The 137,391-nt window shown below is 31.6% G+C and overlaps 9 protein-coding genes, 2 long non-coding RNA genes and 1 pseudogene across 14 annotated transcripts; 3 read left to right on the top strand and 9 right to left on the bottom strand.

Annotated features, from left to right (window-relative positions):
- Window positions 1–10,551: 10,551 nt before the first annotated feature.
- On the bottom strand, window positions 10,552–12,646 carry LOC126837133 (uncharacterized). The gene is made up of 3 exons (XM_050570951.1): window positions 12,437–12,646; window positions 12,158–12,295; window positions 10,552–11,328 (listed from the first exon to the last, which is right to left on the bottom strand). The coding sequence occupies exons 1-3, from the start codon at window positions 12,503–12,505 to the stop codon at window positions 11,083–11,085; spliced, it is 453 nt and encodes a 150-aa protein (XP_050426908.1). The 5' UTR covers window positions 12,506–12,646; the 3' UTR covers window positions 10,552–11,082.
- Window positions 12,647–14,813: 2,167 nt separating this feature from the next.
- Window positions 14,814–19,803, bottom strand: LOC126837015 (legumain-like; annotated as a pseudogene).
- A 112-nt stretch (window positions 19,804–19,915) lies between these two features.
- On the bottom strand, window positions 19,916–28,449 carry LOC126837130 (legumain-like). Of its 2 annotated transcripts, XM_050570947.1 has the most exons (12): window positions 28,216–28,449; window positions 26,946–27,091; window positions 26,696–26,793; window positions 26,536–26,617; window positions 23,143–23,228; window positions 22,750–22,891; window positions 22,605–22,674; window positions 22,411–22,529; window positions 21,779–21,988; window positions 21,551–21,664; window positions 21,162–21,347; window positions 19,916–20,370 (listed from the first exon to the last, which is right to left on the bottom strand). In XM_050570947.1, exons 1-12 carry the CDS (start codon window positions 28,217–28,219, stop codon window positions 20,263–20,265), a joined length of 1,365 nt encoding a protein of 454 aa, XP_050426904.1. In that variant the 5' UTR covers window positions 28,220–28,449; the 3' UTR covers window positions 19,916–20,262. The 2 variants fall into 2 exon arrangements, with proteins under 2 accessions (XP_050426904.1, XP_050426905.1); XM_050570948.1 differs by lacking the exon at window positions 28,216–28,449 and having other exon boundaries at window positions 26,696–26,861; window positions 26,946–27,056.
- A 1,228-nt stretch (window positions 28,450–29,677) lies between these two features.
- Window positions 29,678–34,508, bottom strand: LOC126837131 (legumain-like). Its single transcript, XM_050570949.1, has 12 exons — window positions 34,394–34,508; window positions 33,785–33,930; window positions 33,549–33,646; window positions 33,389–33,470; window positions 32,863–32,948; window positions 31,793–31,934; window positions 31,651–31,720; window positions 31,467–31,585; window positions 30,960–31,166; window positions 30,746–30,859; window positions 30,311–30,496; window positions 29,678–29,928 (listed from the first exon to the last, which is right to left on the bottom strand). The coding sequence occupies exons 1-12, from the start codon at window positions 34,395–34,397 to the stop codon at window positions 29,821–29,823; spliced, it is 1,362 nt and encodes a 453-aa protein (XP_050426906.1). The 5' UTR covers window positions 34,398–34,508; the 3' UTR covers window positions 29,678–29,820.
- A 5,424-nt stretch (window positions 34,509–39,932) lies between these two features.
- Window positions 39,933–40,472, bottom strand: LOC126837134 (uncharacterized). The gene is made up of 3 exons (XR_007685455.1): window positions 40,375–40,472; window positions 40,172–40,317; window positions 39,933–40,030 (listed from the first exon to the last, which is right to left on the bottom strand). It is a non-coding gene; the product is annotated as an uncharacterized LOC126837134 (long non-coding RNA).
- A 1,884-nt stretch (window positions 40,473–42,356) lies between these two features.
- LOC126837132 (legumain-like) lies at window positions 42,357–47,382 on the bottom strand. The gene is made up of 12 exons (XM_050570950.1): window positions 47,243–47,382; window positions 46,460–46,605; window positions 46,224–46,321; window positions 46,064–46,145; window positions 45,549–45,634; window positions 44,719–44,860; window positions 44,577–44,646; window positions 44,388–44,506; window positions 43,893–44,099; window positions 43,700–43,795; window positions 43,268–43,453; window positions 42,357–42,622 (listed from the first exon to the last, which is right to left on the bottom strand). The coding sequence occupies exons 1-12, from the start codon at window positions 47,244–47,246 to the stop codon at window positions 42,500–42,502; spliced, it is 1,359 nt and encodes a 452-aa protein (XP_050426907.1). The 5' UTR covers window positions 47,247–47,382; the 3' UTR covers window positions 42,357–42,499.
- A 1,651-nt stretch (window positions 47,383–49,033) lies between these two features.
- LOC126837014 (uncharacterized) lies at window positions 49,034–51,894 on the bottom strand. The gene is made up of 7 exons (XM_050570737.1): window positions 51,803–51,894; window positions 50,992–51,133; window positions 50,332–50,401; window positions 50,130–50,257; window positions 49,522–49,635; window positions 49,094–49,270; window positions 49,034–49,045 (listed from the first exon to the last, which is right to left on the bottom strand). The coding sequence occupies exons 1-7, from the start codon at window positions 51,892–51,894 to the stop codon at window positions 49,034–49,036; spliced, it is 735 nt and encodes a 244-aa protein (XP_050426694.1).
- A 20,927-nt stretch (window positions 51,895–72,821) lies between these two features.
- On the top strand, window positions 72,822–74,719 carry LOC126836587 (uncharacterized). The gene is made up of 3 exons (XM_050570133.1): window positions 72,822–73,016; window positions 73,805–73,951; window positions 74,137–74,719. Exons 1-3 carry the CDS (start codon window positions 72,918–72,920, stop codon window positions 74,377–74,379), a joined length of 489 nt encoding a protein of 162 aa, XP_050426090.1. The 5' UTR covers window positions 72,822–72,917; the 3' UTR covers window positions 74,380–74,719.
- A 4,739-nt stretch (window positions 74,720–79,458) lies between these two features.
- LOC126836359 (laminin subunit alpha-1) lies at window positions 79,459–123,043 on the top strand. 2 transcript variants are annotated; one of them, XM_050569635.1, is made up of 50 exons: window positions 79,459–79,883; window positions 98,420–98,706; window positions 107,706–107,969; window positions 108,998–109,243; window positions 109,319–109,543; window positions 109,616–109,762; window positions 109,830–109,988; window positions 110,056–110,199; window positions 110,284–110,553; window positions 110,866–111,101; window positions 111,161–111,386; window positions 111,462–111,676; window positions 111,738–111,925; window positions 112,001–112,110; window positions 112,186–112,363; window positions 112,424–112,530; window positions 112,614–112,794; window positions 112,875–113,014; window positions 113,080–113,307; window positions 113,447–113,698; window positions 113,766–113,927; window positions 113,996–114,168; window positions 114,258–114,392; window positions 114,484–114,742; window positions 114,860–115,056; window positions 115,128–115,321; window positions 115,393–115,646; window positions 115,724–115,835; window positions 116,358–116,502; window positions 116,594–116,741; window positions 116,818–116,982; window positions 117,073–117,227; window positions 117,304–117,442; window positions 117,561–117,792; window positions 117,871–118,044; window positions 118,117–118,283; window positions 118,405–118,572; window positions 118,631–119,079; window positions 119,154–119,322; window positions 119,386–119,551; window positions 119,620–119,861; window positions 119,929–120,072; window positions 120,145–120,204; window positions 120,268–120,611; window positions 121,063–121,363; window positions 121,433–121,564; window positions 121,647–121,799; window positions 121,891–122,047; window positions 122,131–122,493; window positions 122,635–123,043. In XM_050569635.1, exons 1-50 carry the CDS (start codon window positions 79,778–79,780, stop codon window positions 122,781–122,783), a joined length of 9,717 nt encoding a protein of 3,238 aa, XP_050425592.1. In that variant the 5' UTR covers window positions 79,459–79,777; the 3' UTR covers window positions 122,784–123,043. The 2 variants fall into 2 exon arrangements, with proteins under 2 accessions (XP_050425592.1, XP_050425591.1); XM_050569634.1 differs by having other exon boundaries at window positions 98,417–98,706.
- A 727-nt stretch (window positions 123,044–123,770) lies between these two features.
- On the bottom strand, window positions 123,771–126,902 carry LOC126836520 (cytoplasmic dynein 1 light intermediate chain 2). The gene is made up of 10 exons (XM_050570018.1): window positions 126,697–126,902; window positions 126,517–126,590; window positions 126,111–126,227; window positions 125,694–125,924; window positions 125,444–125,571; window positions 125,144–125,373; window positions 124,947–125,058; window positions 124,677–124,886; window positions 124,485–124,602; window positions 123,771–124,390 (listed from the first exon to the last, which is right to left on the bottom strand). The coding sequence occupies exons 1-10, from the start codon at window positions 126,723–126,725 to the stop codon at window positions 124,197–124,199; spliced, it is 1,443 nt and encodes a 480-aa protein (XP_050425975.1). The 5' UTR covers window positions 126,726–126,902; the 3' UTR covers window positions 123,771–124,196.
- A 2,283-nt stretch (window positions 126,903–129,185) lies between these two features.
- LOC126836727 (uncharacterized) lies at window positions 129,186–134,068 on the bottom strand. The gene is made up of 8 exons (XM_050570340.1): window positions 134,005–134,068; window positions 133,407–133,916; window positions 132,125–132,576; window positions 131,244–131,436; window positions 130,951–131,142; window positions 130,689–130,804; window positions 130,183–130,540; window positions 129,186–129,434 (listed from the first exon to the last, which is right to left on the bottom strand). The coding sequence occupies exons 3-8, from the start codon at window positions 132,509–132,511 to the stop codon at window positions 129,265–129,267; spliced, it is 1,416 nt and encodes a 471-aa protein (XP_050426297.1). The 5' UTR covers window positions 132,512–132,576; window positions 133,407–133,916; window positions 134,005–134,068; the 3' UTR covers window positions 129,186–129,264.
- Window positions 134,069–134,482: 414 nt separating this feature from the next.
- LOC126836848 (uncharacterized) lies at window positions 134,483–136,099 on the top strand. Of its 2 annotated transcripts, none has more exons than XR_007685408.1 (4): window positions 134,483–134,664; window positions 135,446–135,519; window positions 135,584–135,801; window positions 135,903–136,099. It is a non-coding gene; the product is annotated as an uncharacterized LOC126836848 (long non-coding RNA). The 2 variants fall into 2 exon arrangements; XR_007685407.1 differs by lacking the exon at window positions 134,483–134,664 and adding an exon at window positions 134,895–135,096.
- Window positions 136,100–137,391: the final 1,292 nt, after the last annotated feature.

Raw genomic sequence — 137,391 nt, 5'->3', positions numbered from 1 at the left:
TGCGAGGATAATATTATTTGTTGCTTTCACTATTGCAATCAGCATTTGTATATTGGAACCGCAGAACAGAATACATTTACTAAATCTATTCTGTGATAAAAATGTTTAATTTTTGTACAAAGTATCCACAGATGAAAATCGACCCTTCGACGTATAACAAAGTCAAGAATGCACTTTATTTGTTAAAGTTTAACACTGTACGTCAATGAACAAATTTTTAAACATGTGAAATCTTAAAGGTTCTATACTCTTATTCTCCATATTTCTTGGGAATCACTATGCCTGTCTACAGTTAAGGTCCTTTTACTGTCGTCAGATTGTCAGAGGTCGTCGCCGTGTCTCTGCTGGCAATATTTTATTTACTGACAAGACTGCTGGCGTTTTGGATTATATATTTACCTACTGGGAATAAATTTGTACCCAGTTTTACCGTGCGTTTTCCTTCTTGACACTTTTCGATAGGTCCGGGATGGAAACCGGCATTTTCTTAATTCGTTTTCATCGTGGTAACTTGAGCGCATAACCTTAAGTACCGTCAGCGATCGGAGTCAGCAAAGTGGGCGAGTGAAGTGGCTGACAGAGCACTAAAATACTGCATCAGAGTGGGTTGTCGGCAAAGTATGGAAACAAATTTCCATTACAAAAGGGCTCTCGGGCCAGCTCAAAAATACTTAACTAATGAGTCGCGAAAATAACGAGTGACTGCAACAGTATTATATGATTTATATTGTACTATTGTTATTTAAGCATAAAAATACAATCTATTTTAATGCAGTCATATTAACCACCTTGACAGGTTAACCCTTTGCGGATACTGTTTGATTAATCGTATAATCATGATGAATTAAGATTGATCAAAACGCAAGACCTAATTTTGTTATTATTATAATTTAGCATGTCTAAGTTATTACGGATATCCCACAAGGATTTATTAAGCATAGTTAATATAGTTTTCAAGAAAATCCAGAAATATAAACTTTGATTTTGCTAAATCCTTTTATTTTTATAATGCAGTAAAAATATTATATAATATTCAACCTAAAATAATAACCTTAAATAAAATCTCTAACACTTAAAACAACCATTAAAATCAATTACCATAAGATATAGACTAGACATTATTTTTCATAGGTCATTCTCCTGAAAATTAGATTTTTAATTTAATTACAGTAGAAATTACCATATAAGCATGTACAAATAAGCTAGTATAATTTCTAAAAAAAAAATTAAATAAACATGTGAATTTCCACAATTTATAGGACAATTGGTCTCAAAACAGTTTAACAGTAGTAAAAAAGTTGTATACAACACAAAAATGTGTTTTTTTTTAAATGGATTCCTTAAGTAGATAAATTCAAACGCACTCAGCACGCGATTACGTATAATTTATTTGTTTTTTTTTTCTTATGACGGTTAGTAAATGTTTCCTAATGGAACAAGTTGTATAATAATATTATATATATATATGTATATGTTTTTTTTTTACGAGCTCACGCACATTCTATCATATAAAACCACATTTACATGGTACAACATTTTTTTAAGTTTGTGCAAAATCAAGTTCAAGCGAACGAACGAAATTGAAATGGTTTGTAATTTTTTAAACAGTAAAACCTATTTAATTTTTGTTAGCATACCCTATGGGAAATATTTAGTGTGTTTCGTCGAACTATGCGTAAGTGTCTAAATCTAACTTTTGATTAGAGGATATTTCGGTTTATTAGTATTTATTTCCTACAGCAAATACAATTAATTGTAAGTTTATATTAGTTTTGCTCTGCTTCCATCGTTGTTCAAATATAAAAAAAAAATTTTTTTTATAACTTAATAAATTCTTGGTTTTCTATTAATGAAGTTTTTCATTTTTCATATTTGGTAGTCTTCATTTTGTTTAATCAAAAGTCGTTAAACTGTTATTATTATAACAGAACGTACCATTTATTATTAATTAAAAAGGTTCATAATGAATATTGACACAAAAGTAAGGAGTGCATTACAGTTTACTACATTTTAGCGGATAGCTTAATTTTTAATTATAACTTATACCGCTGCTAGTATCCTTATTGAACATAATATTATTAAATAGTTGACTTTTGTAAAGCTTTGGGTACTACCGTGCTATAATACTAAAACGAGTGCCACAATGCGGATCGTACACCATATTTCTTTGGAGAAACGGTAATATTTTGCGACTTATTGTATACTTTTTTTTATTTTAAGAGGCTTCAACATCTGTGGTTATTAGCCATTGTGTACATGTTTTGTGTAAGTTACATTAATAATTAAATATCAAAGGTTACAATATTTTTTAAATAAGAATAATGAAATACAAAAGTGTTGATTAGATATTGTTTACAACGTTAATTTTTGTAAGGAAATTTAAAATTGTTATGGTGTTGTCTTTATGGAGAGCTTCTTCTAAGTTGTTGGGTATTGATAAAGTACTTCGGATGTTTTGTAGGTCTGGGCAGTCTAGGATGATGTGTTGGATGGTTTTATTGTATACTTAACATCGTCTTTGATGAATTCTTATAACCACACCGGTTTGTGAACTGTTAAAATTAACCTCTTTGGTGACGGAACAGAGTAATATCTTCTTTGGTCAAATATATATTCAAACCGCCTAACGTTGTTTCCTGTTTTTAAGCGAGAGAAACCAAAAACATAGTTTCGCTGTTACTTAAAAAATGTTATGATTAATAGCTTAATAATAATATAAAATATAGCTTAAGAAAACCATACAGGCTATTGGAAAAATAATATGGTTTTATAATAACTGATATGGCTTATAGCATAATACGGACTCGCTTTCAGGCGAGAAACTCCAAAATGAAATAGCCGTCATTAAAAATTATTACTTTGAACATTGCGGTGTCATTGGAAGGGGAACACTTTTAGACTTTAAAATTGTTCTTCGAAGAGATGTTTCTGTCTTTCACGACGGGATGCCATCTGTGGTTTACATGCGTATCACACTATTAATACTTATAAGTTATATTGTAACGTGACATGCGAGGTCCATCACTTTAACTTTCATCTTATTTCAAATAAACGCTTTAATGTGTATATATTTAATTCACTTTTTGATAGTAGAATAATTTATTGGAAATTTAGACTTTAACCAGTTTTGGGTAATTACTTTTAAATTTAGTTAAGTTTTAAAATTAGGACGGGAGATGGAGTGTGGTTGAGTAAAGCGCGCAGATAAAAAAAACTCTACCATCTACGCTTCCTCCCATCCTAAACTTTAAAAGAAATTCTCCAGAACTGGATATCAATCAGTCAACATTTTTAGCAAATTATTCTTAGTTAAAAAAGTAAATTAAATATATACCTTCATATTTAAGTTTGAAAATTGGATAGCGCTCTGGAAAAATTAAAAAAAAATTAAACTTTGAATAATTTGTATTATTTCACAATAACATAAACTAAGTATCTCCAAAAAGAAAAACTACAAAATTGCAATTATTTTAAGAGAAAATGAGTGTCTTATCCTTAATGAATCGCCCTATATAAGGAAAATTTAAATTATTTATGCTCTAAATATCTTTAATACTATAATTCCATAATATCTTTTACGGTTTTATCTAAATTATTAATTATGTGTTCGGGCGGACACTAAAAATTAACAATATCAGTACTCTAGAAAGTTTAACAAGCCAAATATGATTCTTAAAATTCCTTCCGATAACAAAGAGCCTTTTGAACACTAGTCGGTTCTTGTGCAAAATACTTAAGGCTTTAAGGATATTATGGCCTTAACGGCAGTCACTTATATTCTTTTCTTGTTAATGCAGAACGCGTTTGGAAAAGTTTTTTCTTCAGATTTGCTATAGCAACCGATAAACGCATATCTTTGCTGGAGTACTAGTGTGAAAAATTGCGATCGTTTAAATATTCAAGCCGAGGTAACCAAAAACTTTTTAAGTAGATTTTTTCCGGCTTCTGAAGAATGTAATCAAAGCCGGACAGCACTGCCGCCGTAAGACTTTGATTATGATAATGCGATGTTAATTTACGGCAAAAGATTATTTCTTAACTGTGAGATTTGTAATGCTGATTAAACTTTTGTACTGTACAACATTTTTTTATAATAGCCAATGTCTAGAATACTTTATATAAAAAAAACATCACTTCGGAGGTGATTTAACCTGATTGATGTTTCGTCGGCACCTCAAACTTTGGAAACACGTTTATAACATTATGTTAAATGCGATAAAAAAAATGGTTACTATATATTTCTTTTTAAACTTTTCAAACTTCTGAAAAATTAAACGAAAAATTACAATACTATGTCTCCGCGGTGCCGTCATTTTATAGATAAAGGTATTTTTTATTACAATATTATATTATAAAAAATTTAGTTCGGTTTTTAGATTCCGTTATATTATTATAGAATTATAAATATTTATATATGATTGTAGACAATGAATCACATACCACGATAGCATAGCAAAGTAACACAAACGTTAAATAAACCTAATTAGGAATGCCAATCCTTATTAACACTTGTATGGCACTGTTAATCGGTAAAATTTTATAATGTAAAATTTGTATCCCTCTTTCAAACCATACAGAATAACATAGTATATTAACGACACTTCACCCAGGCAACTCAAAAATACTTAGATAACGCTATGAAGGTATTAGTGAAAATAATACTGACAACACAATAAGTATTAAAGAGTATTTGATTTTTGAAAAATGTAATTAATAATATAATATAAGGGAAATTTCTTTAAAAAAAGTTATAAGATCTAAAATAATATATCGAGTATACATAGTTCACTTATTAATTTAGAATTGATGTAGCAATCAAAATGTATTATAAATATGTAAAAAAAAATTAATTTTGTTAATTTAAAATTTTTTATTTAAAGATAAATATGAAATAAATGAAAAATTTAGATTTCAATTATGTGAGATCGCTTAAATATTTGTATGATATATTTATCTTACTAAAAAATAAGAACAGTTGATAACGGGTTTGATGAAACCACTACATCCCGGGAAATTTTTTTTTTTATTGTTTAATAAGCCAGTACAATAATTGATAAGCTTGCGAGGTTGTTACTTTGGGTAGTATGCTAATACTTTATATCGCAGGTAAAGCGATTAAAGCGCTTATTACGAATGACTACATATCATGAATAAACGGTTAATCATAACAGTTATTAAGACAGATAATTGTGTCTATTAGTCGAATAGTTAAGTTGTATTGTAACGAGCAAAACATTTACCATCATTCTTATAGACAAGATAAATATCAATACAACATCTTAATAATAACCCGAAAATTGTACTCACAAAATATATGTCAAATTGTATAACTATGTTAAACGTTGTACCTAGGAAAGACTCTTGTATGATTTCTAGTAACGTTTGTATGCAAGGTTAAATGCTGACCTAAATTTAAATAAACATAGATAACATTTAAAAAAATAAAACACGATAATTTGAACACAGTTATCAAAATAATAACTGAGAAATAGTTACTAAGCATAACGTGAAGCTGATGCAATACCGAGAAAAATAAGCTTAATGCAACAGTTTACTGATTTAATTTTAATATTATCGATAATGATGTTGATAAACGCGACTGGTTGGCATATTAAAATTCCTCACAAGAGCTCAATACTTGCTATCCGAAATATCCTCGAGTAGATCGAATATGTTTCAATAAAAATACTTTTAAAATTAAAATTAAAAAAAAACTTTTAAGAAAATTAAAAATAATTTGATTTGACCAGAGGCATTTAAAAATTGAGTAAATCCTTTTTTTAAAAACTTTTATTTAATAAAATATGTTATAGCTGCACAATTAAAAATAAATTAAATAAATAACGTATAGTAGACTACTAAATATATTATTCTAAACTAATCGATTATTATAATAAAAAAAGTTTTCTGGTTTTATCTATGTTAATGATACAGTTATGCTGTTTTAAAGATAACATATTATTTTTAATAACTAAACAAACAGAATACGTTTAGATGGTAAAATTATTAAGATAAATTGCTAAACAACATAATTTAAAATAATTATTAATTAGCAAAACCGTCGGTGATGGCAAGTCAATATTTTAGGTAGTAAAAGATTTTTATTAAACTAAATGGATTAAAAAAGGGTTAATAAAAACATATTAATCTCAATAAAAATATGTTTTCTTATTTGTGTTAATATATTTATGGTTTTACATCAATTGAAAACAAATTTCATTGACTGGCATTTCGACGTTAGATTATGAAAAGTTTTGAAATTGTATACTTAAAGTTCAAAATCCCCTAGGGGTGCACGGAAATTAAACAAGCTTAGCACACCCGTGGCCCCAAACTCTGCTCCTTCAGGTTGGGGGTCGATAAAGGCCTGATAAACTTATCTCATTATCACAACGTTTACTTAGAAATCTTAAGTTGAAAGTGAGAAAGTTTAATAAAATAAATTTATAATCGTATATTCTATGAATAACTTATTTATTCTGTGAACTTAAGTGTTGAATAAACCAAATAATATATCTCTGGACTGAATTTTCAACGTTACTTTTACTATACTTGTTTTCACTAGATACAACTTACCAGATTGAATACTCTGCTATTTTTTTCTTAACCTGGTTGGTGACCGCCTAAACTAAGAAATAATCATACCATTTCTGTCCAAGAGCAGCGCACTTTTAATTAAATATGTTAGCAAAGATTATTCTGAGCCTGTAAAAATGAGAAGTAAACCGCTCGTAAGCCGACTACGTTCTTAAAAATGAAGTCAAAATCATTTGAATGTAAATAATATTTATCTATGAAAAGTTTTAAATGTAAATAAATAATACAAATGCTATTTAACGTTTTAACAACATCTATATCAAAACAAAAGGCCAGTAAAGTGCACAAAAGGCGTCGTTAATACGGTTTTTATGAACAGTACAAACTTGTAATAAAATAAAATAACTTAACAATATTAATAATTATAAAATGTAAATGCATAATATTATTATATAGAGGGTAAAGCATAGTAGTCAGCATAGTCAATCCGATTCGATCACGATTTTCCGTGACGTTCGTTCACAACGTTATGAAATTCGACGAGAAGTTGTGCATCTCCATGTACTCTTTTATCTTTTAATGATAATTTTTCCATAACCACAATACTTCCTCCGTCTGGCCTTAACGGTGCCGACCCTGCACGTCCCATAGCACTCCTCGTTGGTGATGTTTACCGGACCCGTGCAGCAGTGGTGGAACACACCGTTGTAAGACGCCCTGAGCCCGTCGTCGCACAGGAACCTGGAGTCCTTGGGAGAAGGGTCGTCCGGCGAGTACTCGGAGAGCACTTCCTGACTTCCGGACTCGCTTTCCTGGGGTTCATTGGCCAGATGTGTTATATACGGGCAAGTAACGGCCATGACGGTGTTTGATCCGAACACATACACCGCCATGTACACAAAAGCTGATACGATGTTCATTACCGAGGGGATACCGTATCCACTACATACATAGAACGACCAGCAGCACTAACAATACGTTAGCTGGGCTCGTCGTCCGTTTGGAAAATAACAAAACAGCCGACAACCGTAGAAATTACCGCAGTCGATTATCCGATATGATAGCAGATAACGACGGTGCAGAGATTATATTATTGAGACGTGGACATGTATGGTATAAAGAAAAAAAAAGTTTAAAAAAAAAACAAATGTCTAGCTTATTTGAATGCGTTTACAACTAGGTTACAGTATCAATTCAACGATAGTAAAAAAATGTTTTTTTTAAACTTAAAATTAGTTACTTTCATTCGTTCACCTCTTACGAGTGGTAAAACATCGGTGGCATTCAAGTTTTATGGAAGAAGTAAAAAAATCGATAGTTTAAACTAAACCAACGTTAAATGTCCAAATCCAGCAAAGTACGATGACCTGTTAAGATGGATTAGGTTTGGTTTATTAAAAAAATAGGACATTGTTTTGTTTTTTGTTTTTGATACTATATTATGTATTATGTTTGTTTTGCACAATAAACGTACTTATTAACCGTAGTGAATTTTAATTTGTATGTATATATTTTGTCAAGTACATAAATTAATAAAAGCTTTATCAATTTCAAATTTGTTTGATCAAAATTATTATTTTATTTTAGGCTAATAAGTATAGTAATGTTAGCTGACTGATTAGATTGATTTTATAACACATATTAGTACACATTTAGTACACACATATGTACCTCTTTCATCTAAGTTGAGTTGAAAAATAAATGCTGCATCTGTATATTTGTTTACCTTCGTTATTAAAAAATCCAGCGAATAACAAGATAATAGATATCATGAACTGAAAAATAACAATAACAATAATAATATAAGGAAAATATCTGCGTAAAATAACTATTCTTATCGCTATATCAACAATAAAAAAAACATTATTAACACATTATGCACCACGAGTGAAACTAATGAGAATTTAATAATTGCTGTGTTGTATCATTATTTATAAGTAATGCATTTTAATGTTTATTCCAGCTATCAAAAAGCCTACAGATGCTAGATCATTGCGTTTCGTCACGTTAATACGGAAAAAAACCCACCTTTTCTTTTATTTTTTTGTTTAAATATTTTTTCAATTGGCAACTTAAGAATGATTTGGTAGCATATTCCAATGACCTTGGTATAAAAATAAACTGTCTAGGTCATATTTATAAGGATTTATTATTAATTTTGTCTGTACTTTGTTTTGTCTATGTCTCCGGTGCACTCTATTTATTTCTATTTTGAATTCCTCGGTATTTAGTGGACCGATTTGTTTTTTTTCATTCTACGTATTTATTAGTGAACATTATTATGGTCTAAAAAAAATCAACTGACATTTTCAGTTTCTGTTTTACATTGATATTAGTGACCATCCAGAAAATAACCCACCGTGCAGCAACGACAGTCCAGTCAATAACGATTTTAAAATTAAACAAGTCGGAAAGTTTTGAAACTTGGCAGAAATGTTCTCTATGATCTGATTGATAAAAAAAAAATCCCCCACTCCTTCGAAGACCGGAAGTGTCCGCCATTTTGATTTTTAAGTATGATTTTTAAGATTTTACGTTTTTTTCTCAATTATTATAAAAAATATTGATTTTACGGCAAAAGTAGTTTTATTTAAAAATATAGCTGACAAAATGTTCAACAAATATGGTTATATACTTTTTTCGGTCAGTCGAATAACAAATTGAGTATATCTCACCGAGCATCGTAATATTTAACGACGCACGCTTTAATTGAGTGTTTAGGTAGATTATTAATTATTAATACCTACATTATTACCACAATTTTCAATATTTTACTGCTCTTGTTGTGCACGATAGGACACATGTATCCCACCTGTACAATAATTCGTCATTCCATTAAATTTTTTTTTTTACTTATTAATAATTTTATGTAAGGAATTTAAAAAAGATTATATTAGTAGTTATAACAATTAAATAAAAATTTGATAGGCTGTGCAACAACGGGGTAGACAAATCTGAAAAACGTGTGCCGCAAAGAGTTAACGTCACTGTTAAGTACATTTTTACTATAGTACACTTTTATATCAAGTAAATTAAATTATGTCAATGATTAAGTAGTTTTTATCATTTTCGATGGTTGACCATTTATCACGTTTACATATAAGATAAAGTTTATCTCTGGAAAAATTAAAAAAAACTGTATTGGTTTTTTTTTTGATATTTTTTTCGTTTTTATCTATGTGTTATATGTTTATTTTAAATTATGTTTAAAAACATAAAGCGATATTATTTTGATTATTCTTCGAAACGATAACAATTATTACAATATGAAATTATTAAATAATAATAAATTTCCATTTTCATATTTTATCTGTCTATTGTACACCAAAAATGTCGAAACTTGTCAGGTTGACGTGGCTAGAGTATAATTTATATACAGTATATTTGTCTATATTAATAAAAAACAGAATGTAAGAACTTTATTTTTTCTTTTTATAATAACCAAGTATTTTAGCTAAATCGAAAAAAAAAACACAAATAACACTAATTATATAATAGTTATAACTGCTGTTATTATTATTAGCATTAATTGAAAATCTAGCATTTATGCTATCTCGACAATTGGTAAGAAGATTATAGTTCATTATTATAAATATTTCTAAGTGTTTTCACATCGACCTAGATAACAGTGTCTATTAATAATAATGTTAAAAAGCAACTGATAATCAACAAATGTATACCTGCTGATGTAGTTGGTGTTTTTTTTATGACTTCGGCGGTTTGTGGTTTATGGCAAAACTCGTTACACCAGCTATTAAAATATCGCTGTATACTTACAAAGTTTACAGTAAAAAGTAATTAAAAAGTCCGACACTTCAATTCCAGGCATTTAAGAAAATAAGTTAACGACGACGTAACGGTGTCAGCAGCAGAGTCGTAGATACATTGCAGATTCGGTTACTCCAACTAAAAGGCTATTAGGTAAAAAGCAATTTATATTTAACCGTGTTTGTTTAAACAGTAATGAGATCTACTTACATAAAATTCTAAAGAAAATATAGTTTTACTTCCATGTAAGTGTCGAAGTCAAAAATGTATTTAACAATAAAATTAGACATCATTTTAACATTTGAGTGATTAGTTTTAATATAATTTCTATTCGAGTGTATTCCACAAAATATAAAACATATTTATATTTAAAAACTTATAACCGAATAAGATTTTTTAAGCTAAAAAGAATAAAACATTATTATAACTGTTATTATGAATATATATTATGTATGAATAATACAATTATAATTAAATTAAAATTTAATAGGTACACTTATATATTTCCTCTGTGCATTTGATTACAAGTTTTCAACTATAAATCTGAATATAAACTTCATATTTTCCTCTAAATAGTGGATGAGCATTTCTTATGGTTGTATGATTAAATTAGAGTGATGATAAACAAAATTTAAATGTTTAATTTACTCACTTATTACCTGGCTAAAATAGTATTTTGTTATAACTAATTTATACATTTTAATTTTGTTGACTACATTTTTTTAATATTAACGAAATTATTGCACAGTTAAAAAATTTGTTTTTGAAATGTATTTATTAAGAAATAAACAAATTAGGTTTGAATTTTTTAATGAATAACCACTCTGTATCACTAATGCTTTGTAAAACAACTATAGTCTCGCGTACTTTGATAAACAGTTTTTCTAATAGTTCGGCCAGTTTTGGATCTTCTTTCTTAACCGTGTCGATCACCTTTAAAGCAAAATCTTCGGCGATTTTTCTCGACTCCTTTTCTAGCTCTTTTCTTGATTTTAACTTCTGGTCACGGTGCATGTCTTCCAACTATAATACGATAATTACATTACCTAGTTTGATATCATACTCATAAGTATATAAATCAATAATATTTTTAAATTTCGGAAAAATTTATCTCCAGACTTCAAGACATAATAAAAAAACAACTGGTTATATTATGCTATAATTATACAGGATTATCTAAACTTTATTTAGGTAACATTATTCTTTTCTAAAAAAACAATAATTGTTTTAGCTAAAAAACATTTTAAATATAATCATTTTTACACGAAATTATCAAAAATAACTTAAAATGTTAGTTGAAAATATTATCCAAGAGGATAAATTTGGTACTTTCAAAAATCAAATGGCAACATATTATTTGATATACCTACTAAAAGCATAAAATGAAAAAAAAAGATTGATCGATGATTGATATTGAATAAATATTGTACGCCGTGATGTTATTTATAAATATAGGTACGCGTTATTCACCTTACTTCCTAAAAATATTTGTCAACTACATACAATATAATATTAAATAAACATTTTTAAATACATTATATGAAAGTTTATTCCCCAAATTTATTTTTTAATGCTGATAAAGAAAACTACCACACTATTTGATTCATTTTTGTTGTTTCCAATTAAAACTGACTAATAACAATATAATACCTAACTTGTAATTAATATTTTTCTTTTGATGTATTTAATTGCTAGGAACCTACCTAAACCTTGTTAAGTATTATTATATCCTATTTCATTATACTCATCATCCTATTTATCATACTCTTCATAAAAACAATGAATAGTGTAATGAAATTTAAAACAAAAAAATACCTTCCAACTTTACATTGTAGCTCTACATTAGATTTACCTTTTTATCCAATTCGGTAAGATATCTATCCCAATCTTCGGTGTGTAAATTTATTTTTGCTTGGACATCTTTGTAAAGTTGGTTGTTTGCGACTTCATAGACTATATCTTCGAGATACGCAGAGAGCGGTTTGTCATCCTGTAACGCACACATTTTGCAAATAAGATACATTTAAGATGTTTAATAATTATTTATCAATGTAAAATATTGTTAACTAGTAAAAGAAATAACGTAGAATAGATTAGTGTTGTCCAAGTTACCTATATTACTTTTTTTTACCTTAACGGGAGCGGCCAAAGTAGTCACAGCTAGACCCAGGGAAAATAAAAATATTTTTAAGGAAGACATGGTGTTCGATTTAATTCACCTTAACGACTGATATTAAACAAATCCGAAGTTAATGTATTTCTAGTTATAATTTATATAAACACAACCTTATTGTTTGTACATGATGTACCTTGGTCATCTGTTTAATGTTCACGTTGAATAAATAAGCAATAATTATTTTTTAAAGTAACGCTCTATGGAATTTAGCAGTATTATTATTTTATATTTGTTAAAAACACTCGTTATCTCTATGATTAGCTTTGAAAATAATTATAACCGTTTGTACTAAATAAAGCGTACTTTGATTGCACTTCGATTACAGCAATAATTATTGTTTATTTAACAAAATAATAATGAGCAATTAATAGGTATTGTGTTTGTATAAAATTAACTTTAATATTTTGCATGATAATTCATCCTTACCGTTGATACAAGCACGGCGCATGTTCAATACGTATACTTTTTTTTTGTATTGGGAAAACCCCTAAACGTGTAGGTTACTGTGTACTTGTGACCTCCCTCACCCTAATATGATCTGTCCTCATTATGCCTTGAATATATTGATGATGATTTATTATTATTATTATTATTTTTTTTTCAAGAAAAACCATTTGGTTCCGCAAGGCACAATCGAATTTACTTTAATAATGTATACAAAAATAATATAGTGTATTAGTTGAGTTCTTTTAATTGGCACGACGGCCCTAGGAAATTCTCTAAGGTGTTTGACTTTCATTCGTCTTACGCCGGAAAATCGTTCGACATTACCGCCAAAGGCATAGTGTTAAAAATAATCAATCGTTTATTTTTGTACCTCGTCAGTCGCTCTCTCTTAACACACAATATAAACAAACGTAATTTCTTCCCCTGCATCCGGTTAAGCAAGTCTTATATGAGGGAAAAGAGCAGTAAAAATGTATATCGCTGTTTATTTTTATTTATTTCAAAATATAAAATATATTATGTACTGTATGTGTATTCCGATGAATTGTTTAGAAACAAATAGAATTAAAAACACTCAATTGCCTCTACTAGTCTATATTTAAAATTGATTTGTTAAACATCTTTCGGTAGATAAGTATAAAGATCAAATACCGTATCTTATATGAGGAAAAGAAACTAAAAATAATAACTGCAAAAACCTTTATCAACAAACAAGTTTTATTTTTATTTCAACAGATAGTATTTTTAAAACAAAATTTTAATTATATTATTGTTACTTGTTAACAATGGGGTATGATCTTATCGTTTTTATGATTATAAATAAGACATAACTAATTAATGAAACGTAATTAGCATGAAAACGCTGTTTTTGAAAAACCATTTTGGTAGGTAACTCCAATATTGTATGAAAAAGGTTCGTTAGATAATAACGATAATATCTAGACTTTTTAATAATCGTATTAATTAGTACCAAAGTTTATTTTTAGCTCTTAAATTAACTAAATGTCCTAAATAATAAATAACACAGTATACCCAACGGACGATAATTCATTTATTAAATACTTACAAGTTATATAATTTCTTAAATTGACGTCTTCAAGTAAATATCATTATATTCATCTAATTTTAAAAGTCAATAATCAAATAATTGTAAGACCAACACTAAATTAAATATAAAAATAAGTAGTGTTTAAAAAATAAGTACACTATCATTTACAATATGCTATTTCACACCGAACTTTTAGTTGGCAGTAACATCTATTAGTTTTATTAAGATATGCTTTTTTTATCATTATTAAAATCTTAAGTATTCAAAATAGTAATCATCTTATATCAAATATTTTTTACCTATGTAAGTTACCTAATTTCCTAAGAATAAAAGGTACAAATATTTTATACCTCTAAATAAAAATCTACACTCCAAAACCGACGTCAACCACCCTCCTTGCACACACAAGCCAAAGTTATTTTAATTTAGTGCGGAGAGGGACATAACAAAATACTTAAAAATAAAAAATATATATTTCTGAAATTACATTTTTACATATTTGACCTATTTACAGTTAATAAAAATTAACTTTGATAAGAGGACGTTTATCTCTATACGCTATAGACAATTTTCACAGAATCTAAATAGCGATTCATTTTTATATCATCCCAGCACTGATAATAACGTTATTCATTCTCTGCATTGTTTTTTTCGTCGAAATATACCATACTCTTATGCTTAGAGATGATATCTGATTGTGTATTGTAAGAATCCAAGTCATAATATGTGACCAAAACTTAAAAAACAGTTTGTAATCAAGTAAAAAAAAAAAAAAATCATAAATAAAGCATTAAAAATAATATATATTGTCTACATTATATTTTATAAGGACATGTCTTCATAACATCTATTATAGTAATACTATGAATGTAAAATGCATTAGCATTAGGCAATCACACGAGAATCATGTAATTAATTAAGGACTAATGACTGTTTTGAATGCATTCAATGTTGAACATGTTACATCGATAAACTTGTTAACCAAGTGATGTGCTTTCTCATTGACTACACATATGTTAGCGAAAATATTCATCATAACAGGAAGATTCTAAAAATGAAAAAAAAACACTTCAGTAAATCTTTAAAAATACCTAATTATATAATTTATTGTTTTATAAGCATAATCGTATTTCGAGTGTGAAATATTGTTTTTTTTTTTTTTTTTTTTTTATTGATCAAAAGCCTCGGTTACAATGACCATTGGATATACAATACAATTATCTTATTTTATCACTTTTGATATATACAATAAATACTATTTATACGAGTACATACAAGTCAGATTGAGAGATAAAATTAACAGTTTTGGAGATGTCGGAATATGGACCCAGAGCTTCCCATAGATCGTCAGGCAGTTGGTTGATTTTTTTGAGGTCTTCATATTTTATATTGTTTTATTCAATTCCAGATTCATCATAGTTCCAAATAATTAAATAGTTCTTAACTTACTGCGGTTAGTAACTGCGTTTGCTTTTTAAACACTAAGTTGTCAGACTATTTTTAATGATCTAACTAATTACTAAAATTAGGTTTGTAACTTGCTCAACATTGACTGTTTAATTTATTATCAGATATATCACTATGATAATTTTTGTAGATACCTTTGGAACTGAAAAACATTTTTCAGTTATACGGCTGACTATACTTCTGTAACAGGGGAACATATCCATGTTTAGTGGAAGTTGAGCTGGTCTCTCCACTGAACCGATTTTCGCAGCAACTCCTGGCATTTCCTTTGCAACTTTTTTATAAATTGCCTTCATTATTTTATCGACTAACTGTTTCATCTATGACACATAAACAAACAAACAGATATAAAATATATTTTATACATTTCCTTCTAGCCTTATTTTTGCAACTTTTAAATTATGACTTCTGAATATAACTGATGATAATATTATAATTATATTGAAAAATGGGACAAAGATAACTATCATTCGAATCAACAATTAGTCAAGTCTTTACTTTTAAACTTAAAAAGTCCAATAGTTTAGTCAATGTATGCAGCAAAGTGTGGTTGTAATGATTAAGTAGTTCAATGACTGACATTCTCATCTACTCACATTCTTTTTTTGACCAATTTCTTTTTTCAGTAATTTCCTATTGATTGGGTCTTTAGTATTTAATAACTGGCGTTCCATAGTGTATTCGGCTACATCCTGTTGTCGTACTACGGACTAAAAAAATAATAATAATTTATTATTATTTACACAAAATATCGTATTATGGCTAATGATATATTTTTGTCATACTATTTATCACTTACATTGATTTTTAACGGATTTAACAGGTTTTTGGATTTATTAGCAGAACTCTTGCCGTTAGAGAATCCTAAGAACGAGGATATTTTTTCAAGTCCTACGCGGAAGTCACCATACATCATCACGTCACTCATAATGACATTAGTCCGGGTTTCTTGAAAATCTTTAAGCACCGGTCTTGTGTTGGCCGCAGTAGTCGACGAACATCTGCTCAGAGTTAGGATTGATTAAGGTTATTAAAATCATAAGAAACACAAGTAAATAGTTGCCAAAACAATTTCAGTCTATAAAAACCCAATGTATATTTCTTGGCCTTTGTTAGTTGTTTCCCATTTTCTACTCCAGCTTCTAAATCCTAACAACTCACCTTTGTCTTTGACGCTCTTTTGACTAGTTTTTAAGTGGCCTCCACCTAGTTTTCCTAATTATAAGCTTTGATAGTGGCACTAATCTAAAATAGCATCTTTTCACTGCTACTATTTTTAGTATTATATCTCATAACTACCAAGGCACACATTAACGAAATTCGTCCACCCTTTCAAGTTTATAATTATCTAAATTTAATTGACTCGTCCCAAGTTTATGTCTTGCTACTGGCGTGTATTTCGTTTTTTCCTCAATTATTGTTCGAACGTCTTCTAACATAATATAACACAAAGTTGTCAAATATCTCATATTCCAACAAAAAGCGAAATACCTTGTCCCAGTTTTCCATCCAAGTTATACTGAATAAATCTCCCAGACATGTACCATATACTCCGCTTTCTTCGTCGTAATAGCATCCCCGTGAGTAATCCGAAGGACCAGACGCAGTGATGGCAAGAACTGAAAATCGTCAAGAAAATTTAATTAGTTTTGTAGATGGATTTAGGTTTTTCAATATTATTGAAACTGACTTGATTTGTCGTCATCCAGCAAATCGTCAAACATCGAACCCGATTGACAAGCTTCTATATACAATACGATCTAAAGACAACAATATTGAACTAAATTACAGCCATAAATCAACTGAAATTATTTTTATGATAGCAATTACCTTTCCATATTTTCGGCGAATGTACATCTCTTTAAGCGTTCTGATTAGTTCGTCAGCGTAAAACACGTCCTCTAGGAAGCCGACCATGCCGAATCCACCGTGATCGACAAAGTAAATGAAAATATTATCATGTGGACCACTGTATCCGGAAAATGACGAGTGATTATAAAAAATAAATGTCCAATCATAGGTTCGACCCTTTCAACATCCTTTCAAGTCCTTAAAGAGTTTAGATACAAAAAACAGTGCTCAGGAACAGCATTGATTTGGTTGATTACATTTTTCGGGAAACTAAAACTACTACATATAAAGTATTTAAACTTACCAAGCCACCTACTAATAAAGCCCCCCCCCCCAAGTTCTATTTTAATAGCACCGAAAATCTTAATGCCGATACGATTATGCTCGTAATCATTAAGTCATGTTACGTATATATTATACGTACATTTCGACTACTCTGCCGGATCCAATTCCCGACATTGTATCTCTGTGACCTTTGAGAACACTAAGGAAGTAATTCTTCGTTATGTTCTGTTTTTAAAAGAAAATCAATAGTTTAATCAGCCACGTAGAACATGAAAATTGTCCGAATTGAAAATTAACTAAGTATTGGAAAGAAAACAGGCAAAAAATTGGAAATTTCAAATAGGAATAAAATATATTGAGTTACTTTTTTGAGAAATGTTGTTATTATTCAAAATATGAGTAGAATAGAAATAAATATAGAAGTGTCTCTGTTTTAAACTATAAGTAATAGTCTTTCATTATTTGTACGAAACAAGTTAATTCATGGTGCACTTGTAACATCATAATTCAATTGATAATTTGGTTTGGTTTAATAAACATGTCGTTCATTGTAAAAGTGAATTAACTCTTTGTAATTGAATTTTGGAAAACAAGCTTTTTTGTAAATTAGTGTATAGAAAAATAAATTCAGTGTTTAATATATTTTATTTATTTTTGCATTTATTGGGATGCTTCTCTATTATAATGGAAGATAAGACTAAATATGACTCCATTAGGCAAATGTATGTATTTTTAAAAAATTTGGAGTTAAACCACTTTTACAATGACCGACACAAATGTTTTTAGGTAAGTACTCACATGTCGGCCCGCGTAATCGACTTTCATACCTTTGTATACATCTGTTCCGTTGGACTGATTAATCAATGTTCCTGGTACTGGATTACTATATAGAAAAACAAGACAAATTAATTAATTTTATAAAAACATGTTATTACACTTTTTGTTGACAATTGTTATTACTTTTCATGATTTACAACATCATTGGCCATCATCACGATGATATTTTCTTTGGGAATTCCATTTCTTATGACGACTTGGTAAGCATGTGCCACATCCGCCTAAGTTAACACAGTTAACAGACTTACATGTTAAAAAACGGTAATATCACAAAATGTTTATATTTATTCTGTGAAAAATTGTTAAAAACATTTTAGTTTAGTTGGTACCTGATGCCTATAATTTTCCCAACCCTCTGAACCGGCCACTCAAACAACCCATTTTTTTTCCTGAAAAAATATGGCCTTCGTCATTGTCGTGTAATGATCCTTGTGAACCGATTGCCAACAACAATATTAAACACAATCGGTAAAATTCTAAAAAAATAAATAAATAATAGTATTTAACGTATTCATTTTTTAATACATATATTAAACTTCATAAGAAAAAATCATAAATAATTGAAGTTAACGCGAAAAATCATGTATACCTTTTTTTCTTTTACGTCTCTTTAAGTACCTGTGCCTTATTAGAAACCCAATATTATGGGACTCATTTTAATGAAAAATAAAGGTATTTATTTATTTCATATATTTTACAGTTTAGTCTGAATTATCGCAGCACAGGTCGATTGCTAAACCAATACGAATCGTATTGCAATCAAACTATTCCGAGAAACTATAATATTCTTAAAAAAACAGTATTTATTTACACTCTTTTAAATTAAATTACTATAGACGTACTAAGATGTGGTAAGCAATCACTTCAAACGGTAGACCAACATTTAAGCTGTTACCAAGACATTGATTATTATCAAATTAGGAAATATTTCATCTGTGAATTATTTTGTTTACATAACGTATTATAGTATTTAGTCGTTTAAACTTTTATCGCTAAATCGTTCCTAAGTGGACTTTGTGTATATGAATCAAACATAACATGACAAGCTCTTATGACTATGGTATAAAAATAATCAAAACTAGTTATTTTAATGTTACAGGATAATAAAAAAAACACCTTAAAGAATTTAGAAGAATATTTTATAAACTATTAGTAATTTTAGCGAAGGTCAGCTACTGTGACTCACTAACAAATAATAGTATTATGACTTGATAGTATATAGATCTCGTTTTTTTCTAATTTTTTACATTGATGCTAAAAGATGCAAAGAGTGAGTCTTTTTTTTTCTGGATCGATTTCGTGGCGTCACATATCCGGATTTTATAATGAGATCCAAAAAACTAAATATTGACAAGACTACTTTTTGTTTAAAACTGTATTTTTCGAACGCTATGTTTGAGATGGTTGGACAGTTTGATTTGTCTCTCTGACCCAAACAATGTATTTTCGTGTGCTTAGTACAAACTAATAAACAAATTAAAATTGATAAAAAGCAAATATTTTCCTTTTCGCAGTCAGTGGTTCATTTATTTAAGGTATAAGTATAGACAAATTTTCATAGAATTTAAAATTTTAAGTTTAAACTAATGTATAGATTATGTAATGTAAAGGATCGAAGGTTTTAACTAGTGATTTATTTTTGTATCAGAAGAACGTTATTCATTGAGCACCATTTGAGAAAAAAAATTGTTTAGCCATGGTTAGAGATGCGTGATATTTGGTTGTGGATTATAAGAATTTTTTTATTGTAAAATACGAAGACATGACTAAAAAATTTAAAAAAAAATTAATGTAAAATTAATGAAGTATTAAACAATCACAAAATGATTTTCTAATTAGTTATTCCTCATAACTGTGATGAGCAGGTTACATCGATAAACTTGTTAACCAATTGATGTGCTTTCTCATTGACTACGCATATGTTAGCAAACATGATTATATTTACTTTTCCATTCTGAAAATGAAAAAAAAAACTTCATTAAACAACAACAAGGTGATACAAATACCTAATTTCATTAATTTATTATTATATTGATATAAGAACTAACTATTAAAAAATTCTGAACTTAATCTTAATTTATTATTGTATAGATTAATTACATTATATATAATTTTTTTTAAATAATATGCTTGAACAATTATTTTTTCCCAAAATGAAGACGATGTTCGATTAACATTAAGAAATACCTAATCTATTAGGATAAATCGAAACCAGAACTTAGCACAAACAATAAAAATTATTTTTCATTAAGGTTAAGGCATGAATAAATATAATGTGTCAATTTTGTTTTAGTTTATAAGATGAAGTTAAATTAAAAATGAAATAAACAAAAATCAGTACTGTCTGTGAGAATAAGTGCGTCTATAAATAAATAGGAGAAATAGAGTTAAAAAACTACTTTTTTGTTAAATAAATTTAAGTAACTAACGGAATAAAATATAAATTAAAAAATCGACCAACTTTTTTTACACTGAATGAAAACCTAGCGGGTGGCACCGACGTTATAAACTCACTAACTTAGCTTTTTAAATAATGACTAATGATATGTTAATGATTATTTTTATTTCAAACATTTGAAACTATGATTCACTAATCTGAGTAGTAACTGCATTTACTTTTAAACTCTTAGTTCACTAGCTTTCAATGATCCAATCAGTTATTCGCACTAAGTTTGTTACTTGGTTTTTAACTTTGAATACTTCATTTTTTATTAGATATATCATTTTGTTATATACTTTAAGTACCTTTAAAACTGAAAAACATTTCTCGGATATGCGGTTAACTATACTTCTGTAACACGGGAACATATCCATGTTAAGTTTCAGATGAGCTGGTTTCTCCAGTGTACCGATTTTCGCAGCAACTCCTGTCATTTCTTTTACAACTTTTTTGTAAATTTCGTTCATTATTTTATCAATAGTTTGTTTCATCTATGACATAAAAAAAAAAAAATTCCAGCCATATTTTTGCAATTTTTAAATAAATATGACCTATAAATGTAACTGGCAATAATAGTAAGATATTAAATTTGTATTGAAAATTGTGACAAGTATAACTTTCATCGAAATCAACAAATTATCAAGTCTTCGCTATTAAACTTTAAAAGTTCTAACTGAAATGTTCATGTGCTCACATCTTTTTTTTGGCCAATTTCTTTTATCAGTGATTTGCGTTTGATCGGGTCTTCAGTGCCTAATAAATGGTGTTCCGAAACGTATTTGGCTACATCCTGTTGTCGTACTTTCGACTTAAAAAAAATAATTATTCATTTTTATTTTTATAAAATATTGTGCTATAGCTAAAGAAACATGTTTATGTTATACAATACGAGTATATATATATATATATATATATATCTTACATTTATTTTTAACGGGTTCAGTACGTTTTTCTTTTTGTTGTCAGAACTCTCGCTGTTGGGGAATCCTATGAACGAGGATAGTGTATCAAGTCCTACGCGAAAGTCACCATACATCATCACGTTACTATCATAAACAGCAGTCCGGGTGTCTTCGTATGCTTTGTAGACCGTTCTTGTGACGGCCTCAGTAGACGCTTCTTCGATCATCTGCTTAAAGTTAGGATTGATTAATAGGTCATCCAATTCATGAGAAACAATTAGAAGTGTTAGTAGCTAAGATTTTAGGTTAGACCAAAGTTACTAATAGACAATACGATTATAGCGAACAGATTAACATTCTCCCTTCGTAGTTGACAAAAATACTACTAAGACGACCCCACTGTTTTGGCATATGTTATACGTTATTAAAAACTAAAAAACCGGTAACAGTATAAGTTATGTGAATTTATCTACACTTATATTTTTATCTATACTATAAATTATGATTAAAACATTTTTTTGTGGTTTAAAAAAGATAACTTCTTCAGAATGGCATATATTTCGTTTTCTCCTCAATTATTGTTTGACCGTTTTTTAGTTTAACATCTTAGAAAGTTGACAAATATATCATACTCCAATAAAACGCGAAATACCTGTTCCCAGTTTTCCATCCAAGTTGCACTGAATAAAGTTCCCAAGCATGTGTCATATTTTTCGTCGTAATAGCCTTCCCATGGGCATTCCCAAGCACCAGACGCAGTAATAGCCAGAACTGAAAATCATCATGAAAGCAGTAAAATTTAAATCAATGGGTTTAAGTTTTCTTTTCAATATTTTAAAAACTCACTCGATTTGTCGTCATCGAGTAATCCGTCAAACATTGAACCCGAAGCACAAGAATATATGTACAATAATATCTAAAGACAACAACATTGAACTAAATTACAACTTACTATAAATAAACTAAAATTATTTTTTATAATAGCTATTACCTTTCCATATTTTTGGCGAATGTACATCTCTTCAAGAATACTGATCAGTTCGTCAGCGTACACTGGATAGTCATCTGGGAAGAACAACATGCCGGAATTGCCTGCACTGAGGAAGTTAATGAAAATAGTATCATGTGGACCACTGTAACAGAAAGAATAACAAGTGATTGTAAAATACCATATAAATAAAATGTCCAATAATAGTTTCGAGACTTGCAACACCCTTTAAAGCCCTTACAGAATTTAGATTTAAAAACTGGTGCTCAGAAACTACATTCATTTGATTTTTTACGTTTTGTGGAGCCTAAAACTACTTTAAAAGATTAATCACCAAAAATCCTTATTCGAGAACAATAATTATGCTCATAATCATTAAGTTTTTATTATATGTACCTGTCGACTACTCTGCCGGATCCAATTCCCGACATTATACGTCTGTCGCCTCTGAGTACTCTGTAGAAGTTAACCTTTGTTAAGTTCTGTTTGAAAACATAAAAACAATAATTTAACCCTTCATCCGTGTAGAAAACGAAAATTTACTCAAGTGCAAATTAACTAAATATTGGAAAGAAAACAGGAATTCAAATTATAACTTTCCATAAGAATATTGAGTCAATACGTATTATTCGGAAAAAAAAGAAACCAAAACGATGGAATGACAATTTTTGTTAAAAATGATCTGTTAGTTAATCTATATGAATATGATTATGACGATTGTAATATTCTATGTTTAACAGTTACTATAGACAGTAAATCAATAGTTTTTTACTGTGTGTACAGATCACCATCTTACAAATGTAATGATTTTATAGCAAACTTAATGTTTATTCTTGATAGGGAAAATACATGTAGTGAAAGTACTTTTATAATTGGAGATATGAATATTGATATCATAGGTGGTAATGTAAACAATGATTATATAGACTTAATGGCCCATTATGGTTTTAGATCGCTTATCAATATTTTCACTAGAACGCCTTTAACAGGTAACAATTCTTGTTTAGATCATATATTTATTAGAGCCTCGGAACCAATATTAGATAAGATTATAGCCGGTGTGATTCAAACAGAAATTACCGATCATTATTCTACAATAGCAGCATTACCATTATTTAAAAATTATGATAACATAAAAGATCCACTAATTGTTAAGAGAATAGATTATAAACTGGTCTGTGACTTGTTAAAAGTAGAAAATTGGAATTGCTTATTTAGTTTAACTAATGTAAATGAAGCAGTTGATACATTTTATGATAAAATTACAAATGCTATTGAGAAAGCAAGCAACTTAAAAAAAGTAAACTCTAAAAATAACAAAATTAAAGATTGGATGACAAAAGGTTTATAAACATCACTTCGTCGTAAAAATTATTTATCAAAACAAGTTAAAAAACATCCCCTAAATTCTAATCTGCGTAATTATTATATTAAATATAGAAATAAATTTACTTTTATATTAAGGGCAGCAAAATTAAATTATTATAAAACGAAATTTGCAACGATAGAACATAACCCTAAGCTTACATGGAATTTTATAAATGAGCTTACTGGATCCAAAAATAACAAAAGAAATGACACAATTAAAGGTAATATTGTATATAATGATAATATTTTTGATTCACAAAGTAATTCTTTTGATACGTCAAATGCTTTTAACGAGTATTTTGCGAACGTTGGTGAGTCACTAGCAAAAAAAATTAAAAATAGATCTTTGTATAATATGAATACTTCAAGTAATATTTCTTTTAATGACATGTTTCTCAAACCGATTAAAAGTTCAGAAGTTTTATATATTATAAATAAATTAAAAGATAGACAGCCTCAGGATTTGATAAGATAACTGTTAAACTATTAAAACAGACTGCCAATTTTATTAGTGAGCCTTTAGCTTTTATTTTAAATTTAAGTTTAATACAAGGTATTTTTCCTGATAAATTTAAGCTAGCTGTAATAAAACCTCTATTTAAATCAGGTAAATTCAAGATGTCTTCATATTATAGGCCTATTTCTATGCTCAGTAATTTTTCGAAAATATTTGAAAAAATAGTTAAAGGAAGACTTATTGACTTTTTAGAACAAAATGATCTTCTGTCCAAAAACCAATTCGGGTATAGGCCAGGCAAAAGTACAACTGGAGCTCTTTATCTTACAACTCAATTTATATACCAGAAACTTGACAATAACGAAAAAGTACTTGCAATATTTTTAGATTTAGCAAAGGCTTTTGACACGGTTGATCACACTATTTTTTTGAAAATGTTACCTAATTATGGTATAATAAAGGAAAGTTATTCGTGGTTCAAAAGCTACTTAGATGACAGAAAACAAATGGTCTCTGTTAATGGTGTTCTTAGCAATGAGAAAAATATAAAGTATGGTGTTCCTCAAGGTAGCGTGTTAGGCCCAATTTTATTTATTCTATATATAAATGAGTTATGTAATATAAGGTTAGATGGTTTAGTAGTTGCTTATGCAGACGATACTTGCCTGCTTTTCTCTAGTACAACATGGGAAAATGTTTAAAACAAAGCTGAACTAGGTGTTAACAGAATATTTGAAGAGTTAAATAGTAGAAAGCTGTCTTTAAATATAAGTAAAACGGTTTTTATTGCTTTTTCTATTACAAAGTTACCCAATTTTCAAATAAATGAACTTAAAATTCACTCATGTAGCAATGATAATTCAAGTTGTTCCAACTGTCAGAAAATTATAAGGGTAAACAGAGTAAAATACTTAGGTCTAATCTTGGATAGTAACTTACGCTGGAATGTTCATATTGAGAGTCTGGTAATGCGTTTAAGATCAATTATCTATAAATTTCACAAATTAAATAAAATCTTCCCAACGGATACAATGCGTACTATTTACCAAGCGTTGTATAAGTCTGTCTTACAGTATGGATTGATAGTATGGGGGGGCTGTGTAATAAGACCACTAGAAGTACAACAAAATTTAATTGTGCGAATAAGCTTAAATAAAAAAGTACTTTTAGGTTCTACAGTACAAAACTACAAAGAATTCAAAATACTTCCAGTAAAGTCTCTTTATAAACAATTTGCCATTCTGTTTTCGTTAAATAATTTAAAAAAGAAAAATGAAACTAAACGTGACATTAGAGCGTATGACTTTATGATTTGGTACACAAAGAAATAATTTGGTAAACATTTTGTTGATTATGTAGGTCCAAATATTTTCAATTCTTTGTCTTTAGATATCAAAAAAAGTATTTGTAATAATTTAAGAAAAAATCATGGATATTTATATAATAAAAAAATTGTTTTTGCGTATTTATTAGAAAGCTTATAAATTTACTATACTGTTAAATAAATTAGCTTATGGACATTATGCATTTATAGTTCTCTAAGTCAGAATTATCTAAACTATTTTAATTATTAATTTTACTAATTTTCTGTTTGTATCTGTTTTATTACATTTTAAGTAAAAATTGTGTTGTAACTCATTTACCCCGCCACAAGCTTGCTTAATAGGGTAAATTAATCAAAATTGTTATATTGTAATTTATATTATATTGTATAACAATTATTTATATTAATAAAAAAAAAAAAAATTGTTTTGATAAATTTTATTATTTCCTCAAAATATGAATGACATAGTAATAATATCACAAGAGCCTGTTATTAACTATAAATAACAGTCTTAAAATATTTGAACAAAATATGTTAATCACTTTTACATAACTCATTTGCCCAAAAATGTGCACTTGTAACATTATTATACAATAGATATTATTTTTTTGTAAACTAATGTTTTTAGGTTAGAACTCACAGAACCAGCGTAATCGACATTGATACCTTTGTAAACATCTTTTCCGTTGGGCCGATTGATCAATGTTCCTGGTGCCGGATTACTATGTAGAAAAAACAAGATAAATTAATTAATTTTATAAAAATATGTCATTTACATTTTTGTTGACAACTGCTATTACTTTGTATGATTTACAACATCGTTGGCCATCAGCACGATGATATTTTCTTCGGGAATTCCATTTTTTCTGACGAGTTGGTAAGCATGTGCCACATCCGCCTAACAAAGATTTGATCGCGTTTACAGTTATAATATAAAACCACAGACTTACATGTTGACAAATATAACTATCACAACATTAAAAAAATAATATTATTATATTTATATTTCAATGTAAAAAATTAGTAAAAATATTTTAGTTTAGTACGTACCTGTAGCCCATAACTATCCCAGCCATCTAAACCGGCCACTAAAACAACCCATTTTTTTCCTGAAAAATTATGGTCTTCCTCATAGTCGTGTAATGATCCTTGTGAACCGATTGCCAACAATAATATTAAACTTAAACTGTGAAGGTCTAAAATCAAAATCAATTATTGACTTTTAATTATTAATAGTAATATGTTACTAATTATAATTTAAAGTTATTTTTTTTTTATGCAGGCACTGTATTTGACATTCAGGTATGGTCAATGATTAGTGTAACTCCGCATGTAAAACACACAGGCGGTTCCTTTTTTAATTTAAACAAGCCTAATTGTTAACGATTTCTATGTAATACATCATAATAACTGATGGGCTGCGGGGAAAAACGGATCAATGTCAATTTTTTAACGCTCTCAGAAAATCATGTTTTTAATTTCAAAACGTAATACATTTTGCCTGTATGCCTAAACTTCCGGCGGTCGTTACCCTCGACTAATTTGTTTTTTTCCTGGTTCGAGCGCATAAAAGATACAATACATCAATACAAATAATTTGATACCAAAATCTCATTTTCAAAAAGAATTGACATTGATCTTTTTGCCCGCATCCCTTCAACTGTTATTACTGTACCAAAATGTCTTGAGTTTACCCAAATGTTTCCTATTTATGTATATTATTAAAAAATGTTGGAGATATAATATCTTACTGAGCCTTAAAGTTTATATTAGGAGTAAACATTTTAACTAGGGCTGTAATTTAGATAGAAATTATCGTAGGATTCAAATATTTGGATTTGAATACGTAATTTTTAATGTTTCGTATACTCGTAAAATTGTAAATTAAATGTTTTTATTAAATGACATTTTAATATATACGGTATCTTTCAAGTTTGAAAAATTGTGTAGAGGTCTGAAAAGTAATAAAAAAGCTAAGTATATAGTAGTTTTATAATATTGTAAAATATTATCACCAGACATATTTATAGAGTTTACGACTTCATCCATAGGTACTTAAAAATTGGATTTGTCTTTGGAAATAAATATTTTAAACAAAACCACTATAAACATTAACTGAGTTAAGAACAACAATTTTATCAAAAAAAACTAAAAGTGACAATTATTTAAGGGAAAACGTAGCATACATTAGGTTTAATAGATCACTCTGTATAGTTAGTTAAAAAAACACAAAAATATATAAGCCTTAATTGTCATGTGCTTGAATAATCAAACAGCTTGATGCATCATTATGAAATTATTATATATGTTTAGTCCTTACCCATTTTGGTTTATCCGGTAAAATTACAAGTCTCTTTGGAAATCGAATGTTATGCGCTTCCAGACCTATATTAAACCACCGAACCGAAGCTTTTAAACAAAGAACTCAGTTATCTCAAAAACTAATTGAACACGTTGAAATTCTTAACGACAATTAGCTACTGAAAGATTAGATTGTAAAAGTAGGCAAGTATCTCGTATCTATATCTTTAAACGTTTGTACACCTGTACATAAAGTCACACACACGTGTCTTCTCGTAAAAAAATTTACCTAATAGATAACACTTATATATTATTAATTAAAAATCATTATTTTGAAACTTATTTTGATAAATAATAAATGTATTTACTTATTTCATATATTTTACAGTTTAATCTCAATTATCGCAACACAGGTCGATTGCTAAATCAATACGATTCGGTGAAATCAAACTATTCCGAGTGATTATAGTAGCTTAAGAAAAAGTTATATACATATAATATTTAAAAATTGTATTTGGTTTAGACGTACTTACTTATGGAAAACAACCACTTCAAACGGTAGGCCAATGCATAAACTGTTAACAAAACATTGATTATCATCAAATTTTAGGATATATTTCATTTCTAATTATTTTGTTTACACAACGTTAAAGTGTTTATTTGTTTGTACTTTTATCGCTAAATCACTCTTAAGTCGATATTCGTATATGTGTCATTCCATGCCAAATCATCTGATCAATGTGCGGGTGCATTTTCTAAATGTTTCAAACTTGCAATTAATAGTTCCATAAAATCGAAAAATCGAAAAAGTGAAGAAAAAACATTTAAAACCTTTTCATTTTGGACTTAGACAATGCTATATTCAGTAAATTTGTTGTAAAAACACCTTAAGTTCACGACCACGTTACTTAATGACTAAATATGATATCAAAATAGAACTTTCACTCAAAAATTGTAATTCAGGTGATAATAATTCTATAGTAGCCAAAAATAAACTTTTTGAAAGTAATATTATTTGCTAAAAATTTGGACTTGCCGATTACCACATTTAGATAATTTAACTATTAAATTTTTAAACTTGGTTGATTGCTAAACCAATACGATTCGGTGCAATCTATATATTCCGAGTAATATTATAATATTCTGAGAAAAGCAGTTTTATATTTACTCTCTTATAATTTGAATTGGTTAAGACGTAATTTTTAGCTATGACCTATTGAAAGCCGCTGACAAATAATAATATTATAACTTAATAGTATCCAGAACTCAATTTCTTATACTGATTTTCAACTTCGATATGTTGCTAAGAGTGAGTGACTTTTTTTCTCTAGACCGATTTACTTATGTCACATATCTGATTTTCGAATGGCTGAGTGGGCTTCTTAACCTTCTTATTTCGGATTTTGGTAGCAATGCGTCATTAGCGTCATTACACCATTAGCGGTCACAACATACTTATGTTTATGACTAAAATAAAACAACGAGAAATTTTTTTTTTTACTTCTATAATTTTTTTTAAGGCCGACTTGATAACATATAATATAATCTTATACAATTATTAGACTAATAATATGAATGTGAAGTATTAAGTAATCTCATGAGGGTTTTGCTTTTTAGTTAATCCTCATAACTGTGTTGAGCAGGTTGTTTCGATAAATTTGTTAACCAAGTGATGAGTTCTCTTATCGACTGCACATATGTTAGCGAAAATATTTATAGATACATGTCGATTCTGAAAATTAAAAAAAAACTTCATTAAACATCAACGAGGAGATAAACATACCTAATTCGATTAATTTATTACTATATAAGAATAATCAGATATTGATGAGAAAATATGATCTATCAAATTCTAAATTCATAATAGTTTCAAGGCATTACTATTCAAACGTTTTTAATTTACAAGTTTTAATTTACCAAACTTATTAAACTATTATTCAAGAACGATTATTATTTCCCTAAACAAATTAAGTAACTATTTTATAAATACAATTTAGTGGAATAAAATATAAATTAGTTAATCGACTTAAATTGCTTTAAAATAACAACGAATGGTAATGACTATTATTTATATATTTTTTCAGAAATAGTATTTTGCTAATTTGTTTAGGTACCTTTGAAACTGAAAAACATTTTTCGGTTATACGGTTGACTATACTTTTGTAACACGGAAACATATCCATGTTTAGTGGATAATGAGCTGGTCTCTCCAGTGTACCGATTTTTGCAGCAACTCCTGGCATTTCCTTTACAACTTTTTTGTAAATTTCGTTCATTATTTTATCGGCTAATTGTTTCTTCTATTACACATAAACAAACAAGCAGATATAAAATATATTTTATAAATTTCCTTCTAGCCTTATTTTTGCAACTTTTAAATCATGACTTATAAATGTAACTAGCAAATATATTATATGACTGATAAACTGATAATATGATATTAAATATGTATTGAAAATTGGGACAAATATAACTTTCATTAGTATAACAAATAGTCAAGTCTTTGATGTTAAACTTCAAAATTTTGACTAAAATGTTCTTGTGCTCACATCTTTTTTTTGACCAACTTCTTTTTTTAGTGATTTGCGTTTGATCGGGTCTTCGGTACCCAATAAATGGTGTTCCAAAACGTATTCGGCTACATCCTGTTGTCGTACTTTCGACTTAAAAAAAATAATTATTCATTTTTATTTTTATAAAATATTGTGCTATAGCTAAAGAAACATGTTTATGTTATACAATACGAGTATATATATCTCTTACATTTATTTTTAACGGATCCACTATGTTTTTCTTTTTGTTGTCAGAACTCTCGCCGTTGGGGAATCCTATGAACGACGATAGTTTTTCAAATCCTATGCTAAAGTCACCATAAAACATCACGTTACTATCATAAACAGCGGTCCGGGTCTCTTGGTAATCTTGGAAGACGGTTCTTATGGCGGCCGCAGTAGACGCTTCCTCGATCATCTGCTCAAAGTTAGATTAGATCAAGGTAACCAATAGTCATTCAAATTATAGCAAAACAGATAAACATCTCCCCAATCAAAGTCATCAAAAACACGTATAAATTAGATGAATTGAATCGCTTAATCTTTATCTATACTAAACATAATCATTATAATTTAAGCATTTTTTTTTAAGAGGTTACGTCTTGAGACTAGCATGTGTATAGTTTTTCTTCAATTCTTGTTCGACTATTTTTTTATAACTTATAAATTATAACACAAAGTTGTCAAATATCTCATATTCCAACAAAAAGCGAAATACCTTGTCCCAGTTTTCCAACCAAGATATACTGAATAAATCTCCCAGGCATGTGTTATATTCTGAGACGTAATATTCTGGCCATGTGTTATCTCTAGGACCAAACCCAGTGATGGCTAAAACTGAAAATCACCAAAAAAGTAGTTAGACATGTCATGTTAAGGTTTTTTCAATGTTTGAAATTTACTCGATTCGTCGTCATCGAGCAATCCGTCGAACATTGAACCCGAATAATAAGCGTCAACGTACAACAGGATCTGAATACAATAATATTGCATACAATTATGACCATAAATCAACTGAATTTATTTCTTAAGAATGATTTTCACTTTTCCATATTTTCGGCGAATGTACATCTCCTTAAGGGTGTTGATCAGTTCGTCAGGATACAACTCCTCTTCCTCTGGGAAGTACAATATGTCGGGATCGCCGAGACCGACAAAGTTAATGAAAACATTATCATATGGACCACTATATCAGGGAACAAAACGAGTGATTATAAAAAAAAGTTGGGTCCAACCCATTAAAACCCTTAAAGAGGCCTTTGATCACTAGCCTTTAATCGGTTCTTGGGTAAAATACTTAACGGCAGTCGTTTATACTTTTTACGTTAATGCAGAACGCGTTAAGAAATGTTTTTTCTTTGGATCTACTATAGTAATCGATAAATGCACCTCTTTGCTTAAATACTAGTCAAAGTGTAATTTTCCTGGATTTTTTGATATACAAGGAAATTGTATATGTTATAACCTCATAACGGATCTACTTTCAATATAATTTTTAGACCTCAAGGCGAAAAACTTTGACCTAAAATGAGAAATAAAGAAAAGTTCCTACACCTTTTAGAGGAATTGGTTTGTGATATTTTTTTGGTTTCTTAAACTTTATAGATAGTACGTTATTTATAGAATATTCCATACCAATTTAGGAATAATCTGACTAGTTTTAAAAACAAATATAGCGGGTTTTCGTTTTTTAAAAAAATATGTTAGGCGTTTCTCTCGATTTTGAAGTGGTGAACTTTTGGTTGGGCTAATAAAGTACCTTTTAGATAAGATTTTTTATTTTTGGAGTTGCGACATGAAAAAATCGGTTTAGCGATTTAGAGGATATGGTGGGTTCAGACAAAATATATCATTGTAAAACAATACCTTCTCAGCTACGCATCAAAGCTAATAAAACATATTTCAACCCTTTCAAGCGTTTACAGAATTTAGGTACAAAAAAATGTTACTCAAGACTACACAGATTTGGTTGCTTACATTTTATGGAACCCTAACATTACTTTAAAGAATTTGAACTTACTAAGTCCCTATCTACCCTGATAGTACCGGCAGTCCTAGTTCCGAATCGATTATACTCGTACTTGTTTTTTTTATTTAACTTATCTTATACGTACCTTTCAAGTACTCTCCCGGATCCAATTCCCGACAGTGAACTTTTGTCACCTTTGAGAACACTGAGGAAGTTATCCTTCGTTATGTTCTGTATTAAGTAAAGCAACCATATAATTATTCATATAGAACATACAATCATATTAAATTACAAATGAACTAAATATTGTAAAGAAAACAAGAATAAAAACAAACATTTTAAATAGGAATGAAAAAATATCGGGATACTTTGTTGAGACATTTTATTACTACCTACTAAAAAATGAATGGTATAGTAAAGTCATAAGAACATGTTTTAAATTTTACAGGAACCACGTTAAAATAATTTATAACGCTATAAGGTGTAAAGAATAATATACACAATTGTAATAAATGTCTATGTCCTCTAGTAGTAAAAGTAAGGATGGGAGTACTTCATTATTTGTACAAAACGAGTTAATAAAATTTGCCAGAAATAGTGCGTTTGTAACATTATAATGCAATTGATATGTCGTTTTTATTAAATAAATTGTTTTATATGTAAGAACTCACATATCCTTCGTAATCGATTTTGATACCTTTGTATACATCTTTTCCGTTGGGCTTATTGATCAATGTTCCTGGTGCCGGATTACTATGTAGAAAAAACAAGACAATTAATTAATATTTTAAAAATTTGTTATTAAATTGTTTGAATAATGATTGCTATTACTTTATATGATTTACAACATCATTGGCCATCATCACGATGATATTTTCTTCAGGAATTCCATTTCTTCTAACGACTTGGTAAGCATGTGCCACATCCGCCTAACAAAGATTTGATCGCGTTAACAATTATATAAAACCACACTGTTAACAGACTTGCATGTTAAACAATTTAACTATCACAAAATTTTTATATTTCTATCTAAATAATTGGTAATAACATTTTAATATAAAAGGTACCTGATGTCCATAATTTTCCCAGCCATTTGAACCGGCCACTAAAACAACCCAATTTGTTCCAAAAAAAAAATCGTCTTCCTCATAGTCGTATAATGATCCTTGAGATCCAATTGCCAAGAACAATATCAAATACAAACTGTGAAGGTCTAAAATCAAAATCAAATATTGAACTTTAAATGATTTAAATTAAATTTCATTTTGCCAGTATTAATAATAATATTATAATACTAATATATATAGTAACTATGAATATCATATGAAGTATAGATAGCCAAAAAATATGAATATAACATATTTTTTTAAATGTTAGAATTATAGCATAATATATACTACCAAAATAATATACACTACCTAACCTAATCGAAATACTACCATCACGACTAAATATAATGCTATTTTAATATTTGTTTTATATATTTCCATTAATCGTCTTTAGTAATAACGTTTACATGGTTAGTTTAGATACTATTTTTAAAAAGGTAATGTATATTAAAAGAATAGAAAAAGTATAAAATAAAATACAAAACTCTAAATCAATATTTCATGTGCTTGGATATTCAAACGGCTTGATGCATCGCTATGTAATAATTATATATGTTTAGTACTTACTCATTACGTTTTATCCGGTAACAATAAAACTCTTTGAAAGTCGAATGTTGAAGACTAATTACAGACTAATGTTAAGCCGCATGCACCAAAGCATTTATAACACAGAACTCAGATATCTCAAGAACCCGTTAAACATGTTGTAGTTCTTATCGACAAGTATGTACAGAAAGATAAAATTCAAAAATTAGGCAAGTTTCACGTATCTTTAGACGTTTGTTCACCGTTACATTAAATCACACAGATGAGTCTTTTCGTAAACTTAAAAGATAAGACTAATATTCTGTTAAATACTATATAATGGTAAAATTGTTATTTTGAAACTTGATAACTCAAAATTTATTCTGAAACTTATTTTGATAAATAATAATTGTATTTATTTATTTAATATATTTTACGGTTTAATCGCAATTTTCGCAGAACAGGTCGATTGCTAAATCAATATAATTCGATGCAATCTAACTATTCCAAGTAATTATAATCTTCAACAAAAACTCAACAGTGAAAACGGTGAAGTTCCAGACCCCCTCCCAAAAAAGTCAGCCTATCAAAGTACAAAACAGACTTGGCCACAATGTAAATACCATTACTTTGATTGGCTGACTTTTTCCCTTTAGTTACACTATAAGACCTGCCTTTGTGCCAAATTTCACGTTTCTACCTATTCGAAATGTGTTCTATAACTTTGATGATGAGTGAGTCAGTCAGTCAGTAACAAAAATTAAAACTTTAAAATTCTCCCATTTTGAAAAAACTCACTATTAAGGGCTCAAATTTTACAGTATCCTAAGCTACTCGTGCTTAATTTATGTTTCAAATTTCAGAAGCTTATCTTAAGAGGAAACATAGATATGTGGGTTAGAAAAACTGGGTGAATTGGTTCGTGTAAAGATACACTGACATTGCTGGAACTTGGCCTGGCGGTCTGCCGTACGCTCAGATATTCTAAGAAAAAGTTTTATATTAACTCTCTTATAATTTGAATTCGCTAAGACGTAATTTTACTGAATGACTACATATAATATCAAAGGAGAACTTTCACAAAAAAATTGTAATTTAAGTGTTAATATCCATAAACAATTTTTTTTCAAATTCTAAAGTAGCTAAAAATAAACTTTTTGAAAGTGGATAATTTTATGAAAATTTGGACTTGCCGATTACCAGATTTGGATAATTTAACTATTACATTTTTTAGTTTAACAGGTCGATTGCTAAATCAATATGATTCGCGGTGAAATCTAACAATTCCGAATAATTATAATATTCTGAGAAAAGTAATTTATACTTACTCTCTTATAATTTGAATTGGTTAAGACGTAATTTTTAGATATGGCCTATGACTAACTACTGAAAGCCACTGACAAATAATAATATTATAACTTAATAGTGTCCAGAACTCAATTCTTTATACTGATTTTCATCTTCGATATGTTGCTAAGAATGAGTGACTTTTTTTTTCTCTGGGCCGATTTACTCATGTCACATATCTGATTTTTCGAATAACTGAGTGGGCTTTTTGTTTCCTTGTCAACCCCGTATCGCTGACGGTCCAGGTCTAACTTCAGTCACCTTTTTCTTAGTATTTCGGCATACTATTGTAGTATATAGTAATAGTAGAATATAGCCATAAGAAAATAAATTAACAATAAAAATTTTATAGTATTTATTTAACGTGGATCTGTATGAAAAAAACGCTAATTCAACGATATGTCCATGTGAACTACATTATTTTAATTTAGGTTAATCAAAATTATATCGGTTGTTTTTACTTTTTAAGGCAAATAAAAAAGAATATCGAGAGATATTTCCTAGTCCATATTGGAAGGGAACAATTGTACTTGCTCTTACGTTATTTTAATTTTTACTATCCATTTGTTTTATTTTATATGACTTAATTTCTGCGTGTTTATTGTAATCGTTTTCGAAGTAGCATTACTTTTGTATGTTTAGTTTAAAAGCCTCAACCTTACCACTGGCACATGCATTATCTTATGGTTCACTTTTAAGTAGAGCAACTATAAGTAACTATAATTGTTTTGGATATAGTCTTTAACCTCTAAGGTTCCATATTACAGATGTAGCCATTAGTCCAGATTTAAACATAATTAGACATAGTCCGTAATATTGACTAACAATCGTATTAGCAAGTAGTGGCTAATTATCATTCTAGTTTGGGTTAGTGTTCTAGTTAGTACTTCAATTTATGGTTTATTCTCTGCTTGATATTACTTCTAAGAGTCATAGGTTTTTTAATATCGTCAGCCTATTTAGCAAAAGCCGTATCCCCGAAAAAATCAATTTTTGGTATATAACACTATTTTAATGACTATTTCAAGATTACTAATTACGCAGATTTTTGGTAGCAATGCGTCATAAGCGTCGTTACATCATTTGCACTTACCACAGACTAATGCTTAAATGATTAAAATAAAACAACGAAAAAATTATTTGTTTTACTTCCATAATGATTTTTAAGGACTTGTCTTGATAACATCTAATATAATCTTATACATTTATCATAGTGATACTATAGAATGTAAAATATGAATAAAGTATTAGGTAATTAAATGTGGATTTTGTAATTAGTTAATCCTCATAACTGTGTTGAACGCATTCCATGTTGACAGGCTACATCGATAAACTTGTTAACCGAGTGATGTGCTTTCTCATTGACTACGCATATGTCTGCGAAAATATTTATCTGTACTTGTCGATTCTGAAAATGATAAAAAAATACTCCATCAAAACCCAGCGAGTTGAAACAAATACCTAATTTTTTTTTTAATTTATCACTTTATAGATGATATAATTGCACATTAATTAAAATATATTATCAATACAATTCCAGGCTCATAATAATTACATTAATTTTATTAAATAGTTCTTTACTTACAGGGTGTTGATTTACCAAACATAGCTATAAAATGAGTATTAAGCGTTAACCACCTCACATGAACGATTGTTATTCACTAAAATGAAAAGGATATTCATTTACCATTAAGAAATCGTTTAATAGAACAAATGACAAATGTTAATGACTTTTCCTTTTAAAGCATTTGAAAGTAAGATTTCCTAAGCTGAGTAGATACTAAGTTTACATTAAAAAAATGAAGTTATCAGACTTTTTTAGTTATCTAACTAATAAATTACTAAAATTAATTTCGTAAATTAGTCAACTCTGACTATTTAATTTCTTACCAGATATTATAGAATATTATAAATTTTTTTTATATCTTTGAAACTAAAAAACATTTCTCGGATATGCGGTTAACTATACTTCTGTAACACGGGAACATATCCATGTTAAGTTTCAAATAAGCTGATTTCTCCAGTGTATCGATTTTCGCAGCAACTCCTGGCATTTCTTTTACAACTTTTTTGTAAATTTTGTTCATTATTTTATCAATAAAATGTTACATCTGTGACACAAAACCAAACGAACAGATATAAAATATATTTTATAAATTCTTTTTAGACATATTTTTGCAACTTTAAAATTATGACTTATAAATGTAACTAGCAAATATGGGTTAATATGACTGATAAACTGATATTATGATATTAAATTTGTATTGAAAATTGAAGACGATCACTTTCATCAAAATCAACAAATATTTAAGTCTTTACTGTTGAACTTTAAAAGTTCAATGATGTATCCAATGTATATAGTGAAGTACAGTTATAATTTATTATTTAGCAATGACATTCTCATGGAACTTTAAAATGTTGGCTCATGAATGTATCTAAAGATTATAAAATGATATTATGTTTGTATTGATAATTCGGACAAAGATAATTTTCCTAGTTAAATCTTTACTAATATACTTCAAAAGTTCAATGGTTTAGCCAATATGTAAAGCAAAGAACGGTAGTACGGATAACAATTAAGCACTTGTCACCATACACCATCACGTTACTATTATAAACAGCAGTCCGGGTCTTTTGGTAATCATTGAAGACCGTTTTTTTGGCGGCCGCGGTAGATTCTTCCACGATCATCTGCTCAATGGTTGTTTAGATTAAAATTGTTAACAGTATACATTATCTATACTATACATTATCATTTTTATTAAAACATTTTTTTTTTTTTGGTTTCGAAGAGATTACTTCTTGAGATTAGAATGTACAAAGTTTTTCCTCAATTATTGTTCGATCGTTTTCTAACTTAATTATAACACAAAGTTGATAAATATCTTATAGTCCAGCCAAACGCTTATACCTTGTCCCAGTTTTCCATCCAAGATATACCGAATTCATCTCCCAGACATGTGTTATATTGTTCGTCGTAGTAGTATGAGGTATCCCATGGGATTTCCCTAGGGCCAGTCGCAGTGATGGCAAGTACTAAAAATCGACAAAAGGCAGTTAGACATATCGACGGTTAAGGTTTTTTTTAATATTTTTGAAACTCACTCGATTTATTGTCATCGAGCAATCTGTCAAACATCAAACCCGAATAATAAGCATCTATGTACAACATCATCTGAAAACAATAATATATAATATACAAAATACAACCATAAATCAACTGAATTAATATAATTTTAATGATTTTTACCTTGGAATATTTTCGACGAATGTATAGCTCTCTAATGGTACTGATCAGTTCGTCAGCATACATCGGCTCTTCCTCTGGGAAGAACACTACGCCGGAATCGCCGTCACCGACGAAGTTAATGAAAATATTATCATGTTGACCGCTGTATCAGGAAATAAATCGAGTGATGGTAAATAAAAAATAAAAATAAATATATCATATCATAGGTTGACTCTTTCAAGCCTTAACAGGGTTAGGTACAAAAAAAAACCGAGCTCGGGAACTACATTGATTCGTTTTTTTATATTTCTGGGAGCCTATAAATACTTTAAAGGATTTAAATTTACCAAGCTCCTTGATAAAGCCCCCAAGCTCTACCCTAATAGCACCGGAGATTTTAATTCGAAGCAATAAGTTCATTATTATTTTATTTAACGTATCTCATACGTACCTTTCGACTACTCAGCCGGATCCAATTCTTGACATTATACCTTTGTCGCCTTTGAGAACACTGAAGAAATTTTCTTTTGTTACGTTCTGAATTTACAAGTAGAGCAGCATTTAATTATTCATTTAGAACATACAATTATATTAAATTACAAATTAACTAAATATTTTAAAGAACACAGGAATAAAAATAAAAATGTTTAATAGGAATAAAAAAGATTGAATTAATTTCATTGAAAAATTTTGTTATTAACCAAAATATTAATTGAATAGAAATATCATAAATGCCTGTTTTTAACTATGAGTAACATTCTTTTATTACTTGTACAAAACGAGTAAATACCAAATTTGGCCGAGATATAAAATGCAACAAATTTTTTTATAGGTAAGTACTCACATATCCTGCGTAATCGACTTTGATACCTTTGTATACATCTGCTCCGTTGGGCTTATTGATCATTGTTCCTGGTGCCGGATTACTATGTAGAAAAATCAAGACAATTAATTAATATTATAAAAATATGTTATTGAATTTTTTTAAAAATTAGTTGCTATTACCTAGTGTGATTTACAACATCATTGGCCATCATCACGATGATATTTTCCTGAGGAATTCCATTTCTTCTAACGACTTGGTAAGCATGTGCTACATCCGCCTAACAAAGGTTTGATCCCGTTTACAATTATAATATAAAACCACATAGTTAGTTACATGTTGACAAATATAAGTATCACAAAATGTTTATATTTTAATGTAAGATAATGGTAAAAAAAAAATATCATAGTTTTGTAGTTACTTGATGCCTATAACTTTCCCAGCCTTCTGAACCGGCCACTAAAACAACCCAATTTTTTCTTGAAAAAAAATGACCTTTCACATGATCGTGTAAAGATCCTAGAGACTCGATTGCCAACAAAAAAAGCAAACCCAATCTGTGAAGTTCTAAAATAAACAGCTTGATGCATTGTCATATAATAATTATATATGTTTAGTTCTTACCCATTTTGTATTAGCCGCTAACAATACAACTCTCTTTGAAAATCGAATGTTGATGCGCCTACAGACTATTGTTAAACCACATGCACCGAAGCATTTATAGCACAGACATCTGATGACTCAAGAACCCATTGAACATATTGGAATTCTTATCGACAAGTATATGCAGAAAGATTAGATTCAAAAAGTATTAAGATATAATATATTATTGTGAAATCATTATTTTGTGACTCCAGTTTTAAGTACCTAAACGTATACGTTGTATAAATTACGGTAAATAGTAATATATTCAGAATTGGTTCAAACATTAGTATGTAAACAAGACATTGATTTGAAGTTTTTGTCTGTGAATTATTTTGTTTACAGAACGTTATAGTATTAAGTTGTTGATACTTTTATGGCTCAATTGCTCCTAAGTCAATTTATTTTATATTACATTTTATATTGATTTTGATTTTTAGGGGGTAGGTCCTATTTAGTCCTAGAAAGGTCACTAGGGGGCGCATGACATTTCTGCCATGCAGCCAGAGAGGTGTTGGCGGCTCGTTTTGACAGGAATAATTTTGTGATTGCAAGGAAGCATGTGGCCCAGGGGCGAACCTGAGACAGTGAGACCTAGCACACTTACACTCTACCCACCATCCTCCTCCTCCTCACTCCCAAGTCGATGTTCGTGCATATGAGTAAAAAAATAAACAACGAGACAAGTTCTCATGGCTATGGTAAACTAGTGTTTTTAATGATACAGGATAAAAATATTAAGACGCTTAAAATAGTTCGCATGAATATTTTACAAATTATTACTAATTATAGCCAAGGCTAGCGATAGACTAGGTCACTGAGACTAACTACTGTGAGCCACTGATAAATAGTAATATTATGACTTGATAGTGTCTAGAACTTGTTATTTATATATACTTTTTTTAATGATTTTTAAATTTGATGCGTTACTACGAGTGAGAGACACTTATTCAGATCATATATCTGAGTTTCATTCAGCTTACCATACACTTACTATTAGTCGACCATAGCATTTATGGCTTAGTATAACATATATTTGCGAGATGTTGTGCCTCGTTTTAGAGATTATCAGTGACGATTTGAGTTGCCTGAGAAGCTTATGGTTACTTATGAGTTACCTATCATAATTAACCCTAATATGCTGCGATGAATAAACGATGGAAACATTTCGTTGTTAGAAAAAAAATGGTCACAGTGATTGCTCTGCGATAAGTGTCCAGGTTGGATATATAAACCCATTACTTGTCTATGCTCAAAATATTTTCACAAGAGTGACCGATTTAATGTAAAATCTCTACATAAGTTAAGTCAATAAGCTTTCAATCATCATCGGATTTCTTGGTTTATTTCGATATTTTATTTTTATTACGCTTTTTTTTATAACTCCCAAAAATATTTATGTTATTACTAGTATACAACTTTGTAAATAATATGAACACTTACTCCTAATTTTGGACAATGTACTAGTAATTTTAAATCGCTAATTGCCGAAAACCTACAAGTCCACGTTTTCTAATTGTTTATTAAAGCCAAAATCCTAAATATTGACAAAACTTTTTTCTGTCGTAAACTGTAACTTCTAAATCTTTACTTTATGTTTGGACAGTTTGATTTAACTCTGTTTAAAATTAAATTCGATAAAAATGGAATTATTTCCTTACTGCAGTTAGTAGTTCATTTATTTGAGGGATAAACAATTTTTTACAGAATTTTAATTTTTAGTTAAAAGTAACATGCAGTCTATGTTATGTAAAGGTTTTAACTAGTGATTTATTTCTATATCAAGTTCAAATTCAAGTATGGGAAAAGAAAAAAAAATAGTTATAGTGACTTTTTTTTTAACGTTGTGTATTTTTATTATTATATTAACTAAAATGTGATTTTACGCTTTACATGATATTACTAATGAGAATCTGTTCTTAGTTTTTTATTATGTTACTTTTGTAGGAAAAACTTAAGCAACATTAAAACAAAGAAATACTTTATTTTTTAAGGATTACATGAAAACATATAATAAAACCGTATACAATTATTCTACAAATATTTTGAATGTAACATGAATAATGTATAATGTGATCACATGATGATTTGTCTTTTTAGTTAATCCTCATAACTGTGTTGAGCGCATTCCATGTTGACAGGCTACATCGATAAACTTGTTAATGAAGTGATGTGCTTTCTCATTGACTACGCATATGTTAGCGAAAATATTTATCTGTACTTGTCGATTCTAGAAATTAAAAAAAACACTATATAAAAACCCAAAGGGATGATAAAAATACCTAAATTAATTTTTTTTTTATTATACAGATATAATCGGATATTGATTGAAAAATATTATCTATCGAATTCCAAATTCTTATTAATACAAATTTACCCCGTGTGCGTTGTAAGGGTTAATAATCAATTTTCGATCAATGAGTTTTAAGTTTTTCAGATTTTTAAACAATAAAGTGATTATGCTATAATTGTTATAAGGCATTTATCATTTTAGAGTTTATATTATTGCGGTTCAACTAAATAGAAACAATTTTTTTTTTTACAATAACAGATGTTATTAAGGGTTTGCCAGATTTTAACATTTATTTTTTCAAGAACTTGACGTACTAAGACATTTTTGAAGACAGAGTAAGATTCCAAATGAAAAAAAATGTATCGAACAAGATTGATTTCATCCTTTGGGTTTTGTACCCACCCTAAATATTGTCGAACCATGTGACCTAATCAGATTAGGTCACATGGTTCGAAAAAACTTTAGTTTTGAAAACCAAATTTGAATAGGCTAAACAATTATTGAAATTAACTTTATAACTTTGTAAATTTTGGTTCTTTCATTATTTATCAGTTATAATATTTTGATAATTTGATTAGGTACCTTTAAAAATGAAAAACATTTCTCGGATATGTGGTTAACTATACTTCTGTAACACGGGAACATATCCATGTTAAGTTTTAGATGAGCTGGTTTCTCCAGTGTACCGATTTTCGCAGCAACTTCTGGCATTTCTTTAACAACTTTTTTGTAAATTTCGTTCATTATTTTATCGGCTAATTGTTTCTTCTATGACACATAAACAAACAGATATATAATATATTTTATAATTTCCTTCAAGACATAATTTTACAATTTTTGATTTATGACTTATGAATGTAACTGTCCATGATAACATTGTAAAAATTAACAAATATTCTGAATCTTATAAGTTTATTAATAATCTTTATAAGTTCAAAGGTTTAGCCAATATGTAAAGCAAAGTGCGGTTGTAATGACTAAGTAGTTCAATGACTGACATTCTCATTTACTCACATTCTTCTTGTGACCAATTTCTCTACTCAGTGATTCTCTTTTGATCTGATCTTTAGTATCTATTAACTGGCGTTTCAAAGCGAATTCGGCTACATCCTGTTGTCGTACATTCAACATAAAAAATATATACATATATTTATTATTTACTATGACCAACGAAACATATTTGTATCACATAATATACATCACTTACACCGGTTTTTAACAGATTCAGTACTTTGTTCGTTTTGCTCGCAGAACTCTGGCCGTATGAGAATCCTATGAAAGAGGATAGTTTTTCAAATCCTAAGTGGAAGTCACCATATATCATCACGTTACTATCAGTAACTTTAGTCCGGGTCTTCTCGTAATGTTTGAAGACCGTTCGTGCGGAGGCCTCCTTAGACGCTTCCACAATTACCTGCTCAAAATTAGATTACATCAAGGTAACCAACAGTCATATGAATTACAGCGAACAAAAAAATATTTCTCCTATCAAAGTCGATAAAAACACTTCAAAGACGACCCCCACTGTGCTGTGTTTTACGTTATTTTAAAAATTTAAACAGTATAAATTAGGTAAATTCAATCGTTCATACTATACATTATCATTTTCATTACTATTTTTTTTTATTTGGAAGACATTACGTCTTGAGATTAGCATGTATACAATTTTTCCTTAATTTTTGTTCGACCGTTCGCGTTATACCTTGTCCCAGTTTTCCATCCAAGATATACCGAATTCATCTCCCAGGTATGTGTCATATTGTTCGTCGTAATAGTATGTATATGCGTTCTCCCTAGGACCAGCCGCAGTGATGGCCAAAACTAAAAATCGTCAAGAAAGCAGTTAGAAATATCGGTGGTTAAAGTTTTTTTCAATATTTTTTAAACTCACTCGATTTATTGTCATCAAGCAATCCGTCGAACATTGAACCCGAATAACAAGCGTCAACGTACAACAAGATCTGAATACAATAATATTGCATAAAAATACTACCATAAATCAACTGAATTTATTTCATAATAATGATTTTCACCTTTTCATATTTTCGACGAATGTACAGCTCTTTAAGAGTTCTGATCAGTTCGTCGGCATACAATGGCTTGTTTCCTGGGAAGTACACTACACCGGACTCGCCGTCACCGACGAAGTTAATGAAAATATTATCATGTGAACTGCTGTAATAGGAAATATATCGAGTGATTGTAAAAATAAAGTTAGTACAGAAGGGTCAGGTCATACTGGAACGGAGAAGGTCACAGGTCTTAAAGGTTTTTTTGAAATTATTTAAAAAAAAACACTCGATGGGCTGTCAATAATGTGCTTAACATTTTTATTATTAGAGTAGATAGGTACGTGTAGGTTGCTCTCCTGTCTATAATACTTGGTGATTCAACATAGCAACCAAAAAATGTACTACTGTCAAAGTATAATTTTACCCGTATTTTTTTTGAGTTTTGCTCAGATATTATATCGAGAAAATTGTAAACGTTATAGCCTCACACAAGATCTAATTTCAGTCTAATTCTTAGACCTTATAAGGCCTAAAAGTTTAAACGAAAATAAGAAATAACGAAGAAGGTTCTACCCGTTGGATAGTACGATTCAATTTGACTAGTTATAAAAAACTATAGCGTGCTTTCATTTAAGGTTGAAACATTTTTTAGGGGTTTTCTCGATTTCGAAAAAGAAGGGGTTAAATTTTCAAATATTTGACCTAATAAAGTACCTTTTATGATTTTTTATCTATAGAGGTACGACATGATGATTATTCAGCCAAGTCCTTTGTACCCTTATTGCACAAACAGTCTTAAATTAGGAACGATTATGCTCGTTATTATTTTATTTAAAGTATCTCATACGTACCTTTTGACTACTTTGCCGGATCCAATTTTCGACATTTTATGTTTGTCGCCTTTCAGAACACTGAGGAAATTTTCCTTTGTTACATTCTACATTGAAGTAAAGCAACAGTTGAATTATTTATAAAGAACATAAAAATTTTCAAGATAACAAATTTTAGGAGAAAACCAGAAATAAAAATAAAAGTTTTTAATAGGAATAAAAAATGTATTTTTTTTTTTTTTTTAGAAATGAATTACTTCCCAAAATATGAATGGTAGTGTAAAGTCATTCGAACATGTTTTTTAATTTTACAGAAACAACGTTTAAAATGTAAAACGCCATAATGTATAACATACTCATTATAATAAAAGTTTATGTCCTCTAAAAGTAAAACTATATATATAGAAGTTTTTTATTATTTGTACAAACAAGTTAATACATTTACTAACTCATTTGCGAAAAATAATGCACTTGCAACATCACAATTCAAGTAATATGTTGTTTTTATTTATAAAAGTTTTTAGTTAAGTACTCACAGATCCTGCGTAATCGATTTTGATACCTTTGTATACATCTGTTCCATTGGGCTGATTAATCAATGTTCCTGGTGCCCAATTACTATGTAGAAAAAACGAGACAATTAATCAATATTATAAAAATATGTTATTGAATTTTTTTTAAATTAATTGTTATTACCTTGTGTGATTTACAACATCATTGGCCATCATCACGATGATATTTTCTTCAGGAATTCCATTTCTTCTAACGACTTGGTAAGCATGTGCCACATCCGCCTAACAAAGATTTGATCGCGTTAACAATTATATAAAACCACAGAGTCAACGGACTTACATGTTGACAGATTTAACTATCAAAAAACGTTAATATTTAAATGTAAACTAATGATATAAATATTATAGTTTAGTAGTTACCTGATGCCTATAATTTTCCCAGCCATCTGAACCGGCCACCAAAACAACCCATTTTTTTCCTAAAAAAAAATTTCCTTTCACATAGTCGAGTAAAGATCCTTGAGACCCGATCGCCAACAATAAAATCAAACACAATCTGTGAAGTTCTAAAATAAAAATATGGTATTGACATTAAAATAAATTAGTTTTAATACAAGTTTATCATTAATATAAAAATATGTAAATAAATAATAATAATAATATGTAACAATAAAGTTAAATGTATAAATACAGCCATCACGACCAAATATTATGTTATTTTAATATTTTTTTATATCGGTGTTAATAACATTTCGCAATGACATTTACATGATTAACTTAGATAATTTATTAATAAGGAAATCATTTGATACAACCGGACATATTTATAAAACTTATGATTACAACTTACATCTATACTTAAAAATTTGCTTTTCCTTTGTAAGTAGAGGTGTAATTACAAGCCTATGTAACCATTTCATACAAACTTCAACCACATTTATGTACACATATTTCTTCCAAAAAAATAACTTAAAAATTACAATCACTTTTAAAAAAAAACGTGGCTTATGTTAGGTTAAATTAACAGGATCAACATGTATGCTTCATTTAAAAATAAAACTCTAATTAAATAATACTACTCATAATTTATGTTGTGACTTGTGAGAATAGCTTTTTAAATAATGCATTTAAGTTGTTATGTGGTTAGATATACAAACGGTTTGATGCATTGTTATGTGAGAATTATATTTGTTTAGGTCTTACCCATTTCGTTTTATCCGGTAACAATACAACTATCTTTGGAAATCGAATGTTGATGCGCCTACAGACTATTGTTAAACCACATGCACCGAAGCATTTATAACACAAACGTCTGATGAGTCAAACACTCTTTGAACATTTTGGAATTCTTATCGACAAGTGGGTACTGAAAGATTAAATTCTAATAGTAGGCAAGTATCTCGTATATCTTTAAACGTTTACTCACTATTACATGTCACTCAGGAGAGTCTTTTCGTAAAAAAAAATTAACTTTGTAGACAACACTTATATTCTATTAAGTAGGTAATATATAATTGTGAATCATTATTTTTAAACTTCAGTTTTAAGTACTTAAATGTTTAATCTCAATTACCTACCACAGCATAGATCGATCGCCAACTCAATACAATTCGGTGCAATCCAACTATTCCGAGTAATTATAATATTAAAAAAAAAACAGTTTTACTAAAAAAATAAAGACGTTTAATAAAGTTTACAAGAATATTTTACACATTATTAGTAATTAAAGCCAATGCTAGCGATAGACTAGGCCACTGAGACTAACTACTGTGAGCTATTAACAAACAATAATATTATGACTCGATAGTGTTTAGAACTCGCTACTTTTATACACTTTTTTTACTGATACTTTAAAATTTTAACTATAGATTCTTATACACATTTAGGTACGTTAGACCTATCTTCAGACTAGTTTTTAACATTAAAAAAAATCGGTGTTACGGACACAAAAATAAACAACATTGTAAGTATAAAAACTTTCAGCATCGCATCAATACTAAAAATTATCATAGTCAGTTATAATTACTTTTTTGTTTTTATGTTATCTAAAATAATAATTTCGTGGTTTTAAGCTCTACTTTCTGTTTGAAGTTGTTTTGTATAATCTTATACATCTAATATAATAATACTACGAATGAAGGAACGGATACAAGGGAGGGAGTGGCTTTGGGAGCTTATGTCCCAAATTATTATATTTGAATATTATAGATTTTTTTACTGTGTAAACGTTAACTGTGACTACTACATACATGTATTTTAAGTGTATTCCCTCCCTTTTTTCAATTCTATATTAGCCTTTGAAGGAATGTAAAATGAATAAAGTAAATTAGATAATTATTATTTATTAGGTAATCACATGAAGGCTTTGTTTTTTAGTTAATCTTCATTAATGTTTTGAGCGCGTTCAATGTTGAACATGTTACATCAATAATTTTGTTAACCGAGTGATGTGCTTTCTTGTCGACAACGCATATATTACCAAAAATAGTTATCTCTACTTGTCGGTTCTGAAAATGAAAAAAAAAACACTTCATGAAACGTCAGCGAGGTAATAAAAATACCTAATTGTATTAATTTATTACTATATAGTCATAAGAACTAACTATTAAAAAATGCTTAACTATTACTGGTTTTTCCCCCCCAAATTTAGCTATATGCTAAATGTTACTTTAAGCTAAATACTTTTAAATAAAATTAAATAAGAATCAGTTCGGACTGTAATAATAAGTATTAAGAGAAGTATGACCTTAAATAAATAGGAGGAATAGAGTTAAATAGGATTTTGTGACAATTTTATTAAACAAAAATAAATTAACTAATCAGAAAATAATCTAAATTATTAAATAGCCTAACTCTGCTTAGAAAAAAATGACGAATGTTATTGACTTTTATTTATTTAACATTTAAAAATGCTGCGTTTACTTTTTAAATAGGTACTAAGTTGTTAGACAGACTTATTTTCATTGACCTAATCGATTATTAAAATTAGGTTTGTTACTTGGTCAACTTTAAATATTTAAACAGATATAGTTTTTTACTAATTTGCTTAGGTACCTCTGAAACTGAGAAACATTTGTCGGTTATACGGTTGACTATACACTGAAACATATCCATGTTTAGTGGCAAATAAGCTGGTTTCTCCAGTGTACCGATTTTCGCAGCAACTCCTGGCATTTCCTTTGCAACTTTTTTGTAAATTGCCTTTATTATTTTATCGACTAATTGTTTCATCTATGACACATGAACAAACAAACAGATATAAAATATATTTTTTTAATTTCCTTCTAGCTTTGTTTTTGCAAATTTTTAAATTATGATATAAATGTAACTGTCGATGATAATATAATAAAAATTAACAAATATTCTTAATCTTATAAGTTTTATTAATAATCTTTATAAGTTCAAAGGTTTAGCCAATATGTAAAGCAAAGTGTAGTTGTAGTGATTATGTACTATAACGACTAGCATTCTCATGTACTCACTTTCTTTTTGTGATCAATTTCTTTTTTCAGTAATTTTCTTATGATCGGGTCTTTAGTATTTAATATCTGGCGTTCCAAAGTGAATTCGGCCACATCCTGTTGCCGTACTACAGACTAAAAAAATGATTTTTCACTTTTATTTTTAAAAAATAATGTACTGTGGCTAACGAAACATATTTTTGTCACACAATATATATTGTGGATTGAGTATATTTTTCTTTTGGCTTGCAGAACTCTGGCCGTATGAGAATCCTATAAACGAGGATAGTTTTTCAAATCCAACGCTGAGGTCACCATACATGATTACGTTACTCTTAGTGACATTAGTACGGGTCTCTTGGAAATCTTTGAACAACTTTCTTGCCTTGGCTGCAGTAGTCGCTTCTACAATCAACTGTTCAGGGTTAGATTAGATCAAGACAACCAATAGTTATTCAAATTATAGCGAACAGTTAAACATTTTCTCCTTTAAAGTCGAATAAACCATTACAAAGTTGACCCCGCTGTGCTTGAACGTATTTTATACGTTATTTAAAAAATTGGTAACAGTAGAATTTAGGTGAATTGGATTGTTTACTATGTATCTTTATATACACTACGTGAAATACCTTGTCCCAGTTTTCCATCCAAGTTACACTGAATAAATCTCCCAGGCATGTACTATATTCTCCGCTATTACTGTCACAATAAGTTGCATATGAACTTTCTTGAGGACCAGACGCAGTGATGGCCATAACTGAAATCGTCAAGAATATTTAATTGGATATGTCGATTATTTTTTACGTTTTTTTTTATATTTTTAAAACTCACTCGATTTATCGTCATCAAGCATTCCGTCGAACATTGAACCCGCATGACAAGCCTCTATATAAAACACGATCTGAGGACAATATTATTGCATTAAGGGGTTTACATACGGTCTGTTTTTTTTAAGTTTTAGGCTAAATATCCAGAAAATCGTCGACTACTTAGGATGGTCCGATTATAATTCTGTAAGTTATTTGATAACTTCACAGGGTTATGTAAGAAACAGATTTTTTATATTTTGCTTTTTTGTAAAAAAAAAATAGGTTTTAATATTGAAAAAATTGCAAATTTAATTATTTAATTACAAGAGACGGACATTTTTAAATACAAATAGACTTCCAACATAACTTAGTAAAGTAGTCAAAGAACTCGAATCACTTACAGAATTGAAATTGGACCATCCTATGTAGTCGACATTTCGTCTGGCTTTTTGGTCTAAAATAAACCAAAATGGCTTTTACTCATAGAAAAAATGATTTAAATTAAAAATATTACCTTGTAGCTTACACAAGTTAACCGTTAAGTTAAATGACATCGTTGTAATCTATAAAAGCCTATTTTTCTTAAATATTTCCTTTATAAAACTCTTTAAAAACAGACCGCATGCAATCCCCTTAAATAAGACCCTTAAATCGAATGAAATTATTTTATAATAATATTTACCTTTCTATATTTTCGTTGGTCGTACATTTCTCTGAAGGTTCTGATCAGTGTGTCGGCATAAAATAGCTTGGGCTTTGGGAAGTACAATGCGCCGGGTTGGCCGTGATCGACAAAGTTAATGAAAATATTATCGTGTGGACCACTGTATCAGGAAATAAAATGAGTGATTATAAAAAAAAGCCAGTACAGTGAGTTGGGGGCATAGTGAGGCCGGGGGTGGAGCAGATTGGTACGGGGGAGGCCATAGGACTATATACATTTTTTAAACTAAAATAATATCACCTTCAAATAAATGCTTCCACGCGTATCTGTAGATGCGTCAAATAAAAGGATTGTCAAAAATTGTGATTAACATTGTATTTTTAGTATTTGTGTGAATACGATTGGGGGGCCCCCTGTCTATAATACATTTTTGCCTTAGTTGCTTCTATTTCGTAAATTACAATAAAATGACATTTTTTTCCTAAGTTACTTGTAGCCTGTTGATTTCTTAATAACCTAGGAATTAGTCATATTTTTTACATTGACAAAAAAATAAAATACATCATTGTAAAAGCAATACCTTCTTAACTACACATCGAAACTAAAAAAAAAGTATTTTAACCCTTTCAAGCTCTTACAGAATTTAAGTACATAAACTCGTTATCTGGGAACTATACAAATTTAGTTGCTTACATTTTTTGGTAGCCTAAAACTTCATGAAAAATGTAAACTTACCAAGTTTCCTTCTACCCTGAGAGCACCAGTGTAGATTCTTAATTCGGTAACGATTATGCTCGTTATTATTTTATTTAGCGTATCATACACGTACCTTTCGACTACTTTGCCGGATCCAATTCTCGACATTTTACCTTTGTCGCCCTTGAGAACACTGAGGAAGTTATCCTTTGTTACGTTCTGCATTAAGAAAAGTAACCATAAGTTAAATGGTAACTATTCATAGATAACATGAAAATTATCATAGAATATAAATTAACTAATTATTGAAAGAAAACCAGAAATAAAAAATAATTTTAATAGGAAAAAAAAATATTTAGTTAATGGGACATTTTATTACTACTAAAATATTAACGGCATAGTGATGACACGAGAACATGTTTTTTTAATTTTACAGGAACAACGTTTAAAAAAAATGTAAAACGCGATAGCGTGTAATCTACACATTTTTAATAAATGCCTATGTTCTCTAGAAGTATAAATAGATCCTCTTTCATTACATTGAAATATGCATAACGCAATAAAGTATGAAAAGTTGTTCAATATAAATACAAAACGATTCAACGAATACATTTGTCCGAAATAGTACACTCACAACATCACAATGCAATTGATATGCTTTTATAGATAGTTTTATAATTTACTTTAAAAGTAAATAATTAAAATACGTGTATTAAAATGTATTCTGAGAGACTTACGTCACTGAATTTTAAGAACAATTTTCAAATTAAATAATAATATTAAACTTGGAACAATTTATAGTTAAACATTTTTCCCAAATGAAAACCTAAAAAATGACAATTACTTTTAGGAAAAACTTACTTTACGTTAGGTTAATTGGATCATACATTTAATTTGTCATGTGCTTGGATATTTAAGCGACTTGATGCACCATATATTGTAATGTAATAATTATATATGGTGCTACAGAATAATAGCTTAACCTAATTGATCAGTCAAAATTGTCAATAAGTTAGTAATTCAAGATAATTTCTTATATGTATACGTTATTATTTAGGAATAAAAGGTTGAGAACTAAAAAATGAAAATTATTTCGATGAAAAACGTTGCATATGTTAAATTAAGTCACTCTGTATGCTTAATCAAAAAACACAAAAATATAACTCTTGATTTTTATTGTGTGAATTGCTTTTTAAAAAATATATTTGAGCGGTCATGTGCTTGGATAATCAAACGACTTGATACATTGTTATTTTTTATGTAATAATTATGTACTCATAATGTTTAATAATGTTCTTACCCATTTCGTTTTTTCCGGTAACAATACAACACTCTTTGAAAATCGAATGTTGTTGAGGTTACAGAGTAATTTTAGACCGTGTGCACAGAAGCTTTTATAACACAGACGTCTGATGACTCAAGAACTCTTTGAACATTTTGGAATTCTTATCGACAAGTATGCACTGAAAGATTAGATTCAAAAAGTAAGCAAGTATCTTGTGTTTTATATCTTTAAACTTCTTCGTTTTCGTATAAAAATTTACCTAATAGATTACATTTATAAATTATTAACTAATAGATAATATTGTGAAACAATTATTTTGATATTTCAGTTTTAAGTACCTAAACGTATGTTTAATCTCAATTACCTACCACAGCATAGGTCGATCCCTAACTCAATACAATTTGGTGCAATCAAACTATTCCGAGCAATGATAATATTTACTCTATTTTAATTGGTTTAGACGTATTTACGTATGGTTATTACTAATTATTTTATTGTTATAGAATAACAAAATTAAGACTAATTGAATTTATTTTATAAATTATTAGTAATTATAGCCAAGGCTAGCAATATATTATAACAATAATATTATAACTTGATAGTGTTCAGAACTCGTTACTTTATATACTTTTGTTTTACTGATTTTTAACTTCAATTCGTTGCTTTGTGTTGTTAGAAAATAAGTTTAGAGTGACCGATCTCCGGTAAATGTCCAAATTGGATGTACAATCCATTATTTGTATATTTTTTAAATTTAAATATTTTCTGTATTAATATGTGTTTACTAGTATATAACTTTGTAAATAATAAGTACGCCTACTCATATTTTTGGGTATGTAAGCCAAGTGAAACATGTTTATAAGAGCCAAAAAAATAAGTATTGTCAAGACTCTTTTCTGTTGTAAACTTTAATTTCCGAACGCTATATTTGATGTTTGTACAGTCTAATTAGACTCCGTTTCTGGTGTAAACGATGTACTTGTGTATGCTCATTACAAACTGATAGTAAAATCAAAATTTATAAAAATGGAATTAGTTAATAGTAATGTGCATATTATTTTGTGTGCTGAATTGTCGCCAATTTGTAATATATATATATATATGCGGATAAAGGCATGCCTAATAAACATTCTGTAAGACTGTTGTCTTAATCCGACCGTTTACCGTTTCTGACAGTTACTATACTAAATCTATCCTAACTATCTTATTAGGTATAATAATAGACAATAGAAATATTACCTAGACTAGTAGACGACATTGTACATTTTAAAAAATATTTCATTTTTATTATAATAAATTACATAATTTATTGTTTTCATAACAAACATAATAAACAAATACATAATATGGAAAACAATAGATACAGTTATTTCAGTGACTTTTGACGGTAGTGCGATGTTGGACTAAATAGGAATATTTGGTTTTTCGCTGTTGGCAATACTGTTAGAACGTTAAAACGATATTCCTGTTTTATCCAATGTCTCATTACCGTCCAAAGTCAACCGAAATTACGGTATACATCATCATAATTCTTGTAATATATTACTTTGACTTCTTGGGTTTTCTAATGACTGAATTGGCTGCTTGATTTGTTTTCGAGCCCATGTCGCTGACGGGCCCAGGTCTAACCTGGGTTCAGTCATTTCTTAATTATCATCTTTTTATAGTAATTCGGCATACTATACACTTGCTGCTGGTCGACCCTGTCATTTATGTCTTAGCATAACATATGCTTGAGAGGTGTAAATGGTAACTGCATTCGCTCATTATGGAGTTCTTCAGCGATGGCTTCAAACTTGCAGAAGTTGTACTTGTGACTTATCTATCGTGATCGATTTTAACTTACTCATTGAATCAAGGTTAAAGTGGCCAATGTAAATAATATCTTTGATTATTCTCTACCGATACCACAGAAGACCTCACTACTGAACTGTTATTTCCATCCGGCTCAATACTTTGAACTACTACTTTTTCAAAATATTTTTTTCTAATATGGCCCAATACACTAATATTATGTACCCTTCGAATTACAATAAAATGTTTGGCTGTTACCTGTGCCTCTTTGCAGGTGTACTCTTACCGTCCGCTTTACTGTTAAACATAAAATAACCACTTAAATGTACTATGCAATGTATAATGCATAATACATATGGCATAGACATACACCAATGACATACATAGACACAATTCCCACCATCCCTCTCCACCCATGGTTCAGAGGTCTTGACATTACCAGATGACTCATTGTTGCTTTTTACCGTTTTCGAATTGGTCATAATTTCTGTCTTTTCCTTTTTTATCTCTCTCAGTACCTCTCCACGCTGCACTTTACATGATGAACCTGCTATATGTGACTCTTCCCATCTTCTTTTTCATTGGCCCACTCTAAAATGATCCTTAACTACATGCTGTTTATAGAAAATAGTCTTTATGTTTTCAACTTTATATATACATATATTAAAACTCTAGTAGTATTCTGATATTAGCAAAAATATATTTTACTGTTTAAATTTTAAATCACCAGAAATTTCAAAACTTCTTCTGGTATTATTACTGATCTAAGAAGTCTTGTAGTAGTTTATTGTTACCTGTCAAAAATACCTAATATGAGTATAATTTACTCATATTAGGTATTTTTGACAGTTTGAAATCGTCACAATTATTATTTTAATTTATATTTCGAATGTTGCCAAAACTATAGATATCAATTCAAGCACTATACAAATTTTATAATATATAAAAAAAATGTTGACAATCTTAAAGAGATAAGTAATTTATTAATTTAACTAGCTACACGTCATGTCATAACTTATTGTCATTATTTAGTTGTTAAGTACAACTCACAATTACATGACCGGTATGTAGGCTGGTCCAATGACTGATTAGTAAAATCCCGAGGTATTTATTTTCAAATACACAATTTGGTCCCAATTTAGGCACAGGCAGTTAACGAGTCAACATTGTCGTTAATACGCAGAGAATAATTAATTAGAAATGCATAAATGGTCGCATGGCAACCAAATTATAATTGCTTAGCGCATTGTATTCAATGTCAATCTTTCAGCTGTAATTGGATTATGTTTTAAGCATGCAAGACACAATATACTTGATTAGAGAATATTATCTGTCACTGCTCTAACCAAACTTGTATTAAATTATGTAAATTCCAGCCGCAGAAAATAGGTTGTAAACATATGCACTGTCATATTATTCTGTTGACAATAATGGTCGATGTGAAATTTGGGAACCAGAGAACTATACAGACTATAAATTACTCTTAATTTAAGAGGAATTATTACATTTGATGATTTCTACCATGCAATTTAAATTTAAGAGATTACATACTGGCAACAATCGATATTTCTTTGGGAATATTTTTTTTTTTACTTACAAGTCCAGTAGTGTAAATTATTTGATTGTAAAATATGTATTTTAAAAACATTTAATAATTGTAAAATGTAGCCTAGTACGAGACAAATTTAAAATACATAATTAATATTTTGTAACTCTTACATTTTGACAACCAAATTATGTTTAAAAAGAAACTAACAAACTAAAAAACTATGACATAATAGTTTTTCAATATGACTGGAAATATTTGCTAAAATGACGACCCCCACATTTTTTTAAAAATTATAACTTTTTTGTATGATACATATTTAACAAAAAAAAAAAAATTATAATAATTTACCGAAAAATATGTAAAATATGTAAAAGTTCAATGCCCGGGTCGCATCCTAAACCAGTCTTCTTGTTAGCTGGACCTACAGTGACTGATCAGACAAAAGTTGAAGAATCCGTAAGTAGTAACAGTATCATAGTATAATATTTTCCATAATAATCAATAAGGCTGGGGAGAGCACGTTCCGTCTATGAGTGCGTAGTTACAGATAGATATTATGTATAGAAAGTACTACTGCTCGCAACGGATTAACGTGCATAATGATATATTATACGACCTGTAAGTCCCTTTTACCCTTTCGAAAAGCACACGCTAGGATTTCCAACCAGACCTTGCCTTCTCCGCACCCACCCTCCTCTCCATAACGTCCCCACAGTGTTTTATCTGATGTATTACTCTGACGCGACGGAAAACGCCCTCGTTCGCCTAATCCCATATGCGACTGCTGGTGTATGTTTTTTTTTACCTAATGTACAAATGACAGCCCATTTGTTTGTTAACTGCTGTATAAATTTAACCGACAAGACGGTTAATGGTTAATCACCTCAAACGCAACGAAAATCTAAAACAAGATTTTCTACGAGTGCTCGTGTTTACTGGCAAAAACCCACTTAAACAAGATTAACGCGACACATTAAACTAGGCCGAAACGAAATAATTCACCTGTTTAATGCTATTTGGGTGAAAACAAAAAATAAATTCAAAAAAACCTTCTTGTTTTTTTTTTTTACGGAGTTTTAAATGTAAGCTGTAAGAAACAACAGCTGTAAGGCTATTTAGTATATTTTTTATAATATGCAGAACGAATTGTTTTTTCTTTTACAAATAAGTAAGTACAAGGTTAACAATGAAAGTTAACCGTAGCATTAAATAAAGAATCTAAATAAAATTACCTACCATTCGATAGTAATATATTCTATCCGTAAAAATATATAATACGAATTTCTACTAAAATTGTTAAAAGGAAAGTATACCTAAAAAAAAGTTGGTAAATGATAAAATTTTTAAACAATTTTTTCATTGGTTTTTATAATTTATATCACCATTTACCGTTTATAACTTTAAGAACCAATCGAGAACCGTCTAATAATATACACCAGACAAAAGTTATCTAACTTTATACCTAACCACGTTGTGTAGAAAAGCCTAAAGGGGATATTTTATTTCTTACAGGTTACAATAGGCAAATTACTATATAAACTTGTTTATTTTAATAAATTACTGTGGTATTGGTGTCATAACATTTAAAAACAAGTGCTAAATTTCAGTACAAACCGTGGATTTTAGTATATTGCCTCCCCGGCAGCTCCCCTCAGGAATGAATCGATTACATAATATTATTATAAAAAAACATTATTATTTTTTATCACAACCGCTGCCGAAAGCGAACCAAAGAACACGACCTTTAATCCCGTAAGCGCATTCGGGAATTTAATTTATGTGTTTTGCATATATTTCACCAAAACCGTGGCAAATAATCGAAGACGACCACCGGTATCATTTTTTTTTTATTGACGTTTTTATTTAGAATTTCCGAGAAAACCGTCGTCGTCGCCTGAAAATATATATTTTTTTTTATACAGGCTTATATATTATATTATAATATATACTTATCGTTGAAAGCATGAATGTATTTAGCGGCTGCCACCGCACTCGAAAACGATTACAACGCCTATTCGTCTCATCGGCAGACGACGATGATGGCATACCAATCTATTTGATTGCCTATACACACGAGCATCATCACTTTCAGCCTAACACTCGAGTGTCACCTCCGACGTTCGACGACCATAATTTATGTACTTATATTATTCTCATCACAACCTACCGTACAAGAACGCGACGGCGAGATCCTCGATAAACCACGCATTGCAGTACATATCATCGCGAATATACGGCAACCCCAATACGATTATAACCAGCCCGGGATCGCAAGTTATTTATTGGAGAAATTATAAAAAACATACTTCTAAACTTGTTCAGGCTCTAAAAAACGTATCAGCAACCAATCACGCCCCCCAAGTGAGGTTTATAATTTTTACTGAAATGTTAATGGAACTTTCAGAGTTTTTATAAGGTCTAAACTTCTTTAGCCATCCTTCTATAGTTACGCCAACGTGCAAGGACATATTACTATAATATATTTTACATGTATTTTATGCCAATCTCCTCTCCAAACCGTCGTAGACGCTTCTGACCTGGAAATATTGACCAAACGTCAGTTTTGGCGGTTCGCTGCAATAAATGCCACCTCTATCCGTAACGGGTTTGACACAACGATATTGCACCCTCCTTCATAGAATTCTGTAATTATTATTATTATCATCGCTACCATCGTCGTCACGCGACAACTGCGATATTAAAAAATGTAAATGCGAAAAATAAAACTGTAATATCTGATGGCAACAACGGTTACAGCCCCGGTTAATTAGGTTACGTTTATTCCTGAGCAAAAGTCTCGTTAAATATAGGTAACGTCATGTATGTGCGTGGTGAGGTGTGTCATTTAAGTTCATTAAACAGACTGGGTGTATCCGAATTAAAAGCTGAGTGCATTGAACCAAATTCTCCAGCAAATCAAATGAAAATCACGGTTCATTTAACAAAATTCGTTGATTCAGAAATAAGATATCCAATGAATTAGTAAAATTCATTCTGTAAGTCTTTGTAGTACCCTTTTGTAGATTGGCTATATTGGTATATAGATAAATAATAAATGGTTAAATATTTATTTGAATTGAAAATCCTTATAATAGCACAGAAAAATCATCCTGGATCTTACAGGTAACCAATATTGGGCACTTTCTAACTATAGACTTTCGGCAGACATGTATCAAATTATATTGTCTAAGAAGTCAATGATTCCTTTAGGAAAAGGAACACAGGAAAAAAACTGAAATTTCTAAGCATAAGGGATTTTTTATTTTATTTACAGAGATGGACAATAGTGCATATTAATATTCTTCGCCAACTTAATATTCTCAAATAATTACACTAAAACATATTTAATCGTCTCATTGAATAATGCAAATCGTATAACTTAAAAAGTAAATAAAAAACAAAGAAATTATCAGCATTCACACAGTTTAAAGATTGAAACATTTTTCAATGAAATGGTTTTTAAGTCGAAACCTATTAAGTACCTCCCCTGCAGCTCTGCGAGAATATCAAGTTAAAATATTTTTAAAATCTTATTAAAGTGTATATTACACAAAATTACTTGGGTGTGGTTTCCTAGAGCTATATTCGTATTCGTCGGGATTTAAATGCTCTTTGTTCGCAAATAGTAATTTCATCGACAATATAACTTTGGTGCGTGTGTTATAACAATAAATTGTTCTACATAAATAACTAAACGCAGATGTGTGAAGTCCAACAGTTTACGCAATCCTTATTATTATATTGGAATTTAGCAACCGTGTAAGTATTTTATTGCCAAGCCAGAGAGTTATGGTCTATGGGCTCGACTAGACTTTCTAAAGTACAGCAAGTAATTCAGTATCCGCATCCCAGTATATTCGCATCGAAGCGGTTTCTTAATAGGTATTTAGTGACTGCACACTTCAAACCCAGCACAGTGGGGTCCAACAATCCATTAGTTTGAATGGAGTACAAAATATAAATTGTATAATTCATATAAATTACTTTCAAACATGGAGTGTAATAATTCAACCTCTCCTAGCCTATTATTATCCACTGTTTCGCCGTGGTGTGTTTGAAAATATAAACTATTAACTAATACAGTCCAAACTAATTACGGTAAGTCAACGCGTAGTGACGCCATTGAGTAGATTTAGATAAACGCGGCTAACACGGACAGTGTTTTTTTATTTTTGTAATTTATTTTTGTTCAGTAATTAATAAACAACCTAACGGCTCTTTTCAAATTGCTCGCCTTTCACTCCATGAGTGTGTAATTAGTATCTATTAAGACTTATGTGAGACTAAGTTAGGAATAAGGATAACAAATATTATTTTATTGAAACCACAAGTGTGCAAATATACTCTTTCTATACATTTTACCTATGCCTTGAGAGCTTACTCTCGATAAAAAAAACAACAACAATAATTATTAGTCCAAAACTAAATGTCTAGACTTAAAGAAAAATTAAAAATAGAAGTAAAAACCCGAGTGCTGATTTCTCACATTAAGATGGATAGAGACAACAGATTTAACTGGCGGGGTTTTTTATGTGAAGCTAATAAAAACTCTGAAAACTACTGTCTTGTGTGTTTTTTTTTGAATTTGTAGATAATTCCTGGAGAAAGGATAGCATGACGTACTCACATAAATATCTGTGGTTATAACTCTGACTACAACCTAATCGTTTTAGCTTCGACGGGGAGCAGAGATGCTATTGGTTTTTATAACAATATTTATATAAAAAAAAACTATTTAGTTCATTCGTCACACCGTAATTTATTCATCGTTACAGTCTTTTTTTTTCATTGTATTTTAAAAATGTACTATCATTCATAGGCCAGCGTTTGTGGATTTCAGGTTTTTTGACTTTTAAGGCGTACTAACAGGCTATAAGTCAGACGGGCCGATATAGCAGTTGAGCCGTCAATTACGTTTTGGGCAACCCGGTTTTGCCGTGGGGTCTTCACAGCAGTACACCTTGGCCGGCCCTCTGTTGCACTGGGTTTCCAAAGCCCTTTGTTCTTCTCTTTCTTCGGGACACGGAGGTGCGAATTTCAGGGTGACTTTACTCTTGTTGGCCATCTCGCATATTTTCTCCGCCATGCACCGGTTGGCTTTGTCAAAGTCGACGGGCAAGTCGACCACCTTCATGTCGAACGACTTGGCGATCAGCTTTTGCGGCTGCAGCCACTCGGACTTGTCTATCACCGGGTCCGTGCTCTTGGCGTAGCCCATCAGCGGGCTGTCGTCCAGTAAACTTCTCAAGGACCTGTAGGCCGGCGCACAGGGTTTCTCTTTCTGCGGTATAGGTTTTGGGCACTCTGCGTTGCACCGTGGAAGATCCGGGTCGTAGCCGAGCCTTTTCCGCTGCAACACCCGCGCATCGCGGTTCCTTTCCCGCATTTCCACCTCGCACCTGGCTTTTTTGCCAAAATCTACCGGCACAAACTCCACCCCTTTGCCGCTGGCCAAGTTCAGACTCTTGCTCAGCTCTAAGCGGTACGACGGTTGCATGTACGCCAATTTCGGGTTGTGCATCCAATAATCGGGGTTGTCCGTCCACATGGCACGTTCTTTGGCGGGGCCGGAGCATTTAGAAACTTCTTTTGACGCATTGGAATTGGACGACGACTTACTCGACTTCTTCTGCACGTACGGCCGAACAGTGACGTCGTTGCATTTTTCAGACAACGACCGACTGACATGTAAGTACCTTCTCGCCTGCTATAAATGCAACAAAATTAAAACAGAAAATTAAAACGTCGCTCTAATCTGTGTCGATAAGCATAATATAACCTTACCGAATTTTGGACATAACTCAAACATTTTCTAAGCATGATTTTCTTTTGTTTGTTAAAATTTTTTCCTCGTTGATAAATTTACAGAAATTTTTTTTTGTAATATTTTTTTTAAAATATCATACCACCTATCGTTTCACACTACCATTGCGATTTGTTGATCGTACAATTAATACCGTAACCGGACAACCGCCAGAGTGGCCAGCATATGTTTTAAAAACAATCCCTTTATTAGGCTCACGCAGTGGTCTGTGAATGCAATTTAGGCGGCAAATAACAGATAGGTATTACAAATCATAAAACAACGTCTATATTTTCATAATAGGATTGTTGCAAGCTACAGAAGGTATGGGTTACAAACGAATAAATACATAATTTAGCTGAGAATTTCCCATACAGAATGTATATAATGTAAAATTAGTCAAATTTCGCTAAAATCAAAAGAAACAACACCTGAAAGCACGATTTTTTTTAGTTTCTTACCCGCTAGAGACCTAATTTGTTTTTAAATAAATCTGTAAGTGACATTATAGTATAGAATTTTGTGTTTTTTATTTTTTTAAAAGCTGACAAAATTAATGATGTAGCATTATTATTGACATTAGAGAGTAATCCATTAAGGATAAGACCTTCATTTTCTCATAGCACTTAAGTTGTGTTATTCTACAATATTAAACAATATTCAAATTAAAATTTACTTTTCTTTTTTCCCAGAGCTCTATCATTTTTTTAAACTATAAATTGCAACGTGTATATTAAGTTAATTTTTAAATTAAAAAAATTTTCTACAAATTTTGACTGGTCGATAACCATTTTTAGATAATTACTTTTAAAGTTTTTCAAGTTCAAAATTCAGGACGAGAGGAAGGGTGGAATGTAGAGTTATTTTTATCTGCGCTCATTACTCTAACACATTCCACCTTTCGTCCTAAATTTTAAGCTTTAGTAATTTTAAAAGTAATCATCCAAAATCGTTACCGACCAATCAAAATGTTCCGCAAGTTGTTTTTAATCTAAACATTTAATTAAATATAGACGCTTTAGCATTTAAGTTTAAAAAATTGACAGTGTCCTAAAAATACTAACATGATGATAACTCCGTTTTATATTAGATAAATCATGGACAAAACCATAATGTTCACAAAATGGCAGCCGACTATAGTCAATACGCGTTCCGTATATTGATAGTGTCTGATTTTAGTGCCACCCTGTATTGAATATACGCTGATTTTGTTTGTAATTACTATTATTACTATTATGACTATAGTTATTCTCATCGTTGCCAGAGTGTGACCGCCTTACACGTTATTATGTTGTTAATTCACATTGTTCGCACGCGGCCATACATGTCAACAGCTGCTACTGTGGAAGATGTTTGAAATTATCGTTAAAGTCAAAAAGTTCATTTTGCGCACGTCCTTCAGAAACTTGTGATCCGACGACACACGGAGGCAATGGAAATTGCTTTTGAAATGTAATCGCAAAAGTTATGATTATGTGCACACGGTGTTCGGTCCGATGCGATTGCCATCCAAGGCATCACTAATGACAGACGACAGTTTGCCCGAATTTGCCGCGCTTAATTCAATATTTTTATTTATAATAAACAGCTGTTCTGAGTGTACTCCGAACGAATAACACACTTCACTCGTTTCGACGTATTCCCTAAGAGTACCCGAAAACCCATCCGGTAAGAAATTCAGAACGTTCAAATTTCGTTCTTAATATAGGTTCACGGTTCACGGTTGTCGAACATTTATAGTTAAGTAGTGCACTAAGGTGCAAAAATATCTGCTATTGGAGATCATTATTATTACCTTTTTTTAAAAAAAAAAAGAACCAGCCTTATTAGAACCAGTACTATTATAGGGAAGTTAATTAATAAGATAAGTAAGTTGAATTTGTCTTCATTAACATGATAGAATGAATTAGGGCTTTTATGGATTCAAATATTATAAACCAATTCTTGAAATATCAAATCAGCTGAGCAAAGCTCAAACACAGTAACCAATATTTTTATAAAAATTTACTATATCATATTACAGTTATCATATGGTAAAATAACTGTTGGTTGGAGGCCTGGATCATTTTACAAAAATTATTCTATTATCAAATTTGATAAATATAGTTACTACCTATGTTTTAGCTTTGCTCACCTAAAATATCATACCTCTTGTTTTCCAATACAATACATATAGAAAATAAAATTTGTTAACTAACCCCCAATTTGTATTGCTAATATGATCAGAGAAATGTATTTAACTAACTTTTTCTGGACATATGACCCGCGGATGAGGGGTGGGGAGGCGTAGTACATAAAAATAGTTTTGCTATTTATTAGTCAATTTACTATGTAATATTATTTATACTCGGTTCAGACGTATAACTACAATCGATTCATTCTAAAATTCAATTATAGTTTCGGTATTCGGTCAAGACAAATGTGTTCGCAGTAAATCTTATGCAGAGACACCCGTCAAATATTTTCCCAGACTAGAAAATATATAAAATAAAAGCTATAAATTCTATCATGCGGATGTAAACGGTTAGGGTCGGACTAACGTATAAATAATGCTGACTTTTAAAAGCGGTTCTCAAAATGTAAGAGTCTTGGAAAGCATGTAATTAAGGACAGCTTTTTTTCTCTACCGAATTTTCATAGTGTTATAATAGTTGAAGGGGAAACAGGTAATATAACATTTAACGGTAAATTAAAAAACTATAAATCCTGTAATAAGCCTTAACTTGTCTCTAATTTTACCTCACCAAAGGAAACAACATTTATAACTATTTAGGGGTACATAAACTCATTTTAACACTAAATTACCCCTAAATTAGCAATTTTGTAAAACTAATCAAACTCAAGGTCTGGCCCCTATCTACCTTCCAATCCAAAACCAGTTAAAAGGATGAAATAAAAAAAAAAACCTTACATTTTTGTTTCAAAGAAATGAGTTGATGAAATCACGTTATGGCAGGGTCACTTAGAAGGTGTAATGCTTACATAATATTATTGCAAGGCTAATTGTTATAACTAGGTTTTAACTTGCTACTACTAAACGTAAAGTAAGGGCATAAAAACAATATCCTCACTAGTGTTAAATATTGACTATATATAATAAACAAACATATTCAACACGAGTAAGAAACACTAACTGTGTCACCTTAATATAAAGTTTACCGAAAATTTAGGACCTCTCAATCAACCGACTAGTACTCAAGTCTTAACTCTATTAGTAGTTCGAAAGGATCAACTTCACGTGCTTGTGGTACAACTGAAATTATTTGTAAGTTCTAGTTAGCGTAGTCACGTGCTTCTGATTATCATTATTAGAGTAGCCGAATAGCGTGCTTGTGGTTAATCACTATAAGTAGCCCTGTCTATTAGCTCCGTGCTAACAGACGGGTACCTCTATTAGTAGCGTTCGCCTCGAAGGACGTGTTTGAGCTCTATCCCTTGAGGGTAGATCAGTAAATTGAAGAAACCGAAGTATCGGAGGTAAAAATATTACTTTGTGTGTGTGTGTTTTACTGTGACTATACAGGGTGATTGGTCAACCATGACTCAGTCAATAACCTAGAAGATATTTAAAACACTCTTTTTGATTCATTTTTTTATACTATTATAGTTATTAGTTGGGAAAAATTTAATATATTTTTAATCACATCCCTTATATGTTAAAACCGTATGAACTTCAAAGTTATTAAAGTTAAAAGTTAGGACGGGAGGGGAAGTGCGGTTGAGTAAAGCTCGCAGACAAAAATATCTCTACTATCCACCCTTCCTCCAGTCCTAAATTTTAAACTTTAATAATTTTGAAAATAATTATCCAAAACTGGTGTTACACAAGAAGATTTTTCCCGGTTTTATTTGGTAATAACTGGTTCGTAATAACGAACACTAAATTCGGTAAAAATACATTTTATTGTTCTTAGAACAAATCAATATTACTGTCAATACCTATTTTTCTACTATAATTATTACTTTTATGATATATTAATGCTCAGATAAAACTTGTTCTTATATCTTTCCGTCAAGTTTAACGTGTCCGGTACAAAGTTTCACTGTGTCGTCCTACTGTTAGTAAAATACATATTTTCCTCAAAAATTATATTTATATCGATATTTATGGAAATATAACAACATAATAATATTAATTAGGTAAATATTTTTTTTAATGTACTAGACATGTACGTTATCTGAAGCAAATGTAATAACATTATTTAAAAAGTTATCTGACCATTAAGTACTTAATTAACACAAATAATATTTTAAAGTTTGTTCAATTGCCTTCTTGTGACTAACAAGACAAGTCCTACACCAACCCACGCGCGCGAAAACCATGAAAACTGTAAAATCGTTTTTGTTCATAAATCTGGCTGTGCCGCTACTGGCTATACAAATATAATATTATCTTCTAATATTAAATATATTTTATGTTTTTTATAGAAATATTTTCAAAGAATAAAAAATAAATTGCATATTTTCAGGTAGGCTACACCAAGGAGGTCTTGATAACTTCAATCGTTTCCACAAGTCTGGTGGAATCAACAATGTCGGTGTCAGAGATGGATTCACAAAAAAAAAGTTATCAAGGTCTATTGCAGTCTATACAAATTTTTCAATAACAACGTAAGTTTGGCACATTTGTGAATTATAGATACCTTACAATTTGATGTTTGACTAATCACCTACTTCGTATATTTTGCATGTTTTTGTTTTCTTCTGAGAAATAGTAGTTGTTCAATTTTTAAATATTTTTTTTTAAATCATTCTGGATTATATAAAGGGTTTGGCCATTGACTTAAACTAATACATTTAAAATCATAAAGTCTTCACGACCTATGAACATTTTCAATATTATTTTGGTTGATATAATAAACGAATCCCCTAATTCTATCATATGACAATTAAAATAAAATATGGTAAATTAATTAGTAAATAAATACTTATCAATTGTACAATATTGACTTATTGCTGATCATAAGTAGACCGAGGAACCTTAAATAGTGTCGTACAAGTGTTATGTGAATTTCTTTAAAAATAATTATTGTTAAAAATTAGTATTCACGTATAATTTTACTTTTAATATTTTTAAAAAAACATTTTTCCAGTGTTTTTTTTTATATAAAGATAACGTTAACGTTACAGAGCAATCGATAGCGATAAACTTGGAAGGGATGTGGATAGAACTTGGGTGGTGTGTATAACTGACATCTACATCTTTTATAACATCAATTTCACAATTCGAATAAGAAATATGATTCGGATCTGGCATATTTGTTAGATGCATATAATAAATACAAAAATTAAAGGAATCGATCATGCAATGAAGAACTTTAAAGATTCATTTCTAAGCAAATTAATATAATTTATTTTTCTCTTGTTTTTTTACAAACGCATTGTAAAAAATATTTTAGTATAATTTGTTTCATTACATTAATCGTTTTCAGAGGACAATATTTTGTAGACAAAACATACATAATGTTAATATGATTTTTTATTTTTTTATTATCTAGTTAAATATATTTCTAAGCAAAAAGTACAGTAATGAATGCTATTATTATTACTTACTACATTCTCAGTATATAAATTATTCGATTATGTGGAACTGAGAAAGTCGATGTTAGTAATTCAATTTGTATTTTTGTTATTTCTCGAACGATTACAACTTAATAGTTAAAATTCATTTTGAACTGAAAGTAAGTATTTCGATGAAATCTGATAATTTATTTTTCACTGATAATTATATACAAACGTGAGATGCAGCTTACATAAGAAATGCCAAAAGAAAAATATTTAAATTACTTTGTTTTAACTACAAATAGCATCTAAATGCACAGATGACTTTCTACTACATAGACGTTCAAATTAACCCTAAGTTAAGTAAAAATAAATTATAAATAGAATCTATATTGGACGATTAAGTACGTGACTTCTAAAACTTCACACTCGTCCTCCTCTATCCCTCGTTCTTTCTATTACCACCACTTAAATATATTATCAACTTTTAGGAACTTTATTTATTTTACTTTAGACCAAAACAACGTGAGTAAACGGTAAGATAAATGTGAGTAATATATTTTATTTAGCAATTACATGAAATACATTTTTATTTTAAAGAATAAAACATTATAAATTTAATCTAAGTAAAAAAACGAGCACTAAAGTAAAATGTTTAATGCTTGGTCGAGTAGCTATTAATTTTATAGGAACCTACGGATAGAAATAAGAAAATCAGTATTTCCCAATTTTGCCAACTCTGCTTACAGAATAATATATTATATATTAATAGCAATCAAGTTAAGTATATAATTGCTTTAGTTAAGATTTCAGATCTATTTGTGTATTACTATGTACATGTTTCCGTTTTCTTTTTTAAATTTTTGGTTAATTAAAAATTGTCTAGCCATAGTGCCTTATTATAAATTACATATAATATTATTTGTTTTTTTTTTCAATAATATTTGTATTTAAAATTAAAATCAAAAAAACCTGAAAGTTTGAAAACAACATGAAATCTATTTTGTACAATATGTGTTGAAGCCTCGAAAACTTTAAATTCTCATTTTCAAATTTCTCCAAAACGGTCAACGAATATTTTGAGTGGCCGTAGTTTCAATCATAAGAAAAATTATAAACATATTATATAATATTCAAGTCAAACCATTTTGCAAACGTTTGTTTCTATTGTTTTTCTTTTCTTTTAATTAATAATAAATTTTGCGTAAATAAATATTTTTTTTTAAAAAGTTAATGAGTATAATTTTAATCAACAAAAAAGAACCTAATGGGATCAAGTGGCATTTGTTTTATCAAAAACCATATTGTCATTATATAATAATTAAATTCATAAATTAAATCTCATTCAAATTTCAATTAATAATACATTTTGAATCAAAATTTACATGTTTTTTATTGAAAAATTTAATAAATTAAATGATAAATTTAATCTATTTAAATTCTTGCCTTATCTCTCGAAACTTAACCTATGCCGTCAATAAATCAGTCCTAACAGTTACCGGGTCACATAATTAACTTTTAATTAATAGGTATGTATAACCTTTTAACTGGTGCACGTTTATTTTCCACAAGTGTACGTTTAAAAATAAGTTAAAAACATTAAATCTTATAATTTTTAATCCTAAAAAAGATACAACTCTTTAAATTGAAAAAATAATCTTTATAAATTACAAAATGCTATTAAAAATTTGCACTCTAATGAAAACCATATTTCTAGAAAAAAGTTGTATATTTTTTTTTTATTTGTGCCTTAATGTTTGAAGTCAGACTATTATAAGTACATCTAAGGTACAGGTACTGAAATATTTTTTTTTAAGTTGTAGCATGATTAGAAAAAACCCATGATATTGGTTATCATGGGTTTTTACTTTCTTTCGCGGTTTTGGTAACCGCGGTGTCAACATAATAACAAGTCAATATTGTACTTATTTTTTTCAATAGTCTCCAAACTATAAGTTTCCTACCTCCCCCCCCCCACCCTCTGCACTCGCACCTTTTAGCCCATGGTAAGCGTCTATTTGATGGTGGTTTCTGCATAGAAATGTAAAGTAAGTAAGTAGCTTAACATATGTACAAGTAGTTACTGGTGTAAATTCGAGGGGCGTTTACACTCGTGTAAATCTCATGAATGATATAAAAGATGCCGGTAACATCTCCATAACGTGATAATCACGTGCTCAGAAATATAAAACATTTTTTTTAGTCGGTTACTTTTGAAGTCAAAAAACGAAGCGCCAAATACCACAAAATCCAGTCAATCTTGTTGATGTCTTTAGATCATATAGAGCGATACTATAAATCTGTGTTCTTTTATAATGTATTTTAGCAAATTTTTCCTGTCACTCTTCAAAATATAATAAAACATAAAAAAAACAAATTGCATTTTTCTAATATTATTAGGTACACAATAAAATAGCCAACGAAATAGTCGCTGGTGGCACAATGCAAAAGTGATCCTTTCAAATTTGTTTCCACTAGGTGTTTTTCAATAATGTGAATATTGTTATTAGGCCACCACCCGGAGTGGTTGTGTTAGTTTTTAAGTTCATGTTTGTACTTATTGTTTACTATACCCAATAAATGGCATCAGAGACTGGGGGAAGTAATGCCTCACAGGTCGCGTCCTCCCCCGGTATTCTATGGGTGCATGTGGAAAAAAAAAAAATTCAAATTCAATAAAAATACTTTTTTGTTTTAATTTTTAAAAAAAAATTCAAGTAGTTATTTAAATGTTTTACATTTTTATATAGTTCCCCTCCCCCCTTTTTTTTAAACAAAATTTAGTCTTTTTGGTAGTATTCTAGATCATATATGTGAATCGATTTATAATGTTTTAACTATAAAGTTTTATTCAGTAAAAATCATACAATAATAGAATGACAAATTGTGTAATATACTCATACGTGCAACAACATAAACATTTTTAAACACATTACATAGGTAGTAAAAATAAATAAATAAAACTGTATTGAAAAATAAATATTACAAAAATGTAATATCGTACGATGAAATGTTAGTTATATATAAAAAAAGGAATAAGTAAATACAAGTACAAGAAATTGCTTGTACAAAAGCCAAAATTGGTGCATTCCTTTTAACAATTCCAGTTAAATTGCATTATTTCTCTTTCAATTGTTTCGTACGCTTCGCTGATCAAAAATTATTGCTGTATTTTTTTACTTTCATTCGAAAATAGTATAGGAAAGGCATTTTGTTCATTTTTATTGCTAAAGCTATGCAGCGCTCTTATGTTCTCCGAATTCGAAAAATACATAGAAACACGGTTAAGTTATTTGGTAGCCTGTTTTGAATGAAGCACTTGTATACTATGTAAACTATAAAAGAACATTTTTGTTTTCCATTTGAGTACCCTAGTAAACTCTTAAGGTCAAATGCTTAGGCACAGACGCATTAAAATGAAACACAAAATAATCTTAGATTATATTATAATTTATAATCCGGTAAAAGGTATTGGTGATTATCTGAAAAATCACATTAAACACAGCAACCAAACGAACCGTGGCTTGATAGTGCATTCCTATAAAATAATCGAACTGAATTAATGTAATAACAATAATAATCTTTCACATGATATGACTGGTGAGGTGAAAAATACTATCACAAACTATAATTTGTGTTGACAAAAATTTTTTTTAAAAAAAAACAAAGTCTAACATCTATCTAAAAAATGTATTATTTTCTGAACTACAAACGACCTACTACAGAATAAGGAAAATTCTTTACTTGATTAAAAATTCATTTAAGTGTAGAAACGTTACATTGGGATTTCGGTTACACTTAGGTAAGTGTAGCACCTCAAATGCAATTATTTTTTATTAATTAATTTAAATTCTCAAATACTTAAGTGTAACTCAAACATTTGTTCTTTACATATTTTTCCTGCTTTAATATGTACGTACATGCTTAAACTGTTTTTTTTTCTAGAGAACTTTCGGTTAAGTATTGGTAAACAGAGTTCAAAAGCCCGTGTTACATTTAAAGGTTTAGAATTACTTAAACATTTTTACCTACTATATGATTTATATTTACACTAACTAAGTGTATTGTTTGATTCGTATTTGTTACAAAAATATTTCAGATAAGATTGCGCTCAAATAGCTATATAAAAAACCATATGTATTATGTCAATAGACTAAAGATAGCATTGATTTACACAATACACACAATTCAACTGTAAACAACTAGTCATTAAATTACACATATCTCATGTTAAATTGCTTTTAAATTTAATTTATAATTTTTTTTTTTAGTTATGATTTATTTGATTTATAAAGTCAATCAGAGATAATTTAAGCTAAAAACTGATATTAACTATGATGTTAAAATTATTTAGTTAACTGGATTATCCAAAATATCCAGTTAATTACATAATTAATAAAAACTTTTAAATTTAGGAGACAAATATTTTATTTGTGAAAAATAAGGTAATGGTTTTTATTCAACTTTTCTTTTGTTATTTTTTTTATTTAGTTTATACATTAAAAATTCGATTAAACATTATCTCGTAACTAACTCACAATTTTTGGTACTTCATTGAACTTCACAAGTTAATAATAGGCACTATATAATATTCAAGTAATCAACTAATCCATCCTTGTAATTTCTGTAATAAAGTTATAAATATTATACTTATAATATTTTAGAAAATATTTATCGAGTTTAATTTTTTGTACCAAAAGTTTGCTCCAGTTATTATTTATACACACCTATTGTTGTTTTCTTGGTTATTATTAAAGCGAGTTTAAGTGCAAATGATAACCTTTTTTGTTCTTCTAGTTTTACGGTTTTCGATATTTTTCTATTTTTATTTAATTGCTAATCTCTTATAGTTCATCTGAACAAACGGTGGTATTCGATTAAAAACACAGACGATGCTTTACATAATCACTAGCTGCCTACTTTTATACGTACTTTAAAAATAATACAGAAACGAGTTAATTATTACAATAATAACATAAAAGGCCATTGTCGCAAGTATGCGAAACGTGAGTTCGTTCTGGTATAATCGATAATATGAAAATATTAATTGATATGCTACCAACTCGCCTAAGTAATATTGTTTTACACGAATAACACCCAACGCTTTTGTTAGCTCGTTAACCGGTTCCATAATAGGTTATCGAAACGAAGATAACGAATCAATATTTACAACGGGAGATATGTATAAAAATAATAATAATAAAAATAGTATTTCTTTTAATACAGTAGTAGTATAGTATACACAAACATATCATTGCATTTACACATAAGACGTGTAGTAATAAGCAACAGTTTTTTTTCAAACGTAAGCCAGCATGACGTCCACAAAGATAACAACTGCAATATTATTGGCAATATGCTTGTTTTTGTGTCTGGCCACGACTTCTCTGGCCCGCTATATACCATCACCCGAGGTAAGCACATAATTTCTTGTCAGAGTACATATAAGTCCTTATCGTTATTATAGTAATAAACGTGTCTAAAAGCTACGTATTCGCTCTATTTTCTCAAAATGCATATTCAAATTATATCTACTAAATACTATATTATCTATTAAATATATTAAAATAAACCGATCCACCGGGAAAATGTTATCACCTGTCAGACACAAAAATAAACACATCATTGTAAAAACGATATACGTACAAATTCTTCGGAAAATTATTAAAACCACTAAAATTTTAAGGGAATTTTTCAGTATACTAGGTGATCCATCTAACTTAAAACACTCGTTTTCTGGGTAGATTATTGCAGCTTAGTAGTTTTTCTTTTTGAAAATATTTTTGTTTGTATTGTACAATATTATAACACTATCAATTTTTTTTTTTGAGAAAATAAGTGTCATGCGTGAAATTGTATCACCGTTTACAAACTAGATGTTTAATAAATAGCCAATTACAAACATTATATTCTGCTTCAAAAAGTGTATAAAATATAAGTACAACAAAATTAACTAACTTTTAATTTTCAAATGAAACTAACAAATCTGTAGCTAGAAAACACCCAACTCAGCTGTACTTACCTTACACTATCCCGAAATTCACATTTCTGGCCCACTTCTTACTATACCTACTGGTTTATACTGTGCTTTGTTTTGATTGTGTTGCATTTAAACCATTGTATATAATAGAAATGTAATTTTTAATTGATTGATAAGTATTAAAAAATAAAAATGGCATAATATGTTTAACCTCATCTACAGTTACAGAAAGAAGACTCTCTCGCCGAAATCCTGCCTAGCGTAGTTAATGAACTCGCCAAAAATCAGTTCATGAAAGACGCCAACTCTAAATTGATGTTCTACGCTAAAGTATGGGAAGACTATTCCAGTAATATTATGAGAAAAAAGGTAAGAATGTTTTGTTATTTTGATACTATCAATTTGTAAGCGTACAATAATATAATATATTTTAAAGGGTTTAATATTATTTGGTTAAAACCCTTTATATCAATGTTATGTACATTGCAAAAAATTAAATATTGTAAATAGTTAAATGTTTCTGAAATATTATAAGTGACTGTATTGGTTTTCAGCTCAACGAATTTGAACGCGACAAGCATTCAAAAACAAAAGCCCAATTGCTAAAGGAAATTAACGTAACCAAAGAAGACGCCGCCAAAAAACTGTTCGAGATGATCAGAAGAGAAGACGTCGAGCTAGGAAAATTGTTAGATGAGCTCTTAATGAAAATAGGAGAAAGGAATATAGTTTTCGAGGACATTGCAACGTACTATTTAAAAAACAGTATCGACGATGAAAATATGTATTATATGTAATAATAGCGGCTAGTCGTTAACGCATAAAATTGTTATAATTGTTATTTATTTTTGTGTAACTAAATTTGTTTAATTTATTAGCGCGTGAGAATACACTATAGAAACTGCACTTAGGTTAATTTTAATATTCTTATGGGCTTTTTTTCCACTTACGGTATGTCACGTTTGGAGAATATGGTGGTGTGGAGGCAGTACTGTTAGAACATTTGTAGATGCTAGGAAAGCGATAAATACCGAGTTGTCACCAAACAGAATTATTTTTTATTAAAATAGAATACACTTTATAAACAACAAAATAAAAATACAAACTCGTTCTCTGTTTTTTTGCTTCAATCTAACAGTCTTTCGTTTTTCCAATCATTTTAATTTATCAACTCATTAGTTTATCGTTTTTGCGATCGTTTGGCTGTATCCAAGTTTTTGCACATTTAACAAAAAGACAACTAACAATAAAAAACCGTATTAGCAGGTAAATATAGTTGTTAGTGTGCATATTTCCAAGTAGACACAATACTAACAAATTCATTTAATAAATTTACTGTCTAATAAAACTTTTAAATATTATACATATTAAAATCATAAAACAGTTCCTTTGCTCTTTAAAACTTTATAGGACTTTCTGTCTAATATAATTATAATGCCATTAACAGGCGGGTTTAAAAATGGCGTACGTTTTTTTTACAAACATTATGTACATAGGAGTATTAATTAATACTCCTATGTAATTAATTTAAAAACCGACAATAAAGAAGGTTTGTTCAAATAACTTTAAACATAAAAAATTCTCAAATAAAACAAAATTAGTGGCATACACGTTAGTATTTTTTAATTAAACAAAGAGATAAGTGTTTTTATGTTTGTAATCATAATAAAGTTATTTTAAAAAGTCTTGTTTTTCCAATATTTCTTTTCTCCGAGTTATCTTTTTTAGAAAAATAATTAATTTTATAGTAGGTTTCAGTATGAATTTGTAAAATTATATCTATACATTCTTTTAATAATATTTTATTCATTTGAAGTCTTATGAACTAATTTTTAAGTGAAATGTACAACTGATTATTTGGCATTTTTCGTTTGGTATTTACTTTATATCCAAGCGCTATGGTAATTTCCTCCAAGCCCAATAAATACATATTTTTTTATAGAATTAAGTTTTGTCACCGTGTAAGTGTGAGGGCAAACTTCACTAAGGGTTATAATAATACCAATGGTCGTTAGTGTTAATTCGGAATTACATCATATATTACAGCAAAAGCGGTGTACACTGTACTAAGGCCAGGACCGAGGCTCTAAGCACAGATGTTGCAGCTGTTCCCCAAGAAGTAACAGCGAGAGTGTGTTTACGAAGGTGATACCCGGATCTTAATAACTCTTTAGGCTAAAGTGCTAATAATATGAACTTGTTAGATGTCTAAAATTGTATTTAATATAGCTTTTATTTACAATTTTAAGCTAAAAAGTAACATATTTTCAAGAGCAATGAGGAAATTAAAGCTAGTTGAACTCATATATACCTATATGTATATTATATATAGTTTTTAAATCTTTCTTCGTAACACTTATCATTTAACCTGAGTTATGACTTAGTAGATTTATCACAATAGTTTTAACGCAATACCGAGCTAATTAAATATTTAACTTAATTCATTTATATTTATTGCACCTAGCATATTTTATAAATCACCACTAACGTTGTAAATAACGTCGAAATAACTTAATAATAATTTTTTTAATTTTCTTAGTCCTGCGACCAGTTCTAAATTCATCTAAAAAATAGAATTAAAAATGTTAAGCTATATACAGGGTCCGGCAAAAAAACCTCCCTTATTTAGAAATGACACTGTGTGAGTTGTGGTGGTGGTACAACGGTGGAGGGGGTATCGATCGATAGCTGTATACATGCCATTTTCTTCTGACCTAACCTAAACTATTGCTAGGAATCATGATGAGGGAGAAGTCTGGTTCCAACAAGACGGTGCCACAGGTTATACTTCGCGGCGCTCACTAGCAAGGAGACATCACCTAACCGCCAAGGTCACTTGATTTATCCCCTTGTGGTTTTTTTCTTTGGGGACTTAAGAAGGCAATCAAACAGGCAGTGGCTGCCATTACACCGGAAATGACACGAAGAGCTATGGTCATTCTCGAAAGTTAAAAGTGAACGGCGCAAAGTGTAACCTGTGGCACCGTCTTGTTGGAACCAGACTTCTCCCCTTATCATAATTCCTAGCAAACTGGTTTAGGTAAGGTCAGAAGAAAATGGCATGTGTACAGCTATCGATCGATACCCCCTCCACTGTTGTACCACCACCACAACTCATACAGTGCCATTTCTAAATGAGGGAGGTTTTTTTGACGGACTCAAAACAAAACAAAACTACATACTATAAAATGGTATTTTTACCGATTTGGTAGTGATTAAAAAAATAACTAAGCATACTAAATAAAATATGAAGCTAGATTTAAGTTTTGTGAAAAATATTCAAAAAAGTGGTCAAATGTTGTTCTACAGTGATACCTCTTATTAGTTAAAATAATAAAAAAACATTTTTAGAAAGGTAAACCCTAGTCTTGATAGTTGAAAGAATTAAAAATATTATAACATTGGCTACTTAAAACAATACAATTTCAATATTTTTTTTTATTTGACAGTAATGTAATAGACACCGTTATAATATCTGCACAATGCAAATTGTATCTGTCCAATTCGAGCTTTGTAGTGGCTAAAGATGATTGATAGACCACAGAGCTGTATAAGAAAACAGTCTAAATGGTAAAAACAAAAAACAAAAAAAACTAATAAACATACCTCCCATCAAATTGATGTGCTCTATATTATAGTATAAACAATATGCACACGAATAACATATAACTCACGAATAACAATAACACACGAATAACGAATAACAGCGTGAGGCGTGAAGTAATTAATAAAATGTGAGAATATCAAGTAGTAGCACTAATTAATTTAATCAAACCCCGCCGGTATGTAGGTGAATAATCGAATGGTAACACTACCAGAGTCACTTGAGTACACGTAGTGCTGGGATTGCGACCCCGAAAAAGAAACACCAAAACATGTCAAGTTTATTTACCGCTCGGATAATTGCATTGAACGCTTGTTGTTTCATTTGATTTCTACCAAAACGGTTTGCTTACCGTGTCAATCACTATAATGTATTATGACGGCATGAACTACTCCAAAACAAAATTACTTAAAAGAATTACTCGCAAGAAAAACATAAACGAAATTATCTTAATTACATTTTGACTCGACACACGTCACTTTAAACAATCACGATAATTATTTTAATTTATTAAAAAAAAAACCTAAACCGAAATTCTTTTATTTTTATTTTAAACATAAACACGCGATAATATTGTTCTAATAATTATTAGGTAAAGCACAAAAAAAAATCAACTAGCCGCAAACGTACATAATGTTACAATAAACTGCGTTTTAATAACAATTTTACTTTAATAATTCTTTAAATTATTTATTTAGTTCTTTCTCGTTTTCTTTTATTTTTGCCCCGATTTTTAGCAACTAATCGAAGTAAAAAAACAATTGAAGAGGTCTAATGAAAATTTCATAGTGCCAAAACGTATTTGTGTTGCCGGTTTGTTGGTTTAATTGCGTTTGCTGTTATTGGAAACAAAAACGATTTGCCTCTACTGTTTAACTGTTTCCTCTTCGTGTACCTAATACATATTACCGCACACATAATAGTAATAATATGATGTGTTATTAGGAAATCTGTTTGAGTATAACCAAAAGAGACCGATAAAACAGAAAAAGAACTACTTTACCAGACTGTTAGTTATCGACCTATGAACGTTGAAGTTCTTTTTTTATTATCCAAGTGAGAAAAGATTACAAAAACACGTTGAGTACCGCTTCTATGTGTAATAAGTATACTTATTTTTACTTAAGTAAAAAAATATTTGAAAAGCATTATTTTATTTAAAAATGTAAACATTTGTAGTATCATTTGCATGAGCGATTGTGTCTTGGAATGGATACTATTTTCTGTATTTTTTGTTTTTTTGTGTAAGTTATTGAACAACTAATAAAGAACAATTTGGTTTTTAATAAAGAAATATAATAGCTAAAACGAAGTAACTGTGTATGAGATTATCTATAAATTATTGAATGTTATGTTACCACCATATAAACTTTATCCCAATATATAGTTAAACCCATATCAGTAAAGGTCTAAATTAAGACATCAGTATTATAAGGACAAGTCCGATACTGTAATTGCTTAAGGTAAACATTTTTGAACATACAATAAAGTTGTCCCACAAAGTAAAATTGTGGAACAGGTCCGTAGTAGTATAAAATAATATTAAAGCTCTACAATAAACTTTTCAACTTTAAATTAAATTACTATAGTTGTTGTTCAGTTATAGTTATATTTTTATTAATTTTAAAAATACTGTACTATGTATTATATTGTCAATTATGAGCTTGTCCCGTAAATATAAATATTAAATAAATAAATAAGAAAAAGTTTGTGACTTGGCGGCCATCGTGTAACAGGCTTACTATCAACTATGTGCAAACGTAGTAAGAAGGCCTACTATCTTGTGCAGAGTCGTCTTATCCGTCTCTTCTTTTACTTGATTTTAGTGTTGTTATTACGTGAAACTTGGGTCTTGAGGTTTTTTTTTAAGTTAATTCCAAAAACTATCCGAAATATTAATATGTCCATAATTTGACATGTCCACTTAGCGGCCGTTTTGCCAAGACTTCCTCGTCGGCGGCCGCAGCAATGTTCACATGGACGAGACGGCTGCGGCGGCGGTGGCAACGATGGCCGACTAAAGATAAACTCGCGGCGGCCGTCCTCGCCGCCACCGCACCCCGTCGGTGCCGCACCGTCCGGACAACAACTATTTCAGGTTCATCTCTCTGTCACGCATACACACACGCATTCTCCCGCCGCCGCAGCCACCACCACGGCCGCCGACGACGACCGCACCACCACTCCGTCCGTCGTGACCAACAGCTTCCAACGGCGGCGGCTGCCTCGCTGCAGATTGTATACGCGCGCACCACCAGTTAGTACCCGACAACGTGACGACGCACACCGGCTGGCCTTTACTTAAATATAAGTAAAAATAATTTCGAGAAATAAAAAGTGGTTATCCTCAAAGTAATAACAATTTATTTCTCGGATTTTGACCGCGTCCGTTGTCCGCACGCGAACACGTCCGACCGTACACGCCGTCTGCACCTCCGGAGGGACGACCACCGGCCGTTTTTTACCGAGTGGCCATCGCGATCCGGCGTCCTCGGCGCCGCTTGAGTGCAATGACCGCGTGATATACGCACCGCCGTCGGCGTCCCGACAGCGTTCCCGCGCCGGTGGTGGCGTCCACCGGTGTCGCGATCATGAAGACAGACCGGACGTCCAGACCAACGACGGCCGCAGACCTGTTGACCGGCTGGCTGACGGTGTTGGCCGTGGCCGCGCTGGCGGTAGACGCCAAAAGCTCAGGTAAACATCTTAGTTACAATGACAATAAAAATCATCCTAAAAAAAAAAGAAACAGCTATTTGACCAATAAAGTTAGGAATCTACCGTTTTATGTTTTTAACGGACTACACATTTTTCATTAAACGTTTTTCATTGATTCCCTAATGAATTCCTTCTTGCGAACCAGACACATAAGAATAACGAGAACCGACAACCCGACAAAAAGTCCGTCACGTTAAATTATTTGTTTCATACTGCTGGCACGTTCCCATCGCGTTGGGGAGGTGTGAAAATGGTTATTAAATTATAATCACTTTTATGAAGAATGGTTAGAAACAATTCTGCGTCATAGTATCCAGCATAGTTGCTGACGCAATTATGTCCGAACACCGTCAGTTAACGATAACAAAATATTTTTTAAAAATCACAACGAATTAGTATTGTTTGTTATGACGATGAATGCTATTGAAGTCTCCCACGCAGCGCGAACAGTAGTAAATTTTTTAGTCGAAACGATTAGTGTTTTTTTATGTACACTGTATTTCGGCCGAAAATCGCAGTATGACCCGAGTTAAATAAGACGATCGGTGTTTTATGCTATTTTTTCCTAGAAGTAGGTAGACGGTAATAACCAGTAAAAACCTCAATTTTGCCAAAACTGAAGTTTTAACTGTTTTAGATCAGTTATTTTTTTCAATTTAAAGACAGTTTTTTTTTAAGATATTATATACATGACAATGAAAAATTAACAGTTATGGGAAGACACTCAGCAGCGTCACCCGGCTAGGAAGAAGAAAAAAAATATAATTTTTCCTTATATTGTTATTTATTGTAATTATTGTAGTAGATCTCTAGGCCATCTTCTCTTTAATCTTAAAGACAGTTAAAACCTCATTTTTGTTAAAACTGAACTTGAGTTCATGATCGCTCACCAAAGATATATTTTGTACACATTTTAAACATTTATCAAGAGTACTTGGAAAATAGTGGATTTCATTTGTTTATTTCTTCATGTGCGGTATCGCAGAAAATAGTAGGGTTTTTTCATTTTAAAGGGTTAAAGTTCAAGTCGTTCTCTCCTGCTTAGTGAGGGCGGCGCGACGAGTACCATTAACGGACCGCTTGGATGTTCACCTTTCACCTAAAGGGAAATAATTATTACAAGAGGCGGCTAGTCGATATCCGAGCGGTTGCGGTATTTTGTTATTCATAGGCTTATAATACACAACAATATATTATGTATGTAGCTAATGTATATATTTGACGTGGGAATTGTCGGTATGGGCGATAACGATCCGGGTGCGGGAAAGAGAGATAGGAGTTAACAATTGACTTAGGATAACGGTCGTACATTGATTATTGATATTGTCAAGACAAATAAAAGTTTAAGTATTCCTACTACTCTAATTGCGTATAATATGGTAGCATATATTTTGGTATTCCTAGTGGTATCGTGATAACGACAACGCATATGGTGCGCCTTCACGGATATAATTATTATTTACAAAACCGTATTAGACCGTGATGGCGCATACTTGTTGCTGTTTATTGTATATAACATAACACACAAAGCTGGTAATAATAATAGTCGTTTTGCGGTCTGAGAATGTTTTATCTGCGAGACAAAACGTTCCGGGAACTCTGCAGCGAATCCAGGTGATCTCGCACATATTGTCTGAATCGCTAACCATCAAGGCTAAACAGTGACAGTTTTGACAGTCAATTTTGTCGGAAACCACCAAACGACAAGTTCAAAGTACGTCTTTCGTACAAAGTTTTACGAAGTGCCTCGCACGAGGCCTGCGTGCTCAAAACACAATAAGGAAATCGTTTAGCAATAAATTATACACCACGGGTTCGCCATAAAGTCTAGCCGTGTAGTCTTTCCCCGTGTAAAGAAACTCTGTTGTTGTTGTTGATTTTTTCCCTTCACAATGTCTTATACCCCGACAGACAGTGGTCTGCAGGAAACGTCTTGGACCTTTCTGTAGCGATAGGGTGTACCGGGTACGGCAATAAATACCTATTCTATACATAATAACACAATATTATATACCGTTAAGATCCTCGTCTACGCGCACGTGTACCTCTTACACCCAAAAAGGCCAGCACTGATACCTTCTGTATAGTCCCATGTATTTTTTTTTACCAAATGATAAATGAAATTTCGACACAAAAACGTGATATCGTCGAGATTGTAACCTGTCGCTGGGTGGTCGGCTACATATATTATATTATAAAGGTATTTAAGATTAAAAAAAAAACTACCACCGTCATTCCGCCGAATACCTTTGGATCCTGACATCATCAATTCCGTAGGTTACAATGTATAATATATTATGATATATTGACACACGCTGCAACGTTAATACCAAAATGTCATTTATCTATCCTTAAGTCAAAAGCCCAAAAAAACACTGAAAGCCCGTGGTTTCATAGAACGGTCCAAATTATTTTTCAAACATTATAACCTAACTATTATTATTTGATATTAATTTTAACAGAGCTAAGGTGAGGATAAAATCGCATTAACACAAACAAATTGGTCGAAATGTGTGTAATTAATAATTTTAAAAAATATGTAAACTAAGAAATTGACGTGGTCCGTTTTCCTAAACTATACAATTGTATTCATTAAATGCAATAACAATAAATTTGTATAATTAATTAAATTAATTAAATTTATACATTTGAAAAAAATAATAATTGTCAATCAAAATAAATCAAATAGTTGTTTATTCCTTAACATAGTTAAAAAGTATGTATACAAGATAAGTATTTAAGATACGTATTCGACGTAAAGTTTTAGTATTTAGTAGATTATTTTTCAAAATACTTGTGTTTTGCATTCAGGTTCCTTGTAATCAACAAATGATTTTATTATTGATTTTGTTAAGTTAACGGCATTTTATTTCTCTACATATTACCACAGTACATATTTTATACTGAACTACTGGATATTTGATTTAGTGTAGCTCCATGGACGCTTAAAATTGTTAAAAATAACCGAGAAGATTTTAAGTTCTTACCCCGGTGGAGCACCCTTGAACCTTCCCTCCTCCCTTTTACAGTTGAGTTATAAATAATTTATAATCCATTAAGAGATACGTGGTTTGTTGTTTTCGTTGTGTAGTCTCATTTACTGCATTAAAAGCCATTTATTCGCCTCTATCGTTCGGGCATAGAGTCTTTATTTTGATATTATTATTTTTTAATACAAAAGTGATCGTTTCTCACTTTCAGAAGATGTAACTGGCGTTTAATACCGATTAAGCCCGGGAGGACGACTAAAGTAAACTCTTAATTCTTATGCGATGTCCAACCCGGACTCGAACTCCTTTTGTCAAAAAAAAAAAAAATAATAATAAGTAATATTATCCAGGCTAACCACGCACGCTGCCGAGTACTACGAATATTTCGCGTCAGCTCTAGAGACTTATGTCTGACATAAATCCAAGTACAAACACACACAAGCACTTGGGCACGTTTGCGGCATTCCACAGGATGAGTTTCCATATGAGGAGCGAACCACTTCATTTCCGAACCACTTAACGGAATGACCGACGGTCGTCGACGACTTGGTGGACCGTCGATGGCATAGGACGATCCAGACTAAATAAACACATAGAAATGTAGGAGTTAAATTTAAACAAATTTTCTGTGTTGTTTGTAGTATATAAAATGGCAGTTCTGATGTTATTTAAAGTCATTCTAGTTATTGTACTCAAATTAACTCATTTTGAGCATAACTTTTGAAGTTGCAATTTAAACACAAGGAAAATTTCAATTAAACATTAATTGGTTTCAAATAACCTTCATTAATTCGGGTAAACACGAATCAGTCGTGTGAACTTAGTTGATTGAATGTATCTTGTGGTTGGAAAACCAATGAACGACTCGGACCTTTTACCGGCGTCGTTTTTTCTACTATGAGATTAACACCGGAGAACCGGGAGATTTAATGCACATCGTTTCATTAGAAAAACGTATTATAATACATCATCTCCATCGTCCTAAGTACGAGACGCCTAATGCGTTTGTTTGTGCTTGGTATTTAATAACACATAACAATAAAGAGATCTGTCAGCGCGTTCCCCCGCGTTCATCGAAATCCTGGTATAGGCACCTCCGGTATTTCTATTTATTATTATTATTATTCACTCGGCCGTCTTGTAATTATTATACTTCATTTTTTTCCTATTCCTTTTTTTTTCTACCAAGTACGACATCAGCACGAAACACGTTTTACCGGCGGCGGCGGCGGCTACCGGTAAAAGACAAACGGTCGGACGGTCCATAATATCATTATACTATAGTGAGATCCTTGGATTTAGGGAGCTGACAAACAGAGAGAGAGAGAGAGAGAGAGAGAGAGAGAGCAAAGACCCGGGTCGTTGTGTAAAAGCTGTTAAAAGAGTTGTAAAATAGTTATAGGCGAAAAATTAAAATAATAGTAATAAATAAAAACTATAAACGACCGGTCGTTTGTCGACCATTAAACGCGACGACAACGATGGCGAAAACGCCGACCAACTATTTAACCCGCTTTAATATACAAAAACTATTTATTACGGTAAACGCCGGAAACGGTACGTTTTTTTAATTTTTTTGTAAACAATTAGGCCGAACACCACGCGTGGCAATAATGTTTTCCGGTACGTTATTCGTTTTTAACGCGCCTGCTGCCCGTTAATTTATCGCTATACTTTTAGAGGTACGGTTTCCTCCAGCTTGTATACTTTGGCCAGAGCCACTGCCACCGTATAACGAGTACGGTTGTAACCTGCGCTACATCTTACAACATGTGTGTGCGTGTGGTTAAAATCCCAAAAACCTTTTATCGCCAAAAGTAATTGGTAATCCTATTGCAGATGCCAACAAAAAAAAATGCAATACCGACGGAAATCCGTTGGATTTGGCCGGCCGCTGGTGCTCTCATCTCTGATCTTTCTCTCTCTGTTTGTATGTGCTTGTGCGTTTGTCTATCTATTCTGTGATAATAATATCTAGGCGAAGGCAAATAATATCGTATGGGCGACGCCCCGAGTATTCCGGTCACGGAGAAAAACGGTTTTTATCCTGCCTATGCATTTGCGCTCCAGCAACCCCCCCCCCCCCACTTTCCTCTACCCGTGTTCTTCTCCGCAACAGCCTTCCCCCCCCGCCTTCACATTTCCCATACACATGCACTATAGTATGTGTTTGTGGGTACGGCGCGGCTTTGACGTGAAAAATCATCGACGCACGTCTCCAATAACATAATATTTACCGACAAACTGATACCCCAGTATAATACTTACAGCGGCCTATATTATGTACATGTATGTGTATAAGTGTATATTATACCCTTTAGAGAGAAGAATCACAGCATGCATACACACATACGTCACACGTTCGATACACACACACACACAATAAGGCCTTTCAAACCTTATAAGGGCGTACACGTGCCGATCTGCGGTATTATTAAATAAATAATATTCTAAAAAATAGTGTAATATTATGTTATTTACTCGTGCCGCGTACGCGCATAAGCTCTCGTTTGTGTATCATTATTGTAACAGCCTTTCGTTTTATATTAAACGGTTTTCAAGTATATTGTAGCGTTACAGTACACTGCACTGTATAGGTAGATGGCAATAAATAATATACAATTTTATGGGTCGGCTCGAGAGAGCCCAAAGAGCTGCTTTATTAGTGGCCGGGACGTTCCAGAACAGTAATTGATAGTTAACAGCAAAGTATACATGGGAATTAATGATACCGGGTGTAAAAAACAAAATACACCGGTAATACTGTATTATTATTATTACTAGGGTTTGAAGTTAGAAGGTTAAAGACAAAGTGCACATTTTATTGTAATTTTTCTGGGTGGTAAAACAGTAATCAATAAAGGATTTATACTGCACCCGAATGGAGATGGAGACGTACCTTTTCATTATGGTTATAATACTTAATTGTAACCTATACGTATAGAGAACGCGCCGATGGTTGAATATTAGGTCCAATAATGGACAAGGTTGGGCATGTTATAGGTTACATGGTATTATAGAAAAGTGTGTGGCTCGATTACTATTCGTAGCTTGTAACTAGTTGAGTGACTTATTAACCTTTAGCTTCTATGTTTTTTATAGTGCATACGAGTGACATAAAAAGTTACATTTTCCATAGTCTGTTGATGTGCAATAAGTATTGGGCAGTTTTTGGGTGCCATTAGAAATTAGAGAATGACCTTTTATTGAACAGTTCAATTTTTTAATTTTACAGTAAACTTTACCTAATTGCATTTTACCGGTAAAACAAGATAACTAATAGTTTATCGAATTAGAATTCTTATAAATTTAAAATCTGTTGGTCATAATGCATTTTTCTGTATTAAATTTAACCTCATAATAGTACAAAACAACAATTGAATACATAACAAAGGTAAAGTAGTTCCTCTCCCATCGATCTCGCCTCAATTTTTATTTTATAGCCAAATAAACATGAATTTTTGTTGAAAATATTAAATAATTTTTATTTAGAGTTAGCATTTTATATCAAGTAAATAATAATATTAATTATGAATAAATAGTATTTTTAATTGAATATTATATTAAATAGGTTAATCTGAACATTTTACCTAAATTAATTTTTTTTTAAAAGCTGTAAAATACTTTGTACATTTCATGCTACATTTCTTATAGAAAGATCTTTTTTTGTTCTTGTATTACAACATTGTTTTACGTATTTTTATTTGATTTTAAAACCTCAGACGAGAGAATTGAGATTTGTTTTTAATTGAACGAAAAAGACCCACCCATCAACCGTCAGATGTGTCAGACGCTACACTAACAATCAAACGCTGCATCATCATCATATTATTATTAGAACAGTGTCCGTACAGACACCTTATACAAGGCCGCCATTTAAAACATCCAGTATCGCATATAGGTAATAAAACACAGAGAAACACAATGCTCTGCATCCATATCCCGTTTCAACGAGCCCGCCAAAAACTCAACAAAACAAAATTGTTCAAATTCGCCTATCAAGTCTGCGTGATTCGTTAGATTTTCAAAAATTGTTTTCCATAAAACTGGTATTTTTCAAAAAAAATATTAATAATTATTTTGCTAAGGATAAGACCTACGAATAACATGTTTAAAAACAACTATAGGCGCTTTTCACATTCCGAGCGTGACTGAATTTGATCTGATTTATCGCTCAATGAACCATTACAGCTTTACTTATATGACTGATTTAGTTTATAATAGTAATATGTTTATTTTCCATTGACGGCCGTAACAGTGTCGGATTGCAGTCACTAACGTTTTTACTGAATATTATACTTGCATGTTTCCAGTGATTACAATAAAATGACTATTTTTTTTTTATAGTCTAAGCTGTTGGTATCAGATATACACTGAAATAAAGCTTAATTTATCAGCTGATATAATATAGAATCGCTTTGAAAAGGGCTTTTACTTGCTTTCGTTTTGTGCTGGGCAAAATATATTGTTACATATTAAATAAGATTAATTTGAGGGGAATGGGGCTGGAGTGGCTACCATCCGAAGTTGTTCCATTGGTCTGTTGATACGTGATAAAAAACAATATTAACATTCGAGTACGGGCCTACGGATAAGAAAATGTTTAATATAATATTATATTGATTCCGGAAGATGATTTGCGAAAACGACGTACAACAACTTCTTTGCGGGCAGAAGGTAACACGCGGGTATGAGTATGCCAAAGGCGTCCGTCTGTGAGACGATAGAATTTCTGATGCTTGACATAAAACATAATAATATAACAATTATTATTATTACCCACTGGGTTGAAGCGATGAAAGACACACACACTCGTTAAAATAATAATAATATGTATTAGCCATTAGGTACGGCGCGGTATTTTTTATTTATCTTTTTTTGTCAACTCCGATATTCCCACGTTGACGGCATACAGGTACGCTATAAACGACCTAGTAGGTATAGCTGCTGAACGTTTTACATTATTGTTATTATTATTATTATTATTGTTGCAATCAGAAAACTGCTGGTAGTCGACTACCCCGTCGAGTAATGTACAGTCTTGAGGAGGTCCGCGGTTATTAAGTGCATTTGCGCTTTATATATGCTTATTATAAACTTTTGTGTTCTACGGTGTCGTGCATTCCGGTGTTTTACGATTCACGAACCGTTTGTATAGTAATAATATGTATTTTTAAACGCGCAATAATGAGTTTAAATTTAATTTTTATGCCTTCCATACGGCAGACACAACAAAAACCGCAATCCGAGACGGATACGCCGTCGTGCCGTACTCGTCCGCCATAATATTATAGTACCGGCCTTATAGTATATTGTACAAGCACATAGCACATTACACTGTACAATAAAACCGTTTTGGCGGAAGTAAAAACGTAAAAAAAAAAGGCAAACAAAAATAGTTCATTTTATCCGAACGGGCACCGCGTAAGAAATACTGCACTTAGACCGTGCGGCGCCTATTCTCCTGTCCGTTCTAATATATATCATCTTTGTCCACTATAATATCTTATTATTACGTTTGCGTTGTTGGTCCATTGACAATACGCCGCGACTTATAATATTATATAAAGAATAGAGAGATGTAAAAAAATAAACACAATGAAGTCTACATAAAAATGAAGTAAAAAACCGAAACCCGCACACGGTCTCAGTTGACAAATTCGGTAAGACAGAACCGATAGTTCTCCTGGGGGTTGGCGTGCATGTACCTATGCACCAATATAATATATCGTTGTAGTCTCGCGTATAAGTATATAGGGGGAATAAAATACCCAAACAGGTAAAATGTCTTTATTTTACATACACGGAGACGACACGCGGCGCTACTCGGGGAAAACGGCCCTGCGCTAAGAGGGTGGCGAATGAACTGAAAAGATACCCGCTATTCTTTCAGAGGTCTACCGCGCGCCGCACATAGTCCCTGCCTAACCTACCGTATAAAAAAGGTTCATTAAATTTATTGGGCCTGTTCGGTCTGAATTATTAGCGATTCGCCGCGGTGGTGGTCGAGGATAGATGCCAGTACCCACACGGGCTTGGGCAGTACGTGTGCTCCTCTCTGTAAAAAGGCAATACATTACACACACACACATACACTGTGCGCTATTACACCCCCTCAATCCGTCCAAACGCATCGAAATTCTTCGAAATACCCGCAATCACAAATCTACTGTGCAGCAGAGGTACAAACTATGTTATATGTGCACAGGGATAAGTACATACCTATTATTATTATTATTGTTACACCGGCGCGTCGTTTAGAGGCCGTTTTTAACGCGCACGACCCCCATGTATAAGACGAATGTACTCGGTTAAGTACCGCTGAAAACGAAAAGAGAAACTACCTAAACCAGACTACATTTTATCCGTGTGACTCGGGATCTGGGAAAAACGTCCAAAATAATGTTTATTAAATTTAAATTCTGCAGTTATACTCCCACAAAATATTATTAGTTATGTAGGTAGGTACCTACCTACTTGCATGGCCAGTGCTTATACTAAAATTGGAATACTACATGACATACTCCGACTATCACACCAGTCAAAATTTAATCTCCTATTACTTGTTTTTTTTTTTTGACACTACTAGAGGCACCATTTTGCCAATAAAAAAATGAGGTCACTAACAATATTGTATTTCCCCCCCCCCCCACTCATCGTACAGTATTGAATTTATAAAGTTAGTAAAATTATTTTGGTGGTAGACTAGTGTGACCTGACCGTTGAGATTTTACACTTACAAAAAAAAAATAACATTTTGATAGATCCGGCCTACACACGTATAGGACTATACCGGTATAAGTAGATTATTAAAGACATTTAATCTTGTGGGCGGGTGTGAACGAGCCGCATAAAAAAAAAAAATTATCAAGACCACGTGGCTATTAACACGGCACGGCGTACAATGAGCTGTCCATGCACGGCCTGTAGACCGGTTCATCAGCATACAACGCTATGTTATTATTATTATTTTGGTAATTTAATAACTGTTGCGGTAAGTATAACATATTAGTACATTGCACACTTTGTAAGTCGTTTTGTAGTTGAGACAAAAAGCGTTTTGGACCGTAAACGCGGTGCTGCTTCAGTGTAATGTGTATCATGTCAAAATGTGTTTTGTTATGATACAAAATAATGTTAAACCAATGAATAATGTATGGTAGATTCTACTACGCTCAGATCAGTCTTTTTCGTATGACGGCTCAAGGGAGGAGCGTTGAGTATAATAATATGTAGTTTACTTTTAAGTTTTAACCCTTGTCTTTAATCCGCAGATCGCACTGTTTGTCTTGGCTGTCGCTCACAAAAAGTTTTAAGTGCTTTAATCTGGTATCCCGAGTCTTATTTAGTACAAGGGTATTCCGATTGAAATACACATATCCATTTTCACTACATTTCAAGCATTTATACAACTTGAGATATTCATTATGGATACTAAAAAAAATATATTTGCAATAATTTTGGCTCTCCAAGTTCGTACTTGCATGTATCAATCATACTTAAATAAATGGCAAGATTGATGAATGGCAAAAAATAATTATTTGTAAAGGACATTTTGTTGGGCATTTTCAGTTATTACTCAAGAACACTGTTTTATTGGATTTTTGATGACGCCTTACATCAAATCGTTAGCGTTAGGATGCCCTCAAAGTACATAAGACAAGATAGGGATTTGCCTACGTTTAAACGAAAATCTTCTAGCGACAATGTAACAGCTAAAAACACTAGTTCTAACAGAATATTTTTAAAAACCAGTTTTTCAACTAGTATTTACATTGAAATGTGTTGTTAAAGCTATTATTCTCATTTTCAGCGTAGTTCCATAAATACATTGTATATTGTATCCATTAACGGTGTTATTCTACTATGTAGCAATCGTTGAATTTATTTTGACATAAGGGACAAAAAAAAAATGTATTTTTATTTTTCTCGCGGAGTGCAAATCTAGCCACAAATAATTTTTCTAAGTTTGTGGATTTTTATTATTTTTCAAGTGTTTACCTCAAAAGAATTGAGATTCTGGGTCTTTGATTAAAATTAAAACAATAGTAAGGACATGTACTTCCAAGTCTGTTCAATACTTCTTAGTCAGCTGCTGCCAACATGAAATACATTCCATACAGTTGACTGGTTAGGTGTAGTTAAAATTTTTATTTTGCTGGTGATCTGTATTTCGGTGTCTCGTCAATGAGTCATTCTACATATTTCATGGTCTGCGACAGTCGTGTATAATAGGTAGTGTATAATTAGATAACGTTCATTACAATCTATACATAAAAAAATGGCTTGAAAAAAGCTTTAAAACATAATATATACAGCGCAGACGATTTCTATCCGACTAAAACTTTGTATAATAACAATAAATATGAAAGAATAAGCATTCAGTTTTATTATTAAAACTCTTTTCTTTTACATTTGTTTTAAAGTATTAGAATACACTTATACATATAAATCCAAAACGTAAGCCCGCTTTAATTGCGTATGCAAACACAAATCCAATTAGAGTTTATTTAGCTGTAAAAGTTTTTATGAATCGTCGACCGAATGAATTTAACTATGGTTTTTATATAATTTCCAGCTTTTGTCGGACTGTATAAATTCTCCTAGAAACGTGAACGCTAATAAAAGCAGGGCTTGTTTTACTAGATTACTGTTTCACAAAAAAAAAAACATTATTTTACGTTTCTTTTTATGTACAGGTATATCCTCTCGATAATTATTGAATGGAAAAACATGTCCAACGCATGACAGTGTAATTATTATTTCACTACACTGCCGTTTTATTTTATTATACTAAAAAGTCTTTGTGTACCTTGGGTGCAGTTTTTTCTGGGCCAGGACGTTTCAAGTAATTAACTTATAAGAGTAACCTTCCTTCAAAAAAAAAAAACCTAACATCGTCGTTACCTAAATCTGTAATTAAATATATTTCAATCATTTATATATATATATATACTTCGGGTACAATCGGCTATAAATATTATTGAGTGTACAGTTGCGGAGACAAGGAGCCCTTTTTTAATCTTGATCGATGCGGCCCCCGTTAATGAAATACCGGTAGAAGAGACATTTAAGGTAGTTTAACTTGTGTATACTCAGCAGGTAAATAAAACACCAGGGTTTTACAGCCAACCCGGTGCAATAATTACAAGAATATGTATGTGCTATGTAAATATACATTTCAGCAACGTACCTACTATAATGTATAAGATATACCAGCTGTATCAATCATGAATCAACATTGTATTGCAAAAGCATAATTTGTCTTAAAGTCAACAATTTATTGAAAATAAAAAACAATAGATTAAGCAGTATTTTTTTTTAACTTATCTTAGAATAACTTTAGAATCTATCGTGGAATATTAAATGTTTTATATTTGTCCCATACTAGAAATATTTTCTCGAAGGTCTTAAAATATATTTTAAGGGTGCTAGGCCTCCTGAATCCCCTTTACACCATTGACTAACGGTTATTAACTGTATGCTAATAATTATAATTTGGCCTTTTTTTTAAAAAAATGTATATTACAATTGTTCGTACACCTTACAGTGGAATAAATTAAACTAGACATTTTTGCTAAGTAGTTCACTACCACGAGAATATCATTATATTTTTCTTAACCCCACACGAAGTAGGACGACTTGAACAATACACAATTTTATTCGAATATAATTATTGTTCATAAAAATTAAAGCGAGTATATCTGTATACAATCTGCAACGTTTTGTTATTGTCTTACTTAATAATATTAATTTAAAAAAAAGCAACGTTTTATTTAACTAGTAGGAACGCGATATCGCATTGCTGCTTGATTTTTATCGTTATTTCAAATACAATCTAAATAATAAAAAGTCTTTCAGCTGTATGAAACGTATCGCAGCTAGTTGTTATTATTATTTATATATATTTTTTTGGTATTTGATTATCGCGTTTGAATCTCAGCGAAATGTCTCCAGGCGATTATGCCGTTTGGCAAAAACAGCTAAAATATGACTTTAAAAGTAAATATTACAATGATGTGAAAATGACTTACATAGAAAAAGATAAGATAGACCGCCGCCTAATTTACGTGCGAATTTATAACCCCGTGATAAATGTGTTAACGATATTATATCTCAGTAAAATAATAACATTTTATAAAAAATGTAACTAGATATTAGTTTTGTAATCTAGGGAGTAAGAACGAATAGACCACCGGATCAAAAAATCTAAATCCGATAAAATTTAAACCGTTATTAACCCTGAAACAAAAATACTAAAAAGTTATTAAAAACAAATTTGAATTCTATTCTTGCGTAAAAATATGACTATTCTTTGGCAAGTAATAGTTTTCCATATTTTGATGTAGAAAAATACATTGCGTCTAAAATAAAAATACATAAAAAATAAAATACATTGAATCTAAGATTTTATTTAAAGAAAAATGTTTTTAAAAAATAGTGCTTAGCGTTTATCTATTAAGAATATTAAACAAATTTTGTATTTGGTAAGAAACTCTTTTTTTTTTTTTTAATTTTTTTTTTTGTCATAAAACTATAATTGTGGTATAATATACTACTGGCGTTTAAAATAAACAGATAAACTTTTTTAATGGTTAAAATAGGTATAGGTCGATTTGGTGTACTTAAGTCGTAATGACATACTTTTTAAATAAAACTAGAAAATACTAAACATTCAGTTATAAAATATAGTAATCTACTAGTGATGAGAATCCAAAAATCCGGATTTTTCAAAAAAACGCTTTTTAAGTCATTTGAAAATCATATAAGTGTTAAACACTATTACAATATAAAGATGTGTACTTAAGTAAAATTTGTTGATAAAAATTTAAAAAAAAAACTCTTAACTTTGTCTATAAAATGCTTTCGGATTTCGGATTTTCGGATTTCAACAAATCCGAAATTCATATTTATCAAAAAAATGTTACTTAGATATAGAGCTTTATATTGTAAAATTATTTAACACTTAAATGATTTTTAAGTAGCTTAAAAAGCGTTTTTTTGTGAAAATCCGGATTTTCCAATTCCCATCACTATAATCTACTATAAAATAGCGATAAATATAAAATAAAAAACCTTATAACAGCAAAAATCTTAAATATAATACGTTTTAAATTTATTAATATTATATATTTTATGATTTATAAACAAAATATACTATTGTCATTGCGATATTGTACCACATAGCTAATGCAAATAAGAATACAACTACAACAGATATTGCTATTTTATTTGTATATTTGTATATTATACTATTTGTTCGAAGCAGAACAAAAGAATCGACGAATAGCTTCGCCTTTTAAAATATCAAACAGTCTGTTAAAACCATTGTCTCTGTGTTGTCGTAACGATCTATAGAAGAAATGTTGTCAGTTAAGTATTTATTAATCGCGATGATTTTATTGGGCCAGTGGGTCGAAGAGATTCGTTGTGTTAGAACTGATAATCTACCTGCTAAGTATACCCGACTATTAAAGATTCGCACGGGTTACCCAAAAGAAGAACCTAATTTGGATATTTCAAATTTAACTCCTGCAGACATAAAAACACTAAAAAGGAAAGTGAGCCATGCGCTCACGTGCAATCACTTGTACAGCGGTTTGCTTTACGTTTGGCTAACACGTAGTGTATTGGAAAACGGAAAAGAGTTTGAAAAGGTAAATAAAATATCAAAATATTTTTCGGACCTGGCCACGGAGATGATTACATTTATGCGCCTCAATGCCAAACGCTCAGAATTGGACAGGGTTTGGTGGAATTACATGTACGCCATGTACTTTGAAAAGATGGTCAGCGGTGAAATAAAATACAATCCAGAAACCGTGTCTTCGTTTTGCTTAAAAATCGAAAAGGGCCTCTCTGATTCTGTACGCGATAAAGTTTGTGACGAAAACAACAATTTCAATGATCAATTGATCGCTTTTGGAAAGCAAAACAGCGAATATTTAAGTAAACGTAGATTTGTTGCCATCAATAATCTAATTGATACGATTTCCGGCGATCTTAAATGGAATGCCGGATTTTCAAGTAGTAATCTGTCTGGCAACACCCATACCGGATTTGCTATCAAACAAACGGATATGGATCAAAAAGTGTTACTGTTGGGTTACATTATGCGCACCTTCGGCGATTTTGATGACATTGATGTAACATTAAGGAAAATGGTCATAAACTACCGCCAAATCGCTGGTAGCGAAGACTTCGAAGAAACATTCAAAGGTCTTGCGAAATATCAAAGTGAATTCATTTCTATATTGAAAATCGTTATGCTCCAAATTATCAAAAAGCACATCCAATATATTATTGAGTGTTTACGGACTTCAAATAAAATATTCTTCCCCGAATCCTGCGTAAGTTTGTTGCACGATAATGCCACAGTAACCGGTGTCATTATGAAAATGTCTACTCAATTACATCGGTTTTTAAAGTTCTTAGACATAAGGTCCGACGACGATGACTTCGTGACTGTACTATCCCTCTTTCAGCATTCTGTTTTTAAGTCAACTGATTTTCGAAATGCCCTTATAGAAATCGTTAAGACTATGCCACCCCTCTCAAGAAAATTAGAAGGTTGCAAACTTATATTCACCAAACCCAATGACGAAGAGCATGTGAAACAATCGTTAAAAAACATTGAAGAGGAGACTAAACGCTTGGGAATAATGGTCGACGAGGGAGTTTCTTCGGAAATACTTCCATTTAAAGATAGTCTCACGAGAGCTACTGTTTTTGTCGATTTCCTGGTTGCCAGTTTAAAAGACACTGACTTCGGTATCATTCAATCGTTTATTCGATTCTCGGGTATGGTAGATGTAATACAAATTGATTCAGAAAATGAAGAAGGAGATAGCGACAAGGAAAACTAATTAGAAATGCTTAAAACTTGAATTTTAAATGTGTTATAATATCATATATTGCCAAGCATTATTGTATTTAATAACTCATGAAAAAAAAATACACATTATCATAATTAATATATAATCGTTTTATTTTATAGATCCTAAGACTTAAAATACCCCCATTATATTCTGCTTTTTTGACTACATTCGGTGCAATATTTCTAATATAAAGGCCGTATTATTAAAAGATCGAGTAAGTTCAAAAGTTATCGTCAATCCAAACACAAAAGTATGAAACAAAAAAATATATCATTGTAAAACTAAGACCGTCGTAGTTTGACATTAAAGCTAAAAAAAAAATAAGTAAAACATTTGTGTAGAATAAATATAAAACGTTATAGGTAGGCATTGTTTGGATTGGATTGGTTATGTAAATATTCAGCTATAAGTTTTACAAAACAATACTGAATTATTACCAAACCATTTTAAGGAACAAGTGTTGTTGTTTTGAAAGAACGATAAAAAATAAAATTAACATTGCTTATCATATAACCTTGGTATCTTTTATGCAAGAAACTATATAATATCAAAAAAACAATTCATGTGCTGATGGTAAATTACTTTGGGTTCGGTGTAAAATCATTACGTTAGGATAACTGTTGTAATTTAAGGTACAAAAAAATATGACTTCAGTGAAACATTTACTGGTGATAGCGACTTTGGCGTGCCTGTGTGTAGATAACCAAGGTTTTTGTCTAGACGATGATAAAGAATACAAGACGATACTAGAGACAGACACGGGATACGATTAAAAGGATTTAGTAAGTACTTTGTCAGATAAAAATACAAAGGTCGATATCAAAAAGCTAGAACGCAAGATCATCGATGACCTCAAGTGCAGTTTTACTTTTAGAGGTTTCCATTACGTCCAGCTCAGTCGATATTTAATTGAAAACGGAAACCAAGAGACTTTCAATGTTATCAAAGATATACCACACTTTTTTTTTGACAATTCAGCCTCGTCTATGTTAACGATACTGCAAAACTACGGTCAGAGTGCGTCCATGGATTCTATTTGGTGGATATACATGTACTCGGTGTACTTTAGAATGTTAGTAACCGACGATGTAGAGTACAATAGAGCAGTGGTGTCGTCCACGTGTAACGACGTCGAAGCGAACCTCTTGAAATTTTTGACTCAATGTAATCCAAACACTACATCCAACTACACAAACGAAAATTTCAGAAAATCTGATCTGAAGGAATCTGAGGATTCGTTTGAAGAGATATCTTCGTCGATCTTAGCACACGCACAAAAAGTCGCCTATCAGATAGCATACAATCAAAAGTTGAATGGCATGAATTATGGCCAAGAATATTTCTCATGGAATCGGCTGAATTTAAGTAATTTGATGAATCCCGCTAAAAATAAATTGAAATACTTAGTGTGCGATTTCGGAGAGCTCATCGATTGTGATTTGACGTTAAGCAAAATGTTTCAAGATTACAACACGATAAAAGATAACCAACACATTATTGAACGGTTCACGAGCCTTAGACGATTCCAAAGTAAATTTATTTGTCTATTGAAAATCATTATACTGCAGATAATCATAAAGCACATGCACTTTGTTAACAAGCTGTTGCTGTGTTCAAGTGATTGTGTGGTGAGCACGCCGTTGCAATTTGCTTTGATGTACATCCCCATTACTTTGGCTCGTTTCAATATAAGTATGTCCGTTCAACTGAAAAAATTTGAGAGCCTTTTGAACTTGCATAACAACGACGAATTGGTGTACGTAAGGAGACTATTTCATCGTCCTATATTGAACTTTCTTAACTTAACCTACAACGAAGACGTAATCAGACATGTAACAACAAGTCTAAATAAGCTATCGATGGAATTTTACGATAGCAAACTCTTATACCCCACGTCCCTGGGTAAAGAATACCTTAAAAAATCTTTAGAAAACATTGAAGCCATTTCCAAAAGTATGAATATAACTTACGGCATGCGCATTGCTTCGGCAAAACGTCCACTAACTATTAGCGTATTGAGTGCCATAGTTTTTGTGTATTTCATCCAACTGTTTAGGAGAGATTTTAACTTCGAGGCAATACAATCGTTTATAAGGTTCACGCTAACTTTAAAAGATAATAATGCGGACACTAGCGATGCCACCACTGAAGCATTAAATACTGAAATATAATGGATATTGAATCAACATTTGAATAGCATAATCATTTATTTTTGTGTAATTGAATATTGTTCATATTTTTATGTTTATATAGACCATAGGTATATTGTTATACACATATATGTATCGTATTCTTTTATCTATGAGTTGTAAACATTTTAATTGCTATTATAAATAAAGTTGTACTTATTACACTTGTCTAAAATTGTGTGAAAAAGATGCTAAATATAGAAAAAATTCCAGACTGTGTATCTAATTATTAGGTCGAATAGTCAGTCAAAGTGTCTAATTTATTTCGTTTAACTAACATAAAAAAATCTCGGTGTTCTTCTCCCGTGTCGAGTAAAGTAACAATTTGTTTCCTAGCTTTGTAGAGATGAAACTTTTAGCCGACATGTATTGATTATCTTAATTTTTCTTTTTATGATCAACATATAAAACTGTGTTTTTGATTATTCTAATGAATTGATTTGGTTTTGACACAGAAGGAAAGGCATTGTACCCGTCCATTTTCAACTTGGCGTCTCGGGCACTGGTAACAGCCAACGCCACGTGCGGGGAAGCAGAAAATGGTGGTCCCGAGGTTTACTGTCGGTTCAGCGGTGCCAGCAACGTTCAAACGTGTGGTGTTTGTGACGCCCGGGCAGGAGACCCAGCCAAAGCCCATGGGCCAGGCAAAATGGTCGATAACAGCACAGGCACTTGGTGGCAGAGTCCTTCACTACAAACCGGTGACCGTTACCAATACGTCACATTGAACATAGACTTGAAACAGGTGAGTAAAATTAACTTTAAGACAAACTTCCAAAAGTCTGGATGATATAAAATTGATCTTATAGTTAGTAAATTACAAGTGTCCAAATACAAATATTATAGGTACTGGAAATTAATTAAATTATCTACAAAGTTTATGGTTACAGCCTATCCTTACACAATGGCTTTGCCAACGTTTCAAAAGATTTTCATCTTCCATCTTCTGTGTAATGTATTGCTGGTGCGATGTTACTCGTTCCGTTAAAACTTGTAGACTGACACTGAAATGATCGTCTCCGCTGGCACAGGTTATATAAGTCGATGCATGGTATACCCCCAATATTTTTTTCTTGCAATACATCCTGTACAAACTTTAACAAAATTATTGAAAAATTAATTTCCAAGACCCAAACTGAAGAAATAAAAATTTCAAATCTATATTAGTACTACATTTATATCAGACGACGTTACACTAATTGATTTATGATTGGTAGTTTGAAAAACCAGTATTTTTTTAATTACAAAATATGTTTAGTTCCTCACTTATAGAAGAAATGATTTATGTAAACATGACACAATTTACGTACAAGAACTCATATTAAAACTAAAGATAAGGCTATCGAGATTAATTTGTATAAACGACTGAGAAAATAATTCATATTAAAAGGTATTTTTTCTCTGATAATGCTTATATTTTTAAGAAATATTAAATTAAAAATTTGGACGCCTTCGCATTTAAACTTTTTTTAATTTTCATTACAAAATATGTTCTTTGATAAAAATATATAAAACATTTTAGACAGATCGTACTATATAAAATTTCATATTTACAAATATAAATAGTATTTTACAATACAAATCATTATCGATAGATAACAAAACATTATCAGAAAGGATCTTTCAGTATCCGTTACTCTCAACTGGAAACTTAGTATGTTGACTCTAGTTAGACAACAGTTAATAACTGAGAATCAGACTTGACTGAGTTATGCCATAGATAAGGCTAGAACAAAGTATTCTATGATTGGGTAGGTTTATGTAGAAGGGTGAAAGCACAATACAATTGAAAAAAGGATAGAGCATTTTTTTTAAAGCTATTTCTTATTCTTTGTTAGAAGCTTGTATATTGCATTTTCTCGATTCGGCGCTATCCGACAGAAAAGAAAAATAGGTGAATCCAATTTGAGAGACTATAAATTTGTAAGTCGTGTAAGGTTAAAAAGGAATTGCAAATACTTTGTTATTAATTCAACGAATCTCGATAAAATCGTTATTGCTTTTAAAGGCAACCATTTTCGGCTTTCAAGAACACACTTTAAACACACGGCGTGCATACCAATTTTAAGTGTCACATTATTATAATAAAATATACTAGCTACAGTGTTTTTCGAAAAAGCTTTTTCGCAAACTTAAACATTTTCGCGCCTTGTGCAAATATTGGTCCATGCTAAACGCGTTTCGTTCAAATTCTACTGCCGCTCAACGTGTGTTTGCATAATATATTATTATTATTACTGTTGTAGTATTCAACGATAAAATAATAATAATAGTACTTGCGTGTATCGACTTACCTACATGTTTAAACTCTACTTGGGGTACAAGCGCAATATTAAAATGCACACAGCGAGGGCTAACAAAACGGCAAACAATTTAAATATATTGTATGAATATAGTTATTAGTTTGTATACATCTAAACGCGTTTTCCGAACTGTAATGAAAAAAACATGGGCCATAATACTTACACAGGGTTAATATTAGTTTTAGGATTTACTGTTAAAGGTCGAGTGATTTTTAGAAAATTCTCCATTTTTCATTAAAAAAAAAAAACATATTTGTATACTAACAAACAATCATTTCTTTTGTTATGTGTATTCTTTAAACCATTTTTGTAAAAAACATACATCAAATATATTACTAAACTCCAGAACAGATTTCATAAAAAATATACATTTGAAAACAAGAGTATAAACAATTAGTGGAATACTAATACCAATATTTTTCAAAAGTTCTTAATTATTAAACAGCATACCTATTAACTTAAAACCATAATATTGATAATCCACTTTTATCGTTAATTTTGTTTATTCTACATACTTCTGTAAACCAAGGTATGATGATGTAGTTGTCTGACGATTTTGTTTCGGTGTCTTGGAAAAACAATACATTAGTGTTTTAAAATATTTTGTCTGCAATTATTTGGTCTATATATTTTTACAAAGATCTTATACTGTAAAAAACGCAACAAAAAAAAATCAGTGAATTGTTACAAAAAAATTGTTTTACCAGTGGGCAGTGTGTGTATAATAATTAAAACAATTATTGGTTTTAGTTATTAGGAAAGTTAAAAATAAAGGAAGACGATAATCACTTTGAACAACACTAATAAACCGGGGTTTATACTGTTGTGTTTATAAACATACACAGTATCAACAGCTGTTACGGATATAATATCATCATCAAATATTGAGTAGATATATTAGCTTGTTCTGTGGTTTATATTGGTTACCGGGTGAAAGTTTAGTAAATAGGTACTAGGTACTTGGTCACTTATAAACATTAACTAACGAAAAACATTAGTAACAAATTTCGTATACGGTGGAGTTTAAATTATTCGGTGTACAATAATGTTCATTACTAACAATGAGAAAATATTTTAAAATACTGCTAAGTCGTTTCAATTATTAAACTAATGTCTAGTATTTCAGATGTTGGATTTCAACCTATAGCAGTCATAATTTTTTTTTTTTTTTTCATTATTTTGTCGAAACCAGGAGGGTGATGAAAGAGGCGTGTAGCTCTTTCTGTTTACCCAGAGACATATTTTTAAGAGGACAGAAAAGCGTGGGCCTCAGGTGTCAAATTTTAAGTGTTGTTTGTTATTTAAAAGTAAACACAAACCACGGAGGTCTTAAACGATGGGCACAGCGGAAACCTTATGATAAATTATGACACCGAAAGACCGGAAACGTGTCCGTGTACACCCCAGTGCAAGGTATAATGCTAAATGCGTCTCTGTAATAATTTAGCTGTAACGGGATTATGCCAATGTTGTCAGATTAATAGTTTGCGATGATTATCGATATTTAAATGTTACAAGGGATCACCAGCTATAATATAGTTTTCAAGACAATGTTTGACTAGTTGGCGCGATCTGCTTTAAATCGTAAAAACAAACACTAACGAGAGAATAAAAATAAAATATTAGCAATCCGGATGCTCTCGGTTAACCAGACATAAATAGTGAATAAACAATGTGACTGCGTGGTAATTGCAGCTTTGAAACGCCATTCCCGAGGCAAACAAATAATAGGAAACGGTGAATGAGTTCTGGCATCAAAAGGAGCGCTTGCCGGTCGATTAGTTGGAACGTTTCCAAAACGCCGTTTTGAAAAAAATCGTATTGCCCATCGCCAACGTTAAATAATAACTAATAACAAATTTAATTTATTTTAATAATACATTTTCAAAAGTTTTTATTCCGAATATTTTCGCAAAGCAATTACGCGGTCCTCGACCATCCCCTTCAGGAAAGTGCGCTTTTTATTCAACCTAAACAACAATATAAACCGATATACATTTACAAAAACCAAAAAAAAGCCAGTACAATGGTGTCGGGGCATAGTGGGGTCGGAGCGGTCACAGGTCTACAGATTTTATTATAACTGAAAGTGATAAAATCACTTTTAAATAAACGCTTCGATGTGAATCTGTGGATAGTATGTTCAAACTAGTTTTATAGTGTGTTATAGTGGTTTAAAAGATATCGTGGGACCAGCAATAATGTACTTAAAATTTAATATTTAGTCTTGTGCAGGGTGGATACGATAAGGGTTGATCGTCTGTCTACAAAAATGTACTGTCATAGTTACCCATGTATCGTAATTAACAATATAATGAAAATATTTTCATTACCTGTTGACTGTTGATTCACACACATAGCAACCTAGAAACTGACTACGGCCAAAGTGTAAATTTACCCTATTTTTGGGTTTTTTCTTAATAAAAAAAAAATTTGACTACAGATTTTTGTATATGTTAAATCCATTTTAGATCTACCTTCGGTCTAATTTTCAGATCTATTTCTTTAAAACTTTACTTGAAAAAGTGAAATAAAGAAAAAAATTCTATCCCTTCTAAGGGAAAGGGTTTATGATATTTTTTTGGTTTGTTAATGTTTATCGATAGTACTATGTTTGAAGAACAATTCATATAAATTTGGAACATTTTCGACTATTTTTAAAAAAGTTATAGAGCATCGTAATTTTAAGTTGAAAAATTTGTAAATTTTTAGGTGTTTTTCTCGATTTTGATGGGAAAGGGTGACTTTTTTTAATTTTTTGGCTCAATTAAGTACCTTCCGAGTATGATTTCTGATCTATAAAGTTGCTACACAAAGCAATCGGTTCAGCGGTTTACGAGATATCGTGGGTCCAGAAACAAAAATAAAAACACAACATTGTAAAAACAATACCTTCTCAGCTCCGCATCGAAGCTAAAATCTATCGCTTCAACACATTGTTCACAAGCCCGTCGAATGACATATTAACAAAATTCGAAAAATGTCGAGCATGTTTGATAAAATAACCGTTTGGAATATTAAACTTTAAAAAAACACAAGGGCAAAGTTGTGAAAAACTTAGTGCATACATTAATACAATTTCCGAGTATACACTTTTAACGTAAGATACAAGCGAGGAAAAGTTTAACAGAATATTTTACACATCGAACTTAACAACCCTTACACATGCATTATGCGTGATACAGTGAAAAAAATAAGTTTCTACGAGTTTGAGCTGTTAATTGTACCGTGCAAAATCTGATTTCGAAAACAAATATCCATTTTTAAACGATCCGACGACCTTTTAATAAAATTTGATCATAAACTTGCGTTCGAAGGAATGCTTTTTAGTTAAATTTTATTATTACTGGCGATTAAGTCTCCAGTAGGTAAACAATAGCATCGACTATTTTTAAACTACACAAAATATATATGAGTTATAATCAAAATTAAATTCCTGGCAATCTATATAGTTACAACTTACAACGGTATCTTCTTCTTATTTGCCTTATCCCATACAAGAATAAAGCAGCTTGCCAAAACTAATCTCTCTCTCCGAAAATCTTTAATCATCAACTTCTTAATGTACCTACCCTATATCTAAATCCTTCTAATGTAAACTCTTTTACTTACTTGTTTTATTATTATTTTACAATCCTCTCTTCATTTGACATACCTAGTACCTACCAGCACTATCACTATCTGTTCACTCTCATTTTTCGTTCGTTTGGAGCAACTTTTTTTCTTATGACCCGACATTTTTATTTCAAGTACATACTCTTACTTCCATTTCATTAACAACAAATACATTTATTACTTTTTTGATAAAGTCTAGCTATAATAGCTTCAGTTTTATAAATAATAAACTTATTTAGTACTTAGTATGCCGTACAATATACCCTTGACGAACATCTTTTAACATTTAGACAATATCTGTATGTGCTATTCAAAATTTAATACCAGAATTATTTTGATCTATTGTAGTTCTTAGTGTTATAATTTCATGCCTACCATTTGTATGGGATAAGGCAAAGAAGAAGACGAGAAGGAGATTGTTATAATTTCATATAATAAACATTTTATCGTTTCGATTATAGCTTAAGTTTTATTTATTGAATCTCGAATGGTTCCGGGTGAAACGATCTGTAAGTTATTGGAATTAGTTTTAAAGAAAAATGGTCGTATGGTTAAGACCCGACCGAAGTGTAGGTTGCCGTTGCACAATATTACTTTGGTCGTTCAGTTTTTCTTGTTCCCGCCCCATCAATTCCCTCCCCATGACCCTTCTCCTCTCGCCTGACGACCCCTCTTCCAGGTCACCGGGCTCGACATTCCTACACGGTATAGTCACTATACTATAGTGTCTCCTGGTGTGTCTAAATCAAAGTCAAAATCAAAGGATTTTTCAACATTTTCAAACGCGACAAGGGCTCTAGTCGTTTTTATTAAACATCCCTGGTAGGTATATAATGGTAGAGAGGCACGACGAGCTTTTGCCTTGCAATATTGTTCCCCGTCTCCTTAGATCTGATCCACGACGTTTATTCGAGGTAGCATGAAAAGTGGCCGTTGGGTCGAAACGGTTCTTATAGGTTACCGCAGAGTATACATATTATAATAATTATAATATATAAGTGTTGTATACAAGTTCACACACACACACGCACCGTACTGCGGTTAAACCAAACCCTCCGTTAAAGTTGAAAAGAAATGGCAGCCAAGGAAGGGGAGGGAGAGGTGTTTAGGGGGCGAAGATGATTGCGCTGGAAAATAATAATAATCTAACGCATAATACCGCGAGAATTTCACAGTCTCGGATCTCAAAGGCGTTTTGCGGTTATACAAACAAAACGTTGGACAAAGGAGACGACGCTCGCATAGCCAAAAAAGGGGGATCAGCGAAATTTTCAAAATAATAACCGACTGGCAGACGGAGGGTAGACTGCGCGAATCGTGCCAACTCTACTCGCTTTGACTCGGCTCCAGCATTATTTTTTTTTTCGACAATTCTCAATGTGACAATTTTTTTTTGATAAAAAGTTCTTTGGTCATAAATAAATAAAAACTTTAAAAAATACAATATTATTAAAATTAAACGATATTGTGTATTTTAATCTTTAGACACAATCGTTGCCGTTCCAAAATGTTGGCAATTTTTATTGTTACCGGTTAAGCTAAACTAAAGAATATATTTTCTTATAAGGCATATTTTTAAATCTTTGGTGGGGAAAAGTGTGATGAATAAATAAATATTAAATAAAAACAAATTAACATAATGAAAATGTATAATATATTAAACAGTTATTTAATTTATAAATTATATAATGACAATATTTTTTATGACTGTTTATTCACTCACACAAAATAAAGTGTAATTTTCTTTTTTTTTGTTTGTCCTTAATAAAAAACGTTTTACTACAGATTTTTAAGAAATTGTTTATGTTTAGCTTAACTTCAGTCTAATTTTTTTAATCATGGCCATAAAACCCTAAATAAAAACGAAATAAAGAGAAAATCTACACTTCTTTTAGAGAATACGATTTTTATTATTTTTTTTAGCTGTCAACGTTTATTGATATTATGATATCTAAAAAATATTCCATACAAATTTGAAAACAGTCACAATCAGATTTATAACCCCGTTATATTGAATAAAATATTTATTTATGAGGTGGTGTGGTCTCGCATAGCTTCTAGAATAAAATCCTAGTTATTTCACTGGTATACGCTGCTCTTCGATAAATATATTTTCAAATCGAATATATTTTCTTAGACTTCTCGAGTTGTGTAAAACAAAGTCGGTAAAAAATGTAAACACCAATAACTTCTATCGAACATATTTATTTTTCTTCTTGGCTATACAAACGAAACGCATGTGTACAGTATATACACAAGACGATATTATAATAGTATGTTAATGTACAAAACAAAATATATTGACTGCACGCACGCTCACGACCAGCTGTTCGTTCACATTTAAATTATTATAGGCGCTCTGAATTCCTAAACTGTATGATCAAATGTGTAGAGAAAAAAATGGAAATACAATAAAAATATTGAAACGTGTTTTCCGTTTATCATAAAAAAACTCAATTTTTCTACTTGTGAGCGAGCCGACCAGACACCCAGTGATTTACAATAAGAACAAATATATTCGGTTAACTTTTCGAAAACTCGTCAAAACCACGCTTACCTACCAGACAAACGGCATATGAGTTTTTATTAGATAAGTTTCGAGGAAAAGTTCTTGGTGTCCCGTGAACAGACTCACCTAAGAAGTTGGAATGATAAAAATAAAAATGCAGAACCTATTATACATTGTAGGTCACGCGATTTTAAGAAATAAGATTCGAGTCTAGTGGAACTTTAACATAAATCTTATTTTTTTATAGTTTGAAGTAATTATAGAAATAACAAATTTAACCCTAAATTGCGATTAAGCGAGACAAACTACATAGAATTGATGTATTTTGTGCTGATTATGAGTTATAAATCATTACAGTCTATAAAAAGTTGCCAATATAATAAAATAATTTCATAATCTCCTTTACCAAATGAAGGGCACAGGGGAAAACGGTAGTAGTCACATTATGAAAATTTTAAAGTATTGCAAAAACAAAGTTCGTGAATTCCTCTCCCTCTTAAATAAGATTAAAAAAAACCGTTAAATGCTACTCTAATAATGAATGTATTTATTTAAACAATCTATTGACATAAATTTAAAAAAATAATGGCATAAATTTAAAAAAAACGAATTGAAAAAAAATGTCATAATGTGACTACTACCGTTTTTCCCCTGTGCCATTCAAATGGTTTTGGGTAACCCGCATTAAGTGCAATTTCCGACCGGAACTTAGTTTGAACTCCACCTCTGGTACTAAGAACAAACTGCAATGCTAAATCTCAATATATATAAATTTGTATCAATATTGTAAGATATCCAATATAGGTGTTACTTGTCTTTACAGTAGAAAAAAATTAAATATGAATTATTAAAAAAAAACTGACATATTTTTGCTGTGTAATTTTTCAACATAAAACCACGGGCATTGTTCTACGCCGAATTATTGACAATAGATTGCGATACTGATGGAAACCTTTACAAACGTAAAAGAATGGATAAATGAGGTTTTGAGATTTATAGGAACAAAAAAAAAAAGATATGAGAGGTATGGTTGTTTGCTGGTAAAAAAAATAAAGTATAAAAAGGAACGAGCTAAAATTCGCACAAAGAGTGAGGATTAAGAGAAGTGATTCGATTGGGGATGTTGCGAACAATGGTGCGTTTTTTTTGTTGTAAGATCCTAGAGTGGTAGGGCTTGACCCACTCGGAGTGATGGAGAAGTCAAAATGTAAAACAGGGATCACTTTGTTCTACACGAATAAAAAACATTTTTAAACGGCTTTGTCTGTTAAACCTACACAGATGCCACATTGAACGTCTTGTATTTTCTATGTTCAGGTGTACCAAGTGTCGTATATCATAATCAAGTTCGGCATATCGTCGAGGCCGGGCAATTGGATTTTGGAACGGTCTACTGACGACGAAGGGTCACACTTCAGACCGTGGCAATATTTTGCTGTCAACAATGAGGAGTGCGTTGACAAGTATGGCGTTCAACCGGCAACACACAACGGCGATCACAAAGACAAGATCGTACAAGTAAACCGAAATCCCACTTGCGTTACTTCGTGTTCGCGTTTTAAACCGCACGAGAACGGAGAGGTACTGATGAAATATAAAACTTATTTTCTTTATTTCCACTTTGTCATAATAAACAAGTCACGATTACAATGTATACCGCACATTCTTCTTTCAGGATCGTGTTAAAAACGCAACGCTCTGATTGTAAAAAAAAAATATATATAGCGACATCTAAAAGATAATTTATAACGTCTACCCGAAAACCTTGAGAAGTCCGTTTTCAGAATTTATCCAAGTGTTCACTTATACAAGGTGTAACCGACCTGTACAATAGTCAGAAGTGAACATATTATTCTTAGTTTTTTTTTTCAATACTATCGAGTAACTAACTACTATTTACTTACATACATTTTGATCGTTTAGTACCCCTACACAAAACTTTGTCGAATTTCGAAGTTATGAAATTTGTTTTGTGTTATTTAAATAAAAACAAATGTTATTGATTACTATATAAAAAATATCAAAACGGACAGTTTTTTTTTGTAATGGTAATATAAGTGATTTTAATTAAAATACAAAATATGGTGCTCATAACACATTTGTTAAAGACAATTTTTTTTTCAAAAGCCGAAAAAACACATTTTGATTTACTCAATAAATATTTAGAAAGAATAATTAATAACTGTATAAAAAAAAAATGTATTGCTTCTTTGTATATATCGTATCGTAGTATTAATTTTTTTTTGGACATAAAATATCATCCAAAACGTTTAGTATAGAACTAATATTTCATAATATTGATATCGTAATCAAGTGTAAAATAGATTAAAAGCAAACAAAATTAAAAAATGCTTATTAATTAATCGTATCAGCATCAAATTTCGTCAACAGTTCACTATTATTTTTATACTTTATAAAAATGCATTATATAATACATGTGAATTTTTAAAACATACTTTTGTTTGTTATTTAAACATTAATGAAGAGTAAAAACTGCTATAGATATTTTCTTTTTAAGATATTATTAGGGGGGAGGAAGGTAATTAACCAAGGTTTTTTTTCTATTTTTAATATATTCTATAACAATACCGGTTGCCAATCCCTTACAGATACACATAAACCTGTTGAAAGGACACGGCAGCATAAGTTTATCGTCTCCAGACGTACTGAACTTCACAACGGCCAGGCTCGTTCGGTTTAGGCTGCAGAAAATCATTTATCCCAACGATAAGTCGGGCGTGATGGACACTTCGATTTTGAGGAAATTGTTCTATTCGATCAGAGACGTATTCATAGGCGGTCGGTGTGTTTGTCACGGTCACGCCAAAAAATGCAAACAAATTTCAGAAACAGCCGTGAGTGTCGTCGTTAAGTGGTTTTTTGCAGTAATTATATTAGTATATGTGAATTACTAATTTTTGTTTTCGCAGGAACCCAGCTGCGACTGTCAGCACAATACTTGTGGTCAAAATTGCGACAGATGCAGCCCGCTTTACAATCAAAGACCGTGGAAGGCTGGTCCGACTGCTTGCGAACAGTGTCAGTGTTATGGTCACGCGACCGAATGCCGTTATGACCCGACGGTTGACGCTGAAAAATCTAGCTTGGACCTGTACGGCACTTATTCGGGCGGTGGAGTCTGTGTCAATTGTTCGGTAAGACAAATTCTTCTTCTCACCTTTGAGGTGTTTGTCTGGGAATGAATAATGGAATTTTCTTATTCTCAGAAACACACAACTGGCATCAATTGCGAACGGTGTGAGACCGGATGGTACAGACCGCTTGACATAGAACCTGACGATCCCGAACCATGTCTGCCTTGCGAGTGTCATCCCGAAGGTTCTGACGGAACTTGTGTGTCCAGCAAAGATACGGTAACGATATTCTAATCATACGAAAACAATTTATAATATATTCATCGGAGTTTTTAATTTTACATAGGGAATTGGACTATGCGATTGTTTCAAAGGGTTCGCCGGTGACAAGTGTGACGAATGCGCTCCGGGTTACAGCGGGTTTCCAGACTGTGAACCGTGTGCGTGTGACGAACGAGGAATCAAAACGCCTCCTCTGACTTGTGACAGCCAATGCGATTGTAAAGTGAGTTTTGACGATAATGTTATACCGCTGTTAGGTTGTCTTTACCATTTTGCCATTAAATCATCAGGATCGCGTCAATGGCAACAAGTGTGATCGATGCAAGCCCGGGTACTTTAACCTGAATGCTTCGAACCCGGAAGGATGTGACAAATGCTTTTGTTCTGGCGTGTCGACGACGTGCGATAACGCAGTCGGTCTTAGAGAGATTTCGGTAAGTGACAGTCGATATTATGATAACTGATTATAGGTCAGGTAGAAGGATACCATTTGAAATAGGTTTTTGTCACACCAACAGATAAGCTTACCTGACGGGTGGTTGGTAACAGACCTAAAGATGTCGAAGACCGTTTTTCCGTCAACGGATGCTGATACGGGGCACGTATACATCAGCAGTTTTGACGTACCATTTGGCGCCGACAGTAGTTTTTATTGGCTATCGCCCGACAATTTTACCGGCAATAAATTGACCTCTTACGGTTCCAGCTTGAAGTTTTCCGTATCTTGGATCTTAATGCGAGGTGATTCTAGTGGTCGACAATTGCTTGACCCCGACGTTGTAATAATTGTAAGTACAGTCTATAGTAGAAGTTAGATGCTCAAGTTAATATACGAACCAAAATTATGATATAATGTTTTAAATAATTGTAATTACATGCATTAAACTACAATTATTGACAAAGGCTCAAAAATAAATTCAAAGCAATTCTCGGGATCACAAGATTTGTCGAGTAAAATTTTTTTTGTTAAATTTTTATCCACTAAGAGAGATTTGGATTTGCAGAAGATATTTCAATCCGTTAATTAAAATATCGTTAAATTAAAACGAGTACTTAAGCCGCGATGTTTAAGGTAATTTCTCACAATAATTTACTCTTAGGCCAAGGATAACATTTTGATCGCATACGGTGGCAAAAACGATAAGTTAGCCAACGAAGTGATGGGCAACGTTGCCTTGACGGAAAAAGATTGGTTTTATGTGACCAAAGACTTTAAAAATCTCGAGACGCCTCTTGACAACGCCGAAGTATCGCGCGACGAGTTTTTATCGATTCTGTCCGATGTCAAGCACGTGCTCATCAAAGCCAAATACCATACGGACCAAGTGGAATCCAGGTGAGCTTTTTCCGGAAACTATAATCAGTTTATGCTATTCTAACCTTTCTCCATTTCAGTTTGAACGACGTTTCCCTTACTCTTGGTCACGTCAACGGTACAGGACGTTTGATCTCCGACATAGAGAATTGCTCGTGTCCTTTTGGCTATACCGGACTTTCTTGCGAGGCTTGCGACTATGGTTTTGTCAAACACATTGACCCTTTCTCACCTGGAATTCTGTGCAAGAAGTGCGACTGTCACGGTCATTCGCCGGTGTGCGATCAACTCACCGGTCATTGTTCGGTAAGCGGATGGGTTCGATTTGTTGTAGGTTTTATTGTGTAATAATTTATTCATACTATTTTGCGGTGTTTATAGGTGTGCGAACACAACACGACCGGTGCCAAGTGTAACGAATGCTTGCCAGGTTTCTACGGTAATGCAACCTGGGGTACGTCGGAAGACTGCAAGAAGTGCGCTTGTCCTCTGGAAGAAGGCCCAAACAATTTCAATGGTTCTTGCGAGCCAAACTCATCTGGAGGATATATGTGCACTAATTGTCCCGAAGGACACACCGGCGATCACTGTGAACTGTAAGAAATCTCAACAAATCTCATTGCTCGTGTTATTTTAACAGTCTTAATTGATTTATAGGTGCGCTTCTACGTACTATGGGAATCCTATGATCGAAGGTTCAACGTGCAAGCCTTGTGACTGCAATGGCGCTCCATGTAACAACTCGACCGGACAGTGTACTAACTGCCTGGGAAATACCGTCGGCTGGAACTGTAAAGAATGCAAACCCGGACATTTTGGTAACCCTATTATTTCCGACTGCAGACGTAAGTATATTATAAAGCAGACATCTTAAAATATTTATGTTTTCACCGACATAACCGAACGGCTTTGGTTTGTAGCGTGTGATTGTCATCCGGTTGGTTCAATAACAACGGACTCTTGTAACATGGACACCGGACAGTGTCAGTGTAAAGACAATTTTACTGGAAGGACTTGCGATCGGTGCGTGGTGAGTGTAATAAACCTTTGGCTCAAAATTGCCCCTAACATACTTAAATTGAATAATGTAAAAATCGTTGATCAGGATGGTTTGGGTAATACGACCGCCAAATGTGTTGAGTGTACTTGCAATCATATCGGCTCCATAACGGACCTGTGTGACCCCAGATCCGGCATTTGTCCGTGCAAAAAAGGAATAACCGGAGCCAGTTGCGATACGTGCATCGAAGGATTCCATTCGTTCTCCAGTCAGGGTTGTGTCGGTAAATCGCGATATTATTAAACTTGTACGATACCTTATTAATTGCGATATTACTGCTTAGAGTGTCAGTGCAATACTACCGGAAGCGAAAACAACAGCTGCGACCCTGTAACCGGCCAATGTAATTGTCGACAAAACGTCACTGGCAGCTTATGCGATTCGTGTAAAGTAAGCCGAACAGCTAATTACTTTTAAACTGCAATAACAATATCATTGTGGAATATCGAGTACTAACAAACGTATTATTTTAGGAAGGACATTGGAACATTACGGACAAGGGTTGCCAAAAATGTGGATGCGATGAATTAGGTGCCGTCAACGGAATGTGCGATCCCATAACGGGCCAGTGCGTTTGTAAGCCAGGAGTTAGTGGACAGTATTGCGATCAGTGTCTGCCCAATTACTACGGGTTCTCCATTCTGGGCTGTTCGGGTCAGTATAATCGAATTGTGTATATAATTGAGATGTATAATCAATGTTTGTCTAACGTTTGATGAAATTGATTTTTTAAGAATGCCAGCCATGTGAAAAGCAGGGCCACGTATGTGATATGGACACAGGCAGATGTGTATGTCCTCAACTGACCGAAGGTCCGGATTGTAGTCAGTGCGTTTCCATCAGCTTTGGGTGGAAAGAATATAAAGGATGCCAGGTCGGTACACCAGGTCGATGAGTAATTATTAAAATATAGTTACCATTAACAGACTATATTTTCAGGAATGCCGGTGTGATTCTTTCGGATCGCTCAACGGTTTTTGTCATAACGAGACCGGAGCGTGCGTATGCAGAACTGGTTACAGCGGCTCCAAGTGTGATCAGTGTTCGTTTGGATACTACGGGTATCCCAGGTGTAGGCCATGTGCATGCGATTATGCCGGAAGCGAACAAAACAATTGCAACGGAACACTGTGCGGTTGCGATGAATTCGGCCAGTGCGAGTGCAAAGTAAGCTTTTAATTTCAATTAATTTGTTAAAATAATTTGCTATACAAAATTTTAAATTAAAAAAACATTACAATGTAACTTATACAAAAATAAAAAGAGGACAGTCTTTGACAGTATTTTGGTGCCTGTGACTTTTTAGATGAATGTTTATGGCAAGAGATGTGACCAATGTAAAGAGGGCACATTCGGGCTGCATCAAATGAATGCGGATGGTTGCATACCTTGCTTCTGTTTCGGTCGAAGTAGTTCATGTTCGGCAGCAGGTCTAACGTGGAATCAAATTAGACTCCCGCAAACCCGTACGCTGTCTATTCATTATGATACCAACAGCAGTACGCTGTACAGTGAAGGCGATTATCCTGTCAATACCCAAGAAATCTGCTACATCAACGTGAGTTGTGACAATTCTTGACCTCCTCATCTGGTTACATTAATCTAGTTTTAAATGTTAAACAAAGCTGGCAAATCCCGAGAGTGGTGGTATAGAACGCAATCAGTTGAACATCACCAACAACCTTAGGATTATACCGGGGACTGTGGGTAACGTGGAAATGGGAGTAAAATACTTGTTCGACACTCCTGTTTATTGGCAACTGCCTAATCGATTTTCCGGTGATAAGGTCAGTATGGATGAACGATTTGAGAATAATAAATAAATTATAAACTTTGATATTTCGTATGTGTGCAGGTTTCATCGTACGGCGGCTACATACGCTTCACTATAGACGCTGAAGGTGGAAACACTCTCTTCCCGCAACTGATTTTGACTTCTTATCCGCTGATACAAATTCAAGGAAACGAGCATATCATACTAGAACACTTCCCGCAGTCCATTAACACGGGGCCCAGTCATCAAGTAAGGTAGAGTAAACCGCACTTCATTCACTCCTCAATTCGCCATTCTTCACCTAAATTATTGTTAACCCTAAACTATTATTAAAATCACTCAGGCTACATGAATCGTTGTGGCAAATCAAGAACAATCCCGGCGCCAAAGTCAGTAGAGAAATACTGATGCTCGCATTGCAAAATATCAAATACATTTTCATCAGAGCCACCGATTCGGTTGACTTTACCCGCGCCACGTGAGTACTAGAAGCATGCTACACAATTATTATGATTGTAATTAGTATTATAACGAACATCGTTTGAGCTAATGCTTGTAACCGGTTGCAGTTTAAAAGACGTATGGTTAGAGACGGCGACGATGACCGCTAGGAAAACCGCTCACTTGACTGCTTCTCAGTTAGTCGAGGTATGCGAATGCCCTCCCGAGTACCAGTCGTCTTCTTGCCAAGATCCCAGTCTCGGATATTTCAGGTACTATAACAGTTCAGTGAGTGCAACTATTATAATACAGACCGTCGGCGAGGCTAAACAATGTCAATGCAATGGTCGTTCGAACGTGTGCAACGTCGAGACAGGAAATTGTGAGGTGAGTTTAAATTATGTTGTAATCTATTTTCGGAAATAATTTTTGTGTATACCATCAAGACTCGGCCCTGTCTGAGTAATAAACTACTTTTCAATCATTTCTACTTTTTTTCGACAGAACTGTACGCAAAACACCGGTGGCGCCCATTGCGAGATCTGTGCCGAAGGATTTTATGGCGATCCGTTTGGCGAAGGATGTCAGCCGTGTCCGTGCCCGTCGGTTAACAAAAATTTTGCTAAATCGTGTGAGATAGGTTACGAAGGAACACTAGTGTGCCAATGCAAACCAGGCTATAAAGGACCCATGTGCGATCAGTAAGTAGCCAGCATCCGCACTTCATATTTAGTCTCTTCAAGACACAACGCATAAAATGTTTAATTACTAGATGCGAGTACGGTTGGTTTGGGTATCCAAGAAAAGAAGGCGGATCGTGCGAACCTTGTCGTTGTAACAAGTATGGCATGATAAGCGACGAGTGTGACGAAGAGACTGGTCAGTGTAACTGCATGCCGAACATTACCGGCCGGGACTGTTCCGTATGTCAGAACAAACATGTGTTAACCAGCAAAGGATGCATGTGTAAGATAAATTATCTAAATAAATTGTAGTTATGACATAATAGAGAAACTTATACGCGTTACGTATTTCAGCTTGCGAGGACAAGTGTATAGACACGTTGCTGGACGACGTATCTAGTCAGATCAAATTACTAAACGAAACAACCGTTAATCTGGCCGAAGGAATGATATCTCCTCCGTGGTCGTACCTGTTACTTATCGAGACCAATGTGACGTTCTTGAGTAGCATGCTAAACAGTTCTACCAAAGCCGATTTGATGTTGATCGGTCTAGCCGACGACGTGGAACAGAACCTTAAGAAGAAAATAAAGTACGCTTTCGTCAAGGTAAACGAAAAGCTCTTACACCGTTCGATTATGTTTTGTGTACAAATTAAATAACCATTTTTCTGTTTTTAACGCAGGCCAAGAAGTCCTTAAAAGCGTCTCAGCTTATCGAAAACGATATACGGCCGCTATACGAGTCGGCCGAAAGTAGATTGGCAAATAGCATGGCACTAGAGAGAGAAGTAGACGGTAAATAGCATTTACAAATTAATATTGTTCCCAGGGTTCAGAAATTATAAATACTTAAAATTATCAAAATATACAGGTCAAAAAGTATGAAGTATGCAAAAAGAGCAGAAAAACTAGAAAAAATATATTTTTGAAAAAAACATCGAAATAAGCAAATTTCATATTTAAAATCATTATAATATGACATAAAATTTCATAGCCCTCTGCTAATTTTTATGTCAAGCCATAAAAATAAGTTAATTATTTAAGTCCCAAACCCTGCTTATTACAATTAATAATCGGCGAATACTTTTATAAAAAATATACTACTGTAGAAGAATTTTAGTTTATAACATAAATATTTAAATAAATCACAATGTGATTAGGCAAATTGTTAAAACAGCTAATTTATCGAATGTTCAGTGTCAAACAATTTAAAATATTATAACTATAGTGCAGACAAAAGTATTGATTATTGAATTAATATTTTTTAAAGACAAGGTATTAACTTTATATTACAAACCTTCGATGATTTTTGTTTAGAACTAGTCATCAACTTGCAGACTTATGGCGTTGAAGAGAGGGCGCGCTTGAATATTGCAAGCACCTTGAAAGAAGCTCAACACATTTTGAACAAAATAAGTAACATCGATTTTGAACCTTCTGTAGAGCCCATAACCATTCTTAGGTAGAATATTTATGTATACAGTATATACTATATCGTTGATAAATCACTTCCATGTACCTATACAATAAGAAAAACAATTTTTGTGTTCAAGAATTTGTTCGGAGGCCATGGAAAACCTTCAATTGAACACGGGTAGTGAAGCTCAGACGGTTAACCTCAAACACAAATTTGAAACTCTTTTGAATCAAGTGAAAGACTTTGACGCCATCCTATCCAACATATCCATCGCGTCAGAATCGGTAGCTTTGCTAAATTGTGTTATGTAGTCCTTTAGTACTAATTAATACATGTTTAACACTTACGTGTAACGTTTAGGTAAACCGACTGAAGCAGCAAAATAAACAGTCACTGAGGACAGTCAATAGGATCATAGAGGACGTTAATCGAATGGAGTTGTCTTTTAACGCGAAGCACGGTGACATGGTGGCCGCTGTGAAAACAGCAAGAGAAAATTATTTGGCGAGTATGGACAATTTCGAAGTAAGAAAAACAACCATCACCAACTGTAACAGACTTATAAAAAAAACATTATATTAACACAACTTGACTATCACCAATGTCAATTTGCAGGAACTATCCGACATTAAACCCAGATTTGAAAACATCAGAAAACCTTTCAACAGAGGCAAAAACATTGGTTCTCAGTTAGACGGGGAACTGCTTTTGGTGAATTCGGCAGAAATACATGCGGAGTACCTTTTGCAAACTGCTCAGAAATACGCAGAGTAAGATTTACCCTTGACGACGTTGTTTCGTAATCGCCATTTAAAATATACTTAATCTATGTAATATTTTGTTTAGATTGTTCAAACCTATCAAACACGACGCCAACGTCACGCTTCAAGCAAGCAACGCTTATTTAAATATCGTCAAATCCCTTCAGCTTGCTCGAAACGCGGCTATCAACGCTAGTCAATTGGCTGACACTTCGTTCCAAACGGTAGTTCTGCTCTATACGTCGTTTAAATTTACTTAACTGCCCATCAAGAATCTTTCAATTGCCTTGAGCCTTCCAACTATCTCTAAACACACAGTGTAATTTTGATTGTATCATACAGGCGTATCCGGGAGTGTATCAAGAATCACTTGTGGACAAATCAAAAGCAGCTGAAGATTTATCCCAGCTCGTTTATAAAAATACTCTGGACGTGAAAAAACTAGTCGATACTTTCCAGTCGAAATTCAACGCAGAAATTACAACAATCGAAGCTGTTAAAAACGATATGAAGCAAATAATCAAGATCGACAATAGTAATTCGAAACAAATTATTGAGCTCGAACAATCTGAAGGTGCGTTACTCGCACAGTTTAATTTACTTAACTATACATTCAAATATACGATGTTGTAATTATTTTTTTACAATTAAGGAATGAACATAGAACTGAATAGCAAAGAAGATGTCGACCCGCTGATGAACACGTTGGCTAATGTCGAGACCAAAATTAATGAAATTCAAAACAACATCGATAACAGGCTGCGTCCGGTTTTGCTTCAGCTTAACGAGGAAGGTGAACCCAGTCTAACGATTGCTCAGGATAAAAGTAATTTATATTATTCTTGTAGATAGTTTTGTGTTCTTCTACCATAGAATTATTTTATCTGTTAAATTATAGTCGACGAGACTGAAGAAAACGGCAAAAAAGTTTTAGACGTACTGGACAAAGTCGTTAAGTCTACCGAAGAGTTTGGTAAAAAATTAGCATCTTGGAATGACACAATTGCTGGCAAATTGGAAGCTTTGCGTAACAAAATCACAGAAGCCCATCAAATCGCGGACGGGGTGAGTGTTTTTTTTTTTTGTCACCTGTACGTATTATACGAGTGTTGTTATCTCCTAAACATTTAAACACTTGACTAGGTAGCACTCTACTGAAATAAAGAATTTTAATCACTCGTTTTAGATCCGTATATCGGTTACCGGTAAAGAAAACGACACCGACAACGTTTGCATTCGGACATACCAACCGAAATTTTTAGAGCCCAGCACTAGGACTACGATCGTGTTGTCCTATGCAATTAGTACTAACGAGAGGGACGCGTTGCTCTTTTACCTATCGAGCAAAACCACAGTGAGTTTGCTAATATTTTCCAGTAGAAGTTTCATGCTAACTTACATTCGCGTAATAGGGTGACTTCGTGGCAATCGAAATGGTCAACCGGAAGATCAGGTTCGTGTGGGACGTTGGTGGTGGCATTGGCGAGATTACACATCCAATGCACATACAGACAGCCAGCGACCTGAACAACGACCAGCACTGGTACAGGATCGAAGCAGAACGGGTGCACAATTTCGGCAAGTTGCTGATTAGACCCCAAGTGGTGCCAAGCGGTTCGTCTCTGGCCATGGGCTCGCCTCACACGAACATGTCTAGCGCGGGCATGGGACGTTTGGACGTCAATTCGGACGATGTCATTTGGATAGGGGGCATCGACAAGGCGCCTCTGCCGTCGTACTTACATTCCAGACAACTGGGTTTGATTGGTTGTCTTCATCAGGTGTGGCTGGACGGTCGACCCATCGGCTTGTGGAACTTCAAGTCGCAACCGGCTGGCACCTGTAGTGCCTGCATCGAGGGGTGAGTTAACCCTACAAATTTACCAACGAAATTGTTGGGTGACTTCAGTGAGTAATCTTATTCGCACGTTTCAGAGCCGAAGAAATGGTTGACGATAGTTCCTATAGGTTTACCGGTGACGGTTACGCGGTCTTACACCACGACAGTACTACCGCCTACAATAAGTACCTATTCAGCGTATCACTTAACTTCAAGACCTTCGACGAAAGATCTCTGCTGTTCCTGGCCGAAGGTTCTCAGCCGGTAAGAAATGAATAGCGGCGGCCAAAGATTAAATATGTATTACTAATTATGGCTTGTGCGCAGGATCAATTTATCGATATAAGAATGCAAGACGGCAAAGTCATTTTCCGAGTCAGCTATTCGGGTTACTCGATGTTAGAACTATCCACCGCCAGCCGGTACAACGTGGGCACCTGGACGAGATTGGAGGCTACCCGGTATTTCGATAGAAAGAAAAAAGTGGAAAAAGGTAAGTCAGTTAATGACCTACGGTAATTGACTCAGCAATTTTTGATTTAATTTTAAATTATATTGTAGGAGTTTTGAAAGTCGGTGCTGAGTCTAAAGAAGGCGTACCTTCGCCGCCTCCGAATCAAAACGACATACCGGAATTATCAGAGGCGGAGTACATGATAGGCGGCGTTCCTCCGGGTTTTAAGGCCACTAACGGTTTGGTAAAATCGTTTTCAGGATGTATGTCGGACATTCAAATAGCCCAACAAGGGTACAACCCAATGAGAGGCAATTCGTGGGGCGTGCAAACTACTTGTACGGACAAAGTTAGTAGACCGCTTAAAATTTATATTGGTATTAACACACACTTACCGAAAAAATGTTATTTCACAGCCTCTGACTATAGTCGGATTCTATGGTAACGGATACTTAGAATTGACTTCGCACACGCTCAAAAAGAAAGCGTCGTTTGGATTCATGTTCGCCACTTTACAGCAAGACGCACTATTGATGATGTCCACTACGGATATGCTTGTCGTAAGTCACACAGATTACCTAGGTATTTTTACTGGTGTTTTTTTAACCACATCTCATCTGGTTTCTGTTTAGCCTGGCACGTTTAACACTAGCAATAGTTTAGAAGAAATCAACAACAACATAGAGCAAGAGGTAAAGGTTAGAAATAACCGGACTGAGAGCGATTTTTTAGGATTTTCAATTAATTTTTTTCAGAACAAGCAAAATTACTATTCGGTGAGCTTGAGACGTGGACAGGTAGACATCCGGATAAACGCAGGGCACGGCGAAATAAGACTGGCTAGCGAAGGGTTCGAGTTCGGCGACGGCAAGTACCATTCGATAATGGTGACCAAAAACGGCAAAAAGCTGGAGTTGCGCATTGACGACGTACTTCATTCGTTTTCTTCACTTCCGGAAGGTTCGAGTGTGGTAAGAGCACCTGGTGCGGCTGGCGGTCTCTTTTTGGGTGGTCTACCCGCCGAAATAAATACCACTGGCAAAGCCGTATCCAGCGTTCCCCTTGTGGGTACCATCAAAGACGCTATTTTCAACGACCAGTAAGTAGACAACCGTATAAGTAGTAGCTATTTTGTAAAACGAAGGAGGTAAATGCAAGCACAATAGACTAAAAGTGTGTGAAACGGAAACTGCACAATAGGCAGAAAATTAAAAAGTTAATATAGATCAGTGAAAAGGGTAGTACACATAAAAAGTGAGTCTTCTTTATAAAGAAGGATATTGTCAGCCAAGAATTATTTACCAATATTATTATGCCACGAATTCGTGAAATTTTGTATGTACGCAGTTTTATATTTTTTGAAGTTCATTCGATTGAATGGTTGTGTGGTTTAAAAAACAATGAATACTAATATACAAGGCTTGAGTGGATCAATTTTAGATTTAGTCACCTCTTGTGAATGTAACAATAGTATTCAACGTTCGAATATTGTTCCTATTTCTGAGTCTGTTTTTTCACCAAATTAATTGACAAATGTATTTTTTTTTTAGGCTTTTGTATTTTGATTCTCCCATTGAATTTGAGCACGCAGCGATCGGTCAGGTAGGTCCAGTACCCCGGACGAGTGGCAACGTGTCAAGCGAAATTGCATCGATGACCTCGACGGAGAAGCCGACTGGTTGCGGCAAAGAAGGCAGCTTTTCCCTAGAACCGGGTGCGGTTAAGTTTGGCGACAACCCTAACAGCTACGTGCAGGTGTCGTTCTCCAAGCGGCACAACATGCACCGCAATTTCAAAATGGATTTCCGTTTCAGGAGTTTCTATTCCGACGGACTGGTTTTTCTGTTGATCGTGAGTTCAAAATTTAGTAGCTCGACTTGTTTTTTTAAACACTATGAGAACGCGCTTTGTTCGTTTCAGGGTAACCGGGCCAAACAGAACAACTATCTGGCCATGCGACTATACAACGGCCGGGTCCAATTGGTGTTGAAAAATCGCAAGAGAATGGAGATATCCACTCAAGCTGTATTCAACGACGGCATGTGGCACAGGGTAAAAAAGAACCGCATCACTATTCTAACTCTCAGTTATACAAACATCAGTTTATGACACGTTTTGTTTTTGTCCCGTAAAGGTTCAACTGATCAAAGACAACAAGACCGTGCATTTCACTATCGATTCAATACCGCAAGAAAAACTGAATTTGACCAAAAAGCTGAGTTTGGGCAACACCATGTATGTTGGCGGCGTGCCGGCGGAGAAGAACTTGCAACTTCCAGAGTCGTTGGTAAGTCGAATAGCCAAATGTGATCAGATCTAGCTTGTAATCGTTTTCTACTATGTATATATATATATATGATATTTTTGCGTTTTTCCAGGACGTTCGGTCGTTCAAGGGGTGCATGCAAGGTTTCGCCGTGAACCACCAAGAAGAGGAGCTGGTAAGCGAAAGGGCCGTCCGCCATCAGGTCGGCCAGTGTTTCCCTCAGGTCGAGAAAGGATCGTTCTTCCCGGGCGACGCTTACGCCATTTACAGTAATAATTACCGACCTGACCGTATTCAAAGCAGCAATTTCGCAACGCTGTTTTCACGGATTCTCCTGTGCACTCTGTTTCAGAAAACAAATACTACGTGGGCGCGTTGCTCGAACTGTCGCTGGAACTGAGGACCACGCAGACCACGGCCGTCCTGTTGTCGGTTTCCGAACCCGAAGGGTATCCGGCACTGTCTTTGGAGCTCAATCAGGGCAAAGTGGTCTTGTCCGGCGACATGGGCGACCGCCGGCCGTTCCGGGTCGAGCAGAGTTTCCACTCGGAGTTCACCATATGCGACAACAAGTGGCATCAGATACAAGCATTTTACGTCGAGGACAAGTTGACTCTCAAAGTCGACCAGTTTGAACAAAAATACTGGCTTCTGGACAACGGTCACATCACAGAAGCGCACACCAACAGCCCACTGTACATAGGTGGATTACCAGGTACAATACCGCATAATTATTGTTGAATAATAGATCAATCAGCAGTCATTTTTTACCCCTGCTATGTTTTGGTTTGCATTTTGGTTACATGCTTAAACTGTTTTTTACTCATCCCAATATCGCATTCGTTGTGTTTTGCAGATACGGCGTCCAGCGGTACTTTAGGCACTAGAGACAATTTCAAAGGATGCATACGGAACTTAATCATAGGAAGTGAACGCACCGACTGGGCGGATATGGCTTCATTGCACAACATACTTTTAAGCTCGTGTCCCCTGATAGTTCACTAGTAATACCACTAGTTTCCATGTACATACATTTATTTATATGATAACATTAGTTTCTAATTAATCGTAAGCAATTCGAGTTTGAGCGTTTAAGCAGAACTCGAATCGGCCAATGTAATTTTATATTTATGCAAACTTTGTATTTAAATGTTTATTATTTAATTAAAACTATTATCTAAATGTAAAATGGCCACTAACAATTTTTCTTTGTAAATAATATTACCGATCAAAAGTTTTAAAAATAAACGTGCGTTATACTTTAATTAACTTTATTTTTATAAGTATACTGTTGTTTCGTACAATTGTACATAAAACTCTATTATTATGTACACATAGATACCGTATTTATTAAAATGTATTTAATTTTTTACCAAGATACACGGTTGTTATGCGGCAAATCAATGACACTCTTGCCTTACCAAAATATTATTCCTCGCCAGTTGCATAACTTCATTCTTGTATAACAATGCAAAATTATACTCATAATTTACTATTAAGTATTACAAATTATATAATATATCAATAAATTTATTGGTATTTTGTAGAACACAATAAGTTTATAAATTATAATTTACAAAAAAACGTCTGTAAAAGATTTTTTCTCCTTCCTATACCAATCGATCTGTTCAGGGATTACATAATTTTTTCTGATAAATAATAATAATATTGTATATATTCAATTGATTTTTACGCAAGTATGATCAAAATTTCAATGATATATTTCCAGCAAAAACTATTTCATACAGATTAAGCTCATTAAGCAAATAAATCAAAATATTTGTTATTAAAAAGCGATTATTAATAAATACAGTTTATATTCAAAACATTTTGTTGAAACAAATAAATACATTCAAAGGTTCTGTTATTATTTTTATGTGCGAATTTAATATAATATGAATAATAATATATATAAAAAAACATGGAAAATATCGTATAGAAATCAATATTTTACATAGCCGATATTCACATTTATATGTGAAGTGATCAAAACATTATTAAAAGGGTTAAAAAATATTTGTTTAATACATAATTGTTCGTGTTTTATTCTAAATCATAAAAAATATATGAGAACACCTTCACATTTATTTAAAATATAGTATGAAAAAAAATTCAATATACAAAAACTTAAGTTTCTAGTTATATTAGTTAGCCTAACTATCTACTTTTCAAATGACTTTGGATATATTTATGAAAGAAGTATGTAATAAAGGTAAGATTTTTTTGGGGTAATACGTTAATAATAAATTAGTAAAATCTATAGGATTAATAAAATAAATTAATATTAATAATAATAATATGTTATAAAATATATATGTTCGGTCATGGGTTAAAAAATATATAAGAATTGCACGTAACATTAAATACATGTTATCACAATTTTAGGAAAGAATACAAATAGTGTGTTGTAACCCTGAACTAACATTCTGAAGACGACTGTTCGGCTAGAGATGTAGTTAGTTCTCCGGCTCCGTTGTCAATAGAACTTGTTTCAGTTGAAAGACTATTAGAAAGATTTAACGTTTTCTTGGCTAATTTGTCTAATTCGGCAGCTGTGTCTGTGGGATATTCTGTGTGGTCAAGCGACAATGATTTTGAGCCCGATAGTTCACCTAAAAATGTACGTTATAACGCATTATGAGAATACCTAACGAAAAAAAATGAGTCGCAGATAATAATAGAATTAAAGTTTTCTAATGTTGAAACCTGGAGACTTCGACATGACCGGACTCTGATTAGACTTTTTGTGTAAAAGGGAATTGAAAAAGTTTGCTAAAACACCTTCGCCCGGTGTGGCTGTATTGTTCGTCTTGACCGGATCAATCTACATTAAAAATACACGGTATAGTTTAGCTGATGATTAAGTGTACAATTATAATTTTAATTTTAATAGCGCACCTTTTTAGTCGGCGAACCTTGACCCTGACTCGTCAGTGACACGCGTCTCTCTCCTGGCTTGGACACCCCCGTAAGAGATCTCATCACCGAGTCCTGTCTGGGAATACCAATCGCGGATTGTTGGTTCGCACTTTGGTTCAACAGACCCAACTGTTTGTTCAAAAAATTTTGTTCGTCTTCTGCTTGGACCTCGTGGTCTTTGGTAAACGTCTGTAAACGTAAAAATTAACAAAGCATTAAAAAATCATTTGTTTTCCTAAATAAACATACCTTTCTTGTGACTACTTTGCTGATGACTGAATTGTAAAACTCATCCGGTCTCATTGATTGCATATTGTCGTAGAGAATACTGATTTTTTTCATACTGTCCCAGCCAGACGGTCTGAAATCACAAAACGTCCAATGTAACTGTGAAGTAATTTAATTTGTATACCGTTAATGAAGGTTAAACTTTTGAAGTAACTCACATAAATACAGCGTCTTTCTCGACAATTAGTGCTGGCGTTTTAAATGGAAAATTGTAAATCTTATGAGTTAAAAACTTATATAGTAAATCACAGTTTTTGTCTTCCTTAGCTGACGTATAAAAGAGCGATGCTCCGTATTGTAAACAAAATTTGCGCACCGTTTGTTGTATAAAATCAAAATGTTCGTCTTTGTAGTCGTTTTCTTTTTCTAACACACTGATATAGTCGGTCTAAAAACCAAAATATACACATAAGACAAAGAGAACCAAAACCCAGCATAAATAATAAAATTAAACTCACCATTGTTACAACAACTATGACATCAAGGCCGAGGTTCCTCGTAAGCACTCCATCCCCGAGTGCATGTTCCCAATAGCCATTTTTATCGCCAACATTTTCTTCAATGTATTCATTCCACTTTTTTATACCTTAAAACAAGTAAATGTATATTTAATAAATTATTGTGTGTCTAAAAAGCAAGTAGTAATTATTAATAAGTTAAATTGTTTATATAAATATATATATATATATATATAGTATGTATATTTACATTGCTGACGGTACTCCATAAGTTCCTCGCTGGGAATTGAAAGATTGTCAATATAATCTTGCAACAATGTCGCCCAACTTTCCAATTGGTCCATAATGTTCCAAGGTGTTTTCATGGACACCACAAACATTATTAATGTGTTTTTGAACTGTTTCTGGGTTAAGGCGAATTTCAATAAAAACGAATACTTAGGATTTCCATCTAGAACCCATACATTAAGTTTGGTGTGATCTGAAATCAAAAATATCAATTATGTATGTTAAAATAAGTATCTAAATAGTTAAAAGTATTCAATAGGTAGTCAAGTTTCTTCTACACATATTTTTATAAAGGCTAATAAAATATATAGGTATAATTTATCAATACGAATATTATTATCAAAAATAAAAACTATCAACCAATAACAAAAACAATTACCTTCTTTATATTCATCTCTTATATCAATGTAGGCATACTCTAAACCGATACCTTTGGTTAAGTCATCGATTCCTTGCAGTTTAGCTACAAGAGTAGTTTTACCACATTCTTTGTCGCCTAAAAATAAAAAAATAAAGGGAGACTAACAATTATTTACTTATCTGAAGAAACTTTAAATTTTAAAACGGCCAACAATACCATACATAAGGCTCGTTTCACACGAGCCACTTTCTGCGGCGCTATTTCTAGCGGGTACCGACCACCAAGACGCGTTTGTGGTGCGACATCATGTATAACCATCAATTCAAAACAATATATTTTTAACAGTAGCGCCACAGTGTCTTCTCTGTGGCAGCACAAAAAGTGGCTCGTGTGAAACGAGCCTAACAGTATTATTGTTACTTACCAATGATAATCATAGATTTGTCAGTAGGTAAACGCGTTCCTCCCTTTTCCTTTAGCGAGATCAACATAGAGTTCCTGCAGCAAAAACACAACAAATGGTCAAGTAAAGTAAACTCGGCTAGCGAATTAAACGTTTCCGCAAAAATCAAGTTCAACCCGCTAAACCCGATCGTTTTCTTACCATAAGTTTTCTTCTTCCTGCATCGTCATTATTGATATTGTAATTTGTACTTCAGGTTTTTGGCTCTCGGCGAATGACGGTAGATGCACAATATAACATAAAATATAATGTGTTCTCTTTAAGATAAAAAAAATAATGTGTATTAAAATGTTTAAAAACACTACCTACGAATTTAAACTTTTTACATCAGTCAAAATTATTTTATATTCCCAGTTAATATTTATATGATAAAAATCACAATATTTCATTGATACCGTTAAATTGAGATGATAACAGTTATTATACTTATCAGTAAAACTAAATATGATAAGTGATAAGCCTTAAGAGTGGTAGAATGAAAATAATGACTTAGGAAGTTATACTAGTTTGATTTTACCTATTTAATAAAAAAAAATTTTCTACTTAATACTTAAAATTCCACTATGAAAATAAAACATCCACGAACAAAAAAAATGACTTGCTTATAGGCGCTTTAGTCTCTAGTTACGCCACTGCGAAAAAGTTACCTAACATAATTCATATAAATAAATAATTCAATAATAAAGTTAATTTGTCATATGTGATGTACATCGTTGGCAATAACCTTAGCGTTCCATAAAAAAAAAGTAAATAAAACTTCTTATTTTGTAAACATAAAAATGTTATAAGAAAAGTTACAAAAATCTTTCATATAAGATTTTGTCATTTATTTACTTAAATATTTGTTGAAATTTTTATGTCATGGTTAGAAATGGGATTATTTTTTATTTATTTTGGCTTTGACTCATATTATATAATATAACAGGCATACAGGCGTTTTTGGTTAACGCTATGCCGAAATAAGAAAATTCATAATATTCAAAGATTCATAGGATAAATGGTTAGGTTAATCTACGAATATAGATCAGTTTTATACAATAGAACATAATATGTTTAAGCAATATTATATTAAGTAGTATTTATTACATGAAGTGACAAAATCAAAAACATTTCAATACTTAGATATTTATATTTAACCACCAAGCACTCGTGTCTTAAAAAATCTCGTTGATGGTCGCTCAGCAATATTTACACCACCAACATAATTTCTGAATTTTAAAAGTACTATAAGTATCATAAGTCGCAGTGTTAATGACGTGTATGCGAGTACGTGGAGGTTAAACACTTGACAGAACATATCATTCACTTAAATGCTAGTGATTAATTTAGTTTGCAATATTACTTTAATAGGTAGGTATGATGTTACCGTAACTGATTTCTCAGCTTGACAATAATACCTTTTTTTAGCTAGTTAAAAATATAATACATACATTTCCATAACACAATGTTAATATAAACTCAAAGAAAATGTATGCAAAAGACACAAGTCTGACAGTTGAGTAAGACAATAATTATAGTAAAAACCCTTAATGCTACTACCATCATAATAAAGTTATGATTTATAATATAATATGTATAATGGAAAGATAATAGTTATAAGTCTGAAAGTTCATTATAAGTAAAGAATATTAAAAGAAACACATTATTGATATACATAATTATTAAAATATTTAAAAATAAATTAAATTTAACGATTATATAATAAGTATTTGTATTAATATTAATAAAAAATTATTAATTGCCATATTACTAATACATTCTTGTATAATATCAACTAGATACTTTAGTATGGAAATGAATAATAATGTATATATATACATTATTATTAAAAAAATGTTTTTAGCAGAGTACTAAGTGGAATGAAAATAAGAATCACCATATAATAAAAGAATGAGTAAAGAATCAATCATTACAAGTTAGATAATCAAGCTATTAACTTACTTTATTACAAATATAGACTAGAGTTTAGAATAATTAGACAACACACACACAACAAACAAGACAATATCATAACACACAAAGCATCAATATATATTTATACGATAAATACTACTAAGTTTTATTATCTATTTTTAAAATTATGATAATGTCATCTAATGTAATGAAATCTATTTTCTAACAAATACTAAATATTTTAAACACACAAAGAGAAAAGTTAAAATAATATATGCTATAATCCATATTAATAACTTAAATGGTCTACTTTGCCAAGGACTTTAGATAAGATTATAAAGGAATTACTTTTTACTGTTATCACTGGTAAAATTATCGAAATAATCATCTATACTTTATTCAACTTAAGAAACACAGCTCGCAAAAATCCAAAATGCATTTTTATTTGAATAAGAATTAAAGCACAACTCTGCTCACACCCTATTATTTATTTATGGGTTTTCGGTGTAGGCAATATTTCAAACAACTATAATTCATTACTTAAAACAAATATTACCTATATTCAGTGGTGTACTATTTGTTTGTAGTACTCTAAAACAATAATACAAACTAAAATACACTGAGATTAAGTAATGTTTGGCGCCAAATTGGATAAAAAAAAAAAAAAATTATCAATAAAGTATACTCATAAGAAGTTGCTATACTACTAATTAATAAAGATGTATAGAGTAGTTAAAGTTTTTCTAAAAAACTGACTTTATAAACTTTTTTGTAAGAGAGGGTTTTATGTCTTTTTATATGATGGAACGAACTAAATTAAAATTTTGAAGTCGATGGTTCCAAAAAATCCATATCTTGAATTTTATCATCAATTGAGCACTCCATGTCGGATAACGAGCTAATGGCTAATTTGTTTAATTCATCAGCTGCATCTGTAGGATATTCAGGCTCATTTAACGGCAAAGATATTGATTCCAATCGTTCACCTAAAACAAACAAAAACGAGTAATATTTAAGGTAAGACCAGAGTTGGTGAAAACCAAATTTTTTTTATCCTATACAAGGTTTTTGGATACACACTGTAACCCATATTGTTGATACCAAACGAATTCCATTAAAAAAAAACCGGGCTAAGTTTTTTATCGGCTTTGCTCAAATCTAATGAGAATATAATAATTTGAGAAATCTAAGAATTAAACATAAGTCCAGTTAGTACGATTGGTGCAGTTTATAATAGAAAATATATTTTCACAATGAGAGAAAACCAAAATAAATGTTTGTTGTGCCAAGTCAGCTCAGAAATTCAAAAAATTAAAAACTTAACTTTTTTTTTTTCGTTTAGAATATACAAAATACAAGTTCGACTTTTTCGGATCTTTGTTTGTTCATTTATATTTATTCATTTTTTAATTATAAAAATTTATTTTAATAAAAAAGTAAATAGTTCTACAAAAATAATTTACAAACAACATAAGAATACAAGACTGGTCACTTGAAATGGACTGACAGTAATGACACAATGCTTTTAAAAAGCATTGTATCCAGACTCCAGACCAACCTATACTGCTTATGAAACAAAAACATCAATAACATTTCCCACTGAAAAAAAGAAAACATAATGTTGAAAAAAAAAATTGTTTAGAAATTATCAAAAAACATTGTTTTTGTTTCGCTTCAATTTTGTTCACTCTGTGGACCCGGCATTACATGCACAAAAAAAAAATGTCTACTCACAATTCTGTAATCCTATTGCTTCTATAGGATCTTGTTCTTGTGGAATAAATATTTGTTCCACGTTTTCACCGTTTTGAGAAACATCACCGTCAGGAACATCAGGTTGTAATATATCCTGAATTTGTGGAGCGTCGTCATCAATAAACATAATATCTTCATCCAAGTCTGGTCTTGCTTGTGCTTCAGGTTCATCCAATAGCATGTTGTTAAGATCAAATCTTAATGTTGCTAGATCTATTTCCAGTTGATAATTTTTTTCGTGAAGATATTTGTTTTGCTGGAAAAATCTTTCATATTTACATTGCAATCTCCTTAGTTCACAATATTGAGGTTCATAAGCCTTCATAAGTTTATCAGCCTAAGACAAAAAAGTTAAACGAGTACAGAATATGTATTTTATATTTGAGCCATTTCAAAATAGTGTTTGAATATTTAACTCGTAGTACAATCAGGAAAACTACAATATGAAAAAAAAGATGTTTATTATTTTATAAATATTTCTCTACCATTGGCGTCGATTCATGATAATATTTCTGTAATGTCGCGGTCAAATGTTGCAGATTTTCATTTTCACAAATAAGGGTATTCCAAACGTCTTGTGCAGTATTGTCGTCTTCCATATCTAAAAAGGTATTCAATTAAAGTATGTGTTTTGCACCTCGGGTTTAAAAATCCCCGAAATTATTTACGTTCCTTTCATTCAGTTGTATAATGGACATTTCCCAATAAAACACATAAATCTACTATCCTAAACAATTGAAACTATACCTTCTCTTGATAGTCTTTCGAGAGCTAATTCCAACTTCTCTTTTCTTTCCTTATGCTTATTAAAAGCTCCAATGACATCCATTATGACATTTTTAGTTTTCTCCACGCGACTAGCTAACTGCTCCTCCAAATTATCTGGGTGTAATTCTGAGATCATCTGATATGATGAATATGTAGTCGATGAGCTTATATCTAAAGACACGGTAAAACTAATGATAAAATATGCACATTTTTATTATAGTAATATGATTAACCAACCAATGTATACCTATCTGCAGTCTGCACACACTTACCTAAGCAACTAAATGTTTCTTGAGAATCGCCAGCTAATTTATGCAACATTAAACACCAGTCCTTATCGAATCGATTCCAATAGTGATTTATGAAATTTATAGAATTTATTGATGACGAATGTAGTAATCGCTGACGTTCAAGATCGTAAATCTCTTGTCTTAATAGGGCCAATGTATTTTTGTTTGGCAAAGTCTAAATCAAAATAGAATTTATAATTAAATGACTCAACTAAACTATAGCAACATGGGTACAGAAAAAAAAAGATAAATTCCCAAGTCCTTTCTTTTAAAAAAAGACTGAGTCTTACTAATTCGTCAAAATAAAACATTTTTGTACAATTAAAACTTATTCTTAAAGTCCCCCCAAATGCCACGTTTTCCAGTTAATGTTTCGGGACAAGTACATTAAATATTATAATAAATAAATAAAAATATAATTTAAAAAAACAAAAGCTATATTATTCTTTATATTAATTATATAATTAAACTATATTGAACTTTAAACATAAAATACTTTATTTGGTTACTCCCACCATATTTGTCATCTTAAAATGTTAATGGTTATTACGTCAGTCAGGAATACATGTTGTAAACATTATTGTTTGATTTTTAATTTTGTAAGGTAGTAAATAGATGAACCATTTATGATTTATCATAAAAGTTTTTAAATTAAAGAAACAAAATTTAATATTTAGATAAAAAAATTTCTTCTACCTATCTAAGAGTATTTTTGAGTTGTCAACTGAAAATGTGAAAACAAGTAATAACTATTAAAAATAACAAAGAAAAAATTTGATTTTATGTTATGCATTTTGTACTCAAAAAAATAATATTAATTGCTATTTAAGTTTTATATTAATAATCAATTTTTAAAATTTTACCTCTGATATATCTGAAAAATTGTCATGTTCAGTTTGTTCCGACAATTCATTGTTTGAAAACTGATTTGAGAGGTCATTATGGCTTGTTAGGTCATTAACATCTGAATCGAGTTGAGCATTTAGTGCAGAGGATCCTTCGTTGCCTTCTAATTCGCTAACGTCTTCCACATCTGATCCAAGTTTTGATGTTAATACAGAAGAATCTTCATTGCCTTCTTGATTGCTGCTTGTTACATCATGGACAACTGATTCGAGTTCCGATACATTTGCAGAGGGACATTCATTGCCTTCTAGATGGCTTGTTAAGTCATCAAAATTTGGCTCCAGTTGCTGTTTCTTAAAAGAAGGCCCTTCATTGCCTTCTAGATCGCTGTTTCTCTTGGACATACTATGTATTCTCTTGTGTCTTCTTAATTTTATATCACAACTACTGTAGGGTAATCTTTTGAAAACTAAAAACAAACAGGTAAATATAAATCTAATCATATTATTTATGACGTTAGTTATACTGCTAGTTAGTAGTCAAACAGGTTATCAGTATCGTCTTACTGGCCAAATCCGAAATCACAAGAAGATATTATATTAGTTATCAACTACAGTTAAAACTATTTTGTACAGCTATAAGGTGTAGGGCCCCTAAAAGCACAGTACTCTATGCTGGAACAAAACTCACATTTGGGCTAACTGAAGGCAGTTAGCCCAAATCTTGGACTGTTAGACTCCAGGAATATGGATGTAATTTATTAAACGTAAACAATTAACTACATATAACTCAAATGCCTAAACATATCGGACATAATACCTATTCGAACAATAAGCGATAATGAAATCACCACGTTGCATTTTGCATTCAAGCAAATTTTAAATATTTTGGACTAAGCGTCATATTATCCCAGTAGAAATTTATTAAATTTTTTCTCGACAAAAACAAAATAGCACACAGCGTGTCAGTATACGAAGGAGTGAGTTTCGGATGCCGTTCAAATGCCGTGACCATACCATTTGAACAGTCGAGACCACTATTGCCCTGAAGATGGACTCTGAAAAGAGTCCAAAACGTCGGCACAAAACATTCGACGTGGATATATCCGAAACTCACTCAGTTGATATATCAATCCACAAAAGTTTTAACGCATTCATACGAAGGATATTCTAGATAAAATTAGAAATTAGGATAATTATATACTATTTAATACAGGATTTTTAGATAAGTTGTACAAAAATTGGTAGTTGTATTTTATACTAATTAATAAAAGATAATAATTGTACAATTTGAGATTACCGTCGTAGAGTTTAACCGTACGGGCCCTTTTATCGTCCAAGCATTTAATTTTCCACGGCAAAGTTAAGTCATGAACTTTTTGACAGCGTTGCTCGTACACCCGAGTGTGTGTGTTGATTTGTTGGAGAAAAAAAGGCGTCGGTCGCGTTATTAAAGTGTTAAGTTTTTATTGTACGGCTATTTGAATTCCACATACCATTCCTCGACCGACTGTTGAGCTTTCAATAAACAACAGCAAAAGCCAAACGGGTCAAATGTCGTTCAACGAAAATGGTCGCCACTAGCGAGCTGGACGTGCAGAGGGGAACCGGGACTGACTGCGAGTGCCTGGGCGTCCTTTGTCTCGACAGCTCGAAGCTCGATCGATCGTCCGTTCTGCGGCCATTACCACCCAAGCTAGAGCACCCTCAAGTTTGCAGTGATGTAAACCGCAAAACGAAGAAGGAACTCTCGAATTTGTTAATTTTATTACACCCAACACTTGCACGCGTAGTACGCTGGGATGAGGTGCTGTGAGTTTCAACAAAAAAAAAACGTAGGCATTCGGTTTTTAACTTCCAAGACAATAACAAAAAAATTAATATAATATACAGCGTACTTTGTTCGGGTCGCCGTTGCTTGGTTTATTAGTCGCTCAGGGTTGTCGACCGTGGACAGCGGCAGCTGCGCATAGGCGTATAATACGAGCTGGAACCTCGGGGTTGGTTAGTTTTACAGAGTAGATAGCGTTTGGCGACTCTTGTCGGGTCACACGGGTGGAGGCTGGAGGTAGATTAACGAACGGTGTGAGATTAAAAAAAAAACAAAATTCCATCATTGTCTAACTCGTTTTGAACAAATAACAACAATCAACATGAACATTGTCGTTTTTATCGCTTTAAACGCGTTTCTATTTCACGCGTCATTGCCCAACACAGTCATGTTATGCGTGTTTATATAATTGTCATAATAACGTCGAGTTTAAAAAAATAATATTTATATATTATTTCATGGATTATACTCGGGTGATAACAAACAACAATATTGGTGTGTACATTTCGATGATATCGACAATCGTTTTTGCTGATGACCGTCGTTCGGTGTGTAATACAAATTAAATTCTAGAATTTTAACTAGAACCTTTAAAAAACTACAATTTTGCACTCTCCTACGCTCGATATTATGCTGAAATTATTAGCCCGCCGCTGCCCACGCATTTATGGAACACGACCAGAAACCATAAACATGACTGACTATGTAAATCAAGTAAATATAATCGGTGAGTATGAAGTATAATTTGAACTTAATATCTTAGTTACCCCTTAGTTTAGTAAGCAAAGAAAATTTATATTTTTTTTTTTTTTTTAGGGGATTGCAAATTAATCTATGATAAAAACACCGACACCAGTAAAAATAATTCCAGCTAGAATAATTGTAATTCTACGACAAGTTCGAAAGAAACGCCATACACAAATTTACCGATGTATGGCCTGTTTCAAAATCCAAATGTGTATTTCCACTAATTGTTTAATGTATTGAGTACATGGTACTCGTGCTTTTGATACATGTTGGCGAAAACGCTGTTATCCATATTATGCGCACCTTAGTGTATACATTCAAACAATGTAAACATTATTAAAATTCATAGTTTGTGTCATAGCCACTATGTTTTGTGCTCGTATGTTGAAATAGACAATGATAAATGGAATAGGTATGCGCAACAATCGTGGGGCTAAAGGACCATTTTAAATTAAACTATATTAATTGCTAAATTTAAAAGCCAAAGACATACCTAGTTTGGTTTATACTCTCATAAAACTATAATAGTCCCATACAAATTGTGTAGTTGTCAAATTTTTTATTGTGCACCATACTAATAATAGATAAACCTTATCTAATAATACATTTTTTTAAAACAATTTTGACAGTCGAATAATTTTAATACATAAAAACCCTTTATATTTTGTAATAACTAAAATTCCCACTTTTACTGCAAATTACCAAAAACAATAACATTTGTAAATATTTATTATAATAGTAAAATGTTTATTTTATTCTAGGTTTACTTTATGTGAATTTGCAATGAGTATGCCTAGAACATTGCTAAACGCTTTCGTGTCAAGTGTGTTATATGGTAATTATATTTGTTTTATTATTATTAGGTAATGTATGTGATATTATTTGTTGTGTTAATACAGATGTAATATGTAAAATGTAATCACTCAAAAGCAAGAAAAGAATTTTATTTGCCACGGTAGTCTTTGTATCAATTTTTACTTTATTGATCGACATACGGAACGTTCTAAAATATTCACTAACTAAAATGACTCCGTGTGTCGTTGAAAAGAGTCTGTATTTGTATTCAAAAATAAGGCTCAAAAGACATTAGAAAACTGTCCTATTTGCACATATAAAGGTAACTTTTTTCTGCCTTTATTAATATAAATTAAGGTAGAAAATTGAATTCAATACTAATATATTTAACTATTTTATGTGTATTATTGCATTATTTTCTAGTCTAACGTGAACGCTCAATTAGTAATCGACAACCTGTATGGAAATTCATTTTGTACAACTTAACTCTTTGAACGTCATCGAAAGAATTGCGAGGAAAATATTTGATTAAATCAACTATCCTGGATTATATTATGCAAGTTGCAAATATTTGTCTTATATATGATGAACCGGAATGTTAGCTGTCTTGTTTGTTAATTTTTCACGTAATGATAATTTTTTTCTAAAATGACACTCACATTAATTTAATAATTAAAAATATATTTGTTTTACAGAGGAACCCACATGGTTCATACAACCTAATAGCGTTAAACAAAATGCTTGCGATATGTTGGTATGCATGATAAGAGTTAAATTTGTATGACAGAAAAACTACTGCATTCTTCAAAAACTTATTTAATTGAACAACAATTTTACAAAATAATTAATAAAAGAGAATGGTTCAATTAATTCTTAAACTAAACACTTTAAGGTAGTCTTCATATTATGAAACTTATGTTAGAGCCCTGTAATTCAATCCCGAATAAGAAAACAAAATGCTAAAATTTTTTGAAAATATTGTTTGAACTCCCCGGGACTTGACCAATGTCCAGGGGTCCTGTTTATTGAGATTATTATTTGTAACGCTAGTCTCTCTGTTTGAGAAGGTAAGTTTTGTTTATTTAAAACATGGATTATCTTTTAAAATTTCAAATAACATTTTTCGTGAAAATAGTATAAACAATTTAATGTGTATTTTTATTTAAAGTATTTTTTTAGAAAATAAATTTTAAAAATTCTGATGTGTTATACTCAGCTATCAGAATAATAATTTTATTCTCACCAATTTAATAAACTAATATAACGTCAATTATTGTGCGTTATAAACATTTTTGATATTAGATTATCAGTAGATATATTTTCAAATAAAGGAAAAAACAGAGAAAAAACTTTTAACCAAGCAGAAATGGTTTGTTTCTCTCCCTTTTGATTGATTTACAAGGCTTTAGTATAATACTTTTTCAATGCCCTTACAAAGACCCTAATATAGATAATAAAGTGTTGTTGATGGTAATTTTTACTTTTTAGGTTTAGAAAAAAACGTTAAAAAAGTGTTTTCTGTCAACTTGATAACATACAACATACCTCTGTGATACTTTCATACAATAAACATGCTCTACTATTAATTCGGGGTTACTATAAACACAGATGGAATTAAAGCTTAGCCCAGTGATAAAAATATAAGATATCATGTAACACAAATCGCATTTGAGACTACACAGAGACTGGCGGTTAAATGTGGAAAAATCATTAAATTTTTTAGTTTATCTATAGTATTAAATATTGTGTTTAAAGACAAAATTTTATTTTAATATTATCTAACAAGTGAGATATTATTTTATTACTAAAAATGATTGTAACCAGCAAAACAAATCAAGTTACAGTATGAACAAAATAATTTAATCGTTCTCTTTTATAACTAAAATGCAGCGCTCAGTTTTAAATTGTCTGT

Source organism: Adelges cooleyi, unplaced genomic scaffold (genome assembly GCF_023614345.1).
Source record: "Adelges cooleyi isolate 19-005CV unplaced genomic scaffold, UGA_ACOO_1.1 ACOO_flye_CR_arks_rails_tigmint_CR_PRNA_247, whole genome shotgun sequence".
NCBI classification, from domain to species: domain Eukaryota; kingdom Metazoa; phylum Arthropoda; class Insecta; order Hemiptera; family Adelgidae; genus Adelges; species Adelges cooleyi.
This window is presented reverse-complemented; position numbering and strand designations above follow the sequence as displayed.

Bases quoted from the DNA above. Each gene is read 5' to 3' on its own strand.
- LOC126836587 (XM_050570133.1), top strand. From the start codon at position 72,918: ATGACGTCCACAAAGATAACAACTGCAATATTATTGGCAATATGCTTG. The intron at 73,017-73,804 runs GTAAGCACATAA...CCTCATCTACAG, and splicing joins GCTATATACCATCACCCGAG to TTACAGAAAGAAGACTCTCT. The intron at 73,952-74,136 runs GTAAGAATGTTT...ATTGGTTTTCAG, and splicing joins GTAATATTATGAGAAAAAAG to CTCAACGAATTTGAACGCGA.
- LOC126836520 (XM_050570018.1), bottom strand. From the start codon at position 126,725: ATGACGATGCAGGAAGAAGAAAACTTATG. The intron at 124,603-124,676 runs GTGCGCTATTAA...TTTTTAATGTAG, and splicing joins AAGGTTCGCCGACTAAAAAG to ATTGATCCGGTCAAGACGAA. The intron at 124,391-124,484 runs GTTTCAACATTA...GTACATTTTTAG, and splicing joins GGTCATGTCGAAGTCTCCAG to GTGAACTATCGGGCTCAAAA.
- LOC126837131 (XM_050570949.1), bottom strand. The intron at 31,167-31,466 runs GTATTTCGCTTT...AACTTTGAGCAG, and splicing joins GGTTGGAAAACTGGGACAAG to ATGATCGAGGAAGCGTCTAC. The intron at 30,497-30,745 runs GTGAGCACAAGA...TATGTGTAATAG, and splicing joins AAGTTGGTCAAAAAAAAGAT to AAGAAACAATTAGCCGATAA.
- LOC126837130 (XM_050570947.1), bottom strand. The intron at 26,794-26,945 runs GTACGTACTAAA...AATCTTTGTTAG, and splicing joins GGGATAGTTATGGGCTACAG to GCGGATGTGGCACATGCTTA. The intron at 21,989-22,410 runs GTATTTCGCGTT...CCTAACTTTAAG, and splicing joins GGATGGAAAACTGGGAACAG to CAGATGATCGAAGAAGCGTC.
- LOC126837132 (XM_050570950.1), bottom strand. The intron at 46,322-46,459 runs GTAACTACTAAA...AATCTTTGTTAG, and splicing joins GGGAAAATTATAGGCATCAG to GCGGATGTGGCACATGCTTA. The intron at 44,861-45,548 runs GTACGTATGAGA...TTCCTATTACAG, and splicing joins TCCGGCAAAGTAGTCAAAAG to CAGTTCACATGATAATATTT.
- LOC126837133 (XM_050570951.1), bottom strand. From the start codon at position 12,505: ATGTCTTCCTTAAAAATATTTTTATTTTCCCTGGGTCTAGCTGTGACT. The intron at 12,296-12,436 runs GTAAAAAAAAGT...TGTGCGTTACAG, and splicing joins CTTTGGCCGCTCCCGTTAAG to GATGACAAACCGCTCTCTGC. The intron at 11,329-12,157 runs GTAAATCTAATG...ATCGTATTATAG, and splicing joins TTACCGAATTGGATAAAAAG to TTGGAAGACATGCACCGTGA.
- LOC126836727 (XM_050570340.1), bottom strand. From the start codon at position 132,511: ATGTCCAAGAGAAACAGCGATCTAGAAGGCAATGAAGGGCCTTCTTTT. The intron at 130,541-130,688 runs GTAGAGAAATAT...TTTTTGTCTTAG, and splicing joins ATCATGAATCGACGCCAATG to GCTGATAAACTTATGAAGGC. The intron at 129,435-130,182 runs GTGAGTAGACAT...TGTTTGTTTTAG, and splicing joins AGCAATAGGATTACAGAATT to GTGAACGATTGGAATCAATA.
- LOC126836359 (XM_050569634.1), top strand. From the start codon at position 79,778: ATGAAGACAGACCGGACGTCCAGACCAACGACGGCCGCAGACCTGTTG. The intron at 112,364-112,423 runs GTAAATCGCGAT...ATTACTGCTTAG, and splicing joins CTCCAGTCAGGGTTGTGTCG to AGTGTCAGTGCAATACTACC. The intron at 122,494-122,634 runs GTACAATACCGC...TGTGTTTTGCAG, and splicing joins GTACATAGGTGGATTACCAG to ATACGGCGTCCAGCGGTACT.
- LOC126837014 (XM_050570737.1), bottom strand. From the start codon at position 51,894: ATGCAGAACGTAACAAAGGATAACTTCCTCAGTGTTCTCAAGGGCGAC. The intron at 50,258-50,331 runs GTGAGTTTTAAA...TGACGATTTCAG, and splicing joins GCTTGATGACGATAAATCGA to TTATGGCCATCACTGCGTCT. The intron at 49,636-50,129 runs GTATTTCACGTA...TCATTTTTTTAG, and splicing joins GGATGGAAAACTGGGACAAG to TCTGTAGTACGGCAACAGGA.